Source organism: Pipistrellus kuhlii, unplaced genomic scaffold (assembly GCF_014108245.1).
Source record: "Pipistrellus kuhlii isolate mPipKuh1 unplaced genomic scaffold, mPipKuh1.p scaffold_m20_p_2, whole genome shotgun sequence".
NCBI classification, from domain to species: domain Eukaryota; kingdom Metazoa; phylum Chordata; class Mammalia; order Chiroptera; family Vespertilionidae; genus Pipistrellus; species Pipistrellus kuhlii.
In genome coordinates, this window is record NW_023425515.1 from 18,282,231 (window position 1) to 18,396,350 (window position 114,120).

The window sequence follows — 114,120 nt, forward strand, 5'->3', positions numbered from 1 at the left end:
ACTGGACATCTATTAGGAAGTGACATGACCTCCCATCTCTTGAATCACTGGAGCCTGGGAGGCCATGCATCAGCAGAGCACTGCTCCCCCACTCACCCTGTAGCATTCAGTGAGTCAGGGTGGACTCCATTGTCCTGGTGAGTGATGACATCCAGCTGGGCCTTTCGTGCCTCCTCAAAGATATGCACAGGCCTGTCCCCGCTTCCTCTTCCGATCATTCCCACAAGGATGCCACGCCAAAGTGATGCTGCAAGAAGTGTGATTTAAAGCTAGTTACTACCAGATGAAAAAAGGTTGCCATCTTCAAACCATATGGTCAGCAATTGAGTTTATATGCAACCTTTAAAGCCCACTTCCATGTCTGTAGTACAGTTACTAAATTAACTTCCTTGGCCCTGTACTGAACACAGAGGTGTCTCTCCCTGATTTTTACAACTTGCTCCTTCACATGATTCTTTTCTCTGCTATAATATCATCTTGTCAGAGAGTTCTTCCTTGGTGACCTCCTTTCTAGCCCTCTACCCTGCACTATTCTCCTTGATAAATTATATTGTGTATTTACATGTTTATTATTTGTCTCCCTGATTAAAACATAAGCTTACAAGAGACGAAATTCTTGTTTCTAAACCCTAACACAGTGTTTTTCAACCTTTTTTGGGCAAAGGCACACTTGTTTCATGAAAAAAATCACGAGGCACACCACCATTAGAAAATGTTAAAAATTTTAACTCTGTGCCTATATTGACTATATATAAAGTAATTCTCTTGAATAGGAATCAAATAAACACAAAGAAAGTATTTTATAATTACTTTATTATGAAATATTAAGTAAACAAAATAGTGAAAAATTATAAAATTCTTGTCTTGTCTGCACCTACGGCACACCAGGCAACATCAGTGTGCCGCGGAACAGCGGTTGAAAAACGCTGCCCTAACATATCTGAAAATGCCTGGTATATTGAATGGGCTCAGATATTTGAAAGAAGAGATGAAGAGAGAGAAGGAGGGAAGGAAGGTTTAGGCCAGGAATGGGGCCTAAACCGGCAATCAGACATCCCTCTCATAATCCAGGACCTCTGGCTCCTAACTGCTCACCTGCCTGCTGGCCTCATCACCCTCAATTGTCCCCCCTCCCCCTTTTGCCGGGCTTGTCACCCCACGAAGCCTGCTGTTCAGTTGTCCATCCAGTTGTTTTTGTCATGACAGCCCTGGTTTTTTATATATTATGATTATTGACTATAATTACTATGCAAAAACATTTAATTTTGTGATTTGTCTTACATTTGACAATTCCCATGAAGGTTTTTTTCATGGTTGTTAATTTAAGTCCTCTTTCTTACTTTTCAATAAATATTTATTGACAGCTTACTAAATAATAAAACATACTCTACTAAATCCTAAATTGACACACAAAAAAAGGTCTGTCCCCTGTAGTTGGAGAAATTAAGCTTTCACTCATGAAGAGATTAATATCAGTGCAAGGCAACATATGGGGAAAGCCAAACGAATTATGGAAGAGACCCCTTTTCTCATAGGTGGCCTGTGAAAGCATCACCAGAAGGATGGCCTGAAGTGACAGGAAGGATTGAGAAAAGTTGAGAGCATTCTAGGTGAGAGGAGTTAAATGAGATTCAGTGTGATTTTATTTTTAACGAAGCCTAGCCTGGTACCAATTCCCTTACACTTATGGAAATGTCTATCAAAAATTCTTCACTGGTATTTCCACATTAAAGTTATTCCTGCGACATAATATGATATGGAAAGCAGTTTAATATAAGATGAATCTGTCTGGGAGTCTGTCCAAGGAGGTTTGCTGTTAGAGACACTTCAGGGGCCTCATCAACATAAGTAACTTGATTCTGTGTCATAAGCTTCCAGAAGACTAACAAACAAGCCACCTTCTACTGAAGAACTTTTCTCACCTTCCAAATTACTTGTGGACATCAGTTCTGAACATTTATGCCAGGGGAAGTGGGACTTATGAGCACAACCTGAAAATGTCAGGGTTGGGATGAATTTCTGACATGTATAATACTTTGTATGCTTTGTTTTAAAAGAGAAAGCAGTGGCTGCCTTGTGTTAAAACTTGTGCTCATAAGAAATTGTTTTAATAAGTGGAATTTCAAGTAAGTTTTATGGGATGTTTTATTTGTTTATAGATTTTCTTGAATAGCTTTGTTTGTTCATTCATTCATTCATTTATTGAATAGCCAGTTTGATGCTGTTTGCTTTCTTCATTCTTGAAAATGCCTCACATTTCAGTACCTGCATGTTTTATGTTCAGTATGTATATTTTACTCTAAAGAGGAATTTCAAGGATATTTGCATTCTTGATGAAAATTTGTCAGTTTAAACTGAAGAAATCCTTTTGTGTTATTCATGGATTTGTAACAGTGCTATTAGTATATAATTTTTTTTTCTGGAAGAGAAAAGTAGCATAAGTAACTCAATAACTATGAGGCAAACCAACCCAAATTCTTTTGTAACATAAAATGGATTTTAACTTTGGATGAATTCATAAAATATTAATATTCAAAAGCAGTCAGTTGAAGATGAGATTTTCACGTGTGAGAAACCTTTCATGAAACTCCCATTCTTTTATTTCACGATTACGCCTTGGGTAATAGTGCCATCTGCTGTGTTCAGCCTAGCACTGCTGCCAGTTGAGAGATCTATTTATGTTTATTATCTTTAAATGGCATGCAGATTAAAGTTTTGTCTTTTCAAATAAAAGGTTTATATTGGACTTTGTCATCTTGATTTACTAATTTTATATGTGTGTACCTTTTATAACATTTTAAAAGGAAATTCTGTAAGTGTTGTATCATGTAAAATTGTCAAATATATAAGGAAGTAGCCCATGAGCCTAATTTTTATAATATAACATTAGTGGTAACTAATAAACTATTTGATTTTAATTTTTCATCACAAAAGGAACAAAATGATTTCCATGCAGTGAGTTAGTATTGATTGTTTTAGTCTGTAGTGACTTAGCTTTCTGACTCCATTATTTGTTATTTTACTAATATGAAGTATGTCTCCCTTCTATTGACATCTTACAGAGAGCCTATGAAAGTCATTATATTTACCAATAGTGTGCTTATAAAAAGTATTAAATTCTAGATGTTTTCTCCGTATTTATCACATTAATATTTTTTAATCCTATATTCTTAATTCTCCCAGTAACTTTGTCACTTATTTTTACCTCATAGTTTATGAATGCAAGATACTTTGTATGCTAGGCATTCATGCCAAGTATATAAGCAATAACTAGTTTTCACTCACATTTTTCTCAGTCTTAAAATTGGCACAGGATTTTAAAATGATAAATTGTCATATATAGCTTAAGCTCAATTTAAAACAATTTAGTATATATTATCAGTGTGCTTTATTCTACTTCCAAAAATGACAGGGTTATACTCAAGACATACATTTGTGGACATTGATGTTAGAATTTTGAGTATGAAGCAATGTAAATATTTTTATGCCTGTTGTTTTTAGACAGCATGGAGCTGAGCCATGATGAAACTGAAAATGTAAATCTCCCACAAATCTCTTAAGCTTTAATTTAAATATCACTTTTACTCTTTAACTTAAATATCATACTCTTTAGTTTACATACCACCCGTAAAATGGTTCCCACATGGAAAAGCAAAAGGCTTTGCTGGTTTATTTTCAGATGGTAAGTCAGGCAAACTAGCTTTCCCCTTCTGCCTGTCACTGTTAGTCCTGGATGTTCACTGAAAAACACAGAGATCATGCTCTGTTTTTCTCTAGTCTTTCTCCTTCCTTTCTTTATAATTTCTCCAGTGCTATTTTGTTAAACAAACCGGCTGGATGTATGTCCGTAATTAAATCTATGAACACTATAAGCCTTATACATCAAGTACTGCTTGTGTGCTCACCTCTGACATTTAATACTAATGATGTGCTTTGTAAATCCAAATGAGAGAATATGTTAAGGAAAATTCCAAAGGGTCAAACGGTTGATTCGTATGAGACATCCTGAAGTCAGAAACATTTGACTTCACTTGGGAATTACTGATTTTGAAATAATAGTGAGCTAATTAAGACCTATACAGACAAATTGTTTTCATATTGGCAAATTAAAGTTGGATCATGTGGAATGGTATACATTATCATTTTTTCTCTCTGCTATATTAACACTAATAAACATGTTATCCATAGGTACGGGGTGCGTTAATATTAATAAATTAGCTGAGCAAAGAATATTCTCTCATTTCACATGCTCAATTAGTACATTGCATAATTAAAATCCGCAGGAGCTTTTATTCTAAAGCGTGTGGAGCTATTAGTTCTTCCATGATACTCCAACAGTGCTTGCTTTTATGTAGGAAAATACATTCTTCCAAAGATGGGAGTTTTTGGCTCTGGCTGTCGCTGCAAAACAAAAGCCGAATGTTATTTTCACTTTAGCCTTTTCCATAAAAGTGAAATCCTCTCCAGGTTTTTCAGTTAACAAAAGCATGTACTAATGTAGATCTTTTGTAAAAGTGAAGTAGAGTGATGGGAACTTCTGAGAACCAGAGGGAATACTTGTATTTCCTGTCCCACCCACTGAAAGGGCTGAGAAGCAATGGCAATCCAGTGGCAGTGAGCACCCCTGCTGCCCAGGCTATTCTCTCGCAATGCCGTTCCTCACTGAAAGGATCCCAGGCTCTCTGGAGATGTGGCTGATTTCAAGTCCTGGATGGAAACTAAGAAATGAGCCTGGAACATCTTTTCAAACCTTCACTACTAGGGATCATATCAGATGGATGCAGAAACCAACCTGAAGAGATAGACTAATTTAAAATATGAAAACAACTACCATGGACTAAAATACATTAAAAAATACAAATATTAACTTCTGTTGGTCATCTTTGTTTGTACCAAAATTAATAGAGGGCAATAATTAAAAATATATTTTGCCTTTTCCTGTGTAGACTATATCTTATAAATCGTCAATGAGGCAACTTCTTCATTAAGAGGAATTAGAGCTAATAAATGCAGGAAGGATAATTGAATTAGAAATCACCATTTTCAACTCTAATGAAATGATAGATCTAAGCATCAAATATTAATATTTTCTAAAACTTCAGGGAAGGGTTATGGAGAACTTCATAATAGAAGGGGCAGGCTGACAACACTTTGGACCCACTGCTCAATCTTAGCCTCACTGAAAGTGGGAGGAATGCATCCTGACATGATGTAATAGGATTAGACAGCACCACCTTTGATGTATTCTTGGTCAGAAGAAATTGAAACTGAATCTAGATCTAACCGTTGGCTTACACAAACTATGAAGGATAAAGGAACATGTTAAATGACATCATGAAAATAAAAATTAGCCAGACCCAGAATATGGAAATTGTTAAAGGATTAATGATCCATTTTCTTCAATAAATAAATGGCAAGGAAAGGAAGGACAGTGGACAGGAAGTGATTAAAAGGGATTTAAGATACTTATTGACCAAGTGTAATAAGTAGACCTTGTTGGGATCCAGTTCCAAACAAGCCAACTATAAAAAGACATGTTTTTTAACATGTGAAAATTAAACATGGACTGTATAAGGTGATATTAAGAGAATTATCTATAATAATAAAAGAATAATATGCAAATTGACCAAACAGCTGAACAGTGGAACAACCATCCAGATGACCTTCCGGACGAAGCTGGGGCTGCAAAGGCCTACTCTTGCACAGATTTCGTGCATAGGGCCTCTAGTTGGTAACATTGTCAGATGTGAAGATAATATTGTTATGGTGCTGTTTTTAATTTTTTTCTTAAGCTCTGTCTACTGAAATATTTAGTGGTAACATGGTATGATATCTGGGATTTACTTTAAATACTCTGATCAACCAAAACACACACTTACACACTGAAGTGTGATGGATAGATTAATTAAGGATAATGAAAGTTAATGATTATAGAAGCTGGATGGTGCAGGTGGATTTATTGTGCTCTTATTTTAGTTTAATGTGTATTTTCACAATAATGAGGGTGGTTTTTTTTCCACTTGTTTTTTGAAAGTTCTCCCACTAGATTAGCCCATATTGGCTTGGATCATTATAGCAGTGCCTTTTCAGCAATGTTTTAGGTTTTAGTGAAAGTCTTAAGTATATAGGGACATTATAAACTTGCAGGTCTTAAGGGAAGAAAAGTTTCTTGCTGTAGACTAACCATAACTATAGTTCTTCATCCAGTTAAATTTTTCTTTTCATCCAGTTAAATTTTGTGATTCAAAATTGCTTCATAGAAAGAAAGAACTCGGCTTAGGTGTCGTGTCGTTAACAAGTTTATATGCCAAAATGCACTGACAGTTCCCCTCCCCCCCCCCTTTTTTTTAGACCAAACCACCCTGGTAGAACAAGTAAAAAGAGTAAAAGAAATTGAAGCCATTGAAAGTGATTCTTTTGTTCAGCAGACATTCAGATCAAGTAAAGAAGTCAAAAAGGTAAGTTTTCGTCCCAGTATTATGAATAAACCTTTAGATTCTAACTGAAGAGATGCTTTATTAATGGATTTTACTTAAATGTAAGAGTATCTGCTAATAGATAGATGAAGTAGGGCGAGAGAGTGTCAGCATGTTTTTGAGAGAGAGAAAGAACCAGTGAGAATCAGTTTAACTTGTCAAAAAATATACTGTAAAAATGTGTCTGATGCCATTTTTATTTTAAAACTCACTGAAAAGACCAAGTAAAATGTCAACACAGTTCTACAACAATAATATGCATTTCGTGAACATAATGCATGATTTTCTTTTCAAGTGTATATACTGGCATCTACTTTTTGAATTCGCATAGCTAGAGAAAAGTTAGAAAAGGCCTTTAACAATGAAATTATACCCAAATAGTAACATATATCTATACTCTTGCCAAATGGGTATCTTGTAAAAAGGGCTTTGATTAGCATTTTATTTCTGTTGAATATTTTATGTGTGCTTTCAATCATAATTAAGGCTGCTTTGGGGAATATATGTTCCTTTGGTAGAAAAAGACATTTTACTATAAAAATACAAGAAATCTTTAGTAACATACATATGACAAAGACATAGTGTACTTACCAATTACTCAAAAATATTCTACATCTATAAATAAGTTAATGACTGAGAGAACCAAGGTGGAACGGGGCCACTGCCTCCATAAGGAACCTTTCTAAAGCTATGTGAAGGAACCCATCTTCTGTTTCAACTATTTTTAAAACAGTTTTCCCTTCACAATGATCATAAAAAGCAATAAAATCAATTCTGAAAACCCTAGAAATAGTTAGTTTTAAGTTGGATAGTGAGTATGACAGAGAAGCAAAAATAGCCTAGAAATGTCATTAATTCAGCACTGTGAGTTGAGCCCATTAGAAATGTATTTAGTTAAGATATTTTACCAACATTTTTATTTCTTTCCTGCAAAATCAACTTGCAGACATCTTGGGTTTAGCCATTGGGAAGCAGTGGTCAAAAAGCATAAAATGTAAATCCAGACAGACTTGGAAACACATTCTGATTCTGCTCTTTACTGTACATCCTTAAACCGTATAACCTTATTAAACCTTGGCTTTCTTATCTTCAACTGGGGATAATGCCCATGGCAGAGGTCTTTAAAAGATAAGCAAGATACTGTGTGTAGAACAGTCAGCCAAGTGCCTGGCACACAGGAAAACTCCAGAATTGAAAGCTGTTTGACTCCTCTTCTCCTGCTCCTGCCCCTCCTCCTCTTCCCGTTCACTGAGGGATATATTTGTCGATGGCTTCCCAAAGAGGAATTGTAGGTACAAGGATTCCCATTTTGGTTGGACCAGAGATTGTTGTAATTTTTTTATGGTTTCTACACCCTACAATTCTCCTTATTTGAGGCTTGGTGACCTATTATATTACTAGCAAATGGTTAAAAATTACTTCAGAGCTTTATATAGCTTTAAATTTGCTGGTTTCCAGTATAGGCATCAGCTTTGGACCAGCTTGTTTCAGCAAAGCAATTTGAAAACATTAAAGCACTGAGCAAATTATTCCAGCCCCACTTTTTAAATGTAACTTAAATGGCTACCATTAATACCAGACATTTAACATATATAATTTATGTAATATCCCAATAACCCTTATTTATAGCTAAGGAAGCTGAAGCTCGGCAAATTTTCTAACCATGGTCAACCTGCTAGTAAATGACAAGAAGCAGCATCTAAACCAAATTCGTCCAACTCCAGAGCCTCTTTTTCCTACTATCAAATGTCTAGTAATTGTGGACTCAATGAACCTTCCCTGCTGTAGTAAAAAGAAAGCATGCATTGAAACAGAGTAAGTGGCTCCAACAGGGGACTATGCTAAAAAGCCTAGATGTAATTTATCTTGGTGAATGTATAATAGAATTAGCCACCCAACACTGGACTTTGTATTAGTCATTGCATTTCAAAATTATCAGAAAAGCAGTGATGGGCCAACAATGAGCAAATTCACATTCGATTACAATACAAACCAGAGGACCATTCTTAGTTTAGAAAGTGATACTCTTTTTTTAGTTTCTAAAATGTCTGTGTCTACAGTATATGGTAGGAATTCAGGATGCCCACGAAGCTGAATTATTTATTAGGAGATTACTTAGCACAGGGAGGTAAATTATCTTGAGTACTGTTTCATCCAGATCATGAGAGAGGTGATGGGGTATCCCTGATGCATAGCAAAGACTCCCTTGAGGACTAAATTACCCACAACCCAAGTTTCAACATCTTTCTCTCCTGGAAAGTTCTACACTCGTCGGTATAAAGGTTATATCTCTGAAAAAGGCTTTTCTGTACTCTCCACCCTTTCCGTTGGTAGAGTCTTAAGCAGTGTTAATTCCACTAATTAAGCGAGGGAGCCGTTACCAGAAAAGTGGCTGTTACTAATGACATGCCAGACACCATGCTGTCTATAACACATATCGATTGGACTAGCTTACCCTCTGCAATCATGTTTCTCTCGTGAGCAATCTAATAGCTCCTGGTTTATCATCAGCATCAGAGAAAATATGCAGCTTGTTTTCCAACTGCTGTCCATAATAAAATTATTACAAATTACTTATCCCTTCAATTGTTATATCTGGCAGATATCCATCTCTGTTTAAAAAGAGGGTAATTTGTTCTTTAACTTGGAAGTACAATTCGGAAACAGTTTTTTCCATACTGGACCACCAGGTGGCAGTACTATTCAAAACCAGATGTTGAATAGTGGCCATGTTGAGAAGTTTTTAATCATCAAATTTTCTTTATTTTCTTCCCTTAAATAAAGAAGCAATTAATGATTGCTTTCACACATTTTAAATTATGTATTATTATATAATAACTTTCATGTTCTGACTCAAATCTCTGTGAATTTCACTTACGTTTGCATAAGAACTTCTCAAAGAAATATGTACAGTGTAGGTAAAAAGTAGAATTAGATTACTTAATTTTTATAATGAAATATTTTCTCTGCCATACTTTTGGCAACTAGAACAAGAGCATGCCACAATTTTTCAAAGCAGTTCCATACAGACAGCTCGGCTCCTAGCTAAGCCCTACCAAAGAATGGCCAAGATATGCAAAATGGCATTCTCTTCTTGTCTCTGCACAGCAACACAGACTACCAAACAGTGATGCCCTGGACCTCACTGGATTAGGACCCTTCCCATTTTTCCCCTTGCAGAATATTGAGTTTAATTCTATGTCTTCAGCTTTATAAAGAGTCAGTATAATATCTTCTAAATAAGAATTGTGAGTCTTCTGGGCCCAGTATGTTGGAGTCATAGAAATATTTGAGACCTGGGAGTGAGGGAGTAAATATTGGCTCCAAAATATAAGAATAAAACTTCCAATTCAAATTTAACAAATATTTACTTAAATCTTTTTTATGTTGCTTGTTATAATTTGTATTTATATATGAAATCGCTCAGCCCTGCCCACCCACGTGTGCCCCTCCCACCTGCCCACTGCCCCACCTTGACACCCTAACCTCCACCCAGAGCTCCAGAGTGCCTGGCCCCGCCCTCGGCCCCTCTGGCCTTCTCTGGCTGCTTCAGGCCCTGCGAGTCACCTTAGACTGGTCCTGCCTGCCCAGGTGCCTCCTCACTTCCACCCAGTCCTCAGAGCAATGCAGCAGCTCTGCCCCATCATGGCACCAGAAGAGAGTGTGAAAGCCTCATGCCTGCTGCAGAATTTCGAGCACCGCTTCCTGCAGTGCACACACTGCACTCCTTCCCCTGGCAGGTGGGCAGCGGGCACACTGAGTGCGAGCAGTGAGTGGCGAAGGACTGGTGAGGGGGCCACTATGAGCTCTCACCCCCACCGACCCCTCCACGGAATGGTCCCGCCTTCTCCAGGCGCCTCCCCACTTCTGCCCCATCTCTGGAGCAACGTGGCAACTCCGCACTGCTGCACATGCAGCCTCCTGCTGATCGGTCATTGCAGCATAAGGGCATAACCACCGTTAGCATATTAGCTCTTTATTATAGAGGATTATTACGTATTATTTGTTAGTAATTTGTCAGTCCCATTAGGAAAATGTAATCTCTAATTGGGACAGGGAACATAGTATTTTATTCTCTTTGTGTACTCAGTGCTTAGCAGTTAGTAGTACTTAATAAGTACTGGTTAAATAGATAGATTTTTAATTCTAAGATAAGTTATTCTAAGGATTAACTCATTCATGCCTATTTCCTTTTTTTTCCCATATGATTTTCTCAGAGAAATCTTTTCCCCTTACTTTAGAGAAGTGAGTGTTCAGGAGTAGACAGGTCAAAAAGAAAATGGAAACTGAAAAACAATAGGTGTAGAACCAATAGGTATAGAAAAGGGTCTAAAAAGTTGAATTCATCTCCAAATTGTCTTCATTTTTTATTTTTATTTCAACTTCTCATCTAATCCATTTCATTTTATCCCTGAAACCTTGCTGCTAATCACTGCTTCCCCAGCTTTCTCCTTCCTTAGGGAAGGAAATATTGGAACTAGCCCGAGTTAGCACCAAACTGCTGGCTCCTTCCTGGCAGGGATGATGATTTATTAGTTTTTTTGTCCCCAGCCCTTAACACAGTGCCTATATTATTCAGCAATAAAACTGGATGAAGTACTGATATGTGAATAACATGGATGAGCCTTCAAAACATTATGCTAAATGAAAGAAGCCAGTCACTAAAAAACACATATTGTATGATTTCTTATATATGAAATGTCCAGAACAGACAAATCCATAAAGACAGACAGATTAGTGGTTGCCAAGGGTTGGGAAGAAATGGGGAGTAGTGACTTCTAATGGGTATGGAGTTTTGGAAAGGATGATGAAATGTTTTAAAGTTGCTTGTGGTGATGATTACAAAACTCTCTGGGCATGCTAAAATGCTATATGATTTCCAATATGTGAATTATATCTCAGTAAGACTGTTATTTAAAAATAAATAAATAAATAACCTATGACTTTGCTTTTTATACCTAAAGAGGCCAACTAAATGCTGGAGATTTGTTGCAATCTTGTTTCATAATGGAATCTACATATATGAAATATACATATTTTTTCAAAAGTATGGACTCAGAGTACCAATTTCTTTTAAAATTATGCTGATCATAAGAAATGATAAGCATTTTCTCAATGTTTTTATTTCACCTTACTGGGAAAATGTTTTTGTATTTGTTGGCTTGTTTGGGGAGTAATTATTTCTTTTTTAATAACCTAGGGCTTCTTCATGATGACTTTCATCTCAGAAGAGACTATTGAGCAATTATTATTCAAAATCAGAAATATTATTAAAGCAGAATTCTAATTGTATATTGTGATATAATTAATAATACGTGTTTTGTGTCAGTCACTGGAAGCCAGTGAAGTGAAGCATGTCCCTGCAGCATCAGGACCAGTGTCAACAGCTGCTGATCTACCCAGTAATGAAAAAGAAATAGACCCGAGCAGCATCCCTACTGCTATCAAGTACCAAGATGACAATTCCCTGGCTCATCCGAACGTAAGATCCTTAAGCCTAAGACTGTCAGTTGAAGTCTAGTTGACTGAAATGAATTCAGACTGCTGCCCTTTTGTGTTGGCGACAAGAAGACCAGTGTAGGAAATGGATTCATATGTTCCAATTTGCTAAAAGTAGGCAAGTGACTCCCCACACACACACCCGCCAGCGCTTGGAGCTGTTACATGTATTTGACTATGGTATATCCAACCCATGTTGCCTGAATTTTGGAAGTTTCTCTATGACTAAGAAAAATAGGCAAAAAGAGGAGTTTTGTTGTGTTTTTAATCTTGCACTAAAAGATCTGATTCAGGTTCAGCTCAGTTGGTTCATTGACTATGAACTTGTCATGGACATAATTTGCTGTCTTCTGTCAAATGCTGTCATTTCACTCGGTCTCTCAGAAAGAATGTAGGAAATAAACTTCACAAAATAAGGTATAACATTGTTAACCAAATGATGTTGATATTACTTTTACTCCAAAACTATCTGCTCATTATCAATTCCAAATAGATGATCTCCAGTTAAGAAGTCATCCAGCCGGGACCGGTTTGGCTCAGTGGATAGAGCGTCGGCCTGCGGACTGAAGGGTCCCGGGCTCGATTCCGGTCCAGGGCATGTACCTTGGTTGCGGGCACATCCCCAGTAGGGGGTGTGCAAGAGGCAGCTGGTCGATGTTTCTCTCTCATCGACGTTTCTAACTCTGTCCCTCTCAATTCCTCCCTGTGTAAAATCAATAAAATGTATTTAAAAAAAAAAAAAAAAAAGAAGTCATCCAGAATTAAACAGAATTCAAATCTTGTGCTGGAAGATATATTTCAAAAAAGGTGCTTTGCATCATGCGAGGTCAAACCCAATTGATTAGTACACAATAACGTTTTTTTCTTTTTTATTTCAGTTATTTATTGAGAAAGCTGATGCTGACGAGAAGTGGTTCAAGAGATTAACTGCTCTTCGACAAGAGAGGCTAATGGGCAGTCCTGTGGCCTGAGTAAGGCCTGTGGTCGGATTAACAGTGACGTCGGAAATTTAAGTTTTTAAATCCCATTGTAACTTTTCACTCCTAAAAGAATTGACCCACTTATATAAAAAGGTGATCTAATTTAATTCATTTCTCATGTGGGCTTGAATATTTGTTGATTTGAATTTAAAGACTGTGCATATTAAAACTAGTGTAAAATTGAGGAATGCATGAAAATCCCTTCTGTTAATAAAGCTAATCCTAAAAACGTCAATGTTAAGATAAATGGCACACGGTATCATTTCTAAGTACAATTTTTAAAATATCAAGCTGTCATTTAAAGACACAATTTGATCATGCATATATGAGAATCAATCTATAGCTATAAATATGAGATTTCATCTTGCATGTCTTTGAATCTTTTATTTCACCTTACTGGGAAATTTTAGGAACAATGAAAAGCATTCTTGACAATCTAAGCAGAATGATCATGTTAATATTTAAGGAATAACATATTTATTGAGAAAAAAAAAGTCTTAAAGGTTAAATAAATTGATGTCTTACTGCTTAGAGGTCAGCTTTTATTAAGTGTTCCCTTTAAACATTTTAGCAGACCCCACTCTTTCTTTTAGAAATCACATGCTCATGCTAGACCTAACCACTTGGCCAAATGTCCACAACAGGGAAGTAATTTCGGAGGAAACAGGTAAGAGATCTCGCTTCAGTCTTACTCAGCCATCTGCTGTTCCCTGTAACAGTGGTTCTCAACCTTTCTAATGCCATGACCCTTTAATACAGTTCCTCATGTTGTGGTGACCCCCCCCCCCAACCATAAAATTATTTTCGTTACTACTTCATAACTGTAATTTTGCTACTGTTATGAATTGTAATGTAAATATCTGTGTTTTCTGATGGTCTTAGGCGACCCACAGGTTGAGAACTGCTGCTGTAGAGCCTAAGACCATTGGAAAACACAGGTATTTACATTTTGATTCATAACAGTAGCAAAATTACAGTTATGAAGTAGCAACAAAAATAATTTTATGGTTGGGGGTCACCACAACATGAGGAACTGTAGTAAAGGGTTGTGGCATTAGAAAGGTTGAGAACCACTGCTGTGGAGGAAGCCAACTAGTTGTAACGTTGAGAGGTTCTGTCACTGTAGAATACCTTTCTCTAGTGGCTGAATGAAAATCAACTATGCATTCCATACTGAACATGCCAGAGATAAGGGCTTTAGGCCTTGCTTTTAGTTTTCATCAGCTGACATAAATATTTCCCTTCCCTATTTTGTTCTGTTGTTTGGTCTCACTCTAGTTTAGTCTCTATGAAGACTGTACCTCAGAATACAATATAAGCATGAACTATTTTGGGGATAAAATTACCAATTAGGACATCTATCGATAATAATTTTTTTTCCTGAAACTACTAAAATTCCAATCCTTGTTAAAAATGAAAAATATAATGCCCTGGCTGGTATTTCTCAGTGGTTAGAGTGATGGCCCATGCACTGAGAGATCTCAGATTCAACTACCGGTCAAGGCCATATGCCTGGGTTGTGGGTTCAATCCCTGCCCCCTGGTTTAAGGCACATGTGGGGGGCAACCAGTTGATGTGTCTCTCACAATCAATGTCTCAATCTCTCTCTCTCTCTCTCTCTCTCTCTCTCTCTCTCTCTCTCTCTCTCTCTCTCTCTCTCTCTCTCTCTTTCTCTCTCTCTCCTACCCACCCCTCTCCCTCTGTCCCTCTCTCCTTCTCTCTCTTCCTCTCTCCCTCTCTTTCTCTCTCTCTCCTCTCCCTCCCACTCTCTTTGAAAAGCAATGGTAAAAAAATATCCTATGGTGAGGATTAACAAAAAAAAAAAAAAAAAAAAAAGAAAGAAATATATAAAGAGCTTACATTTAATTGCAAAAGGTATGGAAAAGAGACTGATGATAAATATGTGTTTTTATACAAACATGTTTTCACATTCTAAATAAATGCTAGTGTTCTTTTTCTTTAGCTGTCAGTGCCCAGTATGAACTTGGGTTTGTATGGTTTTTATTCTAGATATGTAAAATTTTAGTGACTTTAAGAAAAAAATTGCAGTTTTTTATTTTATTCTTTGCATAACTTGTAAGTTGTAAAAGCATTATCGCCCTTCTGAAAAGCATACTGTAGTGGTCCAGGCAAGAATATGGGTTGTCATTGGGCCCATCAGTAATTCCCCAAAGAACTTGAAATAGGTGTTTTTTCTCAGCATGACTGACATTCCTCATCTATAAAATAGTGAAAATATCATGACCCACTCTAATTATGTATAACTCCAGTGTTCCTCTGTGGTAAGTAGCTCAAGTACAGAAACTAGAACTGCAAGACATTTGTATTTTAAAGCTATATTTTATATAGGAATAGAGAATTGGTTATCTTTTTAGTTAATTAACTAAACTTTAGTCCCTGCAGGAACTCCATGACTATTTGCCCTTCTTGCTGATTTCCAGTATGATTCATTTTAATGTATTAACTTCGCTTACCTGCATTCCTATTGAAGACTACAATATTACCACATACGCCAAATCAAATTTAATGAAAAAGACACATAGAGCACCATCAAACACATCACCGAGATGAGGCCTTCTTTGGTATCCTAATATAATGAGTCTATAAAACAGAAAACTACCTTTCATGTCACTGGAAAATGATAACAATTTGGACCTACATGAAGCCTCAAAGAGTTTTTTGAAATGTTGATTTTTTGTAAAATGATGAGTACTAATAATACAAGTTGGATTTTCATTTCTGAGGTGAGTACATTCTCAGGGAATATGGAATAAGGGAACTTTATTCTGGCACTCCTTAATTAAGACGATGAGATACATAAGGATATAAGGATAGGACACATTTCAGCATCCGAGCCTGTGAAATGAGGATACCAATAGTGGAGACTTGCCTGCTGTGATTTTTTTTTCCAGCAAAATTACCTGAAAGAAAGCCATTCATAGGAAAAGTTCACCATTTATGCCATTGTAACATTTTGGCATGGTAGCCATCTAAATGAAATGAGCAAATAGTTGCATGGATGATTAAAAAGCTACCTCCTAATTTCAATGTTTGTACTCCCTCTGTACTTGAACTACTATGGCCAATAGACCCCATTCCAACTCTTCCCCAGTTTTCCCAGATTCCCCTCCCTGCCAAGACCACAAGAAGTCCTACTTGCTGCACAGTTAGTGACCTAACTGACTTCTTCGGTCAGATTTACCCACTTTTAAACCTTGGTTTTAGATACCTAGCTTGGGCCAGGCACGGTAAGGGAAGTTGGGTATAAAAGGCTTAGTTGTGAAGCCCCAGCATGTATATGACATAAGAGATACAATACTTAGTAGCAGAGGAGAGGACATGGTTGCAAGAAGAGAGACATTACTCCCAAGTTATAAAATCAAGGAGGGCTCACTGGAAGAATTCACAACTGGACAAAGATCTGAAAGGATAAGAAAGCTGCTGAAGCCACAAGAGCTCACATCCATCCACATCCTTCCTCCTGATGGCTGCTCTTGGAGGCTGGGACCCTTTCCTAAAAGACCCAAGTGGCCCTTCCCTCTCCATCATTTTAGAAATTCAGGCATAATTTCAGGTTCCTGGTCACTCTGGCATTCTCTGGCCATTCCTTCCTCTTGGTGGGGAATTGGCTGACTCTGCATTTGGCCCCAGCCTCAGCAGTCTTGCATCACCCACTGCTTGTCAGCCAAGACGCCATGAGCCGAGATGTGCAGTGGCACCTGAAAGGAAACTTTCACTACCTCTAAGAATGAACTGCATCTGCCAGTGAGGCCTTGCCTGGCGCTGTGGACAACTGTGTGTTGCCTGACACTCCTTGTCTTTCTGCTGTATGTTACAGAAAGCATCAGTTTGGAGTGAAAGACACAGTTCACTTGCCTGTGGTTAGATTCTTCCACAAATTTCCTTTGGTTTGGCAACAATCTTTCAGTGAGCAAAGAATATAAGGGAACAAAAGCTAGAAATGAAACAAGACATTGGGACATTTTTGGTCACTAAACTATGGATGAATTGATCTAGAAGTCTTACACCCATGTTACTCCTTCTTTCCCCCCTTTCCCACCCCTTAAATTCCTTGTGCATATTATTACAGAAGAGATTTTAAATCAGCTCTTGGCTGTTACTCAATTGATGCCATGCTTGAATTACTTAGAAAATGTTTGAATGCAATCCTTTGGAACTCCCTTATGGAATAACAGAAAAACAAATCATCTTGATCTGAGTCTTGACAGCAAAACAGGAATAAAAGTGGAAGTAAGAAAGAACACTGAATTCTCAAATCATCTTCATCTTTTACCACAGGGATGAACATCAATATATTCAGTTCTGTTTGGTGGTTTGTTTTTTGTTTTTTCTAAATCAAAGAAAATGTTCTAATATATTTCTAAGTTATTTTTGCTATTATTATATCCCCATGATCTAGTTCAAGTCTGGCACCAAAGAAGGCTTTCAATAAATGTTTTTTTTTATGAAAGAAAAGTGTATTTCTTCATGTCAAATGGGCAGTCTATTTAACAGTCTGGTTATTTAAATTACTCAAGCTATTTGGAGCCAGTGCAAAAATAAATAAGTGTCTGGGTATATATCTAAAATAATTACATTATGTTAAGTGAAGTAATCTTAATTATAAAAAGACAGGTACTTTATGATTCTACTTGTATAAGATTCTTAAAGTAAGTAGTCAAAATCATAAATAAGAAAGTATAATGGAGAAAAAGGTGGATTATTTAAGGAGTATAAAGTTTCAGTTTTACAAGATGAAAACAGTTAAGGGAATGGATGATAGTGATGGCTGCACAACAATGTAAATATATTTAAAACCCTGAACTATACACTTAAAAATGGTCAAGGTGGTAACTTTTATGTGTGTTTTACCACAGTAAATATATATAAATATGTATACATGTATATAAGATAAATAAATAAATGAGGTTTATAACCCAACTAAAGGCCTGATGTACGAATTTGTGCACCAGTGGTGTCCCTCCACCTGGCCTGCAGGATTGGGCCAAAACTGGCTCTCTGACCTCCCCTGAGGGGTCCCAGATTGTAAGAGGTCACAGGCCAGGCCGAGGGACCCCACAGGTGCACGATCAGGGCCTTGAGAGAGACACAGGAGGTTGGCTAGCCGGAGAGGGACCTCTGGAGTGCTCCAGGGTATGTCCAGCCCATCTCGCTCAGTCCCAATTGGCCAGGCCCCAGCAGCAAGCTAAGCTACTGGTTGGAGCGTCTGCCCCCTGGTGGTCAGAGTATGTCATAGTGAGCTGTTGAGTAGCCTTAGCATATGGTTAGCATATCGACCAGACTCTTTGCATAGCAGGCTTTTATTATATAGGATTAGTTTGGTTTCTCTGATTTATATCTCCAAATGTCTGAGCTGACAGAGACCTTTGGAAGGGCACAGAGTACATAGGGACTAATGGGGGGCTAGACTCTAAGCAAGAATCTTACTGGTCCTATCCTTGCCCAAACTTTCTTTCTGGTTTAATTTTTTTACTATATAAATAAAACTTCAAATGATGTGGATGTGGTCATTCAGGGTCCCCCTAATGTCTCTGTGGTTGCTCTCTGTGTAAGCTACAGGTCAATTTTCAAGGAATAAAGGCTACCAACACTATAAGACAACACTTTAAACTAATAGTGTCCCATTTTATTTTTAGGTCTCTAAAAGGAATGGCAAAATGATCCTGCTGCAGTTCTCAGAATGATGAACTGAATTGACCCTCTCGTATTCGTATCTTGTAACATGGTCCTCAGGCTTAAATCGCTCAGAGTAAAAAACCTAGCATACTGCAGGCTCCCTTTGTAATCTTTGAACACCTAAAACCCTACAGTCTATCTACCTGTGCATGTTCCTCAAAAATTATAAACGTAAAATAGAATTTAAAACATAAATATTTGAGAAATAAATGTTTTTCAAATACCAGCACAATAGATTGAATGACTATATTAAAAATTGAGTAGATTTTTTTAAAGCAAATTCTATAACTAGATTATTTAGCCTTGTGGATTTTCTCATTTTTTACTATAGTAATTGACCTGAAGAAGATAACTCATGATAACTTATTAATAGTTTGAAAAAAAAATACTTCTTTCGAATAGCTGTGTAGGAAGTAAAAATGGAAAGTCATCCAAAATTATAATCTCTGATAAATATAATTTTCTTCATGTTGAAATATTTTATTTTTTTTAACATTATACCCTACCATAGAGCATAATTAGCATCCAAAGTCATGTGTTACTTAATAGTTGTTGGATCAAAAGCACTGGAACCTTCAAAGAGAAAATCATTTTAATATTAACAGTTGTTCTCCAACAACCACACTTGCATTTCAAAAATGATGTGGGCTGTTTTCAGCAAAGGTGCTCAGAGACTTTTTAACTTACCCACCTTCTTTAAAATTAACTAGAGGCCCAATGCACAAAACTTCATGCAAGAGCAGGCCTTCCTTCCCCCCACTGCCGGCACCGGCTTCCCTCTAGCACCCGGGACCTGGGTGTCCCTCTGGCCATCAGCCAGTACCTGGGCTTCCCTCAACAGCCCTGGTTTCATCTGGAAGGACGTCCAGTCTAATTAGCATATTATGCTTTTGTTAACTTTTAAAAGGGTAATATGCAAATTTATCCTAACAGCAGAACAACTGCTAGACCAGTCACTGAGGCGCACTGACCACTTCTTGGTCCCTTTCCCTGGCTGGCAGGCTCTGATCTGATGGCCATTCGCGACTAGTGCAGGAACAACTGACCTCTCAGTCCCTTTGCCCGACTGTCAGGCACCGATCACCAGATGGAAAACAGGGGAACGGGGGTGGGGGTTGGGGAGGAGTGAGGCCAGCTGCAGGCAGCTGAGGAAGATGGTCCTGATCGCAGGCCAGGCCTAGGGACTGTACCCACACATGAATTTTGTGCACAGGGCCTCTAGTTATAGATAAGAGAAGGTAACAAGTGATTGGTAAATAGATTATCATTCACCACAGCCTAGAAAATCCCAGGACTTGATTTCTATTTGAGGTTCTTAACTCAGCCTTCCACTTTCTAAGGATTTTTATCTTACTATAGTGGCCCGATGCACGAAAATTGTGCAAGAGTAGGCCTTCCCCAGGTTGCCGGCACTGGCTTCCCTCTGGCACCTGGGACCCTGGCTTCCCTTGCAGCCCCTGCTTCATAGGGAAGGATGTCTGTAAGGACATCTGAAAGGATGTCTGGTCTAATTAGCATACTACTTTTATTATCTTGCTATATTAACAGCATTATAATTCCCAAGAGACATTGTTAATTAATTCTAAATCCCTTTGAAAGTCATTTACAGAGACCTTAAAACATTTCAAAGGAGTTATTAAAATTGTGTTTTTTCTCTTATTTTTTTAAAAACCTACCTTACAATTCCCACAACCTATAACAAATATCTCTTCTTTTACTAACAAAGGCTGTGTGGATTTGAAATTTATTCTTTTAGAGTGAAAAAAAAAATGCAATATAATTTAAATATCAGTAAGATGAGTTGAATATTGGATTCCAGTTCAGGTGTGCATTTTCTAAATTAAACATAAATGAACACCACTTTACTAAACTAATGCCCTTTCTGCTCATTACTTCAACCTGTTTTCAATATTCATTTATATATTTTCTCAAAATTATATAATTTAAACATTATAGCAATTGGTCATGTATAATTTATTAAATCTGCTCATTTGCTAACCTCGAATAAATACGTGCAATACTTGATAAAAGGATACACAGAATAAGAGTTACATCATGAATTCAGCTTTTTACATGATGTTTTCCCATGTTTTTGTGACTTGGGTTTAATGTTTTCATTGGAAGAGGAAAGTTACATTCCTCATATGCAACCAGTTTGTAAACAAACCAATGCCTGCCCCTCCTCTCCAGTGGCTGCTTTGCCCTTCCGCCTGGTGGCATGTCCTTCCCAGCCTTTCCCTGTTTCAACAACTGCATCTCTGGAGATAGTGACACATGGCTTTCTGTTCAGACCATGAGAGCACATTGGTCTGCCGTTAACTCTCCCTAAATATTAGGTCTAGTAATAATTAATGTCGTTTTTTAATACTTTTTTAAAATCGAATTTATTTAAACAATACAACAAAATTTAATCAACAATATAGTTGCCGTTGTTTTCTACTACTTGTGCCCAACGCTCAGGAAGCATTTTAATCCCTCTGTTGTAAAATTCTTGTGATTTTGATGCAAAAAATTCGGTCAATGCATTTTTGAGGCATTCTTCATTATTAAATTTTTTTCCAAGAAGAAAGTTTTGCAAAGAACGAAACAAATGGTAATCGGAAGGGACAATATCAGGAGAATATGCAGGTTGAGGGAGAACTTCCCATTCCAACTGGCGCAGTTTTTCAGCAGTGATTCTTGCAGTATGCGGTCGTGCGTTATCGTGGTGAAGAATTACGCCCTTCCGATTAATCAGCGCGGGTTCTTTTTCTCTTAAAGCTTGGGCCAACCTTTCCAATTGGGCACTATACACTGCACTTGTAATGGTTTGGTTAGATGGTAAAAGTTCATAATGAAGAATTCCTTTAAAATTCCACCAAACACACAACATCACTTTTTTCGTATGCAAGTCAGGTTTTGGCGTGGGCTGCGGAGCCTCATTTTTGTCCAACCATTGAGGCCGCCTTTTCAAATTAACATACAGCACCCATTCTTCATCTCCAGTAACAATTTGCTCTAAAAACGGCAAACAGTTTTGACGAGAGAGGAGCGAACTGCAAATCGTGACTCTGATTACGGTTGTTGTCGGTCAACTCATGAGGAACCCATTTTCCAAACTTTTGGACTTTGCCAAGTGCACGCAATTGATTGGAAATTGTTTTTTGTGAACAATTTAAAGTTGTCGCAAGCTCTTGTTGGGTAATTTGAGGATTTTGCACCAAAAGAGCTTGAAGAGCTTCTTGATCAAAATTGGACACACGGCCTCGACCACTCTTGTCATCTAACGAAAAATTTCCCTCGCGAAATTTCTCAAACCAACACTGGCATTTTCTGGCACTAACTGCATCTTGACCAAGAGCACTACAGATGTTTTTTGCAGCCTCACTTGCTTTTCTTCCTAATTGGAACTCTGTAAAGCATGCAGTGCCGAATATGCTCTTCATCCGCCATCTTCTTAGCCCTAGTTTTGCAACAAAAACCAAACCAAACACAAACTTTTTCAAGCAAAACTTGTTAATTGCACTTCACACGTTCTGTAGATACCATGTGTTTGAAGGTTATGTCAATACAAGTCAACGCCAAGCAAGATTTTAAACGAATGTTAAAAACGACATTAATTATTACTAGACCAGATATGTGCCTTGGATAATTTTCCCAATGGTGCTTTATTCTTTTTCATGGCTGTATAGATTACTAAAAGTGGACGTGCTGGGCTACAGGAAATGTACCTTTCACACATAAACTAGTCAATAGCAGAAACCATAAGTAAACTTTCAAATAGGTGATTTCATGCAACAGAGACAGAGAAGCTCAAACCTCAGAGGAAAGGTAGGGGAGGGTTGGGGAAAGAGGGAGCGATCAACCAAAGGACTTGTAGGCATGCATATAACTATAACCAATGGACACGGACATCAAGGGGGGTGAAGGCATAAATGGGGGGGGGGGGGGAGGCGGGCAATGGGGACATAAGGATACATTTGTAATACCTTAATCAATAAAAATAAAAAAAAACAATTGTACCAATCTCTTCAAAGTACTAAAAAACTAAAAAGTTGTTTTATGATTAGAGCATATTGTATGTAGCTAGTTCTCTCCATCATCCCTTCAGAATTATTCTTCACTTTTTTTTTTTTTTTTCCTCTGCAGTGCTCCAGGAGTCTGACCTATAAGTTGGCATCACCCAGTTTTCCTTACCCTCTGCTTCTGATTAGGTCAGCTGATAGGAGGCGCTGGTGGGAAAGCAGAGGAAGAAGGAGAGGAAATAGGTATCTGTACCCCCCCTGGGCCACGTGTCCCTTGTGGATGCTTTTCCAAGGCCACAACTCTGGTAGGCATGCCCCTCTCCCAAGGACACTGCTCTCACCATGTTGTAGTAGCAGCTTCTCCTTCTGCCCCTCGGATCTGGAGGCAGTTTCCTATAGCTACTAGCCTGGCCCTGCTCACAGCACTGCATGTGATGCCTTCATTAACCTTTTGAGTATGTAATCTGTTTACTGCCAGGTCAGCCACTGATAAAATTATTTCCAGGGCAGTGTATCAATTGGGATTAATTAAGAACACCAGTTAGTTTTTCCTAAACAGTGACAAAAGCAGCAGCAGTGATCATTGGCTTAAATAAGAAAAATGTTTATTTCTCTCTCAAGAAAAAGTCCTTTAAAGACAGGTCTGGTGGGTTCATACATCCGGAACCCAGACCCGGGGTCCACCATTCTTGGTAGGTGGTTCCCACCGCATGGGGCAGTGTGGCTGCTGAAGCTGAAGTCCTCACGCTCACCTATCACATGCCTGCCTTTCAGGCAGCATGACGGGTGTGCTCCCTTCTAAGAAGACTCTGCCCAGCCTGTGTAGTTCAGTGGTTGAACATTGACCTATGAACCTGGTGGGTCATGGTTCGATTCCTGGTTAGGGCACATGTCCCGGTTTCTGACTCAATCCCCAGTGTGGAGCAAGTAGAAGGCAGCCGATCAATGATTCTCTCCCATCGTCGATGTTTCTATAGCTCTCTCCTTCTCCCTTCCTCCTGAAATCAATAAAAACGTGTGTGTTTTTAAAAAAGAAGACCCACGTTAAAATTAAAGGGTACTTGGAAATCTATACCTCATTAACTAGAACTTAGTCCAATGACTATCTCCCCCGCCCCACCCCTGTTGCAAGAGAGATTGGGAAATGTAGTATTTCAGCTCATCATAGCAGAAAACATTCTGATAATTATGAATCATAAGGTAATATTTCCTTTAAAAAAATAGAGCAAAATCCTGAAGAAACCTAACTATATAGCATATCTACCCATTCAAATGCTCATTAATTCTGAAAGCTATGGTGCTGGGTGGCATATTCCCTCTCTCAGCTCCCAGTGGCTACCAGACAAGCACCTTTGCACGAGGTTATATTAAGCAGTAACGATAGCTGTGTGTGGACACATTCCAGGTGGAGTAAGTGGCACTTAGTCTCTCAGAATCCTAGTCTGCTCAGCTCTCTATTCCAGGCCCATACTGATCAGTTAAGCGTGGTTTTCTGATCCTAAATACTAGTATATATAATTTAGAGATCTGGCAGGAATGTTTCCGCTTGTTTTTAAGTCATAACGGTATGATATCTTGGGGTGAGGGTCCAGGGGGAAAGAGACAACAAGTCATCAATTTAACTCCAGTGCCTCATCATCTTCTCTTTCATTTAAGTAGTTTCCATGTCTTTATTCGATGTTTCGTCCTTTAGAGGCTTATAAAAAACACCACCGTTCATTGATCTTATATTGTAAGCACATAGAAAATGCTCAATTCCATTCTGATTCTGCATTTGTCAACCAGCCTTTGATCAATGATTTCTGTCTCCACCAGCAGGATCTTCCTGTCAGCAAGTATTTTCATTTACTAAAGATTGATTTAACCAAGTGTATGATCTCACATCAGTGAAGCAATGCATTTGAATTTTTTCAGCCTGCTCTTGTTTCTGAAGAGCCATGAGAAAGCATCTCAGGTGAATGACAGGCACATTCTGGCTCTCTCTGGCTCTGGAAGAAAAGATTGAAAAGGCCAATTTGTCAAGGAAATGGATCAGCTAGAAATTAGGAGCCATTGCCCCAACTAGTAAAGAGGCACATTTGCCTGGAGCATGCTTATATTTCTGGGAAGCAAGTGAGCTGGCAGGAAGGTGCAGGGTCCAACAAGGGACACAAATAAGAACCCCAACTCCAACATATAAGCCTCAAGTAGCAATATGTTAAACCCATTGGGATGGCTTTAAAACATGTCTGCAAATTCTTTGATACTTCTCTCATTGAGTAGTGGGGTCTATGTCCCCTTCCTTGAATCTGGAATATTCTTAGTGACTTGCTTGTAACCAACAGAATTCACCAGTGGCACATCATAACTTCCAAGGCTAGTTCAGAGATACCCACCCCTGGAGCCCTAAGCTGCCACGTAAGATGACTACTCAGGGGCTGCCCAATTGTACTAGTAAGAAAACCAAGGCACATGGAGAGTCTGCACATTGGTATTCGAGCTGACAGTCCCAACAGCGGTGCCAGTTACCAACCAGCCTGTGAGTGAAGACTCCTCCACCCAGGGTCTCCCAAGCTGAGGCCCTTAGAGGTACACCATCTTCATTTCCTTGTGAACCTTTGAGCATAATCAAAAGGTTCTTTTTTATTATTCATCCTCAACCCAGGATATTTTTCCATTGATTTTTTTAGAGAGAGTGCAAAGGAGGGAGAGAGACAAACATCAATGTGCGAGAGACACATCAATTTGTTGCCTCCAGCACGTGCCCAGACCAGGGCCAGGGATTGAGCCTAGAACCAAAGTGCATGCCCTCTACTGGAATTGAATCCAGGTCCCTTCCAGGGGTCCTCAAACTTTTTAAAGTGGGGGCCAGATCACGGTCCCTCAGAGAGCTGGAGGGCCGGACTATATGAACTACTAATTCCTACTGTAACACCTCGGCTGCGCTCACTGCCCAAAAAACCTGCCGGACCGGATCAGACTCCTCTGCGGGCCGCAGTTTGAAGACGCCTGCTTCAGTCCATGGCCTGATGCTCTATCCACTGAGGCAAACTGACTAGGGCTCAAATGGTTCTTTTGTACCACAAAGTTTTGGGTGCTTTATTGCACAGCAATAGTGACCAGAACACTAATCCTATTGAGTCACTGGAAACCTGTTTGAACCACATAATGACAAACACTGATGTTTATTGGAGTTATTCTGAAAATGGCCACTGCTGGTAGAGAGGCTGCATGACATTATGCTGTTAATATGAGGTATAGAGTTGACCTCCTGACCTCTGTTCCATGACCTAGTAAACAGGAACAGGAATCCTTCTCTTGCAGAGGTCCTTTGTGGGTTAATGTGCATAAAACATTCCGCATGGTGTCTAGCATTGAATCAGAATCATTTTCTTTTTTTAAAACTTACTATAAACTTCTTTAAAAACTTTATAGTAAAGCTATAATTTCTGGATTTTACACTTCCTGTCATTTCACTTAGAATTAAAATTACAATCTTACCAGTGATTTTATTTTATAAAATCAACTCACCAAATGCAGATAAGTTGGACAGACAAATCTATAAAAGTGTTTGGGTTAAATGATAGATATAATTAGAAAATGAGAGCACCACGTAAAAACAAATGCAGAGTTATTTAGCACCTTTAGCTCAAAACCAGCATGTCCTATAGAGCTGATTGCCATGAGTGAGATTGAATGAGCTGTAATCATCAAAATGACAGAATTAAGAAAGAAAATTAATTCCTAAAGGAAATCACTGTAGATCTCATTAGTTTAGGAAGAACCCACCTTAGGACTTTAATTAAAAATAATATTTATTCCAAATAAATGAGTGCTGGCAGGTTTCTGTGGAATCCGTAATCTTGGCCATGCTAAATCTCTTCTTATATTAAGGCAGACATCATTAATCTCATGTGAGATGCCCTCCGGTCTGACAGCCCTCGCAGCACTGGGGCGATTCTTGCTGCAGCCTTTTTATCTTCACAAAGGAGTTATAACTCATGCAGATACCTCATGTAAAAAGGTCCAGGCAATTAGAGACATCACTCTGAGATCCACACTGGCATTTTATCCTGTTAGAAAGCAACTCATAATGAGTTTAGTCTCAAATGGAGGCCAACATATCAACTCTACCATCAAATTAACAGTGATATTTCATTGGTTTTCTTATTTCTACCATTCTTTGTTCCAGAAAAGTATCAAGTGTTTTACAAACACATATTCATAGAATATAGCCAAATAAAGGAAATTTCAACAGTGAAGAAAATAGGGCAAAGGAGAGAATGAGAGCAGAAAAGGTAGGAAGACGTTACAAGGAATGAGGTTAATATCCAAAGTGCATAGTGTAAAGTAATAGTGTAAAGTAATGAAATTCTGTAAAGTTAACACACTTTCTAACTTGGCATGTAATTGCTGGCTATGTAATGATTAATTTAGAAAGTTTGGTTCTGTCCCTATCCTTACTATTAATGTATCTATATATATTAAGACTGAACAACTGGGAGTGGTTGACCAGTCGCTATGATACGCACTGACCACCAGGGGGGCAGAAGCTCAATGCAGAAGCTGCCCCCTGGTGGTCAGTGCGCTCCCACAGGCAACCTCTGAAAGCCCCTCCCCCCAGCCAGCCATCTTCCTGTGGCCCCCTGCCCTGGCCAGCTAACCTCCATGGCCCCTCCCCCCCAGCCAGCCAACCTGTGGCCACGCCCCTCAGCCACCCCCCCACCCCCATGGGCCCCAGTCAGGGGGCCAGCAGGCCAACCTCCCACAGTCCCTACCCCATGCTGGCTGGCCCCCCTGATAGGCCCTGATTGGGGGCTGGCTGGCCAACCTCCCAGGTTCCCCTCAGCTGGCCAGCCCCCTGATAGACCTCAATCGCTGGCCAGGCCAAGGGACCCTACGCATGCACAAATTTGTGCACCGGGCCCTAGTAAGTTCCTAAAAGATGTATGCACTGTGTTGAATAGTGCAGTCCCATGTCTCCCAGGAACCTGGGAATGTGACCTTATTTGAAAGGGCCTTACAGATGAATCTAGTTAAGATGAGGTCATACTGGTTTAGAATGGCCCCAAATCCAGGGACTAGTGTCTTTATAAGAGAGGGAGATTTGGATTCAGACATCAGACACACAGGGGAGAAAGCCACTTGATGACTGATAACAGGCAGAGAGTGGAGGGATAGAGGGACAAGCCAGTGAACACCGAAGCTTGTCGGCTAGGAAGAGGCAAGGGCAAAAAATTCTTCTCTAGAGCCTTCAGTGGAGTGTGGCCCTGCCCACAGCTTGACTTCTAACCTCCAGCAATGTGAGAGAATAAATTTCTGCTGCTAAAGCCACCCACTTTGTGGTGCTGTTATGACAGCCTTAAAAAAATGAATATAAACAGTTTTTCCTAAGAACATACAGTACCTGCCCAGGATAAAACATATAAAGGTTTTGCCGAAACCGGTTTGGCTCAGTGGTAGAGCGTTGGCCTGCAGACTGAAAGGTCCCGGGTTCGATTCCGGACAAGAGCATGTACCTTGGTTGCGGGCACATCCCCAGTAGGGGGTGTGCAAGAGGCAGCTGATGAATGTTTCTCTCTCATCGACATTTCTAGCTCTCTATCTCTCTCCCTTCCTCTCTGTAAAAAAATCAATAAAATAAAAAAATAAAAATAAAAAAACATATAAAGGTTTGAAGGGAAAACAAGAAAGGAAAAGAAGTGAAATTCTAAAAATGTTGCCTAGTAACTTTTTGTTTAAAACCTACGGCTCTCCTGTACATGCTGGCTGGTGACAAAATGAATAATCAGTAAGCACATGTCTATTAAATAGTAAGGGAATAAACAATCTGGGAAGCCTCAGTCGCCTCGAGCTTAGCAGATTGCTTTTATATGGATAAACAGGCTTTATTGCATACATTAGAGGCTAATATTTTTAAAGCTCACCGGAAGGACAGTGTTCAACAAATACAAAATGGGGACGCAAGCATTTTAGAGCTCAGGCAAGGTGATTTCAGATCCACTTTCAGCCTGGACAGAATTAGGAAGGTAACGTAATACGCAGAACCGGATAAGCTTGCACTACCCTTCTGCCGATCTGATGAAAGCAATAGTTTGTCATCTAAATACCCTGCCCCAGTGAAACTGCCGCCAAGTGGCCCTGACATTTTAAGATACAGACAGCCAGCAATGAGGTGGTGCCTGGTGCCCCCTCGCAAAAGCTTCTGCGAGGAGTCGTAGCACCTCCCATCTCTCCCAACTCGGGGTTCTCCGTCAGCACGGTTTTGCGTTACACTCAGAAGCCCATCCTGGCTGTGACTGGGTTCGCGTGTTCTTTCAGGCCATGAAAACACACTCCCAGTAACTGGATCACAGGCTCAACGCCTGCGGGCCAGATTCAGCCCAGAGGCTGGTTTGTTTGGCCTGCTCGGATATTTTGTTTTTAAATAATTGCTAACTTTAAAATAATTGGGAGTTGCCATATTGCCAGCAGCCATGAATTTCCACAGGACAACCACCGGGAGTGGAATAGCTGGGATCAAGTCCCCTCCAGTGCCTAGTAGTCCCCGCCCCTCCAGGTGCCCCTGGTTGTACAGACAGCACAGGGGTAAGAGCAGGCTCTTGGTCTGACTCTAGGAGGTTTGACCTTGAGCAAGGTCTCTTCTCTGAACTTGACTTCCTCTCTGGTCAAATGGACATAATTATACTGCCTATCTCCTTAGATTGTTAGGGGGGGTTAAGGTAATTAAAACACAAAGCACTTGGGGCAGTGCCTGTCACATGGAAACTCAATACATATTTGTTTTTATTTTGATGATTATTAATTCTTATCCTCTTATCTATCCCATTTCTCTCACTTTTATTACTCGTGTACCTCTCGTTGGTGTTTATGCTTGTGACTCCAGCTCTAAGTAAGACCTCACCTTCAATGTACTCAGTGGGGCAGCAGGGTGATACTGGGGTATTCATTAAGAGCCCAGATTCTACAGCCTGGCTTCCAGTCCCAACTCTTCTACTTCCTAACGGTATGCCCTTAAACAAATTATTTAACTCTCAAAAGCCTCTGTGACATAGTAATGGAACCGTTCTGAATCAATGTGCCTAGCACATAGCACACTTTAGCTCTTATTATTGAGAACTCACAGCAGGCCACAGCATTCTTCTGCCAACCAGCAGCCTCATGCCTGACTGCCTCAGTTTCCCCCAACAGGCTGCCAGGGCCATTCAGCAGTATGAGCCTGTTTCGAGGCTGTATCCCCAGGGGGTTTCCAGATCCAACGGAGAAATGAATTAGAAGGAAATCAGGTAAAGCTTGGAGATACGCATTATTTTCTCCCTGTTGCCCCTTTGTTACCTTAAAATGTGAGCCCCAGATTGTATTAAAACTTGCATGCCCTTGAAATTAAGAACAACTCTTCTCAAATGGAAGCAGATTTCCCCCCGGCCATTTCAAATAGTAAAAGCTTCTAAGCCTAATGACAAAGGGATGAAGGCATTCAAAGTTCTTGGTGTTTTCTGAAATAATTTTCTCGTTCTCTAGACTTCTCAAATGATTGCCTTCTCAGTGGGACATCCACCCACAGTTTGAATTCTTTCCAAATCTTATCAGAGACTTAAAAATAACTATTAAAATAATGCTTTAGACAGTCACATCAAACAGTTCCTGAGGTAACTGACCTCAACAGTATTTCTTAAAGAATGCTTTCTACTATTCAACTTGTTTTAGGCTCTATGGTTCTAAAATTACTCATTTTCTTAAAGAAGCAACAATGTATTTCTTTTATTCCATACACGAAAGAAATAGAGACAGTCACAAACATCAAAGTGTTGACGCAATAAGAGAATCCTTCTGAAATTGTCTGCAGAAAAAATGGTTTTCAAATCTCACTGGCAATAAAGATTTTAAAATAGCTGGATGTTAGGTTGACTTTAAAAACTAATCAAGACATGCACAAGAATGGTTTATTTATCTGTAAAAATGTGTTGAGCTGTACACTTAAGATTAGTGGACTTCCCCATTTATAAGCTATACCCCAGTTTAAAAATAAATTTAAAAAATTAACCAGGCTTTAGCTGTGGATTGTCATCAATCACACATAACTCCATTATGGGCTCTGTGGAAAGTTTGAGTTGCTGAATGAAAATTAGTGTAACATATTAATATTTGTATTTTACATTGTCATTCAAATTCTTTGTCTTTGGAGTAATAGCCTTGATTTTATTCATTAAAGAACATTTTATTGATTATCAGGAAGATTCGAAAACCTCATGTAATTAAACCCAACAACCTATGTCAAAATTTGGACAGTCCTGACAACTATGTCATTTCTACCATTGAATCCTTCTTTGTTACAGCAGCTTACTTTGACATGGTCATATCTGGATCCGAATCCCTGTTCTACCAGTTGCCAACTAGAGGAACCTGGTGACCAAATTGCTCCATCTCCCTGAATCTCTGTGTTCTCACCTGCAAAATGGAGAAGATGCCTCCCTCTTGGGGTTATTAGGAGGATTAGTTGGGATGACATTTGTAAAAATCTTGGTAGGCGCTTTTGAAATGGAAATTAGCGCTAAATGGAAGTGGACACTTTTCTATGTCTTTATTTTTAAAAGATTATGACACATGCTCCAAAGTATCCAAGCCTCAAAGGTTTACATTTAAGAAATGTGGAAAAGGCCAAAACTTTTGCCCATGTTGTCAACAATAATAGAACCTGTGGCTCAGCCCTGCCCCTACTGTGGGTCCTCACTTCCTTCCCAGGTTTCCCTAGCACCTCCCTCCTCTCTGTCCTGCCACCACTAGGACAGAACATCCCCCGGCTTCCCTCCTACCAACTCCCTCTCTGCCCCCTGAACCTTAGGACCCCACCCCAGGGACTGAAGCTTCCGCCTCTGCCCCAAGAGGCCGCCTAGAGCATCTTTCCGCATAGGCAGACCTCTGGTTACCAGCACCCAAGATGGTGACATTTGCTGATATTTTCCAAAATAAAATAGGACCCAGTTAGAATGTATCCAGAATAAACTCCCAGCCATGAATACAGACATCCACAGAGAAAATGAGCTATAAACATCAACACAACTGGAAAAGTCCACTGCATGTTCACAGTTTGGTGTGACCAAGACTCCTGGCCCTCTCCTCCATAGCAGGCACCAAAAAGGAGAATTTAACATTGGGAAATTCCCTCGGTGAACTCAAATTTGCTTTGGATTTTTACTTCCCTGGAGGAAAACCGTGCTCTGGAGAGTGTGCTTATCATGGGAGAAGGGTGCTGTTGACATTTAGGACAAGACGATTCTTCACTGTGAGTTGACTGCACCCAGTGAGGGAAATACAGCAGTTGAAACTATAAAGCATTTCCAAAATACAGCCAACTAACTACACCTTGATATTTTCTCCTTGAGGAAAGGGGGTGTTGCTCCCCATGGAATGGGAGCCCAGTTTATAAATTAAGTTTATTTGCAGGACAATAAAACTACATTTTTTTGCACATGAGTTTGTGGATGGAGTTTGGTACTCATACACTCCTGTTAGTGAAAAGGTCTTAGGCTTGGGAGTGGGGTTGCCATGGACCAGCATGCAATACCTAATAGGGGCCCAGTCATATCAAACACCTTATTGATTTGTATACTTATTAAATAATTTTCCCATTAATGAAAGAGTCTTGAAAAAGGCACCTATTCCTAGTTGAACAAAGATGCCATATAGCCTTAGAGGACTGGTAAGACAGCTGGCTGGAAAGAAAATAAACACTAAAAAGAAAAAAGTCTTACATTTTAGATAAAATGAATTCATAATACAACTTTAAATTTTAAAAAATAAATTTGAAAATGAGAAAGGTTGTTGGGTAAAACAGGGGTCCCCAAACTGTAAGTGCCTTGGCAATAATTTCACTGTGCCGTGTAGGGCCAAAGAAACACTGAATAGTTCTTTTTATTATGTTGGAAGGTCCAAACAAACTTAAGTATTTATGTTCTAAGTACTCAGTAGCCTTGTAGAAAATAATACACAGAAGTCAAAAGGGGAAAAAATATCATTCTGAAATAATCACACTAACGGATGTGTGCTGGTCTAGCACAGCTCGACTTCTCAGACTTTGGAAACAGACTGTACTCTGCCACCGGCGTTTCCTGTTCCACATGGATTTCCACAAGGTACTTCCTTTTCATCATATCAACTTTTTAAAAAAATTCATTTTAGAGAGGGAAAGAGAACACACTGATTTGTTGTTATTTATGCATTCATTGGTTGATTCTAGTATAAGCATGTCAAACTCAAAGGCTAACATGGGTCAAATAGACAAGGTTTAAGGCTACGTAGGCCACAAAAAAAAAAAAAAAAAAAAAAAAAAAAAAAAAAAAAAAAAAAAAGCTTTAATTTTCATAGAAACATAGGTTTATTTCAATAGAGACTTGCTGAATACAAAGACCTGAAATAAAAGAGTAATCATTAACGTAAAATAGAACATTTTAATAAAAATATTTTTCCTTGAACTTATCATACACTGAATAACTGCACAAATTAATACGTGTAACTCAAATAAATCTATTTTTCTTGTCTCAGAAAACAAAATATTTCCTGTTGCACACAAGTAAGTCGAAGACTAATGATGTGGCAATCGGCTACTAAAATATTCGCTGCTAGTATTAGTGGAGAGAAATGGTGTGCCTGTGTATAAGGTGCGTAAGGGAAATGAATGCAACATGAATATAGTAATCAGTCATTAACTAACATTATAGTTCGTTATTAATAATTATGTATAACTGGATATTGTAAAAATTAAGTTACAAAATTTTTATTAAACGTTACTCTGTGTCGTTGGCTGCAGCCAGTGAGGGAAATATAGCAGTTGAAATGATAAAGCATTTCCAAAATACAGCCAACTAACTACACCTTGACATTTTCTTCTTGAGGAAAGAGGGTGTCGCTCCCCATGGAATGGGAGCCCAGATTATAAATTAAGTTTATTTGCCCTCCTGATCCGCAGCTGCCAGCTTTTATATTGGCTGGGCCTAAAAAATATTCATTGTGGGCCGCATGCGGCCAGTAGGCCGAGAGTTTGACATGCTTGTCCTAGTATATGTCCTGACAGGGAATTGAACCTACAACTTTGGCATAACCAGACGATGCGCTAACCAACTGAGCTTCTGGGCCAGGTCCTCATAAAAACTTTTTAAAAACCTAGCTTTCCAAAGATGACAACATCTAAAGGAATATAGTTCAATCTAATCATTAAAATATGTGAACTAGTATGTCAAGCTAATAGTTTGAACAGTGTCCAACAGATGTCAAGTTTCTGTTTCTCACAAAGATTTTAAATGCCCCATGGCACCCCCTGTGAATTCGCTGTGATGTCTCACTCCCAGACCACCTCTGTTCATAGTTTAAGACAAAGGGACTAGGACAATGAAAACCCAGACACAGGCACCTTGAAATTAACTGAAGTAAAGGTGTTTAGAATGGGATAACACCCATGGCTGATGGAGCTATAATTAAGTCTGAAAGTCCAGCACTCAAGAGCCTATTTATTTCTTCTTGGGCACTTGAGATAATGTCTTCAAAAGCATTTGGAAAATTCCGAAGTGCTATAACCAGGGTGATCACAGGATGGGCTGGTGAAAGAGCTATCCACTAGAATGTAAGCTCCAAGAGGCCAGAAAGTTTTATACCTTCAATGCCTACAATCGTGTCTGAGAAATAACTGGGCCTTAAAAAATATTTGGTGAATTAATGAATAAAGAAAAGAGGATTCATTGACATTTGGAACTCTCAGTGTTGGAGAGTTGGCTTGGGTTTCATAGTTTTCTCTGTTCTCTCAACTTAGTCAATAATGTTCCAAATAAATCATAAGTACTAGTGTAGTTATACAATAGATCAGTGTTTCCCAAACTTTTGACATATGTGTACCCCATTCTATAATTTTCGTAACGCTGAGTACCCCTCGTACTCATGAGACTGTAGAATTAGGCGCAGCTAAGCACGGTGCAGTGCATATCCCCACCAAACTCCGGTGCAACGCGTACCCCCACCAAACTCTTCCCATACCCCTGGGGGTACGTGTACCACACTTTGGGAAACACTGTTAGATTATATATCTAAAAGTACCTAGTGCCTAGGGGTGCTCAGGAAGTGGTTAATTTTTGGAAAATGGCAAAGTTGGATGGTGGAAAGAATATACATATTGGAATAGGACTAATCTGGATTTGAACTGACTTTTTACATTTTTATTGTTTAAGGTATTACAAATAGTAGTACAAATGTCTCTTCCCCCCTCCCCCGCCCCCGACCTCCCCCCAGCCTCCCATACCCCCTGGCACTTGCCCTCATCCCCTTGCCCCCAGTGTCTTGCATCTGTTGGTTGTGCTTATATGTGTGCATACAAGTCCTTTGGTTGATCTCTTAACCCCCCAACCCTCCTCTACCTTCCTGCTGTAGTTTGACAGTCTGTTCAATTGAATTTGAATGGGCAATCACCAAATTTTTCTGGGTCTCAGTCTTTTCACATGTAATGTTGTAGTAAACATCTTATAATATACAGGTTGTTGCAAGGATTTCGTGAGAAAATATATGTAGAGCACTTAATGCATGCCTGGAACAAGGAAGTATAAGCAGGAGCTATCATCCTAATATGTGATTTTCTCTTTACTTGGTTTATCTCATTTATCTGAAGGTAAGTTATAGAACATATGAATAGACTGCACATTAAATACGCCAACTACATGCCATCTCAGGGCTTTTGCATGGCCTGGAATGCTCTCCTGATAGATGTCCACTTCCTTCTAGGAAGTTTGCTCAAACTCACCTTCTTAATGAGGCCTACACAAAACTCCCTGCTTATGATCGCACACCTCCATCTCCCTTCCCCTGCTCAGATTTTTCTCCTTTTAACTCACTACTTTCTGTGTCCTTTATTTTCTTTTTTCTTTTTTTAATATATTTTATTGATTTTTCACAGAGAAGAATTGAGAGGGACAGAGAGCTAGAAATGGCGATGAGAGAGAAACACCGACCAGCTGCCTCCCGCACACCCCCCACTGGGGATGTGCCCGCAACCAAGGTACATGCCCTTGACCGGAATCGAACCCGGGACCCTCCAGTCTGCAGGCCGATGCTCTATCCACTGAGCCAAACCGGTCCCGGCTATGTCCTTTATTTTCATTTTGCCCTCACAAGAATATAAACTACAGAAACAGGGATTTTTGTTTGTTTTGTTCACCAGTGCCACAGTGACTAGATCAGTGCCTGAATAGGTTAGGCACTCAGTATTTGTAAAATTGAATTAATTTGAATATATTCTCACTGAATTTCATACTTTTAGTTTGATTCCATTATTTGTTTTGTCATCATGATTTTTAAATATATGTATATTTTATTGATTTCAGAGAAAGGAAGAGAGAGGGATAGAGAGTTAGAAACATCGATTAGAAAGAAACATCAATCAGCTGCCTCCTGCACACTTCCTATGGGGATGTGCCCACAACCAAGGCACATGCCCTTGACCGGAATCGAACCTGGGATCCTTCAGTCCGCAGGCTGAGGCTCTATCCACTGAGCCAAACCAGTTAGGGCTGTCAGCATGATTTTGGGAACCGATTGCCTGCTTTCATACTGAATCTGTAAGTGTGGCCCATCCTCCCCATTCCCTGCACAGTCCACACTAGGGAGAACTCCAGGCACCCAGCCCAGTTCAGTCACTATCTGTGTGAACCTTGGCAATTTACTTTGCCTGTTAGATGTGTGGTTGCATCATCTATAACTGGGGGTAAAAACCATCTCTATTCCATACATGTCTTGTGAGGATTCAATGAATTACACATGAAGGGCCTACAACAGTGCCTGGCACACATTCAATAAATATTAGCTATTGTCATTCTGTTTACAGACAAGTCCGGAATCCTCTCCCCTTTAGTCTTGCTCTGCATTTCTATTCTTCCCTGCTTACTTGCCCTCTCTCGACTGACCCCCTTTTTTATTTCCCACTTCTTTCCCATCAGATCTGAAATGACAGAGGTCTCTTTTGCTTCAACTCTATTTCCTCCACTAACTTTTTGTTGCTGTTGTTTAAAGCATTTGTCATCAGGCCAGAAATGCTTTTAGAAGCTCCAGGTAACTAACTCCTGGACTGGCATGTGCCACTAAAGCTTTCGCGGTTTAACCACATGAGCCTAAGAAAAATCCCCATGGGAACAACAGGGGAAATTTTCTCACTAGTTGCTTTATTTGACCTTAATCCAGAACTATTTTAATATTTTCGTATTATTTTAAAGAGAAAGTAATTCAGGTCTTCTAAAACTTTTTTTTTTTTTTTGCCTTGAAACTGATTTAGAAATGTCCTGATATGGACATACCGCCAGAGAGAAGAGCTACACTATCTTCTCGCGGGCGGTGAAGTCTGACCTGCCTCGTGACACCTGTTTCAGAAAAAGGAGGCTACCAGAGAACTTGGCTAAAGGTGGGGAGGTAAAAAGTCCAACGGATTAAATTTCCAGCTCCCAAAATAGCTCGAGTACTCCTGCCACCTCCAAATCGGGCTCTGCACGCTTCTGCACGCCGGCTGCGCACCACTTCTCTGGCTCCTCCAGGAAGCCCTGTGGAGCCATAGATGACCCTCTGTCTCCACAGAAAATCACCTTAGAGAGGTTGGGGAATCCAGTAAACTAACAGTGGATGTGCAAGGTGCATTTTTCCAACTTCTCACAGTCTTATCATTATTTCTTTAATGTCCTCTCTTCTGTCTCCTCCTCCATCTGCCTCTAGGCTCCTGGAAGACAGTGTTTTGCAAAACTCAGTAATGTGAGAACCATTGTCATGATGTCTTTCCCACCATGTTCGAATTTCACCTGTACTGTTTCTTTAAATTATCTAACTCTTCACTTAAATTGTTAAAGACCATTAATGTGTGCTTTAAATTTATCTTTATTTTTTTTAAATTTATCTTTATTGTTGAAAATATTTCAGATGTCCCCCGTTTTCCCCCTCCCTCCCCCCTCTCTCTGCCCCCAGGCAAATGTGTGCTTTAAGTTTAAAAAAAAAAAAAAAAAAGATTTCCCATCTATATAATAAAAGGCCAGGGGCTGTCACAATCTAAACAACTAGATGGAGGACCAGGAAGTGTATGGAGCATCTCTCAGTCCCTCCCCCGCAATCCACAGGCTACTGTTATAACAAGGCTGGTGGCCAGCGGGTGGGTGAGGTGGCTCTGGATCAGGCCTGGAGAGAGGCCCAGAGAGAGAAGCAGGGCCTGATCTACAGCCACTATGGCTGCTAGTGAGGCCCAGAGAGAGAGATGTCGGGCCTGATCCACAGCTGCCACAGAGGCTGTTGATCAGACCCGGAGATAGGCCCAGAGACACTGACTGGCATAGAAACCAAGGAATCAGAACCTAATCTGGGTAAACTTCAAAGGCAAAACCTAACGTGGGGACTGAAGATGGATTTTAAGGCCAACAGCTGTTTAGTGTAAGGTGTAAGGCACATGTGTCAAACACAAGGCCCGCGGGCCAAATCCGTCCCGCCAGGCCTTGCAATGTGGCCCGCACCGCGCTGTCATCACTGCACTCCACTGTGTTTCCATCACAATGACAGTTTATGACTGTTCAGTAAACCATTCGGCCCGCGATTTAGGCTGGATTTTAGATTTTGGCCCCTTCTCTGATTGAGTTCGACACCCCTAGTGTAAGATGTAAGAAAGCGGTTCGATTTTTTAATAACTGGTTTAGCTATCAGTCCAGATATAAGGATTTTGTATTTTTGTCTGCCAAGAGCATCTCCTCCTTCTGAAAAAGCATCTCCCCCCGCCCCCATTTAAGTAATCATATTCTATATAATCTATCTGTACTACTAAAACTACCCCTGATCGTGCTCCAGTGGGGTCCCTACGTCCTCTCACAGTCTTGGATCCCATGGGGGATGTTGAAGAGCTGGTTTCAGCCCAATCCTGAAGATCAGGCCAAGGGACCCCACTGGTGCACAAATTCGGGCACAGGGCCTCTAGTATAATATAATTAAAACAAAAAAAGTATATAATGGGATTTTAGTTGGATAGGGTTGCTTACTGCAAGCTTTGTGCCTGAGTCCAGCAGTTAGGTTAAGGAATGGTGGAACGATGTTGAAAACCTGCCATCATCAAAGTGACACTTGTTCCTTCAAATAGAGACTGGAAAGAGGATCGAAAAGAAAGCAACTTTTTCTTTCTCGCTTTAAATTCCATGTGTATTTCTAACGTAAGCATGTCCCACTTTGGTATAGATTGCTTTGGGTTTTAGACTTACAAAAGGCAAATAAGTTTGTTGAAATTCGATTGGCCCCATCCATCCTGTTACCTTCAATCACTGAGAACACTAGTATTTACTAAACTTGACCCAAAAAACGTTTGCACATCCCCCCCCCCCTATTATTTGTGCACAGCTTGGACCAACGACCACAGATTTCTTCAATTACAAGGCTCTCTCGCGTGGGTCACAAAAGGTGGCCCGAGAATGGGTCTTTTGGATACCATCTGGCCCAAATCTTGACCCATCTCCACTTTCCTGAAAAGAAGACTTGGAGTTGGAGGCCAAGGGCTGTTTGCCCAAGGTCAAGCAGGGGGCGGTCTCATTTCTGTGTGTGGGGGCAGGCCTAAGAACAAGCTCTCTCTAGGCCTTGGGGAGGCTGGCGATGGGTTGCCTGGCTGGCACCCGTCCGAACGCTTACCTCCCTGTTGATCCCAGTTGTCATGGAAGCGGCTCATTGTCCCCGCCCCGTCTCTGTGACGTCAGGGAGCCGGCATCCAATGGGAGACCAGCTCTGCGTCCGGCTCCGCCTTTGTGGGCGGCCACCGCCTACGCCGCCCGGCAAGAAGCGAGGACTGCGCGGGGCGGGCTGGGTCCTGGCGCGGCTGCGGCGCGTTACATCGTCCTCGCACCGGTCCGCGCCGCCGCGGCCGAGCCGCCAGCATGTTCAGGATGCTCAACAGCGGGTTCGAGGACGACCCCTTCTTCTCGTGAGTGTCCGGGCCGGCAGTGGCGGGATGTTTCTGGGGAACTATTGTAAGGGGAAAGAGCGGGTTGGAGAGGGCGAGGAGGGGACTCCGGGGGGCAGCTGGAGGAAGAGGAGGACTTGGGGGAAAGAAGGGAGGAGAGGTCTTAAGGTGACCAGGCATCCCGCTTTTGGCGGGACAGTCCCGATTTTTAACAATTTGTCCCGCAGCCCGCGGCGTTTTAAAAAAGTCCCGATTTTCTTCCAAAAATGAATTCGTTGTTCCATTCTGATCTAGTTTTCTGATTTTTTTTTTTAAATCTTCTTTTGGTGATTATATAAAATTTATGATCCAATGTAATTGCATCCTTTTTGTTGTTGTTGTTGCCAGTTTGAATTTTAACTTGTTTTCCTTGATTTAATTAGATTGCTTAAATTCTTTCTCTAGGTAACTTAAGGACACCCTCCCCCCCCCCCCCACCACCCCTTTCTTCCAAAAATCGGGACTTTTTTTAAAACGACGCGGGACAAATTGTTAAAAATCGGGGCTGTCCCGCCAAAAGCGGGACGTCTGGTCACCTTGACTTAGAGGTGAACGAGGGAGGGGAGAGGAGGTTTGGGGGGAACGTAGCGAGAAGCAAGAGAGTTTGGGTCCGCGAGGTGAAGCGAGAAGAGTTTGGGGAGCTGGGATGGGGAAGGACTTGGGGGGGGAGAGGGGAGCAGAGGTCTGAGCCGCCCTCTCCTCCCCTGCATCCCGCACCCGGGGTGAGAGCCGCTCTCCGCCCACTCTGGCCAGACTTGGGGTGCCCCCACCCCTCCCTCTGCTTTCCTCCTCCGGGTGAGGCTTCGAAGCTGCAGGGGCTTCGCAGGGGCGGTAACTGCCTCTGGGTAACGGCCACCCGCCGGTGGAACTCACGGTGAGCAGGATGCATGCTCTCAGGACCTCCCCACACCTGTGTGGACCCCACATGAGGGCCAGGGAGGGTCTCAGGGGGTGGCAGTTCTCCGAGGAGGGAAACATTTTTCTAGAACAGCACTGTTAATCGTGTGTTTGTGCGGAGAGTTGCGCTGCTTCTCCCCCTCCAGGGGCTTGGGAGTTGCCATGTGCAATGTTTGTTTTTCCTTGTTCGCTTTGTTGCAAAGCTGGCCTTGTTTGGGAAGGGACACTGCCTGGGTCAGGTGTACAGCGAGGACAGGGAAGCAGGGAGAGGGTGCATGTAACACCCTGGTAACAGGTGCCAACCTGTAGGCCGGTCCAAGTGACATGAATGTGATGCCTTTGGAAGATGACATCCAGACATGAATTAGTTGTTCCATTCTGATTTAGCTTTCTGGTTTTTTTTGTTTTGTTTTTTTAATTCTTCTTTTGGTGATTATATAAAAGGTATGATCTAATGTAATTGCATCTCGAGAACAGAAAGATTTGTGATACCTTTTTTTTCCCCTCAAGGGTTTTGTCAGTTTGAACTTTGACTTGTTGTCCTTGATTTAATTAGGTTGCTTAAATTCTTTCTCTAGTCTAGGCAACTTAGGGACCCCTTTTTCTTTAAGGTTAAAATGTCAACAGTTTACCTTCCATGTAGATTTCCTTAGAGGAAAATGCCGACACAAATGTTTAAAACCACATAACATCAAAGTAATAATTGAGAGAATAATTAACAGTGCAATAGCTACACTCACATTTAAGGAATCAACGCTAATGAAACAAATAGGACTATAAATGCAATTAATACCTCCAGGAGACTTTAATTTCTGGTGTGACTAAGAAAGTTCAGTTGTACCAACTCTTCTGAAGGTTACTCATTAAACAGCAAATTCATTGTGCTGTTGGAGTTCATTTGTTTAGAAGCTATCGGGCCATTTACAACCAGTGCCATTTTAAAAACAAATATCAAAGTTTGTATTACGATCTGCTCTTTTAAAAGCCTCTGAGAGTAGGGACTAAATATATCCATAGATTAGCAGAGCTGCTGAAGTGGTTCTTGTGAAACTGTGACATCAGTACAATGGGTTAAGAAGATTATGGTACACAACACGTCTGGTGTATTAGGTCTTTGATTGTTTCCAAAAGAGCAGTGGCCTTAACTAAACTGTGAATGTATAATTAGTACCTGCTTTAAGATGTCTAGCAAAGGTGTAATTTAAACCCTTGGGTGACTCTTTTGAGCAAAGGCAGTGAACCCAAGGGTCAGGATCAGAAATAGTAACAGACCACAAATAGTAGGCATGCCTCAGAGAACTCTCTTCCCTGTGCTCAGGGTGGAAAAGACCATCAGTTACATGTGAGTAGGTCTTTTCAGTCATCGCCTTCTTTAAAGGTAGGAAACTGGATCATAAAAGTGTAAGATAGAATTATTGTTATTAACTTTATAAAACTGATTCATGCTTTTAATTAATTTGTTCCACAACCACCTCTATAGAAAGTAAACATATTTTGGGGAACACCTGTGAGTTTATATTTATTTCAGGTAATGTCATGTGACCTACCCATTTTACCCCAACCTCAAATGAAATGAATATCCATTAATTAATGGAAGTCAAACATAGGGAATTCATTTTTTTTTTTTTTTTCTGTAAGCATTATCCCTATTGCTAACATTATGTGTCTGGTCACTGGGTTCCCTGTGGGTAGTTGGATGTCTGACATGTAGAAAGTTTTCAGTAAATATGGTATAATGATAATCTGGTTTCCTTTACTCTTTGTCTTGTCGTTACTCTGGTTATTTTTTGCTGAAAGCAATTATTTGCATTCAGCAAATGCCATGGTTGATGTGGCACTTTTTGATTTGAACAGTGCCATTTCCTAAATAATTCATCAGTTCAGAATCAAGGATATCAATATAAGTACACTTTACTAATTATTTAAAAGTGAGAACATTCAAAATATATACTTCTTGTATATAAAATTATAATAATTCAATAGTTTGAGACTGGTAAAATACGGTGGTCAAATTGTCAAATGCTTAAAAGATCTTGAGTAAAAACACAATTAAAATAGTGGTTTTAAGTTCAAATATATTCATTTAAAATGTTTACCTCCACATAATAGCACGTATTAAATTTCAACAGAAAATTAAATGGAAATTTTAAAAGTGATTTGTTTGTTGTGTATATTTGGGATTTTTATATTGGTATCTTATGTTGCTGAGCTGAAGTTATTTCAATGAAAATGGACTTACGGCATATGTTCATATATACCTTGTAAATAAATAATACTTGTAATTTGGTTAAAAACACAAAGGCTACAAAAAAAATGGTGGTACTTCCAGGCATGCAGTTTTCTCTCAAAGATGCTACTTTCCCTTCCCATTTATATTTGCTAAAGAAGAAATAAAAATAATGTATGTTTGGGCAGGAAAACTAATTTGAGGTTAAAGTTATTTTGGTATCTATCCTATACCCTAAAAGAGTTGATTATTTACTATAAAAGTATATATCTAGTACAATCTGAAAATTTCTACCTTGTACAGAAACATGAGTTTTCTGAGCTATGGAAATGGATTTCTGATCTTGCAAATCTACAAAGAATATCTATGTTAGCATTTATAAGCTGCTAGATATTAAAGGCTCAGAAGCAGTTTGACATATCTATCAGCGTTATTTTTAATCGTAAATTGTTAGCATTTCCTTAAGGCACCCAACTCTTCATATGGACACCATATGTGTCTTTGGTCAAAGAACTGCATTTATTCACAGGATGTTGATTTTCCATCTCCTTGATCTTCATAGAAGCCAAAACTTACATTTTTATAATCTCTACTTAAATTTTTAAATATTTCGTTTTGCAAAGTGGAGATAATTGGAGGACACTTCTTTTGGCATATTCATTGACTGAATTGAGAGTAAATGTGTTTCATATACAAAAATATATTGACTGATATTTTCTTTTCTTAATCTGTTCTTATTGATTTTTTTAGGAAGAGAGGGAGAGAGATAGAGAGATAGAAACATTGATAAGAGAGAAACATTATCAATTGGCTGCCTCCTACTGGGGATCAAGCCCACAACCCAAGCATGGCCCTGACAGGGAATCACACCGCGACCTCTTGGTTCATGGGTTAACATTCAACCACTGAGTCACACTGGTGGACTTGACTGATATTTTCTTAAACTGATTTTTAAAAATATGTTTTATTGAATTTTACAGAGAGGAAGGGAGAGGGAGAGAGAGTTAGAAACATCAATGATGAGAGAGGAACACCAATCAGCTGCCTCCCGCATATTCCCTACTGGAGATGTGCCCGCAACCAAGGTACATGCCCTTGACTAGAACCGAACCTGGGACCCTTGAGTCTGCAGGCCGACGCTCTATCCACTGAGCCAAACCAGCTAGGGTGACTGATATTTTCTTGATTGAGAATACTGTCATAGCAGGAAATAAAAAGTACCTTACTAGATAAACTTTTGTGAACAATGTTTGAGGTTACTTACATATTTGTTTTCATACATATAGTTTGAGGTAAGATCTTCATTAAGATGACGTAGTTTGGTGCTAAATAGTATTCTAATTTTAATCATTTAATAAAGTTAGTTTTAGAGTACTCAGCTAGAATTTAAAGTTTTCATTTTCAGGATCCCATTTTAAGACTCCTAACAGCTACTATGAGTTTTTGCATTTAAAAAATTATGTTTTCAGAAATATTCTTATAAGGATATTTCTTATAATTTAATTATACATATTTTAGGATATCATATTTATAGAATGAGGTATTATAAACCCTAAAATGAAAGGATTTTTAAGGTAGACTTGGTTTGGTGCATTTTTTGGTTCATTGGGTAGTTAAGGAATACAACACATTTATGACAGTTGGCTGGGTCAAGAAATGCCACTTGATAGCATCTAACATGTCTTAATGCTTAGTTGTATCAATAAACATTATAGCCGGCTGGTGTGGCTCAGTGGTTGAGCATGAACCTATGAAACAGGAGGTCACGATTCGATTCCCAGTCAGGGCACATGCCAGGCTTGCAGCTCAATCCCCAGTAGAGGATCTGCTGATCAATGATTCTCACTATTGATGTTTTTATCTCTCTATCCCTTGCTCTTGGCTCTCCAAAATTGATTTAAATATATATCTATAATAATAAAAAAATAATATACTAATTAGACCAGACGTCTTTCTGGATGACCTTCCAGACGAAGCCGGGCTGCGAGGGAAGCCCGGGTCCCGGGTGCCAGAGGGAAGCTGGTGCCGGCAGCTGGGGGAAGGAAGGCCTGCTCTTGCACAAATTTTGTGCATCGGGCCTCTGGTATTTAAAAATAAAAGTAAACATTATAAATATTCACGCAAAAGTAGGGGAATACGTTTAGAATGGGAGGGATCATAGTCATTCCTACAACTCAGTAGCAAAGGTTTATGCCAAACTACCATTTTAAACCGTGCTTCTGATTATTGGGGAAACAGAGTGCCTGTAGCTATGTAATTCATTCTTCATGTGTTTCTTGGGTTTCTACTATATACTCAGCCCTCTGGACTCTAACATGAATTTGGAGAAGTTATGGCCCATGCCCTCAAGATTTCCTTATGAATGTTACCTGTATTAGTTCTAGCTTTAAATTTTGGATTACTTGATGTATTTTCTTTATGTACCCATACACCTTATTGACATTCGGGAACATTTCTTTATTATTAAGAGAATCATAACAATCTGCCGGCTAAGCAAGCTATTGCTACTAATACGTATAGTGAGAGGAAGGAATGAAGGAATTTCCCTTGATGAATGGAACTGCCATATCAATCTGAGTCCCTTATGTAATAAATAATGTAATGGTTTTTATTTAGAAGTATAAATATCTATATTCTTATACAGACTAAATAAAATTATAAGCTGTGCCCCCAAATATATATGTACATGTGGATATATACATGTGTATATTTGTATTTGAACCTTAAAAGCAGGATTTATTCTGAAGTGAAACTATACCAGCCCTTTAAAAAATTTTTTTAAAAAGCCAACTTTCTGCCCTAACTAGTTTGGCTCAGTGGATGGAACGTCACCCTGCGGACTGGAGGGTCCCAGGTTCGATTCCAGTCAGGGGCATGTGCCTTGGTTGTGGGCACATCCCCAGTGTGGGTGAGCAGGAGGCAGCTGACCAATGTTTCTCTCTCATCAATGTTTCTAACTATCTATCCCTCTCCCTTCCTCTCTGTAAAAAATCAATAAAATACATTAAAAAAAAAAAAAAAGCCAACTTTCATCCCCTGTCCAAAGTGGCTCAGTTAATTGGGCCTCATCCCAGGCACCAAACAGTTGCCAGTTCAATTCCTAGTCCAGGCATATGCAGGGGTTGCAGGCTTGGTCCCCTCTAGGGGGTGTTCAGGAGGCAATCAATCTACATTTGGCTCTCGCATCAATGTTTCTTTTTCTTTCTCCTTTCTTCTATCTCTAGGAAAATAAAATTAAATTTAAAAAACACGTTTATGTCGAAATTATTCCAAACAGGCCCAGAATCAACTTAAGAGTAAAAAATTTGGGTGGTTGGGAATAACAATTTATTTTTCCCTATCTTGTGATAGATTAATAACATGGAGTAGAAAAAGTACATTTAGTACCAAATGTCACTATGCTTAGTTGTGGTTTGTGCCAGTGATCTTGAAAGAGGCAGCATGGCCATCATAATAGTATAAGTGAAATTTCCCTGAAAGAATGAAACATTAATTTCAAAGGAGAACAATATGTACAGATAGAAATATGTAAAAACTATTAACTTCTCACCTGACAAACCCTGCATTAGGTTAATTTAAAAACGTGTTAAAACAGTTGCTGACTACTGCCAGAGATGTTTGGCTTGAACAAGAGAAATCTTGAAGTCTCATCTGCAACCAGTAGCTGTTCTGGGGAGATGTGAGTTGCACTCACTTCAGGGTCCAGCCAGATTCTTCCTGAGTGGTCTGGACAGGTGCAAAAGCCAGGCTGCAAGCCCACTGTCATCTTAACGCTTTTTCCAACAGGCAGCCTTTTGTTCTTGTCACTCAAAAAGTAAAGCTTTCTTTTTTAGCATTTGCCCTACATATAAATATACCTGCTCCTGTTTAAATAAAGAGAACCCTGGGCAACATTTTAAATTAGCCACATTCAGTTGCTGAATTTCTAACCCAATGGTATATAATGCAATCAGAAGAATAAGACTCACTGAATTGCATGTTTCTAATGGGAAATAAGCTGCTTCATAATCATTTATCCCCAGTACAAAATTTCATATTCCCTTAAGTATCTTTCTTCATTGCATTTGAAGATATCTTGAGTGATGAACATTTTAATCTCCATATTCACATACATACTAGTGACCCAGTGCACGAAATTTGTACACATTAAATGGGGAATTAATTAGAGGAGATAATTTAATGTTGCTATTTGCCCTTTCTCTAGAATAGAAGTGCCAGAGATGAAGGAAAACAAGTAAAATGTATATGAAAACCTTCCTCCTGTCAGAGTCTGGGGCTCACCACAGGACCCAGAGTCAAGTCCCCACCCATCCACCCACATGCTCCTCAAAATCCCGTGAGACACAGACCGGGCTACCCCCCCTACCTTGTTGGGCTAGATCCAGACCCAGCCAGTCCCACTCTTGTCAAGCCCTGCCAGGCAGGGGGCATAGCCTCAGGTCCTCTGGCCCAGCGCCAAGGGGGGGCGTGGCCTGAGGTTCCCCAGCCCAGACCGGGGGTCCTCTATAAAGCCTGCCAGATGGGGGACATGACCTGAGGTTCCCAGCCCAGCCTTGAGATCCTCCATAAAGCCTGCCAGGTGGGGGACATGACCTGAGATGCCCTGTCAATCCCCAGTGGGTGGGGGGCATGGCCTGAGGTCCCCTGTCAAGCCCCACTGGGTGGAGGGCACGGCCTGAGGTCCCCTGTCAAGCCCTTTGGGGAAGAAGGAGGGCATAGCCTCAGGTCCCTGCTGATTGCTCATTAAGGCTCCTCATGGGAACTTGGCCTCAGTTGTGGGTGCAGCCATCTTTGTGTCGCAGTGATGGTCAATTAGCATATTCCTCCTTTATTATATAGGATTCTAAGCTCTAAATATCCAGTGAATATAAAGCTCTCAGTAAATGGGCTCTCTTTTGAATCATTCATTTTAAAATATCAAGTGGTATGAAATCTTTTAACTCTACGTAGCTTTATCTTTATTATGAACTATTTATTTTAAATGTATACTACAATGGTTTATGTCAATACTGTGTACCCAATACCCAGGACTTCAGAATTGACACCTGCTACATTTATCTCTATAACTGCTGCTGCCTCCAAAATGTCTTAAAAGCAAACTCCAGACTTTCTGTTATCTCACCTCACATATTTCCCAATACATTAATCTATGAAAAATGTGGTTATCTTCTTACATAACCACAATACCATATTCACATCAAACAAAATTAACAAAAATCAGATTTCTGGGTATCATTAGGCATTATCATTGAGAAATGAAATACTTTATTAGTCCTGACTAGAATTTATGTTGTTGACTGCCCACAGTGGCCTCTACCTGGCAGCAGAATTTTCCAGTCTTCTTTTTTCCATTTCCCTTAGAACTAGCCTATGCTGCCAGAGATGTGTTACTTTGTGTTTAACATTTTTATATCATAAATTTTAAAGATATATTTTTATTATTCATAAGTGAATTATAGTAAATAACAAGAACAGTTCTGTATTTGATGTCTTTATTATGAGACATCTATTGTCTATACATTGTATTTATGAATAATGGATTTTTACAATCTGCTGGCTAAGCATGCTTTTACTACTAGTACGTGTAGCAGAAAGAAGGAAAGAAGAAATTTCCCTTGATGAATGGAAAGGGTCTCTAGGCCTGGCCATTAATCAGGGCCAATCTGTGGGGCTTCTGGTGAAACAATTGCCCCCCCCCTCGTTGGCACCCACCTAGGCTGGCATGGCACCACCCCCTGCCACCTCCACCTGTCACCTCTAGGGCCTGTGGGCTGGGAGCAGCTCCTGCATTGGGTGTCTGCCCCCTGGTGGTCAGTGCACATCATAGCTGCCGGTCGTTCCACCTGTTGTTCTGCTGTTTAGTTAATTTGCATATTAGGCTTTTATTGTATAGGGTTCTATTCTAAAGTGTTCTTTTGTCACTTTAGCATACATATTAGCTCAAAATACTGCATTGTAGTATTTATCTGCCTATTATTTAAATTCCAACACTTATTCTTATGTGATTTTCAACAGTGATTCTTTTCATGCACACCGAGATAGTATGCGACAGGTGATGAGAAGTTTTTCTGAACCTTTCGGAAGAGACTTGCTTGGCATCTCTGATGGGAGAAGTGACAGAAGAAGAGCTCGTAATGGTTCAGGACGTGATGATGGGGAAAATTTTCTGACTGTAAGTTCTTTATTTTAAAGTTAGTGGGAATTTGAAGAAAGGTGTTATTTGAAGAATGTCCCTATCATGACAGGATATGACTAATACTTATGTAATGGAAATTACTACTCTATAATGGGAGGGACTTGTTGGAAAGCTTAACCCTTTAACAATGACCTGTTAGCTATATGGAATTTCACTATGCTACCTAAACTTTTAAGATCATATGGTTATGTATTATAAGCCAAACTTAAAAGCATTGTTTCATATGTATATGTATGATTTGTTCTCACCTTAGAAATGCTTCTCATGCCTTAAATTAGAACAGGCAAGGGCATATATTTTCTGTCCCATACAATTTTCTTTGCCACTTCAAAATAGCAGTCAAAGCTATAGCATAATTATCACTATTGAACCAGGAAGAGCCAATCTTCTTCATAGTCAATTGACTCCTTCAAAGACAATCTAAAGTTTTAGATCTTCAAATTTTATATTAACTTTTAACTGTATTCAAAAGTCTTGCATAATTGCAGTATATCTTCATAAGTCTTGTCTGAGAGCAAAGCTAAGTTGCAAACGTACACAATAGCAACAACAAAAATCTCAGGCCTGGCTGGTGTAGCTCAGTGGTTGAGCATTGACCATGAACCAGGAGGTCACAATTCAAGTCCTGTTCAGATGGAGATGTATTTGTAATTCAACTGTAAAGTTCTTACAGAGGTTGCCCATTCACATCAGCTGTAAGCTGCTGGTCATTCACTGGAAATGGAACTTAATCTTTCTTTCCTGGGTATTTGTGCTTAAAACAAAAATTAGAAATTGACTGCAGCAGATGAAAGAGAGAAGTGCTAAGTTTGAAAGACCATAGCCAAAAACAAACAAACAAACAAAAAAAAACACCAAAAAACAATAGGCTTTTTGAGCATGCTAGCTAAACTTTTAATACAAAGCTTCTCTCTTTTTGTGAAGTGAAGTTTCAAAATGAGTGTTTTGGTGGAGTAGTAAGCTATTATGCCAGTGCTTTTAAAAGATACCTTGATCCTTTTCTTTTTTCTTTTTTTGGGGGCCCATTTCTTATGTGACAGTTGTCATCTTCACCAGCCATATTGTGAGGGAAAACAGCTTCCGACAAAAGTAGGAGAAGCATCAGCTATGCCATTTCCTTGGCTTTGTATTGTTAGCATTTTCTTCAGTTCATGATTTCTTTATGGGGCTATTTTTAAGCCAGTTGTCCATTTTGAGGAGATTAATTTTACTTAAAACTAGATAACTTAATCTTTAAATGTATTTAATTAGGCCATTTATCATTCAAGATGTGACATGTGAGCATCTGACATTTAGATTGAGTGTTGGTACCAGAGTCAATAAAAAGAAATAAAAAGAGGAATTCTTTTTCTTTCAGTGACAAAAAATAGAAGAATTTTATTGGTGTATCCAAGACACTTTGGAGATTACTGTTGTAGATATACAGTAATAAGTATATATCATTTGATATACAATTTTTAATGTAAACACAGTTTTTCTTCTTCTATTTTTCAACATAAGTTACACGGGGGGGAAAATCACTGATTATATATATACACCTTTTACCCAGAAATTCTATAATGTTTTCAACATTTGAAACCCTCAAGTAATGAAAGTTTTTCATTTGTATACATGTGTCTAAGGTTTTCTTTTTATTCTTCTTTATCTATTGAGTATAATTTTTGAACTATAAATTTTTATTATTCCATCTATTATACTTAACATTCTTTTGCCTATTGAAGGCCTTAAATACTTTTAAATCTGTGTGTGTGATCCTTTCTGAAGTCTGTATTTTTTATTTCATAAATTAGTTCTTAGGAGATATTTATTAAAATTTTTTTGTCCAATATCTCTACTAATCTTTTGAGATGTTATTAATGTGGATAGATTTTTACTTTTAATCAGTTACAGGCAAGATTACTTTTAATCAGTTACAGGCAAGATCTTTTAATCAGTTACAGGCAAGATTTAAAAATATGGAATAGCCGAGCAAAGGAAAGATGATATAATCTTAATCATTGTACATTATGTTTTAATTAATTTTGGTGTGAATTTTCTTTGAGATATGTATGTATTAAGCCATGGCAAATACTTTTAAACTCCCTTTAATAAATACTAGAGTAGTCATATTTAAAAGTGATATATAGTGTCTCCTACTTGCCTGCCATACAATTACAATGAATAATAAGCAGGGAATTTTAAAAATATATGCTGAGTTCTGTTTGATTAAAAGGTTCTATAATTTTACTAGCACTGAACTGTGTGAGTATATAGTGCATATCTTTCTCTTCCTGGGATTATCATATAAATATCATGACCAAAATTAATTGACTTTTTTTCTAGGCAGTGAATTCTCTTGTGCCTTTTGGCAGTTTTGGTGGTATGGTTCGTATCATGAGACACAAGCCATTTTAGCACTATTTCCTAACATATTTCTTTTTCATTAACTCAAGCTCATTGAATTGGCATGCAGCTTTACTTTTATAGTAGTGCCTTTTTAGTATTTATACTAAAAACCCGTTTCATGAACTAAGTTTATTTTAGAGTGTGTTGGCATGTGTTTTCTGAAGTAAGTCCTATCCATATATATAAAATCGGTCTTCAAAAATAAAAAGTACATTTTAATAGATGAATGGGCATTCAGTTGATTTCCGAAAGGGATTACAAGTTGGAGACATGCTTAGGATTACTTTCCAACAGGCAAAAAGCACCAGCCCTGAGGCAGACAAGCATGTTTGGCGAAGCTCAGACCGGCTGCTTTCTCTCGGCCTCTTCTGGCTGTTTGTGCTGCTGCTTCTTTCCCACGTCCAGATGTGCCTGCGCTGCACCCCGCTTTTCTCCCACCGGTGTTTCTTTGGGCGTGTGCCCCGTTTTCTGTAATGCTAGTTTCTAACACCTAGGAAGGCAGTCTGAGTAGCAGCAGAGAATAGCATGACTTTGGAACATTTCCTATGGATGCATTTACACTTATGAAAAAGTTTTTTTTGTGTGTGTGTGTGTTTTTTTTTTGTGTGTGTGTGTGTGTGTGTGTGTGTGTGTTTTAATTCTCTTGTGCTTGACTTCAACCATTTGTATCCTTAAAGTTTAACCTTCCTGATCAGAGTTTTCAGAGGGACAAGTGACAAAAGAAGCATTTATAGCAGAGTTATCAGTAAAATGATAGGCAGTTTGACATACTGTGGGAACACAGATAGGAAAACCCTGTAACCCTTTGGGGTAGGGGGATAGAGGTCAATCAGAGAAGACTCCACGAACATTAAGTAGGAGTTAGCCAGGGAAAACAGGGTGGGGAGAAGAGTCCTCAACACAAAGGAAGAAGCACCTGCAAAGACCTGGAGGCTAAGGAGCACAAAAACATTGAGGATCACAGGGCCCCAGAGTATGAGTTGAAGAGTCGAGGTAGAGGAGGATGGAGAGGTAACCAAGGACTTCTTTCAGCCTGGCAAGGACTGTGGACATTATCATAAGAGCAGAGGAAGCAGTTAATCAATTTTCATCAAAATAGTAATAGAATCAGGTTCTCATTTAAACAGATCATTGTGCTTGAGGGGGGGTGGCGAAATGAGAAGGGACCACAGTGGAGGCAGGGCGGTCATGAGGCTGTTAAAGTGTTGTGAGTACCATTCAGGATCACTTCTACTTGGGTAATGGCTGTGCTGATAACGAGAAATATCTCATTTGGCAAAATTGAATAGATAAAACTTGGTGATGGATAGAGTTACAGGAGCAGTAGAGAAAGAGAATCCCACTGAGATAAGAAACAGAACATCGATATGGTGTAGATACGAGGGCAGGAATGGCCAAAAGGATCATTTCACTTTGGGGCCTTTGGTGTTGGATGCATTTGTGTGTTGTCCGGATAGGTTTACCTATCTGGTAAATAGTTGGACATAAGGGTTTGAGCTGAGCTAGAATTTGTACATTCACTCGGCAAATATTTATTGCACCTTCCTGTATGCCAGGAAGTATTTCTAAAATATTGGGAGGATAGTAGTGAATAAGACAGCCCTACCTTCTCAGAGCTTCTTTTTATAGAGTGGGAAAACAGATGGTAAACAACAGCATGATTTCAGGTCCAAGTACTTCCAAGAACTCTGAAGGAGATGACGTGGGGTAATGATACGGTGAGGAAGGTGAGCAGACATTAGTTTGGATAGGGGGCCTTTCTAAGAAGGTACTCGAATGCTGAGCAGGAAGTACCTATGCTGAGTGAGGGGGAGCATTCTAGGCAGAGAAGAAAGCATGTGTATAAAGTTTCTGAAGGCCTTGTGAGCCCACTGGAATCTCAGCTGTAATTTGTACCCCTACTTTTTGTCACTCAGGTGTTGGGCCCTCCAGAGAAAGGTACAAATACATCTTTTGATGACTGATTTGACAGTGAATTGAGAATAGGGCAGAGCATACCCAAACATCTGATCATCTCTTCTTCTTCTTCTTTTCCTCCTATTCCTTGGCCCAGCTCCCTTTCAGCTCTTTAAGAATTGTGTCTCATACAGCCTGGTTATTCAGAATACTAGAGGCCTGGTGCATGAAAATTCATACACTAGATGGGAGGATCCCTTAGCCGGGCCTGTCCCCTCTCGCAGTGCTGGAACCCTAAGAGGCGGGAGGCAACCTGGCGATCAGGAGAAGGCTATGCCCCCATCACACCTCTGCTGCTGCCACTGCCAGCAATGCAAACCTCAGCCAGTCCTGTTTACCTGGGCCTCGGGCAGCCCTGGGCAGCTGGGCAGCTGCCATCTGAGGCTTGCCTGCACCTCAGGCCGGCCCTAGGTGGCTGGGGGAATGAGGGGACTGGGGGACTCTGGAAGCAGGTGTGCGGTGGGGCTGAGAAGACTGGGTGCCGCCATCTTTGAAAGCATGGCAGTCAATTGGCATATTCCCTCCTTACTGACTGAGCACTGCCACTTTTGCGACAGCATGAGGGTCAATTAGCTTATTCCTTCTTTATTAGGTAGGATTTCCTGAATCTCTGAAATGCAGATTAATTATATTGCAGCCAAGGATGTATCAGTATCTCCTCAATGTGCATTTGTGTTCTGTACTGTGTTAAGTGCGTGTTCTAAATATTAAAAAAAATTATGGGAATTTGGTTTTTCCATCCTTTTTTTTTTTTTTTTTTTTCTAGCAATAAAAACATAGCAGAAGGCAAAAGCATAAATAGGCCTGTGATAACTTTTTGGTGAGTCCTAGCTTGGCACAGCAAAAGGGTCTCCAGCAGAGCTGCACTATCAGCATTGAATCACAGGGCCTGACAGGATTCGAAAGAGTCCTCCTGCTTGAGTGACTTGAACCAAACAGTCTCTCTGTTTAATAGTAGCAGACTGTGCATTGGGTGGCACATTAGAATGTGTGCTTTACTTTTTAATTTCTGGTGAATATTTCAGTGATAAAACCTAAAATATAGATTTTTCTAGAGCAGTTTCTCAGATGTGACACTGCTGACACTTTGGGCTGATTTTTAAAAATATATATTTTATTGATTTATTTCAGAGAGGAAGAGAGAGGGAAAGAGTTAGAAACATCTATGAGAGAGAAACATCAATCAGCTGCCTCCTGCACACCCCTTCCTGGGGATGCGTCCACAACCAAGGTACATGCCCTTGACCAGAATTGAACTTGGGACCCTTGAGCCCAAAGACTGACGCTCTATCCACTGAGCCAAACCAGTTAGGACAATTCTTTTTGTTTTTTTAATAATTATAAAGTCAGTGTGTCTTTCACTCTTTATTGTTTAAAGTATTACACAGATCCCCTTTTTCCCTCATTGACCTCTCTCACCCTGCCCCGCCCCGCCCCTCAACCCAGGCTTTCACCACTCTGTTGTCTGTGTCCATGTGTTATGCATATACACATATGAGTTCATTGGTTGATCTCTTCCCACCCATCCACACTCCCCTGCCTTGCCTCTGAGATTTTTCAGTCTGTTCGATGCTTCTGTGTCTCTGGGCCTATTTTTGTTCATAAGTTTATGTTATTCATTGGATTCTACATGTGAGAGAGATCATGTGATACTTATCTTTCTCTGACTGGTTTTTTTTTGGGTTTTTTTTTTTTTGCGTAGCATAATGCTCTCCAGCTGGGGGCTGCCCACTGCTTTGTAAGATGTTTTGTGGTATTCCCGGCTTCTACACACTATATGCCAGTCAGTGGTGACAAACAAAACTGAGTGTCTCCCTGGAGAACCCCCCTGGAGACACAGTCTCTCTTGGTTAGGAACCACTGTTCTAGAGGAATTCTCAGCTCTCCTCCTAAAGGAGCATGCGTCAGGCTTCAAGGGTGTGTGTCCTATGAGCCTTCAATGGTAGGCGGCAAATTAGTAGAGTGAGTGAACATCTATCACCTGGACCCCGCAGTGATAAAAAGAAGGGCTGGCTCAACTTCTGTCAGCCATGTGGTACTGGTGTGAGTGATGCAGGTATCTTATGCCCAAGTTTTATTTATTTGCGTGGTGGGGTATTAAGAGAGGGAAGGAAAGATTTGAAGGCTAGTGTATGCTAGAGCTGTCCCAGTCCAGAATACATCAGTGTTTATTTATTAGCTAAATATGTTTTAAGAAAGTCGATGGCCCTAGCGGATTTGGCTCAATAGATAGAGCGTCAGCCTGCGGACTGAAGGGTCCCAGGTTCAATTCTGGCCAAGGGCACGTGCCTGGGTTATGGGCTTGATCCCCCAGTGGGGGGCGTGCAGGAGGCAGCCGGTCAATGATTCTCTCTCATCATTGATGTTTCTCTCTCCCCCTCTCCCTTCTTCTCTGAAATCAATAAAATCTATATATTTTTAAGAAGTTGATGGATGATACTGTGTATATATTCATGTTATTGCACATGCAGGGTGGGCAAAAGTAGGTTTACAGTTATTCATATGGAAAATAATACAGTAATCTATCCTATATAATAAAGAGGTAATATGCAAATAGACCCTCATGCCCTCGCACAAGATGGCCACCCCCATATTGTCAAAAATGGCTAGCAGGGGAGGGTAGTTGTGGGCAATCAGGCCGGCAGGAAAGGGCAGTTAGGGGCAACCAGGCCAGCAGGGGAAGGCAGTTAGGGACAACCAGGCTGGCAGGGGAGGGCAGTTGGGGGCAATTGGGCTGGCAGGGGAGCAGTTAGGCATCAATAAGGCTGGCAGGGGAGTGGTTAGGGGATGATCAGACCGGCAGGCAGGTGAGTGGTTGGGAGCCAGCAGTCCCAGATTATGAGAAGGATCCCAGATTTGAGACTGTGTAGGCTGGGCTGAGGGACACCCTCCCCGTCCAGTGCATGAATATCATGCACCAGTCCTCTAGTTTATATATAAAAGCCTAAGTGACCACCTGGCCAGCCAGCTGACTGGCCGGTAGCTATGTTGTGCAATAACTACCAGGGGGAAGATGCTCAATGAAGGAGCGGAAAACACAGATATGAAAACATGAAACAGACCTGGAGAGGTCAGAAAGAGACTAACCAAAGGTCTTATATGCATACTAGAGGCCCAGTGCACGGATTCATACTCCTGTGGGGTCCCTCAGCCTGGCCTGCAGGGATTGAGCTGAAACTGGCTCTCTGACACCCCGATTGCAAGAGGGCACAGGCCAGACCAAGTGACCCCACCAGTGCACCAATCCATACACCGGGCCTCTAGTTAATAAATAATAATATAAGAATATTCTTTGTGTTTTGCATAATCACAACTATGAACCTACTTTTGTCCTTCCCTCTATATCATCTGTGTGTGTGTGTGTGTGTGTGCGCACGCACACATATATGTATGCATATATTTATAGTGTTATGGCTCCCTAATCATTTATATGTTGGCTATTTGGGATTTTGTGTATGCTTTAATTATTTTCTTTGACAAATTATTTTCATTGTATAGTCTTTAAATTATCTTTACTTCGTCAATTACTGCATGAGATCCCACTGCATAAATTGAGAAAAAAAAAGTTTCATCTGTTTTGGAATGGTTGATTTGTTTCCATTGTGTTGTACTTATAGTTAATAACATACTTCCTAATATCCTGTAGCATACAGAAATCAGCCCTTTTCAGGCAATGGACCGAATGATGTTAAATATGCGAAACAGTATGCAGGAATTACAAAGAAACTTTGTAAGTACTAAAACATTGATGAGAACATAATTTTCAGTTATTAGTACCCAATATTATAGTGGCTTTCGAACTCTTTTTAACCATGATACACAGTAGTTAAAAAATATGTCATAGCATCTACCTTTGATAGTGATGTGATAAAATGACATTTTCATACACACACACACAAATATATATATGTACCATGACATATGTTTTATGTCATGGTACAGTACACAATACTTGTGTGCTAACTAAATATACCTGAAAAAAAGTTTAAGAAAATGATCATACTATTTACAATATGTGCTGATGTATTCTATTTTATTTCAGATTTTTTAAAAATCCTGGTCACAACCCACAAAACTGGTTTCACAACCAACAAGTTTGAGGAAAATAGCATTCATTAACTTTCAAAGTTAAAAAAAAATCAACCTCAAAAGCATTTGTACTGCTGAAGGTCATTATTGTAAACAAACATTTTATAAGAATTTAGATTTTTAAATTATTTTATAACTTGTCTACTTAAAAGTAATTGTATCATCTAAGAAATTAGGTTTTAGTGTTTAAAAAATTCTGAAAATTTTAGTGATATTTAGACACTAAATTAGATCCATGTCATCCAAATACTTATGAAGTAATCCTACCACTCTTACTTTTCTACTCAATATTCACATCAAAACAATAACTTGATTGAATCTGAAGAAGGCCCATGTTATTTAGTCTTCTCACTTGAAGATCCTTAGAATGATTTTAGTGATTAGCAATCTGGTACCCACAGGAGGTATAAAACTCTTAGTGTATGGTTAATTGGCTCAACGTTGGCAAATTTACTTCAAATATAAGTTAAAACAGCACACAAACATCAACCACTGACTAAAAGTATCACAGCATCTATATTTAATGCTAAGCCATAGGTCTTTGATCCCAAAGGCTTAAGGATCTTTGAGTGACTCACTTGTATTCCTCACTAGTAGGTGGAAATTGGTGGCTAAAAAGGAAGGAAGTTAGGACCTTCCTGGTGGTACCATTTGGCTGCACCATAATGATAGCATAGTATCCTTAGTAGAATTTCCGGTTGTGTTATTACTTACTTGAGTTCTCTGACATTAGTTCTGCATATTTGACTAAACTTTCTGAATTTACAATTTATATTTGTAGGGTAACCTTTCAATGGATCCCAACGGACATTCGTTTACTTCTTCCTCAGTTATGACTTATTCCAAAGTAGGAGATGAACCGCCAAGGGTTTTCCAGGCCTCAACTCAAACCCGTCAGGCTCCAGGAGGAGTAAGTATTTTCTAAGCATTCTTAGAGTTTTATAGAGTTGTGGAATGACTGCCTCTATCGAAGTTTAATTATTCAAATTTGAGCTGGTTCTGTCGGGGGGAGGAGGGAATTTGGAGAAGACCCTTGTCACTATGAAAAACAATAAAGCATTTTTTGTCTCCCCACCCAACCCTTATTTATATAAATATCTGTTGATGTTTATTAACTTTATATGTTGATAGATACATAGATACTAAAAGAAGTCTTTGTTTAATAAACAAATGTCTACTTTTAACTTATATTTGAAGTAAATGAATTTTTTAACTCATGGGACATTTTAAGTATACAGGAAGGATATAAAGAATAAATATAAATATTTATATGTCTTAACTCACAACATTTTTCTCTGTTTAACTTGTCTCTTGTTTTTTTTTTTTTTTAAGCAAAAAACTTTGCAGATGCAGTTAAAGCTTCCAGTGCCTTCCTCCCTCCTTGGTCCCTTTTCCTTTTCTCCTTCCCCCAAAGAGCACCATTTCCCTTTATCATTCTCATGCATGTTTTTAAAATTTTGTTACTTATGTATGCTTCATAAATAATATAGTGAATTATTTTCAAATTTATAAACTTTATATAATGGTGTCATATTGCAGTGTCCTCTGCAACTTGACTTTGCTCAATAATATGCCTCAGATTTATTCAAGTTGATATATGTATGTAGTTCTTGTTTCTTTAACTTCTTAATAGTATCCCAAATATGATTACATAGCGGTTTTTAAATCTACTTTTCTACTGATAAACACTAGGGTATTTCTAATTTTTCATTCATATTCACAAAAGTCTGCTTGTGCAAAGGATATAGGAATGGCATTGACTGGGTGTAGGAGCTGTGTATCATTTTCATTAGAAATTACCAAGTTATTATCACACAGTGATTGAAGCAGTCAGCTTCCACAAACTCTGGTGTAAGAGTTCACATTTCTCCAAGTCGTCTTTGTTAGTAATTATAGTAAAAAAAAAAAGTTAGGCTTGCCTATCTAATGGGTGTGAGTGGTTAATTTATGTAGTTCTTACATGTTAGTTATATCTTTTAATGATGCTTTTGCAATAATGCAGCTAATTCATCTCAGACATTTTAATTTTAACTTGCTGTAAATGACATGCATCATAAACGTAAACAGAATATAAATATAAATGTCCCATAGAGAACCATGTTAATAGCTTTGATTATCATAGATAGTCTAATAACCCATAGAGTTCATAGGTAGTAGTCATGAGATTCAATATCATCAACATGACTGCTGAATAATTAGTTGCCTTACTTACAAGAATGCTAACATGTATTACTATTACACTGTCAAGGGCAGTGTCAAAGGCACTAGGTTTTCTATATTTAAGTTATTCTTTGATTTAACATTTGATTACCAAAAGATTAAATTGTATTGGTCCTATTTGTCCTAGACATTTTAATTTCAAGCAGTTCAGGAAATACCAGAGAATTACTACCATAATTTTACTGCAAGTTGGTAGTGAAACTGAATGCCCATTATTTTTAGAACAGTAGATTGATGGTCTAATCTCTGTAGTAAACAGGCCCTGAGGAGTTTAGAATTAAATCCATTCAATGTATCTATATATAAAAGGCTAATATGCAAAGTGACCCCTCGGGAGTTCACCAGGAGAATGATAGTTAAATTGCTCACTATGATATGTACTGACCACCAGGGGGTGGTGTGGAACATGGTGGGGGACCAGCGGTGGCGGTGGGGCACTGAAGGACTGAGGGAAGGAGGAGGCAGAGAGGTGGGGAACTTGATTAGCCCTGATTGCTGGCCAGGCCTAGGGGCCCTACCCATGCATGAATTTTGTGCACCAGGCCTCTAGTATTTAAATATTAGCCATTTTTATTTTCTTTACCTTTACAGATAAAGGAAACTAGGAAAGCATTGAGAGATTCTGACAGTGGACTAGAAAAAATGGCTGTTGGTCATCATCTCCATGACAGAGCTCATGTTATCAAAAAATCAAAGAACAACAAGACTGGAGATGAAGAGGTCAACCAGGAGTTCATCAATATGAATGAAAGTAAGTGTTTGCAGAAAATAGCATTCTTCCTGGTAAAATCAAAATAGCACCTGCACTGGTGGAACTTGAATACTTTTTGTAGAAACATTTCATAAGAAGTCATTTTGAGGTAGTTTATAAATGTGTAGGAAATACCTTATCAAAGTATTAATATTGTGTTTTCATAATTTCATAGTAGTTCTGTTTGTATAGTAATTTTTGGTAATGCTGAGTACCATTTTATGTTTTCTATTTGGGAAATGGAATAGTTTGAATTGTTATTTAGTAAGATTCAGTAGGCAAAATGAGTTTAAATATTTCTGATTTTCAAAGTAGTACATTTGAGAAATGCAAAAAAAAGTATAAAGAAGAAAATTATCTGAAATTTCAACCCAAAATAACTACTATTAATGTTTTGGTGTATTTCTTCCTAATAATTTTATGCATATATCAACATATATACTTTTTTCAAAGTTAATATTTTAGTGTTTATATAATTTTTACAGTGCTTATTTTAATTCTCCATTATAATTGTGAACAGTCACCTATGACATTTTTCAAAAACATTTTTTTTAAAATTTTTTTTTTCAAAAACATTTTAAATGATTACCTAAAAGTTTTATAATAAATAGGCCATAATTTATTTAAATGATTCGGTATTTTTAGATATTTAGGCTTTTCTATTGATAAGATTTTAATTTCTGGTATTGTTAAAAATAGATATAATGTAACATATTACATATCGGGTATGTATCAAGTAAATTTTTTCATTTTCTAGATTTTACATTTATTTTTAAATGAATTTGTCTTTCCCGTATCCTAATTCTCTGGTTGTAGTTTTAAAGTTATATTCATCTCCTATTTTCAGAAAGTATCCTAAACAAAAATATTTTAATACCGTAAAGGGTCTGAATTATTGTGTAATTTTAGAAAGAGAATTTCTCTTAAAGTTGGAGTTTGATAAACTTATTCTTATGCAATGAAATGGAAGCCACAACATCTTAACCTTTTGTTACTTTTAACCTTTATAATTTTGTCATATTAAAATATAATTAACATACAAAAGAAAGATTTAGTGAAGGAATACATTGTTATAAAGGCAGTCTGAAAGAACAAGTGTAGCCATTTATCTGTTGTTAATATGGAAGTGAGGTTACCTACTTCATAACAACATAAGTAGGCAGTCAAAACGAGTAAACTGTCTTAGGAAATTGACAACAGAAGCTTGTGAGGTCAAATTACACAGGAAAATGGTGAGGATGAGAGGAGGAATGCTAGCCACAGGAGGAGTGCCCAACTACAGAGAGAAAGGATGATCACTACGGGAAGACACAGGAAGGAAGACTAAAAGTCAGTGTAATTGGGTCAAGGGGTCCTTTGGGTAGAATAATGTGATATCCAGGCAGGCGTGTGGAAAACCAGATCATCAGGGACAAAATTATCAATAGAAGAACTAACAGAAAAGGAAATATTACCCTGAGCCAGAGACCTTTGTATTTGACGCAGATTCCTGCCTCTGTCTTGAGGTTAGGTTGATGGAAACATCAGACTAGAATAAAGTTTGTGGGGAGCAAGACATTTACTGACTGACTGATACCTTAATATTACTCCTTTGTTTCGCTGTTTAATGTAGGTGATGCTCATGCTTTTGACGATGAGTGGCAAAATGAGATTTTAAAGTACAAACAAGGGAGACAGTGGTGCAATCTAGAAAACACCAGGATGCCCCGAAGTGTTGGGCATGAGAATTCAGGAGCCCGAGAACTTAAAAGAAGGTAAGGGTTATTTCTAAAATAAATTGTGTTGTTTAAAGAATAATTAGGAAAAAAGTTTCATAATTTTACCTCTGTGATCAAGAAGTTCTCAACATCCAAGTTGTTTTCATCAACAATATCTTTTGAGAAAGATGTGATTTACATTATATCTGAGTATTCCACACAACTTAAATTTTATACCTAAAAAAACAATAATATTTCAGGATTACATGATTAGTAACTCACTAGCGAATTATGCTTCAGAAGATAAGGGCTAACTTCTCCTAAGGAACATGCTATAATGTAGTTATTCACGTGAAACAGATTTTAATGTAAATCAGAAGCCTCATGCAGAATTTCACGTGCTAGCCCCTTTTATTTTTAAAATACCTGTTTGGAGTTTAGAGCACTAATATTTTCTATAGGAAATCTGCTCCAATATTAATTTTAGATAGTATTTGTCTCACTTTGAAAAGTTTATTGATAAAAGTCTAACAGTGGTCAGAGTGACTATGAAATCCATGGTGAAAGAAAACAGGTTCTTTATAAATGATCTATAATTTATGGCCCTATCGGGCATTTCCTGTAAACTAGCACCACGTGATAGAACTTTCTGAAGTGATGTTCCCCAGTGATGAAAATGCTCTACACCTATACTGTCCAAAAATGTAGCTATGGAATCACACACCCTCAGTGGCTGGTGCAACTGAGAAGCTGGATTTTATTACCATATAAATGACATCGCTAGTGGCTGCCATGGGGGCAGCGTAGTTAAACGATGCATAGTTAAATCTGCCTCAGGAAAGCAGCGGCCGCTTTCTTAAATGTCAAGGGAAATCGTCTGACATATGTTTTGCAGAGCTATTGAGAAACTATTAAGGTAAAATCTTGCTGAAATCACAGTGATTTTTAACATGTTTGTATTGATTTATAAACTGTTGACCATTTTTAAAAAAAGTATTAACTTTTATATGTATATTTCTCAGGGAGAAATCTCAATGCCCAGGCATTGAACGTGGAAGAAGATCAAATGTTTTCGTGGACAAACTCAACATCAAAGGATCACCTGTGAAAATGAGCAAAAAATAAACAGCCTTGCATTTGATATGCTCAGTTTGGGTTGTTTTACAGAGAAAGTAATGGTGCTGGGTAATACACATAAGACCAATCTCCTGTTGTTAAATCGATACTGTACTTAGCAACTTTCTTCTGATATCTCTGTGTCCCTACTTTAGAAATAAAACTTTGATTTTCGGCAGTGTGGCAGAGTTGTTAAATATTTAATCAAACTCTTCGCTTTAAAATATAACTGATTTTCAAACTCACGTGCTGACTTTGCTTTCCCAGTTATTTTCCTGTTGGCTGTGTATTCTTTTATACAAGACTGAATGTGGTGCCAGTTCTATATAACTAGTTTTAAGAAAGTTAAATGTTTAAAAAATAGTATCAATGTTCATTTAACACTACTCTAGGGTCATGTTAATGAGGTTAAAATCATTTACTTCAGATTTTACAATGTGTTTTGTAGCCAGCTAGCTTAAAGATTTTTTAAAAAATAAAGCAGAACTATACTAGTACTGTCTTGCGAGAAATTTATCATTTTGATAAAATAAAGAGTAGTCAAATAGTTCATTGTCAAAGAGATATTTTAAACTGATAATATACATGAGTTTTCTTCTTGTAGTGTCTTTATATAGTATATTTTTCGTTCTATATTGCATTTTTAACATTTATCAGACTTTACACTGACCTTTCTGTGTAATGTCTTCAGGTATTTCTACTCTCCTTTCCCACAAACACTTAATCTGTCTCCACGGTTAACATTCTGAAGTAAGAGTGTCCTTGGAGAAACTCTGCTCAGCCTTTCTGTGACATTTAGAAAAATGCATTTGGTATTCTGCAAACCTGAGTGATTGATTGTCTCAAAATTTCTTAGACAGGTGATGTGTGTGTTTGACTTACTAAGTCAGTTGGTCCATTTTTAATTATACCATTTATAAAATCATCTCTAGCATTTTTATTCTAGAATTAAAGCATTAATTTTTATAGAAGTTAGGTTTGAATTCTATTAGAATATAAAATTTTATCTCTTTAAGTCTTTGTTGTTTCAAGGGGGAAAATGGAACAAAAAATCTATCTTCCTTTTTTAACTCTGGAAATAGAATTGCATGATTGTGCTTATACTCCTCTAGTTTTCTATATCATATCCTGTTCATTTTACTAGTTGGTGTTTCATGCCTTTAAATGAGTCGCTAAGATAAGATACATATGCATCCATTAATTTTTATAATGGAAAGTGACTTAGCATCTATTAAAGATGTTAGTTTTTCTTTTCTATATACGTTAGTGTACTAACAACATAACATATTGACTAGTTGTCAAAAGGCATAAATTTTAAAGAACACTTTTGCATAAATTCACTTGATAGAGCAGAATCTCAAGAATAGATACTGTCATTATTCTCCTGTTGCCTAAATCATTACACTGGTAACTGGAATCACTATATTCAAATGTGAAAACACTTCATAAATAATTTTTCTTAAAACAGTATAACTTCTATGCATCATATAACCATTAGATAATCCAATTTATTTACCATGGAAATTAAGGGGAAAAAATGAAATTAAATATATGTATTTCTTATCCCAGAGTACTTTCTCAGGTGCTACTAGACAAATATTTACATTCACATGATGCTGAAAATGAGTTTTTTTTCACAATTTATTTTTACCATAATGCTGAAGTCAACCAGTGTAAAAAAGAAGGCTCTCTGTAGCTCACGTAAGATTTTTTTCTTAACGGACAACATTGATCTTTCTGGAACTCTGGGTTTTAGGGGAATGTAAGGATATAAACAGTTTGGCCAATGTGGCCTTGGTAATAAGGCCAAATTGCATAATTAGGCTCCTTGCCACTGTGGAGGTTTTCCTGGTGCTGGCCGTCTCAGTGATAAGCTTTCCTTGCCTTCCTGACTCTGTTGTCCTTTACTGCCTCAGGGCCCTGCCAGAGCTCATTGGAATCAGATGGTGCCTGCATGTGGCAGTGTGATGGTAATTGGAGATGGGGCTATTGGGTGTGATGGGGTGATGGGTGTGGAGCCCTCATGAATAGAGTTAGTGACTTTATAAGAGACTCAGAGAGCTTCCTTGCCCTTTCTTCCATGTGAACAGAGTGATGTTGACTGCCTTTGAATGAGGGAGTATTTTCTCACCAGACACCGAATCTTCTGCCTTGCTCTTGGACTTCCCAGCCTCCAGAACTACACAGAATTTCCATTGTTTATAAGCCAACCAGTCTATGGTCTTTTTGTTTCAGCAGCTGGATGAGCTTAAACAGTGGTTTTAGGCTGATCAGGCTGGGACAATTTGGAGATTCTACAAAGGCTCAACCTGGACCCTTACTGCAATGAGTAGGACCTTCCGTTCGGTGATTGTGTTCATGTCTGAGACCTGTTAAGACCCTCTGACCCTGATTATATAGGTTGGGCAGTAAACTGCCTTCTGATGGTATCGTTGGCCCTAATGTCATGCTGGGGTTTGGAGGTTCTAATGACACTTTGGTGTCCTCGGGTGAATTTGGCTATAAACACGTTTATCTTCTGTCTTCCCACCATTTCATATTATTTGTCCATGAAAACTTACCACAGTCTTGCCTTTGTATGAGACACTTGCTTTGGGAGAATCCTTCTGTCCACCCCTGTTGCCATCTAACCACATGATTCTCAGGTCAGGAGTCAGCCTGAGACCGACGTGAGAATGCTTTACATTTGGTAGCACATCAGGCCATTTTTCATGGGTTTGTCAGCGAATAGACTTGCACTCCCTCTGGCACACCGTTAGCAAGGAACTGCAGTAACCACTTGGGGAACTGGGACATGTTGAAGACTTTCACTTGAGAGGCACCTTAGAAGACGATACCCCACACAGGAGAGCCTTTGTGCTTTCTGTCTAAAGAAACCATGTTATTTATACAATATAAAAGGCCACACACTTTTATGTTCAGGGCTTTTTAACGATATGGCTTTTATTTAAACTCCTCTCTTCTTGACTAGGGAAGGCAATTAGCCTTTTACAGAAATACTTTCATATTTGTATTATTAAATTAATTAAACAAGGAGTCCATTTGTAGCTCCTGAGAGCAAAGCAAAACCTGAGCCTGCAATGCCTTAAGACTAAGAAGTTGAAACCTAAACACAGGGGTCTTCAAACTTCTCTCATTATGAGAATCACCTGATGGAGTTGTTAAAACACAGATTCCTGGATCCCAACTATAAGAAGTGCTATCAGGAATCTGTGTTTTAACACCTCCACCAGGTGATTCTCATAATGAGAGAAGTTTGAAGACCCCTGCCTAAACACAAACAGGCTTTCCCAAATAAGACAACTGCCTAAGCCACATGTGTCAAACACAAGGCCCGCGGGCCAAATCCGTCCCGCCAGGCCTTGCAATGTGGCCCGCACCGCGCTGTCATCACTGCACTCCGCTGCGTTTCCATCACAATGACAGTTTATGACTGTTCAGTAAACCATTCGGCCCGCGATTTAGGCTGGATTTTAGATTTTGGCCCCTTCTCTGAGTTCGACACCCCTAGCCTAAGCTATAGCCAATCAGGGAACCTCCTTGCTTTGCTTCGGCCTCCTCTTTTAAGTCTTCCTCCTAACTCAGTGGTCGGCAAACTGTGGCTCTGTTGACTAATGAGTCTGCCGATCACTGGATAGGGATTTAAGCACAAGGAACAAAAACAGCCTGTAATTACTGGAATCGAGAGTCTAAGTCTGGTTGGCACACTCATTAGTCAACAGCGCGGGCAAACCGCAGCTCGTGAGCCACAGGTGGCTCTCGAACCGCAGTTTGCCGACCACTGCCCTAGCTGATGAGAACTCTGAAACACTTCATGGTGGCGCTGCCCTATTGGAATTGATTTTGCTCTAACAAAATTCTCACTGTGCCTCAGTTTATCTTTTAACAGCATACAGATGGCTCTAGTTAAATTTTAGCTAGAACTTTAGTTTTTCAAATCCTCATTCAACTTCTCAACACTTTAAAAATGTTAAATTGATTGTTAGGTATTTGGACAATTTCTAAGAAAAAGTGATACAAAGTTTTGACTACTGAAGATAGTTGCAATTTATCTTTATACATATAAAATGACTGAATTAACACAATGTTCAAATATTTTGGAATACCGTATTTTTCGGACCATAAGACGCACTTTTTCCCCCCCAGAAGTGGGGGGGGGGGGAAGTTCCTGCGTCTTATGGTCCAAATATAGCCTACACATATACTTTAAAAAAAAAGGTTTTTTACTTGCCCGGCTCTGTGTGGTCTCTGTGTGCTTGCCTGGCTCTAAAATGGTTCTAAATGCTGCTGTTTACTTTACAGGGTTGATTACATGTGTTTATGACTGTGATGTTGGGTTTTAATGCACATAAAACATTTTAGGACACTATTTGTTTCAGAATCTTTTTTTCTTCATTTCCCTTCTCTAAAAACTGGTGTGTCTTATGGTCCGGTGCGTCTTATGGTCTGAAAAATAAGGTGTGTGTGTGTGTGTGTGTGTGTGTGTGTGTGTGTGTGTGTATATATATATATATATATATATATATATATATACATACACACTGAGTGGCCAGATTATTATGATCTCTGAACACATAATATTCTGGCCACTCAGTGTATATTCTATATAATAAAAGGCTAATATTCAAATTGTCCCCTCGACCAGGAATTCAACCAGCAGGTAGGCCGACCGCCCATGTCCCCTCCCCCTGGCAGACCCCACCCATGCACAAATTCATGCACCAAGCCTGTAATACACACACACACACACACACACACACACTCTGAGTGGCCAGTTTGTCAGTTTGTTATGTGTTCAGAGATCATAATAATTTGGCCACTCAGTGTATACATACATACCACTTTAAAACCTAACAGAGGCAATTATGTGTACTCATAAAAATTGAGCTAAATAGTGCTTGGTTTTCTGTATTTCAATTTCCTATGTAAACAAAACAAAGCTGATTACTTTGGCTACAAGTGGTATTAATAAAAATAAGAATATACTTGGTTTAATTATAGAAAAATAATATATATACACTCAAGATCATGAGTATGCATTTTTACTGAAAGAAATTTTGTTAAAGTGGTAATAGATACATTTTTATTTAACACTAGTGGCCCAGTACATGAATTCATGCACATTGAAAGGAAATTAAGTAGAAGAAATATTTTAATATTGCTATTCGCCCTTTATAACAGAAGTACCAACCAAACTTACAATTGACAATAACAGATTGAAACACACATGTGCGATTGGCACCAGCGAGAGCTTTATATGTATTGAGCATATGTGCGTTATTTTAGCCTTTTGTAGATATAGAATAAACTTACTTAATTAGACCTGCTTTCTGATGTAGCTAAACTTTTTCTAGCCCAGTGAAGCACCCCAACTTTTCTTTTAGGTAATTGTCAGCAACACAGCAGTAAATATCAACATGAAGCAGATTATTATTGTAGATCATGCAGGGAGAACAAAGGATAAAATATTTAACTGCATCAGTGTTTGACTATATTCTGTGCAGTGAGAAAACCTGACGTCATTTTCAAGGTCCACCATTTCCTCTTTTCAGTCAGGTTATGTTTCTAAACTTTCTAAATCTCCAATTTCCAGCTACAGAAAAATAAAAGAGGATTCTAGCAAGTCTCTTTATCTATCTACTTCAGGACTTCTGTGAGGATTAAATGAGATGAGGCATGGGAAAATGCTTCATAGATATTTGGTTAAAGTGTAAAATGTTTGTACCTGGCTATAAAGCAAGACATGTTCCTGGGCTAAAGAAACTTCAAGAAGGCTAGTCGCTAGGGAGAGGAAGCTGGGCATTGCTACGTGACATCATTACTCAGCACCTACAGCGACTGTTTCTGGGCTGGGCTGGCCTGTGGGCCGCATTTTGTGCCATGGGGACCTCAGCAGCATTAGCTGCAATTTGGTGGGCTGACCCTCTGGGGTGGTGGCAGGGCCTGTGTCCCACTTGGAGGAAGCCGAGTACTGCTTTGTGGATGCCAGGTTTGTGGTGCCGTTTCTCTGTAAATGGCCAGTGTGCATCATGGAAGCTCCTGTGTTGAGTGTCTGTCCCCTGGTGGTCAGTGAGCATCATAGCGGCCAGTTGGATGGTCAGACACTTAGCATATTAGCCTTTTATATACAGAGAAGAGATAATTATCTTAAAGTAAAAACCTTAATTTTATTACCACTTATAAAATTATATATTTTAGCCAAATACATATAAAAGCTTATAAAGACTAAAATGTTAAAGTCTGTAAATGAAAAAGTTTATTTAAAAGTATATTCAATTTTAATGAATTTATCAAAGCAGCTTACAAATCATTATAAATTAATACATAGATGATTCAAATTCATCATTGAGTCTGATGTTTTTGTCCTTGTAATTTATTTCTATTTTTTTTAATCTGATTCATTCATTCATTTAAAAAAAATACTTACTGAACATCTAATACATACAGGGTTACAGCAATTAACAAAACCAATCATTGTCCTTATGGAATTGATATTCCCATTGGTAGATAATAAACAGGTATTTCAAATATCTGGATACTAGAGGCCTGGTGCATGAAATTTGTGCATGGGGGGCAGTGGTGTCCCTCAGCCCAGCCTGCACTCTGTCTAATCTGGGATCAGGCCTAAACAGGCATTGGACATGCTCTCACAATCTAGGACTGCTGCTTCCCAACTGCTCGCCTGCCTGCTTGCCTGCCTGCCTGCCTGCCTGCCCTAACTGTTTCCGCCTGCCAGCCTGATCACCCCCTAAACACTCCCATTCCAGCCTGATAGACGCCTAATTGCTCCCATGCCAGCCCGATTGCCCCCAACTGCCCTCCCCTGCAGGCCTGGTCTCCCCCAGTAGCCCTCCTCTGCCAACCCAGTCACCCCTAACTGATGGCCTGATCCCCCACAACTGCCCTCCCCTGCTGGCCATCCTGTGGTGGCCATCTTGTGTCCACATAGGGGCAGAATCTTTGACCACTTAGGGGCAGCCATCTTGTGTGTTGGAGTGATGGTCAATCTGCATATTACTCTTTTATTAGATAGGATACCTAAGCAGTGCTCTGCAGGCAAATGAAGCAGCATGAGAAGTGGAAAGGGAGGAGCTTGCTGTTTTAGACAAGTTCATCAGGGAGCATCTCACTGCTAGAGGCTCTTTGAACTGACAGAAGAACATAAGGGAAAGAGGCCCGCTGCTGTCTGGGGAGGAGCGAGGACCCTGGCCATGTGAGGGTAAGCCAAGAGGCCCAAGTGGCTGGAGCACCCGGGCAAGGGGAGGAGAGCTGCATTGGCTTAGCTGCTCCAGCGGGGCCAGAGGTGCTTACTCTGACAGGGAGGGGATGCCATTACACTTTAAAAAAAAAGTTGTTATGAAAAATTTCAAATCTGCACAAAAGTACAGATAACAGCAACAATGAATTCACTGCATGAGTGTTTGCAGCAGGAAATTGCATGACCTGGTTGGTTACTGTGTTGAGAATAGACAGCTATCTCCCCCAGGTTTCTATGGGGGTGGCAGTGCTGGAGAGGGAGGTAAAGGGGCAGCTTTGGGTCTATTTTTGAAGGCAGTGCCTATAGCACATGTTGACAGATGGAAGGTGTCAAAGAGCGGTGTCAGAGTGACAAACACTTGTGATATGAGCAACTCAGCGGAGTTTCCATTTGTACAACGAAGACTGCGGAAGGGTTTGGGAGCAAGATTAGGAGCTCCGTTTTGGGCGCTAAGTCTGAGATGCCGCTAAGAGATTCACGTGGAATCATCAAGGCTACTGTGCTCCTTGGACTGACTGGACATATAACATTAATTAACAACAAACAATGGCGCAACACCTCGAAATGAGAAAACGCACAAATTATGGACAGTTCTTATCTTTCTTTGTTCCCTTCAAGTCATGTTTTCCAGATAATTATTTTTTATATTTGTTATAGCATAAGTAAAAAAAAGTTTGCATTTTTTTCACTTACATTTTGTCATAAACATTTCTCCACATTGCTCTATGGGGGAAGCTTGCACGTTTAAAGGCTTGCATCTTTCCAGGAATATGCAAAAGCGTGCAGAGCCGCAAAGCGGTTGCACTTTCTCTTCCATCCCGGCAGAGGGCGCCCGGCCCGCGGAGGGCGCTGCTCCGCTCTGAGGCCCGGAAACGCCCCTCCCTCTTTCCCCTCTTTGCACCCTCGCGTCCTTCGCCCCGGAAGTGCTCCTGCGGCCCTGGTCGCCGGCGTGACTTTGAGCGCTCGCGCTGCGGTGCGGGCTGCGGAGCGGACAGGCGCTGTGTGTGCCATGCGGCTGCTGGGCGCCGCCTTCGCCTCGGCTGTGGGCCGCGGGCCGCTGCCGCGGGCCCGGGCCGCCCTGGGCTGGCGGGGGAAGCAGGTATCCGTGCCCGGCGAGGCGAGGCCGGCCCGGGGAGCGGCCCTGGGACCTGGTTGCCCTCCGGGCCGGGCTGGTGCTAACACCCCTTCTTCCCCCCCCTGGCGCCTCTGTTTTGACTGTGCTGACGGCTGCTCGTGCCCTGGGAGGTTGTACCTTAACGAGGAGAAGTGACTGGCGGGAAGGGCAACACAGCTGAATAATGGAGTGTGTCCCAGGCTCGAACCCAGGGCCTCCGACTCTCTTATCAAGTGCTCCTTTCCCTCCAGGGTGGCTGGTCCGCCTGCCCCGGAGGTTGGATGAGGCCCGCGAGCCTCCGGGTACTTCCCTGAGGTCTGGGTTCTGCCCTTCGCTGGGGGCGCAGGATGAAGTTGGGTTCGGCAGGAATTGAGCCTTTCCTGTCCCGCAGACCTCCTCCTCCTCTGCTTTGCTCGCTGGTATCCCTGGGGTTGTCTCCACTACGCGCCTGTCACCCAGATTCCGGCTAATACTGACCCACCTTTCCCAAGGCCGCCTCTTTCCTCTCCCCAAAGGTGGCTGCGGTGCATTTTGGATGTACAGTCCTGTAGGAAGAGGCCTATATTGTGTCTTGATTCCATAAGTGCAAGATTTGATCTCCTTCCCCGGTTAATAGAAAGTGGGGTGGTTTTTTGTTTTTGTTTTGTTTTTTTAAATGTCATTGTTTGTGGGTAGAAGGAATTGGAAACTTTTTGCAGGCTGCCTTGGAGCTCTTGGCACCAGTGCATAGAGGCCTCGAACATTCTTCCTTACTGTGAACCACAATACAGGGGAGGTGGGAGTGGGGGTGGGGGGAATCAAAGTAAAATGTAAACTAAAAGCTATTTCCTAGTAAAGTGGCTGTTGGGAGCTGTCTTTCTGATTTTATCAGCCACAACAGCTACTTTATGTTTTCAAACCTGTCACATTCCCTAAAAGTGTGCTCCTTTTGTTTAATTTATTTTAATGCATCTTTAAAAAAAAAAAAATTAATTCTTTTTAAGAATATATATTTTCTGTCCTTTCTTGCATTCTCTCCTTTGATTACAAGAGTTACAGGCTCAGACGTTTGCTCTTCCTTTCCCGATTATCTCATGATGTTTTGTGTCCATTGAGATTCCTTGGAGGAAAGATGTCCACCAACCCATTTTAATTGCCTGCTGTTACCTTGTAAAATGTGCAATGAATTGGGCTTTTTTTTCCCCCCTCCAGGTTAATTGGAAGGTCTGCAGATGGTGTTCATCGGGGAAGATTCCTAATGAAAGGATAAGAAATATTGGAATCTCAGCTCACATTGATTCTGGGAAAACGACGTTAACAGAACGAGTGCTTTACTACACTGGCAGAATCGCAAAGATGCATGAGGTACGTGGTTTGTGTTGATTCTGGTGAGTTAGAGCTTGGTTTTAATTGTTTTGTGGTTATGATTTAACAAACTACAAAACCCGGAAAGGTTTAAAGAATGGTAGCAGTGGATCTTTAATCAAAGTCATATTATACAGTGGATAGCTCAAAGAGGCTTGAAATATTGCTTTGAAGAATCGATCTAGTGATCATCATTGTAGGTATTCTGAGAAGGTGGTCTTTGAGAATGTTAAATTATGTAATGTGATGTATCCTTAAGTGGCCATTAAAATAGTATTTACATAATTTTTTTTAATGTTATGGAGAGGTGTTTATAATGTTAAGTGGGAAAAGAAGACTTAAAATGATGCATAGCCCTAACTGGTTTGACTCAGTGGATAGAGCATTGGCCTGTGGACTGAAGAGTCCCAGGTTCGATTCCAGTCAAGAGCATGTACCTTGGTTTCGGGCACATCCCCAGTGTGCGGTGTGCAGGAGACAGCTGATTGATGTTTCTCTCTCATCGATGTTTCTAACTCTATCCCTCTCCCTTCCTCTCTGTAAAAAAATTCAATAAAATATATTAAAAATGAATAAATAAATAAAATGATGCATAGTATGAGCTTAATACAGACAGTCCTCGGGTGATGTCAGACTCCATGTATGTCATTTCGTGGTTACGTCGCCATCTCATATTTATTTATTAAAAAAAACAGTTCCGTCATTTCAACGTATGTACTTATGTGCTTTGTGTTTTTTATTATTTACTGTATTTACCACAAGTAAAGGTCAGGAATTGTTATCTTTCTTTTAAATTTTTTTTACCATTTCATTTCATTACTCCATGTGAGTGACGTAGGTGCTTATGTAGGTGCGTTCCGACTTACTGCAGTGCCGTAGGAACGGATCTCTGACGTAACCCGAGGACCTACCATGGTTTAAAAAATACTTGAACCAGGAAAAAAAAATTTAATAAAATCTCGAAACTCTCCTGAAGAAATTACATATCAATGAGTAACACCTTTCCATTCAAAAATATTTCTTCAGATGAAGATCATCTTCTTAAATCCCATACTTTAAAAGCTGAATCCTTCCCTACCTGGCCTCAAAATCCACAAATAGCAGAGTAGGCAGAGTTGTTCTCTGAACATCTCTGCACAGATCAGCAGAGGGCTGGCGGGCAGGAGCAGTGCCGAAGGAGCAAGGATGGCTCTGAGACTGGGTGACTGCTCTATGGCAGTAGTTGCTGAGAACGGATGAAAAAAGGGTTAGGCAGCTAATGGAGGGCAAAATCTGTATCGGCTTTCTATTTCATGAGATGATATGGTTTGACAAATGAGACTTCTCTGCTAATTGCACCATTTAACTACCTGTGCTCTGGTTCCATCTCTGTAAAAAATGTCTCTGTTTCTTGCATGTAGGGACAGAGAACTCTGAATTGCTGTCTTTGTGTTTAGGTGAAAGGTAAAGATGGAGTAGGTGCTGTCATGGACTCCATGGAACTAGAAAGACAAAGAGGAATCACTATTCAGTCAGCAGCCACCTATACCATGTGGAAAGATGTCAACATCAACATTATAGATACTCCCGGTGAGGTTTCTCTTTTATTGCAGCTTGTTTGGGCCAGAGGCACAGTGAGCTCTTCTCTCTACTGTGACACAGCTTATATTTGAGTATCAATTAACTAGAGACCCGCTGGACAAAATTCGTGCACAGAACTGGGGGGGCGAGGGGGGGTTGTCCCTCAGCCCAGCCTGCACCCTCTCCAATCTGGGACCCCTCGAGGGATGTCTGGCTGCATGTTTAGGCCCGATCCTATTTAGATCCGGCCTAAATGGGCAGTCGGACATCCCTCACAATCCAGGACTGCTGGCTCCCAACTACTCGCCTGCCTGCCTTCCTGATTGCCCCTAAACCGCTTCTGTCTGCCAGCCTGATCACCCCCTAACCACTCCTCTGCCAGTTTGATTGATGCTTAACTGCTCCCCTGCCAGCCTGTTTGCCCCCAACTTCCCTCTGCCAGCCTGGTCACCCCTAACTGCCCTCCCCTGCAGGCTTGATTGCCTCCAACTGCCCTCCCTTGCAGGCCTGGTCCCTCTCAACTGCCCTCCCCTGCTGGCCATCTTGTGGTGGCCATTTTGTATCCACATGAGGGCAGCCACCATGTGTGTTGGAGTGATGGTCAATTTGCAGGTTACTCTTTTATTAGATAGGCTACTAAGAAGTGTGACTGAGTCTCTGTTAGAGAAGTTTGACTTGGGGCCTAGAGCGCCACCCTCATCCTTTTGTGGTTTCCCTGAAAAATAGTGCTAGTAAATGGTGAGTAGGACGGTTTGTGCCTTTTGCATGTTGTAGCTGAGTCCAGAGGTTCCCATGCCCATGTATCTTTTTGAAGTGATCTTGTTGGGCCCCTGGACCTTATGGTGAGGGAATGGTATTGGTGATTTTAAAAATTTACATTCTAATTAGAAGCCTTATGTGATGAGCAGAGATACAGAAACTTTTAATTGTGCATGTTGTAAAACTTCAGGCTGCTCTTTAAGGCCCTCACACACTTGTCTCTTTTAGGGCATGTGGACTTCACAATAGAAGTTGAAAGGTCTCTGAGAGTGTTGGACGGCGCAGTCCTTGTTGTCTGTGCGGTCGGAGGGGTGCAGTGCCAGACCATGACCGTGAATCGGCAGATGAAGCGCTACAATGTTCCATTTCTCACTTTCATTAACAAACTGGACCGAATGGGCTCCAACCCCACCAGGGCGCTGCAGCAGATGAGGTACTGACTCTTAGAAGAACAGAGGGTGTGATAAACTTGATATCCAAAACAATGAGTGTCATTAAGCCTTATCCTTACATTCCCCCGACCCCTTTTATTTATCGAGTGATTTAGTAAATGAGCAGTGAAGTCAGTAGTTTGGTTTTCGTTTATGGTGTGATCTCATCAGTTGCCTTCTCTATAAAATGGGGAAAATATTACTTGAATTGTATGGATGCTGAAGGTGCAATCAGAAAATAATCTGGCAATTTAAGCTGTTTTGCTATAATTAGAGAAGTTATAATCTAAAGTAGATTCTAAAAGTACTTTGTGTTTATTTAGAAAAATCTAGAGGATCCCCTTTAGTTTAACCTTCACTTGAGGAATTTAATTAATGCCCTTAAGTAGTATGCTGTATTTCCTCGTTCTCAGGGTCAAATACCTGCTAAGATGAGAATACTTCCGCTCTGTACCAGGGGTAACACAGTGGTAATTGTAGTGTGCTGCATTGCACAATTGTGTATTTCAGATAGCCTTTGAAAAGAGTCAGTCTCACTTTTTACCTCTTGTAGATGTGTAAGTGAAGCTCATTTCACAAGAGAGAGCTGATAGACACAAGAGAGAGACATAGGCAGCAAAGTTCTTAATAAGGGAAAGACTAAGAGTGATGTGTCTGATGACAAAACATCCAGTGTTGAGGAACATTAAGTGACCATATTGCTGTGTGCACTTTGCTAAAAGTGATATATTTGAGAATAGGAGAGTGAAATTTGTCCTTTATTGGATACCTGTAAAATTTTCTTGGTAAAATGAAACATTTTTACTTTTCATCTTTATATTTTAATTGTGGTTGGCAATATAGGAACTCTTTCTGCTGTCTTTTTCTAAATTTTAGGAATATTCTCTTTTAGCATCTATTTGGCTAGTTTGGTTTGCTCCACTCCCTTTTTACCTATCTTCTCATTTTGTAACTCCCATTAAACAGATTCTGAAACTTGTACATCTGGTCTCTCTGCCATACTTTATGTCTCTGTTTTGGACTGGGCAATGAGCTAATTCTTGAGGTCAGTCTTCTAGTTCACTAATCTGCTATTCATCTGCATCCTTTCAGTTATTTAGCCTATTTGTTCTTTTTAATTTCAGCGGTTATATATAGTTAATTTCCATAAACTTTCTCTTTTATTGGAATATTTTTATTAATAGAGACAATTACTTCTCAGACCTTTACATTTTATTTTCTTCTAGGATCTCTCTCCTTGGAAGTTAGTACTATTTCTTGAGCTTATACCTCTCTTTCAAGCTATTGGTTTCCTTCAAATATTTGGTGATTCCTAGTTACCTAGCAATGATCATAGATGGGTACATAGAATCTAGGTAGCAAGAACATATTTCTCCTTAAGTGAGAATCCCTGTCTATGAGTGTAATTTTTATTCAGTAGCTGTGGCTGATGGAGTTACAGGGTCTGATTTTAACACCTGCTCTGAGAGTTTTCTTCCAAGATTCTCTTTAGATAGCTATACTCTGTTTCACTAGAGTCAGCTGATTCAAGAATGAGATGTGGACATAGTTATCCTACTATCCTTTTAGAGTTCTTTTTATTGCCTAAATAGGGTTGTAGCTTTGTGAGCATGATGAGTTTGGCTGTCAGTTTGTTCTCAACTGCTTTATATCTTCTGTTCTGACTGCTGATGACACCTCTCTCAGAGCTACAGCATCTGCCATTGATTTCTTTCTACTTTTTTTTTTAATTTCAAAGGGATTTGGGGAGAAAAATGGAGGTAAGTATATGTATTTTTGTTTTTCAGGTCTAAACTAAATCATAATGCAGCATTTGTGCAGATACCCATTGGTTTGGAGGGTGACTTTAAAGGTATTATAGATCTTATTGAGGAACGAGCCATCTATTTTGATGGAGACTTTGGGTAAGTATTAAAAATATACCGTAGAATATCTCTTACATTTAAAAAAATATTGACGAGAAGGAAAAGGATGAGTTACTGAAACAAACAACTTTTTGAAATGTGGCTGGAAGAATATCCTCTAAGATGATTTTGGTTTTGTGGCTTTAATCCTAGTTGCTTCCCATTTTGCTTAGTATTCATTCCAAGGAGAGTATGTTACTTGTTGGGTAATATATTTGCATCGTATTATGACCTGCATGTTGTGGTGGAAGGAGGCTTTCAGCCTGAGCTAGTATGTAATGTTGCATTCATTCATCAATTCATTCAATCTGCAGACTTTTAGGGGAGCAACCATATTCTGGATATTGTGATAAAAACTAGGAAGAAAATAGGCGTCATAAATATTCCCTCTACCTACTTCATAGCATTGCAAAGATAAAGAGATTAATATGTAAAAAGCAGTTAAAGATTGTACAGATGTGGTTTAGGCAATACAATAAGCAAATTGGTAATTGATACGGTATTTGGTTCATCAATCAACTTTTGAGTGACTTTCACATACAAATTACTATAGTTTCTCAGTGATTATCAAACCATGGCATTCAGGAAAATCACCTGGAGAGCTTTAACAAACACACATTCTTTTTCCTTTTTTTAAATATATTTTATTGATTTTTTTACAGAGAGGAAAAGAGAGGGATAGAGAGCTAGAAACATCAGCGAGAGAGAATCATCGGTCAGCTGCCTCTTACACACCCCCAACTGGGGATGTGCCCGCAACCAAGGTACATGCCCTTGACTGGAATCGTACCTGGGACCTTTCAGTCCGCAGGCCAACGCTCTGTCCACTGAGCCAAACTGGTTTTGGCACAAACATATTCTTGTATCCACCTCCAGAGATTCTGATTCAGTAGATATTAGGGTGGGGCCTGCAGTGTGCATTTTGGAAAGCTCCCAAAGATGCTGATGTTGCAGGTCTACAGACCAGTTGAGTGGCACTAATCTTGACAATGTGGGGGAGTCCTAAATGATCCTTTGTTCTGAAGAGTGGCCTCAGCAGCCTGGCAGGTTTTCCAGAGGTACTTCTTGAGGGGTTTCCTTCCTTTGCTATGGAACTAGGATTGCTGATCTGGCGGGTAGGCAAAGGATGTCGTGATCAGTTAAATACAGAATTTATCTTGATCAGCCATCTTGTGGGCAGGAAAAAGATGGGAGCTGTCCAGCAGATGAAGTGTTTTTCACACTTCTTGTGTGACAACTGAGTAATGACTGCAAGTTTGTATATTATTCCTTACAATGTAAGGCCCAAGAGCACAGGGATTTTTATCAACTTTATTCATTGCTATTTTCCCCAGCCCTAGAGGTGTCTGGTACATAATAGGGACTCAAAAAATGTTGGTAAATAAACAAACAAATCCACTTCCCTAGAATTACCAGGGCACAAGTATCTGTCTTCTAAATTAGAGGCTTTTAAACTTGTTATACATCAGAACCACAGGTGTAACTTCTTAATATACCTGCCCCCTTTCCCAGCCCTGGACCACTGGGTTTGTATATTTTGATTCTGACATAAAAGTCTAAGCACTAAAGAGCTTCACAGAAAGGAAAAAATTAAGTTCTAATGACTATGAAGAACATTCTTTAGAAGTATTTGCAATTGGCTTTTGCTTTTTTATTTAGGTACATGTTTTCTGAAGAGATTACTATTTTTTCGACATTAGTTTCAATTTTAAAGATACTTTGAAAACTTTCATTCTAATATTTCTAAGTATCAAGTATTTGCAATTGGCTTTTGCTTTGTATGTATTTTATCTATCTCTTACCTATTTCGCTTCTACTAAGGAATGGAGAACTGGGGCTAAGGTTGAAGAGACTATTGTATTTAGTAACCCCCCCCCCCCTTTTATTGATTAAGGTATTACATGTGTGTCCTTATCACCGCATTTTCCTCCCACCCCCACCCCCCCACTCATGCCCTCAACCCCACTGGTGTCTGTCCATTGGTTAGGCTTATATGCATGCACACAAGTCCTTTGGTTGATTTCTCCCCCTTACCCCACGCCCTCCCCTACCTTCCCTCTGAGGTTTGATGGTCTGATCAATGATTCTCTGTCTCTGGACCTGTTTTTTGTTCATCAGTTTGTTCATTATATTCTACAAATGAATGAGATCCTGTGATATTTATCTTTCTCTGACTGGCTTATTTTGCTTAGCATCATGGTCGGCAAACTCCATTTCGTGAGCCACATGTGGCTCTTTGACGCCTTGAGTGTGGCTCTTCCACAAAATAGACAGCCTGGGCAAGTCTATTTTGAAGAAGTGGCATTAGACGAAATTTAAGTTTAAAAATTTAGCTCGCAAAAGAAATTTCAATCGTTGTACTGTTGGTATTTGGCTCTGTTGACTAATGAGTTTGCTGACCACTGGCTTAGCATAATGCTCTCCAGTTCCATCCATACTGTAGCAAATGCTAAGAATTTCTTCTTTTTTTTTTATCACAGTGTAGTATTCCATTGTGTAGATGTACCATAATTTTTTAATCCGTTTATCTGCTGATGGGCACTTAGGCTGTTTCCAAATCTTAGCTATTATAAATTGTGCTACTATGAACATAGAGGTGCATATATCCTTTCTGATTGGTGTTTCTAGTTTCTTGGGATACAGTCCTAGAAGTGGGATCACTGGCTCAAATGGAAGTTCCATTTTTAGTTTTTTGAGGAAATTCCATACTGTTCTCCACAGTTCTATACCAGTCTGCATTCCCACTAGCAATGCACGAGGGTTCCTTTTTTCTAGGATCCTGACCAGCTCTGGTTGTTTGTTGATTTGTTGACAATAACCATTCTGACAGGTGTGATATGGTACCACATTGTTGTTTTGATTTGTATCTCTCAGATGATTAGTGACCTTGGGCATGTTTTCATGTGTCTCTTGGCCTTCCTTATGTCCTCTTTGAAAAGTATTTGTCTGTTTCCCATATTTTGATTGGGTTGTTTAGCTTTTTTTATTTTATTATTAAGTTGTATGAGTTCCCTGTAAATGTTAGAGATTAAACCCTTATCGGAGATAACATTGGCAAATATATTCTCCCATGCAGTGGGCTCTCTTACTGTTTTACTGATGGTTTCTTTTGCTGTGTAGAAGCTTTATATTTTGATGTAGCTTCATTTGTTTGTCTTTAGTTTCCATTGCCCTAGAAGCTGTATCTGTTGAAGATACTGCTTCAGCATATGTCTGAGATTTAGCTGCCTATGGATTCCTCTAATCTTTTTATGGTTTCCTGACTTATGTTTAAGTCCTTTATATCCATTTTGAGTTTATTTTTGTGTATGATGTAAGTTGGTGGTCTAGTTTCATTTTTTTGTATGTATCCAATTTTCCCAGCACCATTTATGGAAGAGACTGCCTTGACTCCATTGTATGTTCTTGCCTCCTTTGTCAAATATTAGTAAACTTTTTTTTTACTACAAAACTGAATTAAAATTCTGTGGTTGGGTTTGTTACTTTGGGAAGGTCTCTAATCCTGCCTGTAAGAGACTGTAATGTTTGGAATAATTTGGTTAATAGAATTTTCAGGTGCTCACATGGAGCCAGGTTGGCTCTTCCGTTTACTTATAGTACAATCTGGAGCAATTTACTTTGCCTGTTTTGCCCATTATCTGTCTGAAATTTAAAGATATCCATTAGTATTATTTGCCATAATAATTCAAATATATCATAGCTCTTTCTCACTAAAAAGATATTTTAGTTATTAGTTTAACATTTTCATTGGTACTTTATATATTTAATTGTACATACTTAAAGTACCAATATAAACATTTCTTAGTCAGATTGTTCGCTATGGGGAAATTCCAGCGGAATTCAGGGCTGCAGCAGCTGACCACCGCCAGGAGCTGATTGAAAGTATTGCTAATTCAGATGAGCAGCTTGGTGAGATGTTCCTGGAAGAAAAGATTCCCTCAATTTCTGATTTAAAGGCAAGTGCTCTCAAAATAAGTCATATTTGTGTGTGTGTGTGTGTGTGTGTGTGTGTGTGTATACATATATATATACACATATATATCATGTGCACTGGGCCTCCAGTGTATATATATATACACTGGAGGCCCAGTGCACATGATATTCTTGCATGTGGGGTGGTATTTCAGCCCACCCTGCACCCTCTCCAATCTGGTACCACTTGAGGGATTTTCGACTGCCCTCTCACAATCCAGGACTGCTGGCTCCCAGCCACTTTCCTGCCTACTTTCCTGATTGCCCCTAACTGCTTCTGCCTGCCAGCCTGATCACCCCCTAATCACTCCTCTGTCAGCTTGATTGATGTCTAACTGCTCCCTGTTTGTTCCCAACTTCCCTCTCTGCCAGCCTGGTCATCCCTTAACTGCCCTCCCTTGCAGGCCTGGTCACCCTTAACTGCCCTCCCTTGCTGGGTTGATCACCCCCAACTGCCCTCCCTTGCAGGCCTGGTCCTCTCAACTGCCCTCCCCTGCTGGCCATCTTGTGGTGGCCATCTTGTGTCCACATGGGGGCAGGACCTTTGACCAAATGGGGCAGCCATCTTGTGTGTTGGAGTGACGGTCAACCTGCATATTATTTTTATATTAGATAGGATAGAGGCCTGGTGTACAGGTGGGGGCCAGCTGGTTTGCCCTGAAGGATATCCTGGATCAGGATGGGGGTTCCCATGGGATGTGGGGTGGCCTGAACAAGGGGCCTGTGGTGGTTTGCAGGCCAGCCACGCCCCCTGGCAACCCAAGAGGAGGCCCTGATATCTGGAATTTATTTACCTCTACAATTGAAACTTCGTAGCCTGGAGTGGAGCCAAGCCTTCTGCTCACTCTGTGGTGGCAGCCATTTTTGTTGGAATTTATTTATCTTCTATAGTTGAAATTTTGTAGCCTTAAGCGGAGGCCTGGGCTGGCCAGGGTGTGTGGAAAGCTCCTCTTTCTCTATCGCCAGGGAAATCCAAGCCTCCCTCCTGCTCACTCTATGGCTGCAGCCATCTTGGTTGGGTTAATTTGCATACTCGCTCCTGATTGGTTTGTGGGCTGGCTGGTGGGTATAACAGAGTGATGGTTAATTTGCATATTACTATTTTATTAGATATTTTTCCTTTTGATTAATTCCCATTCAATATCTTTCCATTGATTTTTAGAGAGTGTGGAAGGGATGGGGAGAGACAAGAGAGAAACATCGGATGTGAGGGAGACACATAGATTTGTTGCCTCCCACAGATACCCTTACCAGGGCCAGGAATTGAGCCTGCAACTGAGTTACATGCCCTTGACCACATACACCCCAACTGGAGATCAAACCTGCAACCAGAACATGTGCCCTAACTGAAATTCCAGTCCAGTGACCTTTCAGTGCATGGGATGATGCTCAGCCCCAAGTCACACCAGCCAGCGTTGTATACTGTATTTTCCAGCGTATAAGACAACTTTTGAAACGAGAAAAAGCCTGCTCAGATTGGCCAGAGTCAGGCGGTCTATTAAAAAAAGAACTAGTGTTGCCTCGGAAGTGGGGGGTAGTCTTATACAGCGAATATAGGCCTAAACCTATGTTTTAACTGTAAAAATCAGGGAGGTCGTCTTATACGCTGGAAAATACGGGTATATATTTTTTTAACCAAATTAAAAATTAGTGGCATTTCAAGAGTGTTAAAAGCAGCTTTCTATGTTTGAAAAAGGAACTATTTTGTTTTTTCTCCTTTGTTTGAATTTTGATCTTAAGTTATAGAGGACCTACCTACCTGATCCTAGTCTCCACTAAAGCCAATACTCCAAAGAATATTAATTCATTCATTTATTGGTTTGTAATTTATCTGAAACACAGAAGTAATTTTTAATAATGACTAATCTTTACTTTTTTTTTTTTCTTTTTTTTTTTTCTGTTGTAGCTTGCAATCCGCAGAGCTACTTTAAGCAGATCATTTACTCCTGTGTTTTTGGGAAGTGCCTTGAAGAACAAAGGAGTTCAGCCTCTCTTAGATGCTGTTTTAGACTACCTCCCAAATCCATCTGAAGTCCAGAATTTTGCTTTGCTCAAGCAGGATGAGTAAGTCTTGGAAATTGATTCTTGGTTTACGCAGAAATAATTTTAACATTTGTGCCCTATGAAAGAATGTAAGAATGACTTTTCTAATTATGTTGTATTGGTGTTATTTTTCATAATTTACAAAAACAACCACCGTTTCTATTTGGGTAACAATTTTGGCATATATAAAAATATTTATTATACCACTTCCCATATTATATTTTACTTGTGAGTTAAAAGTGTGATATATTATCCCTCAAGATGTAAATCTTTAGAAAATTCCCTACCAGACCATTTCTGTGCGGTTTTTTCCCCGTTTCCTCTGATCCTATCACAATGTAGTACTGGTGTGCTTTTTCTTAGATAATACTCTGATGAAACAAATTGATATAAAAGAAAAATACCAGTTGTTACATCTCACAGTTATATTTCTTTTATTTTAAGTGACTCAAAAGAGAAAACCAAAATCTTAATGAACTCCAACAGAGACAATTCCCACCCATTTGTAGGCCTGGCTTTTAAACTGGAGGTAAGTTGCTTTCTAATGTATTTAACTGCTATATAGAGAGATTTTGTTTTAAGCTTTTATTCCTATTACTAAATGACTCTTCTGACAGATTTGGCTATAAGTTTCTCTGCTATTACTCTTTTTCCCTCCCTTTTCATACTGACTTTTTAGAAGGAAGTTACTATACACACCTCATGCTCAACCTTCTTGAGGGAGCAGTATCTACTTTTTTATACTAGAGGCTCGGTGCACGAATTTGTGCCCCAGTGGGATCCCTCGGCCTGGCCTTCGGGATCGGGCTGAAACTGACTCTCCAACATCCCCCAAGGGGTCCTGGATTGCAGGAGGGCGCCGGCCAGGCTGAGGGACCCCACCGGTGCACGATCGGGGCTGGGGAGGGACCGTGGGAGGGCTCCAGGGCATGTCTGGCCCATCTCATCCAGTCCCGATCTGCTGGACCCCAGCAGCAAGCTAACCTACTGGTTGGAGCATCTTCCCCTGGTGTCAGTGTGCGTTATAGCTACCAGTCAAATGGTTGAACGGTCACTTAGGCTTTTATATATGTAGAGCTTATGGGTATTTATTTTTTACTTTGAGTTACGGTCAAGTAGTATGTTACTTATTTTAGTGCCTAGATTGACTGATTTGGCCATTACTGCTCTTTCACTTGGCTCCTGAGTCTCTGATTCTCCAGCGTTTACTTTCTGACTACTTTCTGGCACTATAGGATGCTTCAGGCTTATCTGATACATTCCCTGCTTCAGCCCTAGAATCAGCCATTTCTTTAGGGGTCCTGGCTCCTTTTAAGAGAATGGTTTTAGAAACCAAGATTTAGTCACTGGGTATGCTTTTCATTGGGGTATTGTTGCTTTTGTTCATAATATTTTATGTGAGAAAATAGGCAGAAAAGTTGGAAGTATTAACATTGGTATAGATGGAATTATATTTTGGAAGCTTTTTCCTAGATTTTTATTTTTAAAATTTTACAATATAGTTCTTATTACCTCTAAAATGAGGAAAAAGTAATTTTAAATTAATGCTAAGTACAAGTAACATTGCAGTGACATTTGGGCATAAAGCTTTTAAAAATGTATTTAGAAATATTTTCTTAGGATCCCTAAAATAGTGATTATAGAATTAAAGGTATGGAAATATTAATATCTAATTATTTGCATTGCCACATTGTTTTCATACTTCTCAGAATTAATATATTAGATTATTTCAGTGACTCTGTATTAGCAATAAATATTTATTAAGTTACTACTGACTTCATAAATGAAAATATTTCATCTTAATTCCTAATGATAGAGAATATTTTTTCATATACTTTATTATGCAATCGTATTTTCTCTTTTGTAATTGTCTATTTTTCTAAAATGAGGATCAAAGTATTTTACTAATTTTTGTGTGAACTTCCTCTGATAAACATGACTTGTCAAAAACAATTTGAACTTTAAAATTTATAGTCAAGTCTATCCGTCTTTGTCCTTAGTCATTCACTTATTCTTAACCTTAGAAACCCTCTTTTAAAAATATATTTAATAAATATTTATTGTTCTTTTTCCAGTTTTTTTATAGTGGGATTTTTTTTTCTCATTGTTAATCGAACTGGAATTTGATTTGCTGTGTGCTGCGAAGCAGGATCCAAAAGTTTCTCCAATCCAAGAACAGTTGTCCAGTTACCAGTTTTGAACAATACTTTTCCATTGACTATCATGCTTTCTTTATCATTATTGATAAATGAATTGAACATTTTAGAAATTTTACTATATTCTATAGTTGTTTAGTCTAATTTGTGCTAGTTCTATACTTTTCAAGTTTTGGAGTATTTAATATGTTTTTATATCAGTCTTAGTTTCTTTTCATTACAATAGTTTTTAAAAACTTTATTTTTATCCATTCTTCTAAGTGGCTTTTAAAATCATGAATTAAATGTTTAAAATTTTATCTTGGGATTTTGATTACTGTTGTGTTAAATTAATATGGGAGCCATTGGCAACCTTTAAATATATACCTTGTTATTCAGGAGAAATTGATCCTTTTTTTTCTTTTTAATATATTTTATTGATTTTATACAGAGAGGGAGGGAGATAGAAACATCGATGAGAGAGAGTCATCGATCAGCTGCCTCTTGCACACCCCCTACTGGGAATATGCCCGCAACCAAGGTACATGCCCTTGACCGGAATTGAACCCAGGACCTTTCAGTCACCAAGCTGACGCTCTATCCATTGAGCCAAACCGGTTTCGGCGAGAAATTAATCCTTAATTATTCATTTTATATTCAGTCACTTTACAAAACCCTTAATTGTATGGCTTTCCAGGTGATTATCAAAGTATTTTAAGTGTCTTGCTATTTCTAATGATGTTTTTGTTTCTTTACAATCTTTATACCTTATTTTTATATTTTTGTTAAACTGAACTTACAAAATAGTATTTGAATATAAAAGGATAATTCCTTACATAAATTATTTTCAAATTTTTTCTAATAACTTTTATGTCAGAGGAAGCACAAGTAGTATCTTGGTTTGTGATACCAAAAAGAATAACACAATCGTTCAACTTACCTGTGTTGAAAGCTTCTAAAGTTGATAAGAGAATGTTTGGAGATAATTCTGAAATTTTCCTCCTGATTTTGATTTCTTTTTTATTCTTTCTGCCCTTACCCAATCTTGACTTCTAGGCAGGTCGATTTGGACAATTAACTTATATTCGAAGTTATCAAGGAGAGTTGAAGAAAGGGGACACCATCTGCAACACGAGAACAGGAAAGAAAGTGCGGGTGCAACGGCTGGTTCGCATGCATGCTGACATGATGGAGGCAAGTGCCTGTCACTGAGAGGTCAGAAATTCTCTAGCGCAGGTGAAAGAGATCTACCTTCTTGGTATTCTGAGCCCCACAAGAAAGCCACTTCTAGTTGAATGTGTTTTCCTATCTTCCTCTTTTTAGTTAGATGTGCTGCAGTTTTGATGTAGGATTTTAGTATAGGCTAAATTAATAGATGTTAAGAACACAATTTATATCATTATTTGTGAGTTATCTGTATTTCCTCAATGGCCAAGGTTAAGGAGAAAGGTCAATTAGTTCCCTATGACTCAGAACCACAAATTCAACATTTTTTTCAAAGCCACCATTTCAAAGAGGATAATAGGTTTCTGGACAGTGGAACTGTGCTTCTCAAAAGTAAACGAGAGTAGTAAACTCACATATAATTTCACACATTGTTCAGTTGAATATACTTTCTAAAATATGGCAGGTCTGAAAGTTCTGTTTAACACTAAAGCTTTATATTTGTAGAACCAACCCCAAGAAGGGCCATAATGCTGTTAGACTCCATCCGAAGATTTAAAACCTCCCAAGGTCTGGTCTGGGATATAAATTTTAGTTGAATTCTTGAATTGGCTCTGAATCTGTTCTAGCTTTCTGTGGTCCACAGGGTGATTAGGCCTTGGTAGGAAACTGAGTGTGCAAGGTTGTCTCCTACTCTCACCCTTTCCCAATTCAGTGCTGTATTGCTGGGAGATTTATTAATCTGAGCAGAACCTTAGTATGTTCAGTAATTTTTGTGGCCATAGCTTTTGTATCTCCTGAAAGATAAACAGGCAGTCTTTCAGAATTGGACAGAATTACTGTTTTGAGAAGTAGGCAGCAGGGGGCAGCCAGAAGGGTTAGGGATTGTCACAGCTGTTACATAGGCCAGAAGCCAGGAGAATTGTATAGCTGTATAACCATTAAAGTACAATACACATATACTTGCTCATTCACAGCCACAGCTGTTATGAATGAACTGTTCATATAAAGGACAAAAACAAGGAAGTTTAGAGGTACAATGCTTTGTTCTTCGACTTCCTGTTTTTTAACCACTTGAATCAGTAAGAAATTAAGATTATTTTAAGTAAAGTGGGCTCCATTCTCCTGCCTTTGTTTTCAAAACTTCCTTTGTAGGTTTTTCTTGTACACCTTTGTCATACACATCTCATTGTTTGACTGTGGCAACATACAGTACATGCTTTTTAAAAAAATATTTATTTTTTATTAATTTCAGAGCGGAAGGGAGAGGGAGAGAGAAACATCCATGATGAGAGAGAGTCTTTTATCGGCTGCCTCCTGCATGCCCCCAACTGAGGTTTGAGCCTTAACCTGGGCCTGTGCCCTGACTGGGAATCAAACCAAGATCTCTTGGTTCATAGGTCAGTGCTCCAGTGCTCGCTTCAGCAGCACATATACATAGGTCAGTGCTCCACCTTTTAATTCCATAGAGATAAATTTAGAACTGTGAGATTCTGTTCTGTCAGTACTGCAGATACTTCAAGTAATGATGCCATAACTCTGAGTTTTGTATTTAAAGTAAAATCTTGTCTGTTGAGATGTGGCTTAAATAAGGACCCAGTTTAAGGTCTGTTTTGCTGTTGTTGATTGTTGATGTTTCATTGGTGTGGCTAATTCATTCTTTATAAAATCCATGGAAAGATTCTGCCATATTTATCGATATGTGCAATGTGTTTATTGTCAGGTACTCTTCAGTCACCATGTTCTGAATTGTATTACTTGTAAGTATCATTTTCATGTTATTTCTTTATTTAGGATGTTGATGAAGTATTTGCTGGAGACATCTGTGCATTATTTGGCATTGACTGTGCCAGTGGAGACACATTCACAAACAAAGATAATAGTGGACTTTCTATGGTAAGTCACTTAATTTCAAAGCTGTGTTTCACTTGAGTCTCAAAGTCTCTATTTTTGTGACACATTTAACATTTCAGAAAAACAGCCACAAGAGTTTTCACTGAGTAGTGCTGCAGGCATCAAGTATAGAATTTTTTGTAGCTCTTTAAATATCAGGTGTTCTGTGTAAACTAACTTACCTGGGTGTTTTTTAGTAAAGTCATTCCATGATTCTTCAACATTTAGTGTGGAGGGAAAATCTCCACTAGATGCACCTGACTGTGTAGCTCTGACTCTTCCCTGGGATCTTTTCCCATTGTGGGTATTTCTCTAATTTCTATCACCATCATTAGGCTGGTCCCCATAGGTTGTTCCTTCCTTAGAAACTCAGCAGCCAGAGTAGACTATTCCCTCAGGAATTGTTAAGACCAGACTAACATTTAGGCAGGCTTGGGGATCACATAACAGAAGGAAACCAAATGCAACTACACATACTGACTTACTGCAGACAACCTGCTCTGTGGAACTCATAGAGGGACCCTGAAGAGAAGAGCATGCTCTTAAATACATGTAGACCTAGGAAAACCCCAACACTGGAAACCTACCTCTGTAAATGGAGAGCAGAGAAGCACTGAAGAAAGAGGCAGGCCACTCCATTCTGGCAACTAACAGAGTTCCTTAAGGGAACCTTACCTAGGAGGCACTTCTTGGGCAGCCGCAAGATGAAGTGAACAGTCTCCACCCTTCTGACAGGAGCCAGAAAATTACCATACGGGGTCAAAAGTGGGGAATAGTCACAGTTACTAGTACATGAATGTTACCTGGTGTGGAAATTACTTAACATGCATGACCAGGTCAGGACAACAACCTGTTCCGGGAACCAGCTCATTGCTTATTTATGTCAGAGTGAACATTACCATCAGATAGTCTCTAAGGGGGGTTTGCGGTCAAGCAATCTCCGTTCTGGCCCAGTTCATCTCGTGGTCCAGACAGTGGTCACATCCTGGAATAGTCTGTCCTCCACACATGCTTAAGCAGTTCTTGCCTTTGAATTTGCTCACTTTCTATTTGTGCCCCTTTAGGAAAGCAGGCTGTTCTACAGTAAGACCCTCTACTGAATTCAGAAAAGAAAGAATATACTGTATGAGTACTTAGGGGATAGGTAACTTCAGTGAACAAATTCACAATGGGTCATTTATGTCAGAATTGGTCCATTTATGTAAGAACAGGTTTCCTAGGTCATGTGACATGAAAATCCATAATTTTATAATTTAGTGTTTTTGCATAAAATATCCTTTAATGTCTGATTTTAATGTTGATTTAAGACACTACAGAAGTCATAAATCTGCACAGGCTTTTCTGGGTTGTACATAAGAGGAATGTTTATGAGAGTGATTATAAGGTTTTTCTCTCCAGGCTTGGCATGAGCAGTAAGAGACTGGAGGCTGTGGGAAGTACTGAGGCTTTGAAGCAAGTAGTCCCTGGTTAGAGTCTCACCTCTGCTCTATATTACCCACTAGCCTTTGATCACATTACTTTATATTCTTTCCATGCCTTTAATATTTTATTTGTGTAGTGGAAGTAATATCTGCCTCTCAGAGTTGTGGTTGATTAAATGAGGTATCATGTATAAAGAGTCGAGTGCCCTTTCTCTGTTTCTCTTATCATTGATCATAATAAATTTGATTAAATAACTTACCAGAAGATACCAACAATAAATGTAGCTGCCAGCTGGTAAGAATTGCACTTCTCAGCATTTGGATTTATTAAATGATTACGTTAAACTGAAAGTGTCAATAAACTTAAGGGTCTTAAACAATAAATAAATACTTTATTTTTTGTTGTTTTGGAAGGGAGGAGATCATATAAGTGGACACTTTTATTAAAATATTACATTAATATATTCATTTACTTAATGCAGACAGACCAAGATATATATTGTCTAGCCTAAAGATATTTAGTGCTTTTGTTCTTTGTAAAGTAGAACATTAAAATTAATCCATCCCTGACTCTGACCCATAGAGTGCTATATTTGAATTCTTCTCTTTTTAAACAATATTTTAGGAGTCAATTCATGTTCCTGATCCTGTCATTTCAATAGCAATGAAGCCTGCTAACAAGGTAGGAGTTTGATTTAACACTCAGTATATCACAATAAAGACTTGAGCTCTTTCATCTGTCTCCACAGTGCAATGGTAGCTTGTGATAACCAGAAATCTTACGGTCTCTATTTCCTCTTTTGGTGTGGGGAAGCATGGGACTTGGTTAGAAAGTCTGTAAGGAGGATTCTGCAAAAGGTTGGGGGTTTCTGGGACCTTGCTGAAGGCGGCAGCCTCTACCTTGACTTTTCCAAACAAGTCCCAGCTCCCCCATGTTTTGCTGGAATCTATATTTAGTCTTTAGCCCCGAACTTAAAGAAGCATGAGCTTTCTCAAGGATACTTACCCGCTGATTGTATCTAGAGGTTAATTTAAGTTCAAGCTGTTGTTACAATAGAAGCCTAAAGAGGCAGGCAATTGGAGCTATTTTGGTTCATAAAATCAAACAAGCCCCTTAGCCTTCTCGTTCACAGAAATGAGTGTCGGAGGAATCTATTCATCCGTCGCGCAGGGTCTGCTGGTCAGCCCGGCATTTTGGTATTGAGATCACCTTTTATATAAAATTTACCAGTCATCCAGTAGTAGTTACTCCTCAGTATGTTCAAGAATTAATGGTATTAAAGTATTCACCAGACTGTGCTTAATCACACACTTTACTAAGTAAAGGTGTAACATTTGCTCCAGAATGGTAAGTTAATTTCCTAGATTCAGATCATAAAGGGATGGAAGAGAGGAAATGAGCATTTGTCCTAAGTATTAGAGAAACCTCACTTTAAAATACTTTAGAATATTGCATAGATTAACTGCCTCATGAATTATAACACATCTCTAAATTTGTGGTAGTTATAAAATAAATGTCTGATTATAACATGGAGAGCCTGCAAATAAGACTGTTTTCTCACTTTCATACAATATGATTGGATTTGATGTCATAGCTTTTTCCAAAGCCAAGATTACTTGAATAAGTTCCGTATTCCCATTAGCTTGCCCTTAGAATTAGTCCTGATCTTGAACTGGAATCATTTAGTTCTTAATGAATGATTTTGATATGTCTTAGTTTTGACATTCATAGGAATCATGTTAATATGGTTTATTGAAATGAACTCATTCATGCATTGAGTGAACATTTATGACCTCTTGTCATCTGGGAAATGTCGTTTACAGAACATACTCTGGTTTGTCTTATGGATGCATTAACAGCTTCTACTTTTATTTTGAGGAACTTGAGGTTTTACAGACCCTTTTCATTGTAGAAAGGAGAATGTTGGGGTGGCAAGAAACATTAAATTACTCCATCTCAGAAATCTGAGGGAAGGCAAGTCTTATACCTGATGCCACAGTTTGTTCTGAGTGTTTTGTTAAACTTATTGCTTTTCCCTTCAGAATATACAGAGCTAGAAGGTAAAGATGTAATGCTCTTCATTCCTAAATTCAGTTTATATGAGACTTTTGTCTTGATAGTTATAATAATAATGGAGGGAAATCAAATTATCAATAACCCAAAAGGTGGTTTTGGTTTGTTGGTTGGCTTTTTTGGTGTCTCAGGATTATCTGCTTGCTGGAGCAAATTAAGTTAAATGAAGAAATCACTGCACAAAGCTATGAATCTCGGTAGTGGAGGCAGGGATGATCTAGTAAGTTGAGTGTGCCTGCAGGCGAGTGCAGGGGAAAGGGAAAAGGACTTTGGAGATAGACTAACCCAGGATTCATTCTCAGCTTTGCCATGCACTGGCTATGTAGCCTTGAGCAAGTCAGTTATCTGTACCTAATTTACTCACCTGTAAAATGTGGCTGATTCTACAATATCTTGCAGCATTGTGGTTAGAGTTTGAAGTAACATATACAAAATGCATGACACAGCTCCAGGCACATGTAATATCTATTAATGTTGGTGATTCAAGGATGTGTTCATTTTCTGTTGCTGCTGTAAAAAATTACCACAAATTTTGTGTCTTAAAACATCACAAATGTGTTATTTTATAGTTGTGTAGGTGAGAAATCTGATATGGTTCTTCGTGGGCTAACATCAAGATATTGGCAGGGTTCCTTTCTGCAGCCTCTAGGGGACAATTTATTTCCTTGTTTACTCAGATTGCGGGAAGAATTCAGCTCCTGTGGGTGCAGGGCTGGGGTTCCCATTCCTTGCTGTCACCTGAGGGCTGTTCCTAGCTCCTAGAGACTGACCCCTTTCTCCTGTCTTCAGTGCCAGCAACAGTGAAATGAGTCTTGTGCTTTAGATATTTCCTGCCTTTTTCCCTCTTCACATCTCTTTCACCTACCCTTCTGTATTTCTCTTCCATTTTTTAAAAAGCTGATGTGATTACATTGGGCCCACCCAAATTATTCATGTCTGTGACCTCAATCACATCTGCAAAGTCCCCTTTACCATGTAAAGTAGCATTCACAGGTTTGGGAGGGATTGGGGCATATCCTCAGAGGGCCATTATTCTGCTTACCACATGAGGAGATTACATCTAAGGAGAATAAAGATGCATGAAACCACATCCAAGCAGATTGTTTTTGAAAGTCTCAATGCAGCATTTGCCTTACTGTTGGTCTTAACTGTCCTCTTGAGTCTACAATAGAATCTTGGTAAACATGCTGATTCCTTTGATTATGTAACAGTAACACATATTCTACTTTCTACTCTATGGACAATTTTCCACAAAGGGACAGTTTTTGTCAATATAATAGGAAAGGGCATAGAGTTAAGTCTTGGATTCTTATATCTTGGTATGCTTGCTATCAGCTAGCAGTATCTTCCCTGTGCGCTGTGTGGGGTCCACACTCACTGTTCAGAAGGCATGGCCTAGGAACTATTGAATAGATGGTAGAGTATAATATCTTTACTTCTTCACTACATATGTATTTAATTTCTTTCAGTAAAGTTCTTTCAACCGTCTCATTGCATATCATGATTGATAAAATATGTAATGACTTTCTTTTTTTAAAGAATGATCTGGAGAAATTTTCAAAAGGTATTGGCAGGTTTACAAGAGAAGATCCCACATTTAAAGTCCACTTTGACACCGAGAGCAAAGAGACAATTGTGTCTGGAATGGGAGAATTACACCTGGAAATCTATGCTCAGGTAATGAATAGCATGGAAATTAAATTAAGTGCACTTTAAGAACAGAAGACAATAATTCTAATGTCCATAACTAATAACGGTTATTCAAGCTCACTTTTTGTTTATATCCAGATTTGGTATACTGCTTCCTCTACCAACTATTACAAATTAAGATCTAAATCTTTTTTTTTTTTGTAAAACAAGGCAGACTTCAGAATCAAGGGGCAGAGGACTTGCAATTACATCATCCATCCTTCCATCTATACATCCCTAGGTCATGGTTAGTTTGGTTAAGTATATCCTGGTCTCAGCCTTAGGAAGACAACCTATAGGAAGAAACTTGCTGAGAATGTTGGCCCACCAATTCTCTCTCTTCAGGACGTTTCTGTGTGTGTGTGTGTGTGTTTTAAATATATATCTTTATTGATTTCAGAGAGGAAGGGAGAGGGAGAGAGAGAGAGAAACATCAATGGTGATAGAGAATCCTTGACCGGCTGCCTCCTGCACATCCCCTACTGGGGATGGAGCCTGCAACCCAGGCATGTGCCCTTGGCTGGAATTGAACCTGGGACCCTTCAGTCCACAGGCTCATGCTTTATCCAGTGAGCCAAACCAGCTAGCGCGATTTCTTTTTGTTATATTCTCTAAGTCAATACTTGGAGATTATAATGTAGATAAAAGAATGGATAGCTGGGGCACGTACTTTCCTAGGAACGATCTGTATATCTGAATGAAAACAAGATATATGATTTAAGATTAAAAATTCTGGTTGTGATCACACCTTTGAAGTTGAGAGAGTACAAAATTCTGATAACAGATTCATATACTATTCCAGTATACATGTAATAAGATGAAGTTTTAGTGGATATATTAATTGGATATAAGTGTAAATTAGTCTAAGTTAGAATTCACTTATATAGCAGTTTGTATTTAATATCATGAATCTAATTCTTATAAGATACTTGAATGATGTATTTGCTTACCTATTATGTTTAAACGAATGCTTCTAATTAAGATTCTTAGAATTTTTCTTGTTTCTGTTTATTTTTTAAATTTAAATATACCAAAGAAATTATTTCTCCTGCTATTTTTAGAGGATGGAAAGAGAATATGGCTGCCCTTGTATCACAGGAAAGCCAAAAGTTGCTTTCAGAGAAACCATTACTGCCCCTGTCCCGTAAGTATGCAACACAGTCAAACCTATTATGAGGGTAAAAATTGAAGCTTTTTATTGTGGGATATACATAGTACTATTACTGTTATTAAGACACTTGTACATCATGACTCTCTTTATTACGGAAGCTATACAGTTCTGTGCTGTCTATAGCTAAGACATTTATACAGAGTGAAGTTAGGGATTTGTTTGGCCCCTTCAGCTAGGTATCAGTGAAGGTTGACATACACATCGATAGTAAGCATACTGACACTTCACCCAATGTTGGGGGTCTTCTTTCATTCCAGTTGTGCTTCCTTTGGCAGACGGCTATTGTGTTTTACTTTAGTGCCATATTGTGGATGCCAGAGAACTTGCATTTGCCAAGGAATAATCTCCTGCAAGTAAAGGAAAGATGCTAGGATAAAATTCAGAAAACACTTAAGAAAACAGTGATGGGTTTATGTCTTGTTAGAAACAAAATAGTTCTCATAAAGAAGAGCACAAAAGTTAAAGTGTAAATATACTTTAACCTGGTGCCTATTGAATTTACATGAATTCTGATTTAGAATCAAAATTAATACAGCATACTGTGGTTCTAAAACAGGTCTCAATTTTCAAAGTGGCATCAAATAAAAGTAAGTAAATGGTATTTTACCTGAGATGCAATGTCATGAAGTAGGATGGTGTAGTCTAACTCAATGAAGTCATCATTTCTTTGCTATAATAAATTAAAAACCTGGTGTATAAAACAATATCATTGGCAAAACGATATTTTAATTTCAAAAAACCATGTTTCATTAGATGATTATAATTAATACTCCCACTTAAGTAAAAATAAAAATTGAATGTCATAATTTAGCCTGTCAGAAAAACTTTCTCTTACAAATGTTTTCTTCAAACTACAATGTAAAATTATGACTTTTCATTTATTACTCTATTTTCTGTTTTTAGTTTCCTAGTTGTGGTAGCTACTTAAGAATATTACAGTCTATAATTGGTCATTTAAAATGCCTTAATATTTACATTGTTCATAAAAGCACGATAAACTACTGATATAAGTGTTTACATGCATGGAAACCAATTTTATCATAGAAATTCTCTTTAAAAAACTGAAAATAACCCTGGCTGGATGATTCAGTTGGTTGGAGTGTTGTCCTATACACCAAAAGATTGCGGGTTTGATCCTGGTCATGGAACACGTGGGAGGCAACTAATTGATGTTTCTCCTCTCATATCAATGTTTCTCTCTCTTTCCCTTCTTTCTAAAATCAAGAAAAACATATCCTCAGGTAAGGATAAAAAAAACAAACACAGAAAACACCTGAAAATAGTAAAATGTAGTGAGTGGAATTTTCTGATTTTGTAATTAAAGCTTTAATCTGTGCTTATTGCTTTATGCATATAAAGTATTTATACCACCAGCAACACAAATATTGCATCTACATATAGGTAAAATCACAGTCACCAGAGACTCTTTAGGGCTTACGTAATCAATGTACTGAAATAAGCCCTGGACTCCAAGCAGCATGAGCTCCTGTAACGCTTTGGTGAACAGCAATTATAAATGTGACCCCAGGGTCAAATAAAAACATATAATTATCTCCTTACAGTATCCTGAGTATATCAGCAAAGAATGTCCTTTAAAAGATATGGTAAAAATCAATATTAAGTTTTCTTACATGTTGGGTCTTAATAGGTAAGATATCCTCCTATATAATAAAAAGGTAATATGCAAATCAATCAAATGATGGAATGACCAGTCGCTATGACATACATTGATCACCAGGGGGCAGTTGCTCAATGCAAGAGCTGCCCCTTGGTAATCAGTGCTCTCCCACAGGAGGAGCACTGCTCAGCCACAAGCCAGGCTGAGGGCTGGTGAGCACATCAGCCCACCTCCATGGCAGCTGGCACGTTTAGGCCCATGGGGAGTGGGCCTAAGCCACAGTCGGACATCCCCCAAGGACTCCTGGACTGCGAAAGGGCGCAGGCCAGGCTGAGGGACCCCCCCCCCCCCCCCCGAATGTTGTGCACTGGGCCTCTACTATAATATATATAGCCTGAAGCACTGGTTAAACTTACCATTGTGATTTTCATTTAATGCCTTAAAACTACATTTGGTGAAGGGTCATAGGAGTTTTCTTTCATAAGAACTACTAGCCCTATCTTTGTGCATATTTTGCTATTAAGACATGGCTTGAAAAATTATGATTATGTAGCCTCTCTAACCTGGACCAGTTATGCAGTTATTTGAGGCCTCAGTAATCAGGACTGAGGTCTACAAAAATGCACTAGAAAAGGGCACTTTCTTAAAATGTTCTAATAGTTATGTTAGGTATTTGACACCACACTCGGAGTGCTGTGATAGGGTGCCTATCGGTATCTGGTAACTGTTGCAGAAGCCTTTGGAGTGAAGCTGCTCCAAGTGCTGCCTGCAGTTATCAACACGCTGGAAAGCCTGTCCTTTCTGGAGCCAGCAAACTTGTGGTGGTTTCTTTGCACTGTCTTCTTTCTTTCCATTAGATACCACAAATTGACTTTTTTTTTTCCTTCTGCTTAACCCCTAAATAAAGCTAAAATCAAGGAATTTATTTTTATCTCTTTAAGGTCTAGAAAGAGGCAGTTCAGAATAGTCAGACTTAGAAAACACAAGGCTAGCAACAAGTAAGATAAGAGGTTGTAAACTATGACTCATTGGGTTATAAAAGAAAATTACATACAGCAAGCTCCACAAAATGCTAATATTTTTGGTCTGGCTGATCCCCAGGGGAGAAAATGGCAGCCATGTTTCCAATAGCTCTAGCACTACCATTTCAGTAGAAGAAAACAGCAAAGGTAGTTTCAGTATTGCATGACTAGTAATTTGCATACAAAACTCAGGTTGCCAAATGAAATAATCTGTATTAAGCTGAGCACAGAACCTGGGTGCCAAATTATTTATAACAACACTTCACTCTCTTGAAACTGCAGCTTCACTTTCACTGGCCTTGACTGTAACCGACCTCTCCTTCAAAATACTTGGTACACTATTTTCAATGCAAAATTACTAATGGGGCAACTAATGATCTAATAATGAATCAGAACACTTTCAGTAAACATTAACCTTATTACAAGTGAATTTTATAGACATTACTTACCACTTGCTTGACAGTTTGAATTTTTACCATTTTATACCATGTGTTTTCAGTAGAATTCTGCCATATTATATAACCGCAGGCAACCCAGGCTAAATGTCGGATTGGCTTCATTGCTGGAGATATATTTCCAAAACTGTCTGGAGAGGGAAGCATGATAAATGGAATTACTTTATATTTACAGTACGAACCATTTACAAAGTCTAAATTCTAAATCATGTCTTAGTTTCCTTCAAATGTATTTAGAAAATAAATCAATTAGGCCATGGGTCTATAAAGTTTCAAGAGATTTTTGTTGTTGTTGAATTAAATTGGTAATGGGTATTTTCCCAAAAGCCAGTGTTTCCGACATACTATTAATTTCTAATAATTTTGAGCATAGGTCATTGATATTCATCTTAAAGTTGAAAAAAATATTTCCCCATGCCATGTTTATATACCTGGAATATTTTGTGCTTCTAGTGGTTCCTTCATGGACTTGAGTTTTTGATAAAGTTTGTTATCTTCTTCATCTGGGTTCTTTCCAATTTCTCCTTCAAATGTGAAGTTGACTTCTGGTGCAGTATCTTGTCCCATTGGAGGGTAAAGAACTTCAGCTGTGCAGTTCACTGTCACTTGCTGTTTGAGACATTTTGCAAAAGATCTTTACGTGTCGATCCATAACTATTGTTCTGAGATATAACAATTAAAGCATATGCTCCTAACAGTGTTGTTTCAGTCTTGACTTCAGAGTGCCTACTCCAGAGGTAATCTAATTAGGGCTGGCTTAGTAATTTTCTTAGATATATCTAACATACATCTAAATGTGGTCTTTTAAATTTGTCTTAAAACTTGGGATATATTTCAGTATTAATGAGGTGTCCATTTTCAATGCTAGATTTTAGTGACTATATCACAACTCCAATCTCTGGTTACTTTTTGTTGTTAATTCTCACCAGGGCATATTTTCCCATTGATTTTTAGAGAATGGAAGGGAGAGATGGAGAGAGAAACGTGGATGTGAGAGAGACACGTCGATCGGTTGCCTCCCATATGTGGCCCAACCAGCACCAGGCATCCAGCCTGCAGCTGAGATATGTGTCCTTGTCCAAATAGAACCCAGGATCCTTCAGGCTGATGCTCTATCCCCTGAGCCAAACCGGAGAGAGACACATCGATCGGTTGCCTCCCATATGTGGCCCAACCAGCACCAGGCATCCAGCCTGCAGCTGAGATATGTGTCCTTGTCCAAATAGAACCCAGGATCCTTCAGGCTGATGCTCTATCCCCTGAGCCAAACCGGCTACGGCTCTGGTTACTTTTTAATTCTTTCCATTACTCTTACTCTCTGCTCCAGGAATAACAGTAATTTTCTCAAACTCAGATACAGCAATCTGCATCTAGATGTAAAATGAGAAGATTGCAACATTGGTTCTGCTTTGTAAAGATGGTTGTCTAGCAGCTCAGATGCCTTTTAATGAATCTCCTTATGTTAACCTGTATCTCTTCTCTTCTGAATATGCTCAACCAAAGGGCAAGCTTTTTTAAATTTCAAGATGGTTATGGTACAAACTGCAAGTCCTTTTAAATTTGTCTCATTAATAATTTGAGAAGTATATAACAATTTCCCTCCCCCATTACTGAAAGATTCCCATGTGAACATGACAATATCAGTTGGCCATTATATTGCTCATAAATATCTAAAAACACTTGCTTTCTTTAATTACAAGAAATTAAACTCAGAATGAGAAAAAAGTCAAAGAGGTGATGATTGGAGAGTAATTTATTTGTTAATATTTGGCATGAGATCATATTGCCTTATGAGTACATAGCATTTTAAAGGGAATTTACTTGAAGTATATAGAGTCTTTTTAAAAAGCTCAATAGAATTACTTCATGTATCTCAGAATACACAAAAAGTAAAAACTGACCCTTATATGTCTTTTTTTTTTTCAAGGCAGGGTTTCACAACTTACAAATTTAACCACTTACAAAATACAAATTAACCCTATGATTTGAACAGCCAAGGTGATCTGGGTTATTTAGAATGAAACTTTAATTAATAATAAAGGACATTTCACTTACTTTTTGGATAATTTCTTCCACAGAAAGCTTAAGGCAATACTTATGTCCTCTTTCTGGAATATCCTAAAATTAAGAAAATATGGTGAGTTATTATAACAATAACTCAATTTTCTGCATTATTAAAAGAACCCATTCTTATTTGATAGGGGGAGGGGGTGCCTGACTGTTGGGGGTAAATAAAGTCTTAGAGGGTAAAAGCATATTGCTATGTATATTACATCTAATTTAGCAGGGCCCCTATCCAGTTTATTATGGATGCAAACACGGGTGGGATAAAAGCACATATAAATAAAACGGGTTTCAATTCACTTTCAGTCAGAGGACTTCGACCTCTGAATAGGTGATCCTAAGTCTCTGTAGAAGAAATTTTGAAACAGCTTTTAAGTCTAAATATGGCAAACAGGATAGTCCTATGGGTACTTTATGTCCAAACAGTGTTCAGTCACGATGGATTCTATTTTGAGGCAGATTTACTGCAAAGTAATTAGATATGTTAAGTCCTGCTTTTACCTGTATATTATTGGGCCAGAAAAAAATGGTACTTGAATAAATTTTATAACAGTAAGGCAAATGTTTAGGTATTTCACTTTTGAATCAAGATACAACATACAACCGGGCACTTATACCTAGTAATTATGTTATCTAGTGCAGTTAACACTACTCCCTGTCAGCTCTTAAAGGCTGTTAAACTAATGTCAGATAAAAAATGAAAAATTTCAAACCCATTAGATTTTAGTAAAATGGAAACAAGACTAGTGATTGCTGAGATCATCTGCATTTAACTTAACCCTTTAGCCAGAGAGAGCAAGCACATCACCTATGGTTGGTTGTACTAGTGTTTTTGGGTGGTTAAAGCGAAGCTTCTCGCCGCAACGATACTGGTTGTCAGTTTCTCTTGCTCGTCGTTTCCCCCGTCATTTTGGTTAAAGGCAATATTTGACCAAAGGCAAATAAGGGTTGGTCGTAAAATGAATCATTTGCAAGATAGGAGCTCTTGTTGATCCAGATGGTTCAGTAGGTGAGCAATGTCATAGCATTTTTAAGATTCTTTTCAATGGTTCCTACAGGTTTCACTCGGGGGAAGGCAGATGCTGCCTCTCATCGGGAACATTTTCCCCATTTAGTTGTAACAGTGCCCATAAAAATACCGTGTCTCTGCCTTCCCTTGAAAATAAACAGGCCCCAGGCTATCCCCCGAGACTGGATAGCCGACTATTCCCCAGAAACGTTAACCCGTGTAGACCTGCCGCCGGCAGCCAATCCCAAAGCGCAGAGGGCGGGAGGGGACCCTCGGGAGTGCTGGGAGCCGGGTGGGCGCCGCTGGACTCACCTCCATGCTGGCCTGCTGGACGGTCTGCACCAGGAACACCTTGTTGGGGGTCCCCTGCTGGTAGTTGATGCAGTTCTCCACCACCGAGGCCGCCCTCGAGGCCGGGTAGTGGGTCGGGGGGATTTCCATTCCTGCGAGCGGCGGCGGGGAGAGCGCGGGTCTGTGGGTACGAGCGCCGCCTTCGCCTCGCAGCCTGCAGCGTTGCCGGGGAGGCGGAGGAGTCGGCTGGCCCCGCTGGGCTGGGCGTGGGCGGGCTCGCCAGCTTCTTCCCTCCCTCCCTCCTTCCTTCCTTCCCTCCTTCCGGTGCAGGAAGCTGCGCCAGGGCGCCGGCTGCCGGCCTGGCAGCTCCCGTGCCCCGCCCTGCTGCGTGCTTTTACTCCGGGCTTCCGCCGCCCGGAGTGCGCCCCTCCATCAGCGGAGGGCCAGGCGGGGCGGGGCTGGGGGCCTGGGCGGCCGGACTTCTTCCTTGCAGAAGGGCGGGAGGGGCTTTCTGGCCTTCACCTTTATGGAGCCCTAAATTCCTCTTCATGGAGAGAGAGTTCGGTTGCTTCACTTGCAGGCTGGAGCACAACTTCCTTATGCACCACCCTCAGTGTCACACAGGACAAAGTGCAAAGGAGCGCCCTGCAGTGAATAGATGTCTGTGCCTTCTTCACCCCACCCTTTGTGAGGCCAGGAACAGGCTTGCTCTTACCCAGCTTTTGTGGGGTTGGTTGGGCCGGTTCTGCCCAAATCAGGGTATGAGAGATTGCAAACCATAGCATTCATTTGGAGGGTTATGTAATTTGGGTCAGGGGAAGTTTAAAAATGCACTTGCACCCCTGTCTCCTTTCACTTGGATTAGATTTTGGTATAGCACTCCTCCAACTTCCTGAAAATTTAACTTTTAAGGATTAAGGCACACTTAAAGACCGAACTCAGAAGCTGCTTCAGTGTCCTGGTTTCGTACAAAAGCAGGGTTTTTTAAAGCTCCTTTATTTAAGCAAGCCCAAACTTTTAGTAGTCATGCATTTTCATTCTAGATTTTTTACTTTCTTGGGCCACCTTTCAAGAGGCTATAATTTAAGCTATTTGGATTTTCTTTAGGTCAGAAAGCTAAGGTTCCTTTTCATCAGATGTATGGTCAAACCTGCACTTTAGCTTGCTGGCTTGGAATAAAATTTCTTTTGCTCTTTTTTCAAAAATGGGTTTTTGAAGGCTTTATTTTGTTTTTGTGTTTTGCCAGGCATATGTTGTGATGGTACTTTAAAAAAGTGAAAAATGTATTTGAATGTGTTGTCTTCCTCAAAAACCCTTTTCAATTTACTTAGAGTCTTTCTTTAGAGTAAATATTTTTTTTTTTAAATAGGAAGCAGTAAGACATTTCCATCTTTTTTAGTAATATTAGACAACAACTGTCAAGTAACTAGAGGACAAAGAGGTTAGCTTCTCCTCGAGACTTTTTCCACAAAATTGAAGGTTATTTTTCTTTTGAGGGGAAAGGGTATGAGTCATTCATCTATCAGCCAACCTCTTCGGGTGTGTGTGTGTGTGTGTGTGAATTGTTTGAATTGTGTGTTCCTTTGATAGTGTCCAGGAAAGAGTGACTATGACCTTTTGATGATGCAGAAAGAGTTTTTTCCTGAAAATGAACTTTAAAGTTTCACAAAATATCTAGTTAATATCTGTGTTAGATAAGGTCACCATTTGGAAGTTTTATGAATACAATTGCCATCTCTGTAGATCAAGGTTAATATTATAGTATAGGTTGTGATATAACCAGCATTTATTAAAAGTACGCATATCAACTTTTAAGTTTTTTAAAAAATATTGCACTAAAAAATTAACTGCCTTTTTAAATGTTAAATAAACTGCATTAAGAAAATCTCTTTACATAATTTCTATATTTGAGTCCTTGAAATCTTACTAAAGCTTCATGGATGGTTAATCAAAAGATCATTATCCTCAAATAATGTATGGGCTAACCTAAAAGGAACAAAATTATTGATCTCTGGGATCAGATAAATCAAACTGATTTTATATACCTGTATAAACATAAAACTAAGTGAAACACCTATGGCTTACAACTTTGATCCGCCTATAAAGTCCAGATGACTCTACAAGGTAGAAATAAACAATAAAACCAGCGCAATGCTAACTAACATTAATTTTAATGTGAGACGTGATGTTTTGCCAAAACCAAATTGCCTTTCGCAGCATGTGGGTGAGCTGGCCACAGGCGCCTGGGTTCCTTTCCTCTCAGCATGCCTGTGCTGACCCACCTGGTCTCTGTGTGAACTCGTGTACAACCTATTTGTGCAGCACCCTCTAACGGCTCTGGAAGTGGATGCATCATTTGCAGACTAAATCAGTTTATATTCTTTTCTTATTAGCCTTCTAGAAAAATGTTTGATGAAGAGCATTGGAGTTTGTACAAATCCTGGCTCTGCCTCGTGATACCTATATCATGTTTGGCAAGTTACGTACCTTCTGTGACCTTTAAGTTTCTCATCTGTAAAATGGTGATAAAAAACAGTACCCATTTCATCAGTTTGTGGCATATAACAAGTTAAGTGCTTGGTACAGACCTGGCACACCGGTGTTTTGTTATTTGTCATCCACTTGATTTTAAATTCCCGTGATTCCTGAAGCTGCATGGGGGACTTGTTTGTGAGTGGGCCTTCCACAGCAGTTCTGCCATGGACCTTTGAGCAGGAATTGTTCTGTCTCGCTGTTCTGTCCAGTAGAGATTCTCCACATGTGTCTGTTGGCCACTTGAAATGTGGCTTATGTATCTGAGGAACTGAATTTTACATTTTATTTAATTTCAATTAACTTAAACATAAGTACCCTTGGTTATGGATTACCATATATACAGCACAGATCTAGATTATAGGGTGTAGATGTTTTATTACCATCAAATTGAAAACAAAATGTAAAATGTCTCAAAAACTCAGTGGACCACAGTTTTGGAACCTTCAGTAAACAACTTGGCAGTTGTTTCTCTGCTGCTTTCCTTCTTTTCACTCTGATGGCGGTTTACATCCCTCCTAGGAATTAACCTTTTAGCATTTTGTTTATCCCAGGCCATCTTGAAGCTCTTGACCACTGGAAGATTATTTAAAGGCATTTCATCAGACACTGTTGGGGCCTCTTTATGAAATTGCTTATTCTAAGCTATCATCTCCTACCAAAATTAATATTTACATCTTCCAAACCACTCAAAGATAGGTATGCAGGAACACGCACTCATTAATGTCCGCCACTCTACAGTTATCTGCAGAATTTTATAAGGAGCTGATCTGTTCTATCTGATGTCTTGATAAAGATTTCATTTTAAAGAAAGAAATGCCTTGTAAATAGTAGATACTCATGAAATGTTTTTTAAATGAAATAGTAGCCTGTGTAAATATGCTTAGTATTGCCCTAGCTGGTTTCATTCAGTGCATATGCTTAGTTTGTATGTAAAATGCTTCCTCTGTTCTATTTATATTGCTCTTAGTGGTTTAAAGTAGACACCAACCTGTGTTTATATACGTGTCCCTTTGAATGACTTATGATTAGTCATTATCTTTTTGCTATTAATCATTTTGGGGTGTTATTTCACATGAAAATCCCTTGTCTTGTATTGCATCAGTCCATAATGTCCAAGTAATAAAACCAGATAGGGACTATCTGAATAAGTAACTGCTGAGCTTCCATTTACAAATAACAAATAACTGACCTTGGCTGTAGAGATTTAAGGAGAGAACACTATACTAGAAAGGGAGGCATTCCAAAGAAATGGGTAAGCTCTTCAGAATGTCGGTTACTAGAACAAGAACCTTAGTCTGACTTATTCTTCAATCCTCACTGGAGGATATTTTTCCCATTGAAATTTTTAGAGAGAGTAAAGGAAGGGGAGGAGAGAGAGAGAGATCGATTAATGTAAGAGAGACGCATCGGTTGGTTGCCTTCGGCACGCACCCCAGCCAGGGCTGGGAATGGGAATCACGCCTGAGACTCTTTGGTCTGCAGGCCAATCAGAGCTCTAACCACTGAGAACAACCAGCCAGGGCCTGACTTATTATTTTAATTACTTGACTTTTACTTTTCTACTTGGGGAATAAATTCAGAATTGGTGGAATTTAGGCCATGGATTATTTTGGTGGTATATCCTATCCCTGCTTCTTAAGTAAAAACAGAAAGGAAAGAATTCCTTTTTAAATAAATTCTATAATAAAATTTTATAGCAAGGCCATCATATTCCGAGACAAAAAATATAATGAAATTTATTTAAATTGGTATGAGTGATTGAATTTGCTAAGTACATAATGCTATGTTAATTTTTCCCCCCTCGTAAATCTCTTTTAGGTTCGAGTTTACACATAAAAAGCAATCGGGTGGTGCAGGCCAGTTTGGAAGAGTGATAGGGGTCCTGGAGCCTCTGGAGCCAGAGAACTACACTAAGCTGGAGTTTTCAGATGAAACATTTGGGTCAAATGTTCCCAAGCAATTTGTACCTGCTGTAGAAAAGGTGAAAACAAAACAAAACAAAAAACACGTAAAAATAAAAAGCATGTGTTTATTAGGTATCAACTCATGTTTCTATCACATTGTCTTCCCTAGTTCATTTTAAAGTACTACTTCTTAATCTAATTGCTAAGCTTTCTATCCAGTTTAGAATATTCAGTTCATTAAGTTCAAGAGCTATAAATGTGTGTATAACAATGAAGGGAAATCATTTTGTTTCTTAATCATGATTATTTCTCTTGTTAAGTTGATAAAGTTATATATTTCTCTCGCTAAGTTGAAACTACTCCATTGATTGTAAGCAGCGATTCAAATTTGCAGTAGTCATTAGGGATTTATGAAGATTTTAGGCGACTTTGTAGAACGATCATTCATTAAGATTCCCAACACCTGGGCTCTGCTGTTACCTCTGCTCCGGTTACTGTGCTCTTTGGTAAATCAGAGCCAGTTTCTTTATCTGTAAAGTGAGAGTGAAATACTTAAGCCCTCACAAAACTGAGGATCAGATAAGACAGTGACATTTCTTTGCCAGTTGTGAAGTGCTCTGCACATGTCAGTGGTTAGTGTTTTGTTTGCTTTCTAGGTCAGTGGCTTAAGACAGCTGTAAACTTTTAACCACAATCTGTTCTTATAGATTGTTTTTCATTTTTGTTTTTAACTTTGTAACATATCTTTATTAACAGATTCTAAAATTTTGTGGTGATAGCATTTTTTGTGATTGGTGTATTTTATTCATTATACTTTATTTTAAGGCTATTTTGTCATTCACACACTTTTCACATTATCTTTTATTTCTCAAGATTAATGTAGATGAACAAGAGCTAGATTGTTTTTTAACATACAGAGTTTACAGTTTTAAATATCAGAGAAATATATTGTAGTGGTTGTGCAGTCATTTGATTGTTTTGCCAAGAAAAACTAATTTGAATTATAGGAGGTCTACAAATATATTTTAAGAGGTTGGATGAAAAAGAACTGTGAACATGTCAATTGTACTCTTTAAATATGTATAGTTTGTGTCATTTATACCTCAGTGAAGCTAGTTTTTTAAAGAAGAATTGCAGCTGTTGAATAAATGCCAGTTTTGTTGAGGGTTTTCTTTTGGGGAGTTCCTTTGATTTGCATTTCATCTGTTTCCTCCCTGTAAAATTAAGATCCATGCTATCTCTATCATGGGTTATGAGAGTTATGTAGTTCTTGAAAATGAGGTTTCGAGAAAGTGATCGTTATCACTCAGCATCATTTTCAAACCAACTCACACCTTTAGCTAATACTCTTTTCCAAGGGATTATTCATCTAGATGCCACAATAATTAAGCAGGCTGTTCAACTTTTTAAAACTTTTTTTTATGAGGCATGAAATATAGCACACATAAAAATGTTAAGCTTCTCAATACTAAAATGTTTGGGGGCTCTTGGTGATGCATCTGCAAGGGAAAGCCACTCACTCCAGAAGTGGTGTTCCTTCATTCACAGGGGTTTCTGGATGCCTGCGAGAAGGGCCCTCTGTCTGGTCACAAACTCTCTGGGCTCCGGTTCGTCCTGCAAGATGGAGCGCATCACATGGTCGATTCCAATGAAATCTCTTTCATCCGTGCAGGAGAAGGGGCGCTCAAACAAGGTATGCCTGTCCTAGCACTCGCTGCGTCACTCGCTGTTTTCGCTTGCTGGTTTGGTCTTCCCTTCCCAGAGCGCTGGGCGGCACACCAGAGAACCTGGCTAGTCCTGAGCATATGTTCATAGAACAAACGTGAGGCAAGAGTACTATGTAAAATTAAAAGCCTATCCTCCCAAATTACCTGTTAATTTTTATATATTTAAATCACAAATATATGTTTTTTTAAAGATACATTAACTATAGTCGCAGTATTTGTGTGTGTGTTTGTGTGTGTATGTGTGTGTGTGTGTGTGTGAGATTTAGTCAGATATCAGGAACTCCATAAGTTTATAATTTTCTTGTAGGACATTGAAGGCTTTTAGGCATTTTGAAGATGGCACAGTATTTTGAAAGAATTCAGTAAACCTTATTCTCCATGCAGACTTCCTGCTAAATTGCTAAACTTGCCAGCCTTTCTCACACAGAATAATGTATATTAAAACCCATATGAGACAGCTCTAAGCAATTGCAAACATATCTGATTCATTGTTTTTAAGAGAGAAAAGCAAATGACAGCAGTTTGGCTTCAAGGTTATTTAACCAAGAAACTTGTAAGTTGTGTCCTGAAATCAGGTGGAGGACAGTGGTTGGAAAAGGTTGCTCATACTTTGACTAGGTCGCTAATGTCTTCCATTAGTTTCAGTAAAATAAGAAATTAACGATCTAGTAAAATAAGAAATTAGTAGTTTGTGTTTTTGTTTCTCAGTTGTGAAAGAGAGAATCTTCCCATTTTCTTTATGCCAGCTGTCTATTAAAATTGCAGTTGAAATCTGTGATCTAGAAATCCTGTCAATCTGAAGATTGTTAAACTAGAGGCCTGGAGCGTGCACCAGTGGGGTCCCAAGGGCGCAAGGCGGGTTGAGGGACCTCACTGGTGCACGATTATCAGGACTGGGGAGGGACTTGGGAGGTTTGCCAGCTGGAAAGGGACCACAGGAGGGCTCCAGGGCATGTTCGGCTCTATTTGCTCAGTCCTGGACCCCAGCAGCAAGCTAACCTACCAGTTGGAGCGTCTGCCCCCTGGTGGTCAGTGCACATCATAGCGACTGGTCGACCTGTTTACTGCCCCATGGTGGTCAGCGCACATCATAACGAGTGGTTGAGCGGCCTTACCATATCATTAGCATGTTATGCTTTGATTAGTTGAACGGATGACTGGATACTTAGCATATTAGGCTTTTATTATATAGGAGAAGAAAAGGGGAATAAAGTTACAAAGAAAATAAGACTTTTTTAACCAGGGTTGAGATTAAAACACCTGCCTCTTGTCCTCTAAGTTTCTATCACTTTAATCTTAAATTAATAGCTTAATTGGATTAATGTAATATTCTTTTCAGCTTTATTGAAGTGTAATTGACAAAGTTGTAAGATATTTAAAGTGTGTAATGATTTTGTAAATGTATGCCTTGTGATACTTTTTAAAAATACAGTTAAACCAAATTAGAAATCACCAGTAGTTCTATGCTGGTTCTCAACTGGAAATTGGTAGCTTTTCTGGAGATAGAGGTTACATAAAGCAAGATAATTAGTATGGTTATCAGTTAGCAAATCTCATCTTTTTTAATTGTCCCTATTTGAAATATAAATATAGATGTATATGCCTGTAATATACACATGTACATCCAATGAGAAAAGCCTGAATATCTATGAATACTAAAAGTTGAATATGTACTATTTAATTTTTAATTATATACATTAAGTGTATAAATATGATTAAGTATAGATATGCAAAGGAAAAGCACTAGATGATAATTGAATTGAGAAGTTTGGGGGGCGGGGTTGTTGCTTGCCAGATGAATGTGCAAATAGGCCGGGTGTTAGCATGGAAAATGAATTACTTTGCTGTTTCCTCATCTAATTCTTATTTCTCCATGAAAGTCAGAAATATAAACGATAAAATAAAGTTTTTGACGAGCTCAGTAAGAAAATCAGATTTTAAGCATATATCTCTATTGAATGCCATCTGAGAATTTTAGGGTGAACATTTTGGGTTACCAAACTTCTCAATTTAATTATCATTTATTGCTTACCAACAAGAAAGAATAGGCTTTACCTATTAATAGTGTCTTTACTCCTGCAGATTTTCAGAGAGAATAAATAACTCTCGACTGCATTATTGAAATGGCAAAGGACTTTAATATCGTTTTAAGACCCCTTTTATGTTATCCTCTGTAGCTTAATGATTTTTAAAGTTAAAAATATAGTAATAGAAATACTAAAACTTAGCTTTATCTTATTGAAATTTCCATTTAGAAGAGTGACTGTTACTGATATCAGAAAAATGAGACCAGATTAAATATTTTAACCTTGTCATTTCTGTGTGTATCTTTGGGAGTGTACCTTTTATCTTCCTTTTTTTATATCTGGATAAAAAGTGTTCCAGTTTGCTTAAATATTAATAAACTAATTTTTCTTTTTAAATCCAGCCTTGGCAAATGCAACATTATGTATTCTTGAACCCATTATGTCTGTGGAAGTTGTGGCCCCGAATGAATTTCAGGGAGTAGTGATTGCAGGAATTAACCGGCGCCACGGGGTAATCACCGGACAAGATGGGGTTGAGGACTATTTTACACTGTATGCCGATGTAAGTATTGTTGGTCACTGCTAGTCTTGCTTTTATTAACCACAACAGGAAATTAGAGTTAGCTTTTGTTTTGGAAAATTGTAGAATGAATTGACACATTTCCCTGGCTATTTGAGTGTTGAATTTGTGGCTTTTATATATATGGCAATTTCTATAATTTGCTGTTACAGCCACTCTTAAGTGCAAAAGCTGAAAATATAGTTCATTTCATGTAGGCCTTTTGTGAATATGTTCTTTTCTTAGATATTTAATTATCTTTCTCATTATAGCTTTATTTGCAAATGTGCTTTATTTATGTTCTAATTTATTGGGCTAATATTTCATTTCCTTTCTTAAATTTCCTGGGAGAAAGTCTTTTATCACGTTCCATAAGGCTTCCTAGAAGACAGTGCAGTCAGCCTGTCATCAAGGTGTCCCAAGGAGAGTTGTTTGAACAGTTTCACAGAAGAAACACGTCTGAGTGCTGAGCTGGCCAGAGAGTGTGGAGTGAGGATGGGGGGAAGGCTGTCAGTGATGGCCACTCTGTGCAACTGAAACATTTGGTCTCTAGTTGTGACTGTCAAGTGAAATTATATTCAAATAGGATTTCTACTTGCAGTAAAACAAAAATAACGTTCTCTTTGGCTAAAGTTCTTTTAAAGAAGCCTAAGTCTAAAGGAATTAAATGGCTATTCTCTGTTTGTTTGTTTGTGTGTGTGTTTTTTTTCAAATATATTCAATAAGCAGTACTAAAATATCTACTGTGTTTGTTTCCAGGTCCCTCTAAATGATATGTTTGGTTATTCCACTGAGCTTAGGTCATGTACAGAGGTAAGCAATTGTTTTAAATTTTACTTTAGTGCCCTTTAAGAGACTACTCTACAAAAGGATCGAATTTGTGAAATCTTGTCTTTGCATGACTTTACCTGATAGTAATAAAAAGTTTTTTTTAATCTCTGCTATTTTTTTTTTTTTAATTCTCAGGGGAAGGGAGAGTACACAATGGAGTACTGCAGATACCAGCCATGTTTACCAGCCACACAAGAGGACCTCATTAATAAGTATTTGGAAGCAACAGGTCAACTTCCTATAAAAAAAGGAAAAGCCAAGAACTAACTTTATTCATTTACATTAGCTAACTTTAACTGAATCTGCAGGGCTTGTATATGTTAATGGCTCCTGGTGGAATGAGTTCAGGCAGAAAGAAGAAATTTTAGAAGCCCTTTCTATTATATTCAGGAGCTCCTATCATATCAAAGTTAATTCTATGTATATATCAACTCTATTGAATGGTTTTATAGTTCACTGAAAAAACTCAAATAAAATATGATTATTACTGATATATATTATATTTATTTTAAGCGGGAAGAGACATATCAGTTACACGTCAAGGCTTAGAATGTGTGTAACCTTCCTTTCCAAATTTTTATCATAAGAATTTTTAACAAAGCAAAACTGAAAGAACCATATTCCTTCCATCTAGTCTCAACAATGAACAATTTTGTTAACAATTTGTTAATCTGATTATTTGTTTTGCAATATTTGCTTTATCTGTTTGTTGTCTATACCTCTCATACTTTTATATTTTTAATTTTTTTAAATTATTGTTTTGCTAAACACTTGAAAGTGAATTGCACATATCATGACACTTCTTGGAGTGTCATCTTTAACGGGCAGGCTTTTTTACTGAAGAGTAGGTGGGTTCCATATGGTCTTAAAAGAGTATGTTTTTCAGATTCTTCATTGGTATATTAAAATGCTGTTTTATGTGGAGCTGATTGTTTTCATTTGTGGGCTCTGCAAATGTGTAGCCGCCTTCTTTTAGGAGTGTTGATGTTTCTTTCTTGTGGTCCAGTGAGATTAAAAAAAAAAAAAAAAAAAAACAGGCCCTGGCACATGCAATTCTCATTTATGTTCATCGGAAGGTTTCTGCAGCTCTAAATAATGAAATACACGTTTCAGAGTTCCTGCCTAGTCAGTTCATTCATCTACTAAGTGCTAGTTGAATTTGGAATTTATCATATTATATTCACTGAGATCATGAAGGAACAAATGTTAAGCTTTTGTTTTTGAAATAAGTTGGATTTCCCTGGCAAGTCTACCATATTGTTCAGAATCACTTTATCCAGAAATCATGTGATGTAACAGACATATCCAAATTATTTCCCTTAGTGAATAATAAAAATAAAATAACAATTAAATTCCTTTGTTTCTCTTGATTTATAGATTTGGTTTTATAACTTAAGGTTTTGAGAAAAAAAGATTTTTTTTTACAAATATTGAGCACATGTTTTCAAGGCATTTGCTAAGGGCTTTAAAATGCATTATCTAATTTCGTTTTCACTCTCCTGTGAAAGTAGGTACTATTGGGTCGATTTTGTAATTAAGGAAGCAGAAGTGCAGAGAAATGTCTAAGACCACAAAGCTCACTCAGTTTTCAATTGATAACTTACTCATCATCTCAAGTGCATTTTTCCCGTGATATGACTGTTGCTACAATACCATCAAACCTGAAAAATGTTGCATTGGCATTTCATCAGCATCCCATGCCATTTAAAATCACAGAGAATCTTGTTCCTGAGGAAGAAATACTGTCATGGAATTTAGCACAGATCCTCTGGCTGATGCCAGCAGTCATAAAAATTAGAACTAAGATAGGCAGATGTTGATGTTTTTAACTTGTTAAACATTCTGGTCATAAAGACAAAGTGTCAGAAAAGAGCATAGTTATCTAGTCTCAACACCAACATTTCATAGGCAACGACACAAGTCCAGCTGGCAGGAGTAACTAGAATAGGATTTCATAGGGACAAATCGGGACCAGTACCTACATTTCTTGCTAACTCATTAGGCTATAGTTGATTAAAGACTACTTATCAGCGGAAGTCTGTAACGAGAAAGAAATAAATGGGGACTTTTTAAAATATTACAGTTGTGAAGGATGATTGTTGGTTAATTTAAAGAAAGACGTATTGCTTGTATTGAAGAATGGTAGCAATACCATCAATATTGCCCTGATTCCTGTCTCTACCACTCTTGGAAAGTCACCTGGGGAGCTGTGAAAGGAACACCCAGGCCAACCTCAGGTAGACTGATTCTCTGGATTAAGATCAAAAGTTTCCCAAGTGATGATAGTAGCAGGTAAGATGAAAGACCACTGCAGTGTTGCCTGCACCTTCAAGATGTGAAATGGAAGATTGGTTCAGATGTGTCCTATAACTAATATTCTTTTGTGTGATGTTAGAGCTTGGGCTAATTCTTAGTTTGATAACTTTACCTTAAAAGAAATACAGGCAATTTTCTGTTATACTTTCTTCCTTGATCACTCTCAGATTGTTTAGTTTTGAAGTTTTGTTAATTCTGAAGTTTTATTTTAATATTTTCAAAATATGGATGAGTCTTAAAATTTATGTCAATGGCCAAAACCGGTTTGGCTCAATGGATAGAGCATCGGCTTGGGAACTGAAGGGACCCGGGTTCGATTCCGGTCAAGGGCATGTACCTTGGTTGCGGGCATATCTCCAGTAGGGGGTGTGCAAGAGGCAGCTGATCGATGACTCTCTCTCATCGATGTTTCTAACTATTTCCCTTCCTCTCTGTACAAAATCAATAAAACATATTTTTTTTAAAAGATTTATGTCAATGAAACTTGGCAGCCACGAAGTAGTGGTAAATTATGACATGATAGAATATATCTCTTTGTAGAAGACAGCTATTTGCATTGCTAACACTATAAGTTGTTGAATTTGAGCTTTAATTGCTGCTTAAAGTGTTTTCAAATAAATAGCATTGGAATGCATCATTGAAACAGTTAAATGTATTCAAGACAATTTATTGTGAGCATTTAT

The 114,120-nt window shown here is 39.1% G+C and overlaps 4 protein-coding genes across 9 annotated transcripts in view; 3 read left to right on the forward strand and 1 right to left on the reverse strand.

The window, feature by feature from the left end:
- Nucleotides 1-13,321, forward strand: part of RSRC1 (arginine and serine rich coiled-coil 1) — a 306,716-nt gene extending 293,395 nt beyond the window's left edge. For all 3 annotated transcript variants that reach the window (XM_045583635.1, XM_045583636.1, XM_036445565.2), the window contains exons 8-10: nucleotides 6,352-6,458; nucleotides 11,806-11,958; nucleotides 12,854-13,321. In XM_045583635.1, coding sequence (XP_045439591.1) covers nucleotides 6,352-6,458; nucleotides 11,806-11,958; nucleotides 12,854-12,946 — 353 coding nt within the window. In that variant the 3' untranslated portion in view covers nucleotides 12,947-13,321. The remainder of the gene's footprint in view (nucleotides 1-6,351; nucleotides 6,459-11,805; nucleotides 11,959-12,853) is intronic.
- A 26,123-nt stretch (nucleotides 13,322-39,444) lies between these two features.
- Nucleotides 39,445-63,170, forward strand: MLF1 (myeloid leukemia factor 1). Of its 4 annotated transcripts, XM_036444092.2 has the most exons (8): nucleotides 39,445-39,595; nucleotides 48,753-48,909; nucleotides 51,256-51,297; nucleotides 56,921-57,004; nucleotides 58,145-58,273; nucleotides 60,175-60,334; nucleotides 61,947-62,088; nucleotides 63,054-63,170. In XM_036444092.2, exons 1-8 carry the CDS (start codon nucleotides 39,549-39,551, stop codon nucleotides 63,154-63,156), a joined length of 864 nt encoding a protein of 287 aa, XP_036299985.1. In that variant the 5' UTR covers nucleotides 39,445-39,548; the 3' UTR covers nucleotides 63,157-63,170. The 4 variants fall into 4 exon arrangements, with proteins under 4 accessions (XP_036299985.1, XP_036299987.1, XP_036299986.1 ...); XM_036444094.2 differs by lacking the exon at nucleotides 51,256-51,297 and having other exon boundaries at nucleotides 63,058-63,139; XM_036444093.2 differs by lacking the exon at nucleotides 51,256-51,297 and having other exon boundaries at nucleotides 39,446-39,595.
- Nucleotides 63,171-71,363: 8,193 nt separating this feature from the next.
- Nucleotides 71,364-112,477, forward strand: GFM1 (G elongation factor mitochondrial 1). Its single transcript, XM_036444090.2, has 18 exons — nucleotides 71,364-71,504; nucleotides 72,711-72,863; nucleotides 74,300-74,432; nucleotides 75,411-75,615; nucleotides 77,401-77,517; nucleotides 81,323-81,473; nucleotides 83,396-83,553; nucleotides 83,977-84,061; nucleotides 86,724-86,861; nucleotides 88,626-88,727; nucleotides 90,771-90,827; nucleotides 93,759-93,896; nucleotides 94,970-95,052; nucleotides 105,892-106,054; nucleotides 107,526-107,670; nucleotides 110,133-110,293; nucleotides 111,050-111,103; nucleotides 111,257-112,477. Exons 1-18 carry the CDS (start codon nucleotides 71,415-71,417, stop codon nucleotides 111,386-111,388), a joined length of 2,265 nt encoding a protein of 754 aa, XP_036299983.1. The 5' UTR covers nucleotides 71,364-71,414; the 3' UTR covers nucleotides 111,389-112,477.
- On the reverse strand, nucleotides 95,079-101,936 carry LXN (latexin). Its single transcript, XM_036444096.2, has 6 exons — nucleotides 101,560-101,936; nucleotides 100,230-100,292; nucleotides 98,606-98,783; nucleotides 98,169-98,305; nucleotides 95,687-95,749; nucleotides 95,079-95,426 (listed from the first exon to the last, which is right to left on the reverse strand). The coding sequence occupies exons 1-6, from the start codon at nucleotides 101,686-101,688 to the stop codon at nucleotides 95,328-95,330; spliced, it is 669 nt and encodes a 222-aa protein (XP_036299989.1). The 5' UTR covers nucleotides 101,689-101,936; the 3' UTR covers nucleotides 95,079-95,327.
- Nucleotides 112,478-114,120: the final 1,643 nt, after the last annotated feature.

Excerpts from the sequence above, each read along its gene's own strand:
- MLF1 (XM_036444092.2), top strand. The coding sequence starts at position 39,549 with ATGTTCAGGATGCTCAACAGCGGGTTCGAGGACGACCCCTTCTTCTC. Across the intron at positions 57,005-58,144 it reads AGGAATTACAAAGAAACTTT|GGTAACCTTTCAATGGATCC; the intron begins GTAAGTACTAAA and ends TTATATTTGTAG. Across the intron at positions 60,335-61,946 it reads GTTCATCAATATGAATGAAA|GTGATGCTCATGCTTTTGAC; the intron begins GTAAGTGTTTGC and ends TGTTTAATGTAG.
- GFM1 (XM_036444090.2), top strand. The coding sequence starts at position 71,415 with ATGCGGCTGCTGGGCGCCGCCTTCGCCTCGGCTGTGGGCCGCGGGCCG. Across the intron at positions 71,505-72,710 it reads TGGGCTGGCGGGGGAAGCAG|GTTAATTGGAAGGTCTGCAG; the intron begins GTATCCGTGCCC and ends TCCCCCCTCCAG. Across the intron at positions 86,862-88,625 it reads TGCATGCTGACATGATGGAG|GATGTTGATGAAGTATTTGC; the intron begins GCAAGTGCCTGT and ends TTCTTTATTTAG.
- LXN (XM_036444096.2), bottom strand. The coding sequence starts at position 101,688 with ATGGAAATCCCCCCGACCCACTACCCGGCCTCGAGGGCGGCCTCGGTG. Across the intron at positions 98,784-100,229 it reads TGGAAGAAATTATCCAAAAA|CAAGTGACAGTGAACTGCAC; the intron begins GTAAGTGAAATG and ends TGTCTCAAACAG. Across the intron at positions 98,306-98,605 it reads AGAAGCACAAAATATTCCAG|ACAGTTTTGGAAATATATCT; the intron begins GTATATAAACAT and ends TTCCCTCTCCAG.